The following is a 142039-nucleotide window of genomic DNA, read 5'->3' as shown; positions in this document are numbered from 1 at the left end:
TGTCTGTCAATACTGTTGGTCTACACCAGCAACCCCTCCAGAATGACAGTGAGAAATAGGACCCTGGCTTGGAAGTCAAACTAACCAGCTGTGTGAACTTGGGCCAGTCACTCTCCTTCTTCAGGTTCAATTTGCAGCCCACCCACTTCCCACCCTTAAGTCAAGGGAGTTTGGCTAAAAGCTCTATGATGGCCTTTTCAACTGCAAAATTCTTTTGATTCTTTCTCATCATTCTTTTATGTACTAAATTATAGACTTGTCAAGAATGAAGAAAGGATCAAAATGTGCATCAATTTGTTCCAGATAAGGAGGGGAAAAGTCTCTTTCATCATGTGGCAAGTGCATGACATTGAGCGGGACAGGCTGGTGAGAGATTGATGTGGACTGGTGTGTGGTTAGGATCTCTTAACAGTGAGAAAGTATGGAAAGAGCATAGGCCTCTCTTCCCACCCAGTTCTACCCTTAGTTAACTATGTGACCTTGAATAAGTCACTTGACCACTCTGAACTGCACTTTGCCTCTAAAATTCCATGACATCTTACAGATTCCTTAAGACTCAGACTACAGTCTCTGCAAGCTCCATCTCATCCTTCCCCTAAAGCTCTTCTTGGATTATATATTTTGGTGTTTAACCCAAAGGGCATATGTTAAAGCACCGTGGCAAAGGAACTTCCCCCATATCTTCTAAAGCATACATCTAAGCAACCACCTACTCTGAGACCACCAGGCCCCCACATCGACCTAAATATTGGAATGTGACAGGGACATGTGATTAATAGAGCATTTTAGAGAATTCATAGCTTTTGGGCACTGGTTCCATCATATTCTAGCACAGAGTGCATTTGTAACTTAAATTTATATAATTATTAACAACATGGTCATTTCTTCCTTTCATGAAACATTTTAAGGTCCTCCAGCAGTGTGACCTCTCCATCATTTTACTTGGTCCCCACAATACTTCTGTTCTTAATTCTCCCATGTCAGATCACATGCTGGGAACCAGACCATGCTTTTCCTCCAGGATCATCATTTGACGTCAAGATTGTGGAGCAGAGGCAGGAAGAATTAAGGAATTTGAAGGTGTATGTAATGTTTCCTTGTTTCCATATTAAGCAAATTTATTGTGCCTCCCTCCATTAAAATAGAAACATGAGCCAAAAAGGCCTTGATTTATTGTTGTGGCTCATTGTGGATTCCCAAGTGCTTAGAGCACTGTCCAAAGCCATGCCATGTCCAAAGCAGAATTCTGCTGCATGAATGAGTTCACATTGTGTTAGGATTTCTACTTAAAACTTGAGACATTGGGGAAAATGATACGTCATCAAAGGCACATCATTTGGTTTCTTACCTTAGACTCCTCAAAGTCTATTAGTTCATTTTCCTGTGTCTTTGAGGGCACTGCCTGAAGACTACTGTCAGGAAGTTGGGATATCGTTACCGCCCATTACAGAGATGAAACCAGAGCTCTGGATGAATAAATAAGATACCCAAGGATCCACAACCCATAAGAAATGGAGGCCAGGTCTAGAACACATGTTGATTTGACAGATATTTATTTCATAAACTCTGTGTACTGGGTATTGGGTTAGTTGCACTTTTAAACATGATGGAGCCACAAGGGACCCCCTACTTCCACTCTTCTTTCTTTCTGGCAGTCCTGCTCTCTTTTCTCTTGAAAGCTGTCCATAACCAGGCTGTGCCTGGGGGGTTATTCCCTTCAAGAAACTATACCACAAAGCCCTCCATCTTTCCTCAGGTCCTGACAACAAGCATGTCATCCTTTTTCCAATTTCAAGGATTTACTGGTAAGTGCTATGGGGCTACAGAGGGAACCATAAAAAAATAACAAACATGTGATGGCTATAAAAATCTAAGAAATTGGACCATGTTTTTACAGTTAAGGTCCTGATCGGTAGTTCCTGATTCCTTGCTGGGTGTTACCTTGACATCTTCAAATGCCTGCGCCCAGAGTCCTTTCCACTGTTCCACTCAGTGGCTGTTCCACTCAGTGGTGCTCACACCTTAAGTTTTCTTGTCTGGGTCCATACTTTTGGGTGGTCCGCTGAGATCATGCCTGTCTGTCAGACTCCCTAACCTGCCAACGCCACGACAATCTGCTCTGTTACTTAAAGAGTCACTAGAAATCAGAAACAACTGATGTCAGGAAAAAAAAAAAGCCAGAAACATTTCCTCATCGGACAGAATATCATATGGGTCTTTGGGGTTGGTTGGACATCATCTGATACCTACAGCTGCAACCGTGGGATCCTCCAGGGGCAGGAGTTCATTGCTCTAGCTGAACATCAGAATCACCTAAAGGAGTTTTTTAAACACAGCAGTGCCAATTAAATCAAAATCTCTTGGGGTAGGGTCCAGATATGGATTTTTTTTTAAACTTCCGGATGAGAGTTAAAACTAAGAACTACTAATATGATAAACTTGCTTCCTTTCCTCCAGGGTATCTGAAACTTTGTGGTTGGACCAGTCTCTAAAGCTGTTAGGGTTTATGCGTTTAGACCAGTTCCATTGAGTCAAAGGCAATTCCCAAGATACTCTAAGCAGGTTTCAAAGGTTCAGGTCTAGGATTTCTGAAAACCTGTGACCAGATGCCCTCAACACACCAGGTAAATGTCCCACTGAACATGGATAAATCTGAAACATAACCCATGACTTCTTGTGCTGTTTTTCTCATTTGAAGTTTCCAGATTTCTTTGCCTACCATCAAGACTCTCAACATCTGGCCCCAAATCCTTTCAAACTTTTCTGCCACTACACCCCTCAGCAAACACCCCTCTCCAGTAATGTGTCTACTAACTGTCCCCATTCTGAATCTCATCTTTAGTCTGCACATTTAATCTTAATGTTCAGCTCTCTGGCTGCCCAAGAGTACCCTTCCTACCCATGGCCTGTCTGTAAGTTCCAACGCAAAACTCATCTTAGATATGCACCTCTGTCTGGCTACTCCAGCTCTCAGAGGGTGCTGCTTCTTCTGAGTTGATTGTCCACCATATTTGGACACTTTAAATACACTGTATGGTATGTGCATATGCTTTCTCCACTGGACTCCACTACCTCGATATGCTAAAAACCAAGAGTTCTTGGTTATATCATCCAACGTAAGATAATGAGAACCTGGACTCCCTTGGGAAATCTGAGAGATTTAAAAAAAATACTATAGGAGTATGAATGCAATGAATTACCTGATATTTAGAACAACCTTGGAAAATAGATATGGATATTATTTTTCACATGTTATCAGTCAAAAAAAATTCCTCAAAGAAAAGTAGTCCATCTTTATCCTCAGAGACACTAAGCTTGACAAACAAAAAAAAATGGGCATATGGAAAGAGACTCAGAGTCACCTAGTCCTTAAATACCAATGCCAAAGCCAAAATATAGGGTCCAAACTGTCAGTTCAGTGTTCTTTCAGTTAATAGAGTGGTTCTCATATTTTAGGTGCATCAGAATCACCTAGAGGGCTTGGTAAACTAGTAGCATTGGGCTGGGACCTGGTAATTGCTTTCTAACAAGTGTTGAGGTAATTTTGACGGTACCAGCCCAGAAATCACACTTTTTAAGAACCACTGCTCCAAAACAAACTGTTTGCTAAGAGAACAGAGATAGAAACAGAAATTTTAGGCACACTAGAAAAGATGTTAGAAAAGAAAACCAAATTTCATATGGAAATAATAAAAAATAATAAATAACTGAACCTACTTGCTTCAACAAATGCTTGTCTACAAGAGTAATTTGTTATAAATTACAAATAAAAACTCCAAGTTGTAATAGAGAAATCATTCCTATAAGAGTTCAGGCCAAAATATCAATATGATCAAAGGGGTTGAAATAAATTCAGGCATGCTACATGCATAATGGATTAGGAATAATCCAATGGTATGATGAAAATGGTAGAGAGAGAATGGAAGCCAGACCACCCGAGCTGTTTGCAAATTCTCTTACATGGAAGAAGGGTTTGGCAGCAAATCAACCCATCCCTTCATCAATCTGCCTATCAGTTAATCAGTGGGTCTTTGCTGGATATCAACTTCATGCTATAAACTCTGCCAGCCGATGACTATAATATGAAGGGACAGAACAGAGAGTTCCTGCTCACACGAATTATATCATCTAGTTTCAGAGATGAAATATGTAACTGAGAAAATCTGGAGAACAATATTGAAATTGTGTTAAAATTTTAGTAGAACTGATGTTACATGAAGTAGAAATTTAGGAAACAAAGATCAGGATAAGCTAGAGTAGAAAAAAAAATGTCTTCATGACTGTAGCCCAGAACTTGGTACATGCAAGAGTAGTCTGGCATTCTATTCAAGGACTACTATTCGATGAGTAGTCACTGAATGAATGAAATGAATGAATGAATGAATGGTTGAATGAAATTTATCAAACTTCAACTAGAGCTGGGTCTTTTAAAATGGCAGGATTTACACATGTAGAGAGGAGGAGGGATGCTATTCCAGGCAGTGTAATTATCATGAGGAAATCAAAAGGCAACAATCTGCTCCTCCCATCGCTTGTGTGTATTAGAGGAGAGCTGGAGAAGGATAGAGAAGCAGAGAAGAGATTTGCCCAATTACACAGTTCATGGACTGAAAGAAGGTAGTGGTGGAAAGTAGGTTCAGCACAGATTGGGGCCAGGATGCCCCATACATCTTCAAGGCTCTTCTATAGGTGAGAGTAGCCATTGCTCACTCTTGTGCTGAGGAGGCTTATGGGGTGAGGGGTAAGAATTGAAGTCTGTACCATCTTACAAATACTATCCCATAGTCTAGGGAGAGGGCTGCAGAAAGGCTGAGCTCACAGCAGCTGATAAATGACACACTCTTCTTCTGTTCTTTGCACAGATCCTTTCCTACTATTTACAGGTCAAGAGTGCATATGAAGGCCCACATGTGTCATATGGCTAAATATACAAGAGTTGTAAATCAAGATAACAAATGTCAAATACAATATGTTCTACCCTTCTCTGTTGACAAATATGCCTTTATGTTGACCTGGAAAGCCAGCTTTGAATACAGAATTCTCAGCTGTCTGTATAAAATTTGGGGGCCTGGGGAATGTATAAGTCCTAGCTTCTGGCCAGTATTTTTCTTATTTTCCCACCCTTAGTTCCACTTCACATTCTAAGGGCCTTATACCCTTCTGCCTGTAAATAGTCCATACCATGCAGCCAAACTCTTCCATGACCTTCTGCAAACAGTCCCACTTAGCCACCTATTAAGACTTGGGATGAGCACAGTGGCAGTGTGGCCTGTCCTCAGAAGGATGGACCAGGAGTAGGCCCTGGAACTGGGCTTGAGGCCTTTGCTCAGGGAATTACAGATCCCAGGTACTCATGCTGAAGTCTAGAAGAGGGCCTTGGGTTCCAGGTAAGCACATCTTCTTAACCCTGTGGGCTTCTTGCTCCATGTGGAGGGCGTGGCTGGAGGAGAGCCAAAGTGGGAAAGCTGGGTCAGGGGCTCCTCTTGCTTGGATCCAAGGGTGGTCAAGCCCCTGGGCCATAGGGAATCTGGAGTCCAATAACACACCCCACTGCCACCTCCTTCTACCCATTCACCACCCCCATCTCTCATTATTCACTCCAGGTTAGATATTTCTCCTTCCAGCTGATGATGGAAGTGTCACTAAATCAAAATGCTAGCCTGAGCTCTCAGATCCACCCTTTGATAGAGAGCCAAACAAAGCATCCTACATGGGGTTTCATTCAAAGAGATTGTAGTCTATTCTTCATTTGGCCCTTCTCTGCTCTGCTAGGTGCCTGCAGATCTGGGGCTCTGGGAGCCCACCCCATCGCTTCCTTTTTAATCTCCACATTACCACTCATGCCCTCCTTCAAGTGCTCCAAGGTAATTTTAAAGAACACCTCATTTTGCTTTCATTTTGTTCTGGCCTGGCCTTCCCATAAATCAGAGCTGAGAAGGAACTTGAGAGTACTGGGCTAATCAAGACTTCAATCTTGAGAAATGTTTAAATATAAATCAAAATAGTTGAAGGCTCTCCAGATCCTCAATTTCTTTGAAGGCCTTGTTTGTCTTGTTTTCTTTCTCTTCTTTTTTTTTTTTCTGATTGGCCATACTGAGTTCTGAATTTTATCCTAGTACTATTTCTAAATAGTTTTAGATGTTTTCTTTGAGGCACTGTATAGAGAAATACAAGAAGATACTACTGTTGCCCTGGGGGTGAGGGTTTACTGGTATCTCCCTGAAAATGGAGGGATTTCAAGTTTCAGGAATTAGATCCTAAAGAGGCATAAACAGAGATTCAGCTGACTGAGAGGATAGTAATGAAATTGGCAGAAACCATAACTTGATATTCCTCTTGTTTCAGATATCTATGGCTGTGTAACCAACATCCAAACTCAATGCTATAAAACAAAAAGTAATTTATTATTCTCTCTTATGGTTCTGGGTATTAACTGGCAGCTCTTGCTTCAGGTCTTCCTCTCAGTTGCAGTTAAAATTGCAGAGGTCATCTCAGAGGCGTCCCTTGCACACCTAAACTAAGAATGTGGAACAGCTGAGGTCCTCAAGCATCTCTTCCCTCTCTATTTGGCCTCTCCTTAGGGTCTTCCAGGCCTGGCAACTTCAGGAGACCCAGACTTTTTCCAAGGTGGCTCAGTACTTCACAACATACATGTCCAAAGTTACAGGGAGCCAGGTCAAAGCTGTCCTGCCCTTTGAAACCAGTTTCAGAAGTCTTGCAGTATCCCTACTGTCATTTTTTATTTCTAAGAAGTGAGTCACTAAGGCCACCCCTATGCAAAGGGAGGGGACTTAGACTCTACATTTTGATGGGTGTCAAAGAATTTGTGAGCATGCTCAAAAAACAACCACATCTCCCATAATAAAGTCTCCCTAACATGTCATTCATTTTCAGTGGGCCCTTCTCCCCATTCCTTACAACCCGGAAGGCTTAGACTTAGAAAAAGTAAATCCATTTGCCCATCCGTTAGCACCACGTTACCCAGGTCAAATGTAAGATAGGACCTTAGGGTCAGAATAAACTTCAGGATTCCTTCATCGACTCTCTTAAAATATCAGGAAACAAAGTAAGGGATAGTGATTCCAATACTGTGAGTTATAGAATCATGTCCACAGTGTGATTCTTCATTCAGTATGTGTTCAACTTCATGGCTGATATGAAGTGAGAAGAAAGATAGCTCTACCCTCAAGAAACATGCTTTTGGGGGCGGGGGGGATCATAAAATGCTTAATGAAGGATACAGAGTTCAGAAAAATGATAAATTAGCTTTTTTAGAAGTACTAGGAAAGGCTTTCTAGAAGATGTGGACCCTAAAGGACTCCCTTTGACACTGTCCCAAGAGGAAGCAGCTCACCTCTTTTTGCTCAGTCAACTCATTGTATTCCAATGCCTGGAAATCTCTTTAGCTCCTTGGGCAAAACTTAAAACCAAGCTTCTCTCTTCCCCTGGGTCACACCATTTCCCTCCCTGGAAGGCTCTTCTCTTTCTTCTGTATCCATTCAAATCCTGTCCTGCCTTTGGGTCTACTTCCTCCGTGAGCCCTTTTCTTACTAACCATCCCTTTCAAACAATTGTCCTCTCCACTCCCTCCTTAGGACCTAAAGTTCTACCATAAATTTCATCACTCTCATGTCACTTTTTATATGTTTTTCTTATATCTCAGACTTGTTCATCCCTTTTTCCTCTATTATAGTAAGTTACTGCGGACCATAAACCACACATTCCTCTTGCCCTTAGTACTACCAAAAGTCTCAAAGACAAGGCTCATTATATAGTCGCTACTACATATGTATTTCTGGGATGAATGGCTAATGGCTTAAGTATAGTAGTTATCAAACTGTGTTCCTCAAGTGGTTCCCTCAGGGGTCATGATGCAGAGAGGAGACAAACAGAGCCCTGTACCATTCTCAATTGAAGGAATGTTTCTTGGACTAATTTTTCAGATTGGGAATCCTCAGACAATTGTATGTATGAGGGACATATATACAAAGGACTCTGTGGCCAACAAAATCTTAAAAACCACTGGTATTGTAGAAGCAGCGTTGAATTTGGAAATGGTGCTTGGCCCATCTATAAAATGAGGATAACTAGTTTTCTCACAGGAATTGTATCAGTTAGCTAGTGCTGCATAATAAACCACCCAATATTTAGAAGCTTAAAACAACAAGCATTATTTATCTCAGGAGCTGAAGGTTGGCTGGGGGATGGCTGGTCTAGGATAGCCTCACTCATGGGTTTGGGCAGCTGAAGGGTCAGCTGCAGGTTGGCTTTGCAAAGCTTGCTCACATGTCAGAGGGCTTTATTAGAGTGAACCAGCTGACTCAGCTATGCTCTGTGGGGTCTCTCATGCTCCAGCAGGCTGGCCTGGACTTATTTACATGGAGTGACAGGTTTTAGCAGAAAAAGCAGACAAGCCCTTTTGAGGCCTAGATTCAGAACTATCTCAATGCCACTTCTGCCATGTTTTATTGGTCAAAGCAATCATGAGGCCAAGTTAGATCCAGGGGATGGGGAAATAGTTTCCACCTCTTGATGGGAAAAGTTAGAAGTCTTTTTGTAGGGGGAAGGATGAAGAATTGGGGTCATTTTTGCAGGGAGGTTATAAAGATCAAATGAGATCACAAATGTAGAGGTCTTTGGGATAATAAGACAACTTTATGCAAGAGATAAGTATTATCAGGGGAGCTTTCTTCTTCTCATCAATAGAATTGAGGATTGTGGGGATAGTCCAAGACACAGTCCAGTATTCACATAAATGGGGCTGTTTTCAGAGCAGGTAATTTGTTTTCCCTTCTTAATCAGTTTTTTTAATTGCTATTATTCCTATATATATTTAAATTAGGTTTTCTTCTAAAAAACAAGGAAAGAAATCTGCTTTCATTGTTCAAAGGTCTGTCATTTTTTAGACCTGTATTCTTGCCATACCTTCCTAGGTTTTCATGTAGCAGTGTAGGATGAGGATGGGGGAAATGCTAAACTCTAGGCACATGCCAGGCACCAGCTCTGCAGCAGGACTACAGCAAGCACTGGGGCTACAGTGACCAATAAGACCCGTCCTTGCCGTCAAGTCACTCATAGATTAGTGAGGGGAAAAAAAGCAGTGAAAGTGTGCACAGAAACCTCTAGGAAACATAAGAGGAACAGCTCATTTTTCTTGGAGGAAGGAGGGAAAGTCTTTGCAGCAAGAGCAGACTGGATGTGAAAGAGAGATGGGGAGTATGCACCAAGCTGAGAGCTGTAACAGGTGGAGGGATCAGCATGTGCAAAGTCATGGTGATGTGAAAGAGAATGGGGTGCTTGGGGAGCCCTTGGAGTATGGGGTAAACAGGAGGGAGTGTTGGGACCTCGAGGTTGGAGAGATAGAGTGGGGCAGATGGTAAAGAGGCCACTATACCTCAGTTCTTAGGCAGAGGGAGTCAGCAAAGCCTCAAGATCCGATGTGTGTTTAGGAAGATCAGATCAGACCTATGTGCAGGAAGATGTCTGCTGGCAGCAGGGAGGGTCTCCATCACATAGGAGGTGAGACAATGTGAGCCAGAGCCAGAGGCAGGGCCAGTGAGGATGGAAGGAGGTGCCATGTGCAGGAGCTAGTTGTAGGGAAACGGAATACGTGTGGTGGCTGGAACATGAGGGCATCTCTCTGGTTTCTAGTCTGAGAGGCAGAATGGCGGGAAAGCCATCATTGGCTAAGGCTAAGAACAGGAGAAGGGAGGCAAGGAATTCCATTTAAAGCTTGTTCAGCTTCAAGTACTGGCAGTGGAGATGCCCTGTAGGCAGTTAAAATATGGCTCTATATCTCCTAAGGCTTTCTCCAGAGGAGTTAAGTCCATGGTGCAGTGGTAAAACATACATTATATTTGGTGCATTGTCACTTTGCCTGGCCTAGTTATAAATTCCCCTTTGAGCAGCCACCCCAACCAGCCCTACTCTGGGCATAACTGCAATTAACAAGGCCTGTACTTCATATGGTCAGGATGATAAGACAATCCTCCCGCCCCCAACTTCTCTAAATGGCCTGATCACTTCTGCCCTTAGCAACACAGGGTTTAAATCTGCTCTTCCTCAGCATCCACAGGAAAACCCTGCTCCTTCCCTCTGGGTCACAATAAAAGAAAAGGCCAGGGCCCATATGTTCCTTTCCTGCATGAATCAAGGTTAAGAAAGTCCCAGGGTCCTCTGTCACCCACAATTCCCCCTCTTCCCTCCAGGCCCTTTGATCTAATAAAGCTGTGCTTTCATGCATTCTGGTTGTCTAGCTATCTGTATTTGAATCTTATCACCCCTAGAACTTCCACAAAGCATCTAAAACGCATGGGGCTGTGAACACAAAATTCAACATAGCAACAGATCAAAATGGTCTAAAGGCTGCACAAGAAACAGGTTAAATCGATTATGGTACAATGGAGTATTACATAGTCCTTAAAATGATGCTAAAGATCTTTATTTATTGTCATAAATACATCTCTACATATATATTATATATCGTATTTCATATATTATGTACACGCATACATGCCCACAATCTCTTTTTCCAGACATACAAACAGCTGATGTCTCTGAAAGGTGGGAATTTGAGTAATTTATAGTTCTCTTTGCTTATCAAGACTATGTAAATTTTTTACAATAAACATGGATTGCTTGTATAATAACAATGCCAGGATTTGCAAAAAATAAATGTGGGCATCATCAGTAGATCTGTCTTAATTAAAGTCACCAGAGTAGATGAGACTCCTGAGGAAGAAGATGCAGAGAGACTGGACGATGAGGGCTGAGTGGAGATAGCCCTGGAGAGAAAAGCTTTGAAGGAGGGTCTGAGCAGGTGGCAGAGACTGCAGAGCAGCCTCAGAAGCTTAGCATGAGGAGAAGGCAAGTGGAAAGGAAAGCATGCCTAGAGGCTGCAGGAGAAGACAGTGTCAGGACAATGGGGTGATAATAATTGTAGCTAATGCTCATTGAGGGCTAACATGCATCTACCTGCTTGAATTGTTTCCCAGATTTTAACTCCTTGAGCCCTCATGAGAACCTCCTATAGCAGGTAATATTGTAAGCCCCATTTTACAGGTGAGAAAACTAAGGCACAGGAAGGTGATGGAACATGCTCAAGGTCACAAAAGTAGTAAGGGGCAGAGTAGAGATTCAGACTGTTGTGAGGAGCCTCCCAAGATGAAGAAGGACAGGGCTGCAGAAACCAGGGATGCTGAGGGTGGAGAACAGGCCTGAGGTCAGGCAGCCAGAGGGAGTACAGTCTCAGACAACACGGGGCAAGGGTGAAGTGTGGGGGCTGAGGAAACAGAGACCCAGAGAGCAGAGGCCTCCTTCAAAAGCCATCATGGAAAGAAAGAGAGAGAGAGAAGACTTTTAGGATGAGAAAACAGGCACATCTGTGGGCTGAGAGAAAATAGGACGGAAGGCAGGGGGTGGGGGTAATTGGCACAACCAGGCTGGGAAGGAGGCAGGAGTCCTGGGCTGTGCTGGGGGCTGGGGAAGGAGAGGAGGCCTTGGGAGAAGGGAGACAGTGCCTGCCTTTGTCAGGGCCCAGAGGCTGGGAGGCCAGGGCAGGAGCTGTGGAGGGAGGTCCCTGCTGTCTCCCCGGAGCCTGGGTGAGACGTTAACATTAGCATCTTATCATCACCTGTCAAGAGCAGGGCATGGAGTGGCAGTGGGCAGGGGCATGCAAAGAGCAGAGACCTTTTATAACGAGCACCTTGAGAACAAGCAGGGGGCCTGAGAACTGAGGGTAGGAGGGCCACCGGCCCAGCAGGGGCAGCACTCAGCATTGCAGAGGGGGTGCAGCTCCACAGGGCAGGGGTGGGGCAGCCATGGGAGCAGGAGAGACCAGGGTCCGGGAGGGCAGCCCCTGGAATAGCCAGGCTCAGGATCCAAGCTAAGTCAGGGAGGGCTGGGGGCATGCTGTAGAGCTGAGAGCAGCAGGGGGAAGAAAGAGGGAGCCAGGAAATAGCATCCTCAGTGACTTAAAAAACAGGCCTTAAAATACTAACGAGTGTCAGAGTTCAAAGGAAAAGAAATAGCCACTGTAGCAAGCACATTGGGTGGTGTCCCCAAGCAATGCCACCAAGGACTCTGAGTCAGACAGACTGGCCTTCAGTCCCTGAACAAGCAGCTTGTCTTCTCTGTGCCTCAGCTTTCTCATCTGCAAAATGGACATCATAATAGCTCTGCACACACAGTTGTCAGGAGAAGTGCTTGTCACGTAAGCAGGCAGCATTAGCTGCTCTGTTGTTGCTGTGAGCAGCCTCGGAGTCCCGGAGACCATTCAGTCCAGTCCCTCGGGCTACGGCTAGCCCAAGCAGAACCCAATCGGCCTGTTTCTAGCCCTCCAGAGAAGCCACCCTCATTTCCCCAGCCTCTGCTCAGCCTGGTGAGTCAGCCCTGCCTCTGCATCCCCCTTGACCCCCAAGTCCCTCCCAGGTTCTAGGCCACCCACAGCCTCGGGGCCCTTGGGACACTGTAAACTCAGACTCCTCCTCTGAGGAGGACATTTCTTCTCCTTCTGTTCCACCCTCCTGCTCCAAGCAGAATATTCTGCCCCTGTCAGCCCCTAAAGTCTTGGAAAACAGCCGACCCTGGTCTGCCCACCAGCCCGTCACTTTCCTTCTTTTTTTTTTTTTTAAAGTAGCCAAGCTCCACTCTAAATAGACCCATGTCAGGGTTCCTGCGTGTGTGTTTGGTAGAGAAACAGCTGTGGGACACCTCGGTAGAGCGGCTGTGATGATGCCCAGTCGACTCAGGAGGGCACACGGTGTTGGGGGCCACCACCCGCATCCTCTCTGCCCCCCTCCCCGAGTCCTATACCATCAACGAAGCCCCTCAACGCTTCTTATCCCGTGTCCATTTTGGCCCTCAGACTCCTGTGAAGGAAGATGGGCGATACTATTCCCAGCGTACAGACGCATCGACTGAGGGTGCAAGAGGTGAAATAACAAGCCGGGTGCTGTGTGGTTCCTCGGGGTCCTCTCGTCCTGCTCCCCCACTTCCAGACCCTGGTGCTCCCAGATGTACCTGCCTGTTCTGGAAAATGATATGCAGGCAGGAGGGCCCAGGACAGGCCCCACAGCCAGCACGGTAGATGCTCAGAGAGTTTGAGGGCTGGAAACAAAGGGAAATTTCACAAGAAAGAGAGTCTCTTCAAGGGCGTTGAAGGAATTGAGGTGGCAGAAAGGAAACCAGAGGGGTCTCTGATCCGCGGTGGGGACAGGTGATCAAAAACACCACGGTGGGGAAAAGAGGCTAGATAGAGAAGAAGAGAGCTGGAGAAGCTGAGCAGGGCGGCTGGGGAGAGCCTAGTTCACTAGGGAAACTATGTCCCTCTATCTGCCCCAAAATGCCACTGGAGGATCTAGAGATGGAAAAGCCAAGATGAAGCTGTCATTTAGAGATATTTTTCTGATGGTGGTGGGCAGAGTGGCCTGAAGAGTGACAGATGAAAAGGCAAAAAGGTAAAAAAGAGCGCACATGACCCCATGCCAATGGTAATATCTCTGCTCTTCACCCACTAATTCCTGAGGCAGCAGGACACCCCTGGCACAGGATGTCCTGTGCCATGCAAACGGAGGGTGCACCAGGCAGACCTGAGCTGGCCAGCTGAGCCTCCACCTTCAGCGTCAAAATAGCACAGCCCACCCCCCTCCCCACTGCAGAAGACATTGAGACAGCCCCCGACAAATTAGGAAAGAAATGACTTCGAGCCAGAGATGCTAGGAGATGTGCAAATCCCTTTGCTCCTGGCTTAAGAATCCTACAGGATTGTGAACTTTAGGTCTTACTGCTGTCAGCCAGAGCCAGGGGCATCAAGTGCAGAGATGAGAAACCATTTTCTTTTTCCATCAAGTGCTACTGAGCATTTGTGCTACTGACCAAAGTCACATCAATTCAAGATAAATTAGTTAAGGGTTTATTTTATGAGAGGTAGAGGAAATACTAGTCCCATGTTTAAAAACTAAAAGGGAAAACAAAATTAAGAGGGAACAGAAAATAACCCACAAATAGAATAAGCATTAAAACATACAGAATTTAGTCCAATTTGCTTGTTTTAGAGATGAGGAACCTGAGAAGAGCAACTTTCCCAGCTCATACAGCCAATCTTCTGACACTGTGCTCTTCCTGCTACCCTTTGCTGTCACATGAATATGGTGGCTTTCTCCTCCTGACTTCCCCTGACACTCCCACACTGATGCTGGCACCAATGGACAGAGGTCTTATGTCATCTTCACTCTGTATCTACAAGGAAAGCACAGCCCTGGGAATTTCGGATATACCTGCCCCTTTAGGAACACCCCAAAAGGCAAAATGGAACTCATCAGCCCCCCAAACACACACACACAGAAATGCTGAGTTCCTTCCCCTCCTGGCCCTTGGGGAAGGATTTCAAGGTCCAGTGTTACCTCCTCATCACCCACTGACATCTGGCATTGAAAGCCAGTGCTTCCTCCAAGGAATCCTTGACTCCAGGGACCTCAGGCTTTAAAGGTTAGATGCTCTACATTCCAATTCACCTTTATTGGAAATAGCCATCAGGGGAAGGAGTGAGGAAGGGGGAAAGAAATATCGGGGGGGGGGGGGGGCTTTTCAGTGTATTCTGTAATGCCTTCATTGTGTTCCAAAATCCTTTTTCCAGTCCCATCTAACATACTCCCCTTTCTTGCCTTCCATGCTGTGATAACCCCAAGCCACTTAGCAATCCCATTTCACCAGGGATGATTTTCTGTGGCTTTTCTCCTATGCATCCTTCAAGACCCAGCCCAAGTAGTCCTCCCTCTCTGAAACCTTTCCTGCCCCTGATTCTCACTCCTATCCAGGCATTGCAGGTTGTCCTATTAATTGAACCTCACCATCACCACTGCACAGTGTTTTGCCCCAACTTCTATTTTACATTAGCTATCACTACCACTAGGTCACAAGTGTCCTAAGAGCAGGAAAGAGAGGAGAGGAAGTGGGGGGGGGGAGAAAAGAAAGAAAAAAGGAAGGAAGGAGAAGGAGGGAGGGAAGGAGGGAGGGAGGGAGGGAGGGAGGAAGGGAGGAAGGGAGGAAGGGAGGAAGGAAGGAAGGAGGGAAGGAAGGAAGGAAGGAAGGAAGGAAGGAAGGAGAGTGGTGTGATGGTGGCTCAGTGGTAGAATTTTCACTTGCCATTCCAGAGACTTGGGTTCAATTCCTGGTGCCTGCCCATGCAAAAAAAAAAAAAAGAAAGAAAGAATATAGGCATTAGAGAAGGAGACAGAGGAAAGCACACAAAACCCCATACTCATCCACAACCTGTTCACGCAAAAAGAAATCATGGGAAGCAAAACATGTAGAATAGCACTGACCAATAGAAATATAATGTGGAGAGGGGTATGCTGGCAAATTAGCTCTCAAATAAAAATTTTTTTTGAAGCCCAATTTGTAGTACTTGCCAATTTCCATGGGAGTAGAATCTCTGGCCATAGCTGATTATAAACTACCAGCCTGACCTCACTGAATGCAGAGGTGGGAAGAAAGATACGCAATTGACTCTCACGAGCCAGTATAAGCTGGTTCCAGCACACCATCGAATGTAAGCCACATACACACATTTTAAATTTTCTAGCAGTCACATTGAAAAAAGTAAAAAGAAACAACCAAATTAATTTTCTTTTCTTTTCTTTTTTTTTTTTACATGGGCAGGCACCGGGAATCGAACCCGGGTCCTTGGGCATGGCATGCAAGCATTCTTGCCTGCTGAGCCACTGTGGCCCGCCCCAAATTAATTTTAATAATATCTTTATTTAGCCAATGCATCCAAGATATTATTTCAACATGCAACCCAATATAAAAATTATTGAATACTTTACATTCTGGGTTTTTGCAGTAAGTCTTTGAAATCCCAATGTGTATTTTATACTAGAGTGCATCCCAACTTGGCTTAGCTGCATGTGGCTAGTGGCTACCAGGTAGGACAGCGCAGGTTCAAGAGAGACACTAAATGGCCATCATATCACTTTTAGCACATTGTCAGTGATGATGATTCTTAAAGTTGCATTGCATTTTTACAACTTCAGGCAGAAATAGTGCTTGTCCCATGGCATAGATTAATTTAAGAGGAGGCTGGATCCGCTGCCCCTTTTTGGAATCCCCTGCCTCTTCTCCCCCATGTGCCTGCTCCGTCAGGATCCTGGGCCTCATGCCTGCACTTATTAATTACCGCACATTCTTTCCAGCTTTCAATATGTGAGATTGAAGGCAGCTAATGAATATACAGCTGCACTTTTCCCTCTGCTCCACATGGCAATTTAGCGTCAGAAATTGCACTCCCTCCTGCCCCTCCCATCATCCTGTGACTGCTGGAGAGCGTGGGAGCACAGATAATGAGGCTTGATTTTTCAGGAGTGTTCAGAGCTGCGCCTGCTGATTAGCCCAGGAAGCAAGCTGCTGCACAGGAGCTCCAGAGTAGAAAATGTAAGGCCTTCATCTCTGAAAGAGGAATTCTGCAACTCTGAAGCAGTGGCTGGGGCAGCAGAAGTCATGGATTCCAATTCCAGCTCTATACAACCTTCAGAAAATCCCTTAATCGCTGTAATCCTAAAATGATGTTTTTGAAAATGCTCCAGAAAAAATGTTAAATGCTGGAATATTGAAATCGAAAAGCAGCAGAGTTTAGTGGGAGAAGCAGAGAAAGCACAGGTTCTTTCCTCGGCTCTGTCTGAAATAGGTGGGGCCTCTGTGGACAAGCCACTTCACCTCTCTGTGCCTGTGTTTTATCACTAAAATGAGAGGATTGGTCTAGCTCACCCATGTAAGTTAGATCATGTCATCCTCTGTAACACCCTTCAATGGCTTCTCATCTCTTAGAGTCAAATCCACGTCTTTGCAACCACCTTCACCCCACCTCCCTAGCATCTTCACCTACATCTCCTTCCTGTGGTTCCCTAGACCCTCACTTCTCACTCAAGTGAAACCTTCTCAGTGAATTACCCTCTGTTCACCCTATTTAAAATTGTTAATTCCTCCCCAATTTTATTTCCTTCATAGCAATTATCAACTCCTCATATAATACATAATTTGTTTAGTTCTTCTTATGTTCATATGCCTTTTCCAAAATATAAGTTCCATAAAGACTAGAACTTTTGTCTGTGTCTCTACCCAACGTATTTCCAGTGCCTAGAACAGCTTAGAGTGGGTACTCTGAAATCAATAAATACTGGATGAATGAAGGGGGACCTGGGTCCATTCTGGTTCCAGCATCTTCAGATTATGACATCCTGGCAATAAAATTAGCACTCAACATGAGAAGGTTGAGAGCAGAGTGTCTAGAACCCTTCCTCCTTGGTCATCCCTGAATTACATTTTTCTCCTCTGAGGCAGGTCAAGCTTCATCCTCCCGGACCTCTGAGCCCCGGGGACAAAGCGAAGCCACCAGGGCAGCCTCCTTCCCCAGGCCTGCTCCAGTCCTTGATGCCACCCCTTCCCCACTCCAAATGCCCCATGGCTTCTCCCCGCAGCATAAACCATTCTCAAGAAAGGCTCTGGGTTCCATGAATGAGGAACCCCAGGCTGCCCCTCCCTGAGAGGTAATGCCCTGCCGCACACTTAAGGCAGGTACAAAATTTTCCCTGTGGTAACATCTCTTACTGAAAAAAATATGGTTTTATTTACTTAGCTTGCCATTTAACAAGCATTCATCAAGGGTGTTGACATTTGTAGCAAACAAAACAAAAGTTCCCTGCCCTCCTGGAACTGACTTTTCTTGTGACATAGATAAGCAATAAACAAATATGATAATAATATAAAATACACAGTCAGGTAGTGGTAAATACTGTAATTAAAAGTGAAGCAGGAATGGATAAACACAATGTAGTATACCTATATAATGGAATATTATTCGGCCATAAAAAAGAATGATGTTCTGACACATGCTCCCATGTGGATGAACCTTTAAATGAAAGCAGCCAGGCACAAAAGGCCACATACTATCCAATCCCATTTATATGAAATGTCAAAAATAGGAAATCCATAAGGAAAGAAAGTAGGTTAGTGGTTGCCGAAGCAGAGGGGAGGAGGAGTTGGAGAGTCAGACACAAAAGGCTCCATATTGTATGATTCCATTTATATGAATCACCTTATGGTCCCATTCTCTATCACTTTAAAAAGGTATAGCAGAACATGCATGAATGAGAATGAAGTCATTACAGGGGCAAAAAAAAAAAAACCTTTATTCTGCTTTAATTTCTTTAATTAAGCATTTATATGAAATATCCAGAATAGACACATCCAAACACACAGAAAGCAGATTAGTGGTTGCCAAGGGCTGGGGAGAGAGGTAGATGAGAAGTGGCTACATAATAGGGCAATGAAAATGTTCTAAAATTAGATAGTGGTTATGGTGGCACAATATTGCAAATGTACTAAATGTCCCTAATGGTGAATTTTATGTTATGTGCATTTTACCATAATAAAAAAATCATCAAAGTAGGTTAGGGAAGAGAATGGCAGGGAGTGAATGCTGCTATGGATGGCAGGGTCAGTAAAGGTTTCCTGAGGAAACCTGAGTGAAAAGAGGGACTGGGCCTTGTATCTGGGAACAGCCAGTACAAAGGCCCTGAGGCAGGAGTGTACTTGGCTTTTCCAAGGAACATCATGAATGTCAATGTGGCAGAGTAGTAGAGCATGCAAAAGGAGGGAAAATGGGAAATTAGGGGGGAGATGTAATGAAGAGGTCGTTTTTTTAAGCATTGGAGGCTGTGACATGGATTTGGGATCTTATTCCCAAAGTGCTAGAAAGTCATTGACGGTTCCATTCTCTATCACTTTAAAAAGCTATAGCAGAACATGCATGAATGAGAATGAAGTCATTATAGGGGCAAAAACAAAACCTTTATTCTGCTTTAATTTCTTTAATTGAGCATTTATAAACTAATACCTTAATTGTTTCAGATACTAATACATGGTTTGCAACATACCACTGCACAATTCATTGCTTTCACCATTCTCTCAGCAGTGGGGTTGAGAACCCCCTTCTAGGTTACTGTTTGGGGCACACAGTTATAAAATGTCTTGCCCAATCCACTGGTTCTGTCCTCTGTGCATTCCTTCTCTCCTGAACCAGACAATAGATCTCATAGTCTCCTCCTCTGGTCTGGTAGGATCTGAGATAGGAAAATGTCAGCTCTAGTTGGCATCAGTGCCTGCCCTGGTGAGGATCATAGACTGCTGAACTAGAGGGATCTTGGGGGTCATTTAATCCATTCCCTGATTTCCCAGGGAGGTGAAGTGACTGGCCCAGGGCCAAACAGCTAAGCAAGGCAGCTGGAGAGGGTGAAGGTGAGGAGCCTGGGGGCAGTTCCCACCCTCACCAATCAATACCAGTACTGTGCGAGTGCTGAAGAAAAAGTGCAAGGTATTAAAATGCAGAGGCAATGAACCTCTTCATCTCATTGTGATCCTCCAGCCATTCAAGAAGGTAAGAATGAATGGCATAATTTCCCCATTTTGTAGATCGGGATAAGTGAAAACCGTAGTTCTGGTCTGTGGTCCAGACTATACGATGTATAAGGGATTATTGAAGAACCTGGGTTGCTCTTTTATTATTATTAAATCCTGGGAAAGGGGAACTTGGGGGAAGAATATGGTCATGGGAAGACAAAAATCATTCAAAGAGGAATTTGGATACTTCCACATGGCTGCAGAGGCCAGAACGTGGCTCAGCGGAGGCACAGAGCAGGCCTCAGCAGGAAGGACAGTTTTCTGACCCATAGGGCTGTCTGAAAGTGGAAGGAGCTGGCTGTGGAGGTGGTGAGATCTCAATTTCTGGAAGGACGTGAGCTGAGATTGGAAGTCAACCAGTCAGGGGCACTGTTGAGGGGAATAGTGAGTGCCCTCCTTGGGCACTTGGACTGAATGACCAGAGGTCCCTACCAAGTCTGATATTCAGCAATTCTTTGCACAGGGAACTTGGTATTGGGTTCCCTTTCTTTGACACCAGTAAGAGCTTGTCCCACCTACTTGGCTGGAGGCAGGGCCCCAGTAAAGTTATCCCAGAGGATGCCTTCCAAATGTCTTCCATCCCCTATGGATGGGGTAAGGAGAAACTGTCTTCAATCATGTGACTTCGAATGGACCCATGAAAGGCCTCCTATATGGTGAGCTTAACAGTTGCCAGAAGATGTTACCGGGTGATCTCTGAGGAGAAGGTAGATACCCATAGATCTTAGTGGTTTAGATAAAGCAGTGTGGAGGCAGGGGAATGGACGTCATGACCTCTCAAAGTTCCCACTAGCCTGTTCCAGCTATAATTCTATGATAAAAGCATTAGAGGGCCCAGAGGTGGTTTAACCTCTTTTCTCTCATTCTGGTGATTGAACACATTTTTTTAACCCCATAAACCCTAAAGCATAATTCTTTTACAGCAAAGGGAAAGGCAGGACAGTCATGCACAGTTTGGACCACGGGAAGTACAGAGAGAGGTTAAAGGGAGAGGAGAGTTTGTTTAGATTGTGGTTGTCTTTTTTGGTTGGGGCAGGTGGGGTGGAGCATGTTAAATGTGTAGTTTGATGACTGAACAAAAGCAGAGGAAAAGAGGGAGAAAAAAAAAAAAAGAAGGTGAAAAAATTCAAACCTGCAGTTTTTGATACACAGAAGGGAAACCCAAACTCTGCTCATTATGGTGCATATTTATGGCAGATCATAACATTAAATTACAACTCTGCGCCTTGGCCAGGGCTGTGGCGTTCTTCCCATGTGCTTCCAATTAAGTGCGTTTGAAGTCGCCCTGGATATTTATTTGTAGGGGATTTACTGCACAGAACGATTAAAGTTTGTTCTTGTTAAGAGTTTGGGGCTAGTTTGGGGGGTGGGGGAGATGGAAAGGGAATAAGCTAGAGAGAGAAAGGATGGCTGCAAGGGTACCCCCAAATGAATATGTGTATATGTTTTAAAGTGCACACAAACACACACAAGGCCCTTTGTTTTTAATATGGGGAGGGTCCAAAATCTCTGACTGTGATTTTGTTTATAGGAAATCCTTTATAATGCAAGTTTAGTGTTTCCATATGGAATTCTCATAGGACATTTCCCTGAACCACCCTCCACCCTCCCCTTTTTTTATTTGGATAAGGCAAGAAAAAAGGGACTGTACATTCCAAAGATTCATAGTCATTCCGGATCAAATTCAATGGATTTTGGCAAGAGTTGAAAAACCCAGATGCAGGGTTTCAGCCTCCCGCTGAGCTGCCTCCAGCTGCGAGTGTCTGGTGGAGGCACTCTGTAAAATCATGAAACCCTATTAAATTCATGAAATATGATATACTGTCGTTGCAGACTAACTTTCCATTGAACTGTCCATGAAGAGAGAATTTGGTTAATTTGCTTAAGAAGGGGGAAATGGCAGGGCTGGGGCAGGGTGAGGGGCAGGAGGTGCTATTGAGGAAAGAGCCCAAAGAAGTGTTGGGAATTCTTAGGCAACTGCACACGTCTATGTCTGGGCATGAGACCTCCCTCAGATCCAACAGACCCAGGCTTTCTCAAGGTTTGACTCTTCTCAGAAAAGGAGGTATCTCCACAATTCTTCACCCCGTTAGGTTGTCCTACACCCCATTGTGGCTGGTTAGCTGCTGGGATGATTAGTTCCAGAGGGCATTAGACTCCAGCAATCCCTTGGAGGACATTTCAGTTCTACCCCTTGTTTTACAGCTAAGAGGCCAAGGGCAAAGAGAGGAAGAATAGCTTGCCCAAGTTCCAGGAAGTCAAAGGGCTAGGGTTCCTCAATCCCAGTTTAGTTCTTTCCACCACAACACAGCACTTCCCTGGACAAATGAGACCAAGAACTTTGCTGTGGGTACCAGCTCTCTTTGCCTCTGATCCAAGCAGTTGACAGTATAACTTGTTTGCATGAACTCATAAGCCCACAAAGCAGCCCATCCTAAAGAAGTTGGACAGTCTTAGTTCATTTCATATTGGACTATAATTCACATCATAAACCATTGCATATTTATTTTCTAACAAAACAGGCTGAGGACTCCCTAAAGTGATTTGGGTTTGTTTTCTGGAAACAGCCACAGGACATGGGCAATTGCAGGCACTTGTGTGTGTGCGTGTATGTGGATGTGTGTATAGAGTTTGCCTTCCAGGAAGCCAGGTGGGGCTCTCCTCCACCATATGTCATGGCACCCTAGTGATCTAAACTTCCAGACTCCTGGAATAGAGGGACACACATGAACATCATGGCTCACCTCTTATCCATGCATCAGTGCCTGATACAGGCATGTGACACCCTGCAGTCGGCAACATCTCTGCCTCAGCTGCCAATTTCTGCATGGAAAATAAGAGTAACAGCCAATTTTGGGTGCTAACAATGTGCCAAGCATTATTCCAAGGGCTTGAGAAGAGCTAAATCATCTCATTCTAGCAACAGCCCTAGGAGGTAGTAATACTATTACCCCCTTCTGCAGATGGGAAAACTGAAGCACCAAGAGGTTAGCAACTTGTTCAAGGTCTCATTATTGACTAAAATCACATAACAAGTATGTGAGCCAATATTTGAACCTTGGGGGTCAGGGTCCAGATATCAATCACTGATACCTAAAGTCCCTGCCAACTCCTGAAGGTGTACTTTTCAGATTAAACTTCTCACACTCTCCTTACCCTTTTAATATGCAAATATTCCTGAGAGTGGTAACATATCAAAGCCCTAACACCCTAAGCCAATGCTTCTCCAACTGTAAGGGGCGTACAAATCCTCCAGAAATCTTGTTGAAATGAAGATTCCCATTCAGTAGAGCTGCAGAAGAGCATGAGATTCCACACTTCTAATAAGCTCCCAGGTGCTGCTGCTGGGCCAGGACACATTTTGAAGAGCAGACCTCTAAGCTGTCTATACCATTACTTCCCTAAGAGTGCCAGGTATGTGGGATGAAGGCACATGTACTGGAAGGCACTGGGGGGCCAAAGTCACTTGATAAATTTCTTAACCATGGCCCAGGTTAGTTCCACTGCCACCCATCAGTAGATCCACTAGATTTCCAAGCTTCAAGTCTTGGAAACTTGGTGAAGGGGGCAGTTTTCGGGGTCAGCGGAAGCACTTCGATTGAAATCTTTGCAGCAGTTTGCACAGCTACGTGGCATAGGGGCGATGTCCATTATTTCTGTATCCATGACACAAACAGTAAATAATGTAAAATAACCAGGAGGTTGAGGACAGGCAGCACCTATCTCCCTTATAACCTGGGGATGAGATTGTTGACCAAGAGGAACTGAACCAATAGTGGCCATTTCCTCCCTCCTGCAGATGAGCTTGGGCAGACATTTAACCTTACTGGTCCAGTTCATCTGACATGTAAAATCACACTAGATGAGCATCACACTAGATGATTTTTCAACCTTTCCCCTGACTCCACTCCAATCTATGAGTCCAAACATCTAGACAGCTCAGCCAACTGTCTGGATACGTCTTAATCCTCTCATGAAACTCCCAGCTGGAGTGAGTACCCTCCCAGAGCTTCCCCATGAACCTGGGGTCCCAGCCCCAGGCTACATCTTGGGAAGCAGATGCAGGAAAGTTGACTCCCCACAGTCGCCAAGCGTGCTGCACAGCACCGAGACCAGAGGGCAGGTCTCTGGTCCCCAGGACCGTGTTGCACAGCCGAAACAGACTGTACTTACTCCCACCAGTTCTGAAGGCCTTGCAGAGCCAAGGGAAACAGGCCTTTGAGGGCAGGAAGGGGCGATGCTTGACCCCTGGCCTGTTCTGTTTGACTCTTTCCGGCAGTGGGAGCCAACACACTGGGGCCCAGCAAGGGCCAGTGCGGTCCAGAAGACAGCACAAGCCCAACAGAGCTGAACTCAAATCCTAGCTCTCCATGTCTGGATTATTTACTGTTAACCTCTTTGAGCTTGAATGTTACTATGAACGTTATTCTTCATTGGGGCTTGGCACAGAGGAGGTGGGCAATAAAGGAAAGCTGCTCCTTTAAGGGACTGTTAGCAATAAATCATACTCTCCCCAGATCCACCCTACAACCCAAAAGGGAACGCTGGAAACTTCACTGACTCTTTCAAGCCAATGAAGAGCCCAGTCTCTAGACCAACACTGTCCAATAGAAATATAAGGCAAGCCATCCGTGTGTCACATTTGTAATTTTAAATCTTTAAGTAAAAATATATCTAGAGAGTATATTATATCTTATAAAGTAAAAGGTTAAAATAATTTTTAAAATTTATTTTATTTAGCACAATACGTCCAAAATAGTATTGCTTCAACACAGAGAATCAACACTACAAAATTATGTTTTGTACTGTCTTTGAAATCTGGTGTGTATTTTATGTTTACATCACACCTCAATTTGGACTAACCATGTTTCAAGTATTCAGTGACTGCATGTGACCAGTGGCTACTGTTCTAGATAATGTGGATAGAGAACCACTGGATACCATGTCAGTGGTAGCACCGAGAGCTAGCTGGGGCTGGGGGGTAGGCTTTAGCCCCCCCCCATCTTCATCAATCCCCCTCCAGCCATCCCAAATGATAATAATAATAGCAACAATAAAATCCTAAGAATAATATTCTTAGACATGGTAACTAGGTATTTCTTCAATCTTATGTAAAGATTGAATAAAAGGATTTATAGAAAATTTCACTATTTTTATTGATCTTTGGCATTCACTCTAAATAAAATCTATGGCTTGCTAGGCAAATGCAACCTTAAGAGGTTAACATCCCGCACCCCCCACCCCACCTGCACCCCTACCCTCCCACCAAACTGTTGCTCCTGAGCTCCTTCGATAAAGAACCCATGGCTGGCCATAGAAGGGCCCTGGACAGCGCAAAACAGCACCTATAAGAGTTCTTCAACAAAAGAAGCATGTAAAGCTATTAAATTTTTTTTATTTGATTTTAAATGAGGCCCTCGATTACCAGAGCCCAGGGTGCTAGGAGAATACCGACTGCATGGGTACAAGATCATAGAATGGGGACACAGAGAATTAGGGCACAGAAGGGGCAAGTTGTGCTATGATGTAGATTAGTGACTACTAGAGCCTAGCATTTGAGAAAAACACACTACTACTCAAGCACGTGGTCCTGGCTAGAGGGCACAAGAAGGCAGGGTATCAAGAGACATGCTAAAGCAATGGTGGACTTGGGCAGAAGACATGTCCCAACATGGCTTAAGGGAACCAGGTATGAGGTGAGGGAAAGCAAAGATTGAACCAGCCATGACATCCTCCAACCAAAATTTGGCTCTGCAGGCTTTCTCCACCAGCTTCCCTGAGTGCCTGCCAGGTTTTTTTGTTTCTCATTTTATCTTTAGGGTTGCAAGGCCCTGCTTGTCCCTTCCTTTCTTCTTGATACCCTCTTCTCTTTCTCCTTGACAACTCGTTGCCTCTGCTAACAGAAGGTACCAGGACAGAATGGGGGCAAGGAAGAGAGGTGACAGTCTTTCAAACATATATGATTCCAGGCCCATCACAGCTCTTGGAATATCACTTGTCTTCTTGCAAAAATTGGGATACTATTTACTAGCCCCATAGACTGGAGACTGAATCAGATGTCTTCTAGCTCTAAATTCTGGAATTCTAGGAAAACAGCCAAGAACTCTACAGCCTAAGTCTCATTACCAAAGGATGACTCCCACCAATGGCCTCCTTGGCTCACTACCACCTGGACCCACCACCCCCGGCAGTGGGCACACCCAAAAGCAACCACCTGTCCTGACTGAGTACCCTGCCCCATGCCCACCCATCCCACTCCTACCGCCCCTGTCAGGCTAAATAAACCCATCCAGAAATGACTGCCTCTTTCCATTGAAACACAGTCCTTTCGCCTTTCCAAACCCTGCCCAGACCTTACTTCCCCCTTAAAACCTGTCTCTACGGACGGCCCCCAAATCTGGCCATTTCATTTATCAACCATCTTCTCACTGTTTTTTCTCACTTGCCTTTTAAAATATTTCCTTGCATTATAAAAATAATAGTACTCTTTATGCTCTTTCAATATGATTGCTTATCTGTCATAGTACCAAGAATAACGCTATGCAAAAAGTAGGAGCTCAAAAAAAAAAAAGAGCTGGAAAATGATCTTGAGTATTTATGAGGAGTGAATAACAGTTAATATTTATTTCACACTTGCAACGTGCTCATCCTGTGCTAATACACACTATCTTATTTCATCAATAACCTTGTAAGGTAGGAACTATTTATATCCCCATTTTATAGATTTAAAAAAAAAAAAGCCGAACCAGAGAGTTCTAGAACTTCAGACCCACACTTTCACCACTGCACTACACTATTAACTAACTTAACCATTAACTAAACTGCAGCATGCAGTGTGAAGTGAATTCAAGTTGTGGATGGAGCTACCAACCATGCACTCTCCAGGAGGCCCCAGTGCCTCTTTCAAGCTTCATGTGTGCAAATGGATTCTCCCATCCACGGAAGAGATGTCAGAGATACAGGCAACAACAAAGACTTTAAGATCAGACAGAGCCTCGGTTTCGCTTTCTGGGAAAAGAAAACAGTCATAATTACCTAGCAAGGCTACTGCAAGAACTGGGATTTAGGGAGGCTTTCACGCATTTCCTGGCATGTATTAGGTACTCAGTTAGTGGCAGCTCCCAGCCATTTCTCTCCCTCCCAACCTCATTCCCTTCCACACACTCTGCCGTTTTGCAGGTAGGGTCCTCTGTGACTCAACCCTTGCAAGCAAAGGTCAGACTGAGCCGGCTGCCTCCAGCCTATCCCTGAAGGAGGATTCTGCTCCCCATCTTCATGAAGATGCAGTGCAGAGATGAAGTTAGGGGCTCTGCTGCTCGTGCTTCATGGAGCTCCTCCTGCTGAGCGGTGCAGAGATTCCATCTAAGAAAAAGCAAACCACCTGCCATGGGTGAGAGAAAACATCTGTTCCATAAGGACCTTCCCCTCCCTGTTTGCAAGGAACCTCTCTCTTCCAACCCTCCTTTAAACTCTACCTCTGTGCCCTCTTCTGGTTTGCCATGGTGGCGGGAGACTAAATTAATTAATGTGGGGAAACCACATGGAAATACTTGGCTTGCCAAGTCCTCTCACAAGTTTGAAATACCACTGGAAGCAGTGGAAATTGGCACAGCTATCTGAAACAAAATTGATCTCACCCCCAGGACTCCCTGAGCTTGATTTTGGTTAATAGAGGCATAGGCAGATAGAGCAGAATCTCATTAAAAACACCGTAGAAATATTTCACACCCTTATCAGGGAGCAGGAAGATGCTAGGGTTAAAAGGGGAAGAAAGCTGGTCAGAATGGGCATTTCCTATTATGTATTACACCCAAAGGGGGGTGTTCAGGAGTTGGGCAAGAAGAAGGAGGTTACATAAGGTGAGGTGTGGGGCTGTATTGGTTTGGGTCTCTCTGAGGGACAAGAATTAGTCCTGTCATTTGTGCATCTGTATATTATATGTGTATATTTGTGTATATTATATGTGTATATTTGTGAGCAGGCATGTATTCCTGTTCCCCAGACAATTCATCTGTGCTCTCTGGTACTCCATAGGCTCCTGATAAAGGGCACTGGGGAGAGAGAGCATGAGTGCAAAGGCCCTGGGGCAGGAATGGGAACGGACATTGTTGTAGAAGCCAAGAGGCATGCCTGAGGCAAGCGATGGATTTGCTTCCTGTCTAGCCCCTATATCAGTCAAGATTCAGAGACTCTGGACCAGTAGGAAAAAGACATGAAGAGATGTATTACAAGGAATGGCTTACATGCCTGTGGATATTGGCTATGTAAGTCTGAAATCCTTAGGGAAGGCCGGCAGGATGCCAGGCTAGACTGCTGGGAAATGGACTGAAGCTGCTGTCCATAGGCAGAATTTCTTCTTTGATCAGAGACACTTCAGCTTTGCTTTTAACCACTCCAACCCAATGAAGCAAACCCACATGGATTATCCAAAATACTCTTTCCTTATCTAAAGTTAACTGATTAGGGACCTTAATCCCTCCTACAAAGTACCTTCACCACTGCATCTACATTCAAGACCGACTAACAAAAAACCAAGACCTAGCCAGGAAGACACATCAAAAGACGCTCACAGCCCTGGGCCCGCCTCCCCCACCTCAGCCCCCTCCTCCCCCTCAGCCCCCTCCTCCCCCTCAGCCCCCTCCTCCCCCTCAGCCCACTCCTCCCCCTCAGCCCCCTCCTCCCCCTCAGCCTCCGCCCACTTCCCTCTTGACAGTCATTCACCACCGCCCAATAGGGCTCTCTGTCAACCAATCCATCTCAACTTCCACCCGCTCTCTGTCCGGCTGCTTCCACATCTTCTCATTCTTCTCAAGTGAGTTCTTGAAGCAGCCTCCTAACTGGTTGCCCTGCCTCCAAATCCACAGTGCCAAGCTAGCAAATGGGCCAGCCGGGTCGGTGTCAGGAGCCCTTTCTGTTGCTCGCCCCAGCCTCTGCCTCCTCGCCCTGCCCACTGCCTGCCCACCGCCCTCTTCCAGGCAGCGGCCCGGCCTTCTGACAGCTCCTGGAACTAGTCCCCCTACTCAGTCCCCAGTGTCAGAGCCCATGCTCCCCTCCAACCTCCCCAGGGCTTTGATTCACCACCTCTTACTCCTCACATAAGACCAGCTCAGAACACATCGCCCCCAGGTGTGAGCGGCCCCTCCCCCGGGGTCCCCCAGCCTCCGTGCTCCCTCCCCCTGGGGCTGCCCGCACCCCGCGGTGGCACTGTCTGTTTGCGCGCTGCCCCGAGGGCAGACTGATGAGCGTGGCATCTTCCCTGCCCCGGTACCCATCTGGCTCACGATGTGTGTCCGTAAGCGTTTGTTGAATTAATGGACAAAATGTTTGCCAATGAAATGATCCCAGCTCTCCTCTTTCATCTCCAGCCCTTTCAGCAGTCTTCCTCGCTTGATTCCAATCCTCACAGTTCCATCTGAAATTTCCTAGGGTGGGGGAATGATATTTTTCCTTCTCCCTCTCCCTCCTCTGTCAGATTGAGAACTGTTTCGTGCAAAAATTTATAAAATGTATGGCTTGAGAGAGCAGGGCCTGTTTCAAGAACTTTATAAAGTGCAGATGGCTGCAGGAAAGAGGGTCAGATGGGCAGGGCAAGAAGGCAGGCCTGGCCGCCATTCTAAGGAGAAAGCAATTTACCTCCAAGCTGAGGGGGATTCTGAAGGGTCCCCCATAGGGGAGGGCCAAATGCCCTCTATTGGCGGCATAGGGGATAAGGCAGGAGACCAGCGTCACAGGCTGAATTGTTCGGGTCTTAAGCCCTGATCCCACAAAGTGGCCCTATTTGGAGATAGGATCTTTGAAAATGAGATTAGTTCAAATGAAACCCAACCAGATTAGCAGGGGCCCTAATCCAATATGACTGTTGTCCTCGTAAGGGGGAAACTTCAGACAGACCCCGGGGAGAATGCCAGGGGATGGCAGGGAAAGACTGAAGGCCAAGGATTTCTGGGAAACCATTAGAAAAGAGGAGGAGGCAAGGAAGGATTCCCCAGGATGGATTTCAGACTTCTAGTCTCCAGACCATGAGACAATAAACTCGTATTTTAAACCATCCAGTTTATAGTGTGTCATTTTGGCAGCCCTAGGAAATTAAAATCATGAGTGACTGGGCCACTTTAGGAAAGCACCTGAGAAGTAATAGGGACTGAACCTGGAGGCAGGGATCAAGTGAAAGGAGGCAGAATCAACAAGATCTAAGGAGCCTAATCTGCAATGACAATGGAAAACTGCCTGTACAGGCAAAAATTCAGATAATTTTTAAGAATATATTATGTTAGTCACAGTCATTTACTCATTCATTCAACAACTATTATTTGAACATGTAATTTGTCACAGACCCTTGAGAGAAGACAATAAGACATGGTCTCTACCCTGGTGGGACCCTCATTTTAGTGGGTGGGGCAGAAGCAAACAAATGGGTATGTGATAGAATGTCAGCTGGTGGAGATTGCTCTGAGGAAAAGGGATGGGAAGTGGGGAGGGGCAATGCCATAGCAGAGAGGGTGGGTTGGGGGGACCTTCCTGGAGAGGTGCCATTTGAGGGGGAGCCGCATGCCCAACCAGAGGAAGAGTGTCCTAAGCAGAGCGGATGGTGAGTGCAAAGGCCCTGGGGCAGGAGTGGATTTGATGTGCTCAAGGCAAGTGAGAAGGCAAGGCATAGGAGAGGAAGTCAGAGAGATACCTTGAGGCCAGGTCCTGGAGGCCAGGTGAGTGGTGCAACAGCTTCAGCTTGGGTCTGCGTGAGATGGGAAGTCACTGGAGGGACAGTAAGGAGGGGTGGGACTCGTGCTGTGCATTTAAAGGAACTCTCAGGCTGCCACGTGGAGAAGGGAGTGAAGGTGGGCAAGGGAAGAAGCAGAGATACCGCAGAGAGAGGCTGTCCATTTAATCCAGGGAAAAGACAACGGGGCATTAGGTTAGGGAGGGAGAGGAAAGGCTGATGCTTTCTTGGATGGTCTGTATCTGCAGGGCTGCATTATGGTTTCTTGGGGCCTCAGACACTTTTGCTTTGGTAAGTTCCTCTCTCCATAAAAAACAAAAGATTTTAATTATGTTTTATGATTGCATTGGTATCATGATGAATGTAATCCAGGTGGGATTACATACACTTTTCTCCTGATTTTAAAATAAATTAAAGCATTTTTATGGGCTTGTAAAAGTAGCATGTGTGCCAGGCACTGAGCCCACCATGCCCAGTGGGCAAGTCAGTCCTAAGGGGGCGTCTGCAGTAGGAGTAGGCTCCCGTGAACCTGGGCTAAGGTCCTGACTTAAACCCTAAACTATCAGACCTGCATTAGACAGGGTTCTCCAGAGAAACAGAACCAATGGGATATATATATGTAAATATTATGAGAGTTATTATAGGAATTGACTCCCTTGATCATGGGGATGCACTAGTCCAAATTCCACAGGGCAGACCACAAGTTGGAAATTCCGGTGAAGGTTTCAATGATTCCCCAGGAGAAGTGGGCAGGCTAAAGAAGGGATAGAACTTCTTCTGAGTGCTGAAGTCAACACTTCTCTCTTGAAGGCCTTCAAGTGATTGGATGAGGTTTCTCTCCGTGATGGAGGCAATCTCCTTGGTTGATGGTGGATGTAATCAGCCCTAGAGGCAATCAACTGACTCGTGATCTAAATCCACAAAGTGTCCTCATAGTGACAATCAGGCCAGTCCCTGCTTGACCAAAAACTGGGCACCATCACCTAGCCACACTGACACATGGTCTTACCTGTCACAGACGCTGACCAGTCTTTCCACTTCTAGGGCCTCTGTGTCCTTATCTCTCTAAGGGTGGGCCAGCCTGTACCTGCCCTGCCTCCCAGAAATAACTCCCCATGGTTCCAGCTAAAGCCTGCAGACCTCTCACTTCATTTTAGTTTTCTTACTCCTAAGGAAGCCTCTTCCCTCGACTACAATATTAAACTCGCTTGCCTTTTCTGGATCCCCTCTCAGCAAATCATGTGCTGGGGTGCGCAGCCCCTGATTTCCAAAAGGCAGCCATAAAACCATAATGACTATGGAGATACCAATGTGGAAATGACACAGAGAAAGTCATAAACATTCAAATAAATATATAAATATAAACAAGTCTATAAACCAAGCCCTGGAGGTATTTTAAATGCATAATGTAGCATTTATACCTCTTGCTTTGCACAGCAGAACTTTCAAAGGAAATTCATTTAATTCTATTGCTCACGCCCCTAACCCCCGTCCAGGAGTAATTGCTAATAACTAGCTCGATTACTGCCTCTCTCCTGATCGAGGGTGCATTTTGGAAGCTTGTTCTTGAATTCATTATCATGCTGGAAATTTCAGCAGCGGATGTGGCCACCTGACTGTCCCCTATGCAGTAACCCCCACATACCTCTTCCAGTTGGGTACTTGGAGATGCCTGCCATGGTCTGTGCCCTCACCTGCTCCATCACGAAAGTAGTTACCATTCAGTTACCTGGCCTGATTTAAAGAAGTGGGTCAGAAGTTAGGCAGTGACCAGGTAATTCTGTTTCATCATGGGCTTGATGGGTGGAGGGCACTCTCCCTTGGAACCTGATTGTGGGGTTCCTCTCCAGAGTGAACCAGTGTGCAAGGAAGAACAGGTACTGACCTTTTCTTCACCTACTCTTCACAACAGCCCAGGAGGGAGATAGAGGGCCAGAATTTGTGGGGCCTGGTGAGAAATGAAAATGCTGCACCCTTGTTCAAAAAGCAGGGGAAAGCACTGTTAAGGATACTAAAATACAGCTCTCATTTCTTCCCTAAAGTCTCTATCTGCCTCCCTCTCTCTCTCTCTGTTTCTCTCTCCCTCCCTCCCTACCCACCATGGTTATAGGGTGAGTACAGACCATCCCAGCATCTGGGGGTCCACCCTGTGACTCTAAGGGCTCACAGGCATGGCCCACTGTCAGCCAGCTTCCCACTCCCACCAGCCATCAGACTGATGCACTGTACCCCAGCCAGGAATGGAGACTGAGTTGGGCATCTCTCCTTCCCACGACTCCCATCCTAGCACACCTGAGTGATTGCAACCTTTGCACCAGGCAGCACTTGGTACCTTAGAGAGGGGCTCACTCACACCAAGTTGCCCAGTGGGTATGCCCCGGCACTGCCAGCCCAGCTACTACCATGTCCCACTCTAAGATGTTGTAAGGTGTATGTAACCAAATCTGACCCTCCCCATGCCTGTGCCTAGGGTACAAAGGGTAAAGAGAAAGTCAGAGCAGGACCCTGGGCCCAAGAGGTGAGGGAGTTGGCAGGGGGTAGGGAGGCAGCAGAAGGCAGGAGCACACATGACCAAAGAATATGAGCTGTCCTGTGCAAGCTTCATTGTCCCATCAGACTTCACTTACAAAACACAGATCTGAATACAGAGCAGCATTGTTGGGCATCTCAATATGACACCTACCCCCAAGCCTGGACTCTTCTGAGCACAGGGCCCTGTGCATCTGCCCTGGTCGCACACCCATGAAGCCAATCCTGGTAGATAATATCACCATCCTCTTCTTGCAGACCTCAGGCCCTCCTTTTCCCAGGGCTATGATGCTAAGAAGTGGGGGAACTAAGGCACATACCCAGGTCTCTGACTTCAGCACCTTGTTTCTTACCACTTCCCTATGCTGCCTCATTCCACCACACCTCACTGCCTCCCCTCAGGGTGATCAGCTCCTCGTGGTCTGGGGGAGAAAGCAAGAGAAGGTGTGCGGGGCTACCTGCTCCATCAGACCAACTCGGCCACCCACTGCTGGGTGGCCTTAAGTAAGTCTCTCAACCTCTCTGAGCTTTAGCACATCCTGCCACATGGGGGTGCTAAGAAGGAAAAAATGGGGTCTTGGAGATATATTTATATACAGTAGACGCATTCAGTCAGCATCACATAAAACGTAGAAGAGAAGTGAAAGAGCCCCCAGTAGAATTCAGATCTCTTAGCCATGTCCTTCTGTCCTGTGTTTTTCTGTCCTCTCTCTAAGCACCTGACGTGGCCTGAATGTCCAGAAATGGCTGAGTCCACACTTTGTAATGTGACCACACCATGGTCACTCCATAGCAGACACGGTTGGACCAGCCACCTTTCAGGCCTCTTGGGGCTGTAATTTTTTCTGGGCATGTGTATGCTTTGATCTCGTTGCCTTAATTCCAGCGGGTTTCCTCCACCCCACATCTGTCCAGCCCAAAGGGCTAGTCTCTCCACCCGTGATCCATAAGGAATCCCCAGCCCAGCCTGACGTCCACGTCACTGTGTGCATTCAACAGTTATTTTGTGAATGAATGCTGCTGGGGGGAAAGTCCACATGAGATTTTTCCTCAAATGAATGGATCAGATCGACCCATTAGAAGGCATTGGCTAGAGGAGACACTGACAAGTCTTTTCTGCTCAACTAAAGTGACTTGCACATTCTTGGATAAGGTTAGGAGCGCTTTCTTTGGTCTTGTCCAAGAGGCTTCTGCTTCAAAAGGACTGGCAGAATGTTCTGGACAGTCAGAGTCTTTGGCATGGGCCACTGCACTATCATGCTTGTTTCAGGCAAGGGCCCACCTGGGCTGAGGTGTGTCCATCTTCCTTGGATCAGGTCCTGCTTTAGGTATGCCAGTTTACCATCTAGATCAAGCCAAATCTATTGAAAAATTCACCAAAACTTCAGCTCTTAAACAGCAGCTAAGGAAGCTTAGTTCCTGAAATATCAAAGAGTCCATAAATCAGCCAGACAACAGGCAGTGATTGATGTGAACCATAAAGGAAGTAACCTGGGTGAAGTGCACAGTACAGCGCCTGGTACAGAAAAGGCACTCAACTAAAGTTGGTCCCAACAAGCAGCATCACCTCTCTCGGGAGGGCTTAGAGAGCAGAGCCATCTGTCATTCACCCCTTAGGGGGATTACACGATACTTGCTTTGGAGACAGAGAATATGAGAACAACGGATGGAGGATAGAGGAAGATTGAAAAGGGGGTTTGAGGCGGGGCAGGATGGCAGGAGCCTGGATTATGGAATACTAAAAACCCACTCTACCCACTGCGTGACTCTTCCCTGGGGAGGCTCTGCCCTTATCCCAAGCATAGCACTAGGGTGAGGTCTCTAGGGTAACCCAGAAAACACCTTTACCCCCAAAGCACCCTTCTTGCTGCTTCTATCACCATCCGAGACTTGAAAAATGTGATCACGATGGGACACATAAATTGATCCTTCCTTTAGAAACTCAGGCCCTCGTAATTGACCAGAAGACACAAAAATTCACTCAGATTCTTTCAGAGAATTCTCTTCTTAGACAAGTTTTTGTATCTTGGGGCCAAGCAGCTTGTACTTCCTCATTGTAAAATGCCAACACTTGAGTGCTTTTCCCAGAGCAAAAATTGGTTGACACTCCCTGCTGATAGATTCAAACATTTTGACTGAACTCATTCAAATTCCCCGTCAGTATAGTCAATTGATGTCATATCAAATATCTGTCAGTACAACCAGCCAAGTCGATTAGACACCTGGTCTTTTTAAGTTAGCTAACTTGTTATTTCCGAAAACAAAAATAAAAACTCAAGTTAAAAATAACCAATCAATTTAGTTAGCAACTGATACATTCTATCCCCCAAAAAGGCATATTTTGTCAGGCTATTTTGATGTTCTTCACTAATCTACTCAATCAGCTGCTGGAGGGGCTGGTTTTCAAACAGATGCATCAATTTGCTGAACATCAGAAATGAAATCATCAAAAAGATTCCATCAGAATGGCCTTTGCTCAATCATCCACAATAACAATGAGAAATGGGATCCTGCAAAATGCATGACAGATTCCCCAGTCACACGATTTTGTGCCTTGCAGAGCATTTTTCTATTCTTTCTAGAAATCTACCCTTCTCATTTCCTGTTTGTCCATCCTTGATAAGAAAATGGGTGTAATTTCCCAACGAGTGCTCCTATCTGGGTCCCACATTGTCCATCGACAAAAGCAGATTATTGGCTCCTTGAAAATTGGGAGACAAATGTATTGGGCCCCTGGCACTTTGTGTTATACTGAATTAATTCTGAAGGATGTGTTTCCTCTCCAAGTCCAGAAGATTTTGATAAATCCAGCACCTAACAGTCCATTTAGACCCAAACAAAAGTGTTCTAGTTTGCTAGCTGCTGGAATGCAAAATACCAGAAACAGAATGGCTTTTAAAAGGGGGAATTTAATACTTTGCTAGTTTACAGTTCTGAGGCCAAGAAAATGTCCCAATTAAAACAAATCTGTAGAAATGTCCAATCAAAGGCATCCATCCAGGGAAAGATACCTTGGTTCAAGAAGGCAGATGAAGTTCAGAGTTTCTCGCTCAAGTGAGAGGCACATGGTGAACACAATCAGGGTTTCTCTCTCAGCTGAAAGGGCACATGGCAAACATGGAGTCATCTGCTAGCTTTCTCTCCTGGCTTCCAGTTGCATGAAACTCCCTGGGAGGTATTTTCTTTCTTCATCTCCAAAGGCTGCTGGCTCGTGGACTCTCTGCTTCGTGGTGCTGCAGCATTCTCTGCTCTCTCCAAATCTCCTTCATTCTCCAAAATGTTTCCTCTTTTACAGGACTCCAGAAACTTATCAAGACCCACCCAAATGGGTGGAGACATGTCTTCACCTAATCCAGTTTAACAACCACTCTTGATTAAATCACATCTCCAAGGAGATGATCTGATTACAGTTTCAAACATACAGTATTGAATAGGGATTATTCTGCCTGTATGAAATGGGATTTAGATTAAAACACGGCTTTGCTAGGGGACGTACGTCCTTTCAAACCAGCACAAAAAGGGTTAAAATTAAGTTCTTTCTTTGTCAAAACTAAAACCATTGAAGCTGTCCTTTGGCACACTCTACCCTCTGCCTTTACTCTTTTCTCAATCTTCTGTGGCTCACCACTTCCTCATATACCTTTTCCCAAGGTGTCCAGAGCCCTAACACTGTCCCAGAGCTCTCCTATCTGTGGGTGGGGATGGCAGGGGATCATTTAATAGACCATGTCACACTAAGGGGCTGTTGACTAGATGTGCTCTTTCCAGGAGTGCTTGTTTTACAAAACAGGATATCTGAAGAGTCTATGCTTAGCCCAAAGGAGTGAATCACTAATGGTATAATTTCACATGTCAGGTAGCTAAAGAGAGTTGAAGTGTCAGCAGGTATTTTCACGAGCCATCTTCCTTAAAGAATCAGAACATGTTTATTCTCAAGTGTATTCATACAGAATTAAGTTGCCCATTTTTGTCCAATTCAGATCTTCCACTGCTCAGATTTTCTCCTGGCCATGAACATTTCTGCAAGGAAAATAAGCTGATTATTTATTACTAGTCACTTACCGCCTACAATTCACTTTTCCAATTTTCCCCTGTTGCTTATACAGTGCCATTTTGTCAATCCCTACCATTTATTGACTGAGTTCTCATGGTTGGAGTAAACTAATTACTTCAGGGATGACTGTGGTGCAAAAAGGACATTGTGTGGTGGCTTCTAAATGTTAGAATTGGTGCATGATGTGTGATCCAATTGGCCTTTATGTCAGGAGGCAGTGTGCACTCATGGGGATACAGGTGGCCATAACCCATCCTTTGGTGACACAATGTTGTATGTCACATAATATTTACTATTTAAAAAATTTCTTAGTAAATATCTGACAATATCTAACTCAAAAAATTTTGCAGATAAAATACCCCAAATCATAAATTCTACTTCTTAAAAGCTCACTGACAATGTATAGAAATGTGCTGCTTAATAACAACCTTGTTTTACAAATGAATTAGAAACACCAGTAACCAAGGGGTCTACACTCTTGTGTTATGCCAGAGAATATTTATTGGTTCTAGGGCAAGATTCTAGATAGTCAAGACCCAAAGTCTATGCCCCACTCAGTGGTTTACAAACTTCTTTTTACCATCAACTCTACCAGAAAAATGCTTTTTGGCAGGCACCCCCAGTATGTTTGATTAAAAATTATATCACTGGCATAAACCAATATGTCAAGGTGTAATACACACTTAGGTGAGGGTCATAATGAATGACAGTGAGAATAAATCTTTAAAGTAGACTTCATAATTTTCAAATTTAGTTTGGTTTAATTCTTGTTGTGGCTGATTAGGCTGTCCTTGCTTATACTTCATAAATTGGCTAGTGACAAACTCATAAGAAGAACTGAGAAAGTGAGAGCCCCACTGCTCTATTATTCATTTGGGCTTGCATTAGTCAATCTCTCTTTGCAACCTGAAGGTTCATTGCCAGAATCTTATTAATATACTTGACAAAGTTGTGTAAATCCTTCTGAACTACGGGACTTCCATTCTTTCCCAGAATGAAGATAATAAGAATAATGTAATATTAATAATCAATAAAAATAATCAATAAAAAGCATTCATCTAGGCAGTCTGCCTCCAGAGTCTACACAGGCAACCCCCACCCTCTTAACCTTGCAAAGCTGACTTTCACAGATGGTAGACAAAGGCTATACCTGACATCTGACAATGTGGAGGATGCTCTGGGCCAGGAAATACAATATTTAATGCTGGTAAAGCTAAATTTCCTTCTTCAGATAAGAAAATACATGGACGTTCTAATTTTTCTACCTAGTACTAATGGACCACCTTGTATACTTCCCAGAGTAAGCTTCCCACTTTGGAGCCCACTGGTTCTAGTTCATCTTAAGTTACAGCCCCCTCAGAAGAGGAGGCTGGAGAGGCCCATTGAGACTAAGTCCACGTTAAGTCCTGCCCAGGTGTTTTAACATCCTGGAGACCCTGGGAAGCATTAAAGACTTTTTAAGGACTCTTGTAAGAATGCAAATGTGATCAGATTTGCATTCTTACAAAATCATTCGGAATGCATCAAGATAAAGGGGTTCTGGAGGATACACAGATACCAAGAGATACACCAGGTAAAATAACAATGACCTGAATTGAGGTTGCAGCCTTTAAAGAGAGAAAAGTGGGCAGATTCACAAGAGATTGAAGATTTGGCTATTAATTAAACTTGCCCAAGGTTAAACAGCTGGTAGGCAGCAGACCTAAATTTAGATACCAATTCTCCTCGTTCCCAGTGCACTGATTTTTCTTCTGATTTTCCATGTCAGAGAACACCTGGCCTCTCCGTTTTATCCTCCCTCAGGGAGATAGGTGATCAGGAGCTGGACATGGGACAGCAGCCTGCCAGCTCCAGCAGGGTGATGAAAGGAAGCTGCAGGAAAGGAAGAGCCTGGTCTTTTCCAGGTGCATTTATCCTTGCAGAATCCATGAGGGGGCTCCATGAAAATCTGTTCTCTTGGTATTGAATCTCAAATTGAAATAACACATTCCCCCATGACAATAAACAGAAACTCCAACTATGAATTCAAGTTCAGGGCTAATATATACCACGACCCATCCAGCTGGCCTGTAGAAGGCAATGGGGAGGTACCAATTTGGAGAAAACAAGAAACAGGCAATCTAATTGTTCCCACTAGGGAACCTTCATCTCTCCTGAGATGTTTGAAGTCCTTACTCCCTTTTGCTAAAAATTTACGTCCTCTAAAAATCTCTTTCTAATTTTTCCTCTCCTACCCTTCCCTGCCCTGATCTTGTATATATTGTCTGTTTCCTTTCTCATGATATCTGTCAGGGTTCTTCACTGGAAACAGAAAGCACTACAGGTACGATGAACAGGAAGGGATTTGATACCAGGATTTAGAGTCCTACAAAATTTGGGAGCATGGTTGCCAGGGGCTGGTCAAGGTTGGGCCAGAATTTACTCCAGGAACAATATAAAACTGATCTGCCAGAGGAGCTACTACCTCTGAGGTTACCACTGAAACTACTTTTAAGAACCCACCACTGTGGCTGCAATCCAGGAATCAGGAAGCTGGAATTAATAAGTTGCTATAGCTACTGCCTCTCAAACCCCACAAAGCTGTTAACCAAGCAATATGTGGCAGAAAACTTCATCTGTCCATAAAGCTTGCTATCAGAAAACAGCCACTTCTACTTTCTATATTTTGCCTAAATGCATATAATTGGAAAAACCCAATATAATTCTAAAAATCAAGCTGCAAGGAATGCTGAGAAATTTTATTTTCAGTTCTTTATCCTCTGGGATATGGTAAAGGACCCTAGAAGAAGGGTTGAGTAAGCCAAGCTACAGGCTCCACCAAGAAGAATTTTCTGCATAATACTCTCTCCTTCATTTTAATGCCTCTCACCACTTCTCCATTCCTAGAGGACAGAGACTATGTATTTTACATCTTTCAAATCTACAAGTTTTGCAAATGAGAGGTCCTTAGTTAGGATGGCCAGATAAGTAATTACAAAGCTCTCTACCTGTTTCAACATCCTCTTAATTTGCTCTCTGAATTTTTCATGCATTTAAGTGTTGTCTCTGCATTAAGCCTCTTTGAGGGCAATGTCACTATTACTTTTCTGGTCTATGCCCATGGGGTGAACCACAGAGTTTAGTATATACGTTCCTCAATTAGTAGATCAATTGCGTCTTACAAATTAATCCCCAGTCAGGGGTTATTCCGCAAGAGTTATTTCAACAAAGAAGAAACTAATTCTCTGCAAAAGTGTGAGGCCAAAATATATTTTTTCCATGCCCTGTAGTCCCCTTTTGGCAGCAGACTGCCTCCAAATAGGTAGACAAGTACCCTCTACACTATTTCCCATGGTTGCAATAAGGATGAAGTAAGAGATCATGGGTAAAATCACCTACCATGTAGTAGGTGCTCAATAGCCATAGGTTCTTTCTTTCACAAAAACTTTCCTCTACTAAAGAAAAAAAAATACCTCTCTGTGTCCCTGCTAAGAGACTGGCTAATCTGATCCTGTATGATAAGATATTAACAGCTAATATATTTGGTATTTATTGATGCATAACAAAATTCTCAAAACTTACCAACTGAAAAATAATAATAAACATTTATTATCTCACAGTATCTTTGGCCAGGAATTCAGAAACAATATGGTTGGGTGGTTCTAACTCAAGGTCTATCACGAAATTGTAGTTAAGGTATCAGCCGGGGCTGCCATCATCTGAAGGCTCAACTGGGCTGGAGGATCCATTCTCAAGGTGACTTGTTTACATGACTGGAAAGTTGAATGCTGGCGGTTGCAGGGGCATCTCAGTTTCTCTCCCTAAGGCTGCTGGAGGAGTCTTCACCGTGGTAGCAGTTTTCCCCAGAGCAAGGCTTAAATAGCATTTTCTTTTATAATCTAACCTTAGAAATCACTGACCATTCTATCTACAATATGGTTATACACATATTTCCGTGAATACTAGAAAACAAGGATCCTTGGGGGCCGACTTGGAGGCTGGTTACCACAGCTAATAATAGCTTATTAATTAGTTTTTTCAAATATTATAATTACAATTTGGGAGGGATCTTAAATATTTCAATGCAACATTGTGAGCTCTTTTAGTTTCTCAGTTTCTAAAACAAATACCATAAAATAGGTTCGCTTAACAACAGGAACTTTTTTTTTTTTTTTTTTGCTTTTTACATGGGCAGGCACCAGAAACCGAACCCGGGCCCTCCGGCATAGCAGGCAAGCATTCTTGCCTGCTGAGCCACCATGGCCCACCCAACAACAGGAACTTTTTGGCTTGTGGTTTCAAAAGCTAGGAGGCTTGTTTCCTCTGGGGTCAGTATCGTCCAGCAGATTGGCAGTCTTTGGAGTTCCTTGGCTTTTTCGTCACATGGCAAATCGCATGGTGGTGCCTTCCCTTACCTATTCTTTGTTCTGTTTACTTACAGTTTCTTGCTGCTCCCATGGCTACCTCCTTCCATGTCAATTCCATTTGCTTGTAAAGATTAAAGCCATACTGGATTAAGGCCTCCCCTCATTCGGTGTGGGCACACCGTAACTAATAACAGCTCTAAAGGTCCTATTTACAAATGGGTTCACACCAAGGAACCAGGGGTCAGGACTTGAACATGCCTCTTTTGTGGGACATGATTCGATCCCCAACAGACTTCTTTGGAGTTGCTTTTATCTTTATCAACAGTTCAGTTCTGGAGCCTAAAATGCACTCATTAGGCACTCAGGAAACACATGAAGAATAAACAAATTTGTCCTTTAAGCAGCAAACTGACAGCTCCAAACATGTTTCTTTAAAACATATATGTATATGAATTATGTATTACATGTATGGGTGTGTGATAATAACAAGCCTAGGAATGTATAAACTATGATAAAATAACTTGAGTTTGAGCACTGAATTCCTTTCATATAGAATGTACATTCCTTTATAATCTCTTTCGGTCATTTGCTCTCTCTTTCCATAGATAAATTAGATAAGTAAAGAGATAGATGTGAGAGAGAGAGAAGAAGAAGGAAGGAAAGAAGAATGAAGTCAGAATACAATGAGACAGTTTAAACATTGACAAAGTAAGTAAAGAAAAAAACTAATACAAATTGATAAAAGTACAAGAAAACCAATTTTCTCATTTTTGTTAGTGAGGAGACAAACAATACTGCATAAACAGGAAACCTGAAATTTTTTAAGATACAAAATTCTTCATTTTTTTTCAAAATAGTTTTCTTTTTTCTTAGCCTTTAAAGGTTATAAAAAGTAAAAATATATCCCATGATGAATAAACATTTATCTGAAGTTGAACAGTTTCTTTAGTTTCATTTTGTCATTTTTATTTTGCTATATTTAAGTAAAATTAAATTTAATACACTAATTTTAAAAAGAGAGCTCATGTATCATGATCCTTTTTCTAGAAAGGTATTTTTGTCCATTTCCTTTTCTACTTGCGAATATGTATGGAGAGATATTTCGAAGGATAGTTCACCAGCATTTATGTTGGTCATTTCTGTTTGGGGCATTAGCAATAAAATTTTTTTCCCTCTTCTGTATACTCTTCAATAGCTGAAGATTCACATTGAATACATACAATTTTATGGACATGATAAAGAAAGGCTTAAAATATGAATATGGTTATTTAGTAGAGTATATTTTCATATGATTTGGAGATATTATAGACAGGTCATCAGATTTAGAGGAAGATACTTTACCTGCTTCTTGTCTCAGCAAATTAGAGTTTGAACTTAATGAAGTCAAAGCCAATGGGTTTGGACTCCAAATTATCCATTTTTCTTCTCTCAGATCTGTGATTCCTATCTACACCCCTAACCAGCTGGACCCTTGTAGAGGCAATTTCTGATCAACAGGATCTGCAAGTCCTGGAAAACTATTCAAACCCTGTTTCCCCTGTTGACAGTCAGGCATCAGCCATGTGCAGGAAGAATTAGGAACATTATCCCGAAAAAAAGCATCACAATCATTATATGGGAGGAAAGGTCCCAGGAGAACAGAGATGTACCTGTCAAACATGAAAAACAGAAAGAAACAGTGAACAGGACCCCTTAATGCCCCACTCAGAGATCTCCTAAAAGTGGATCCTGGAAAGTCAACACTAAACAATCTTTCTACCAGCAGGAAGGTTTTTGGTTTTCATGGCTTTTGCCATCCACAGTCTATATAAGGGTTTCTCACTGAGCATTTTGAATGGAATAATCCCTTGTTACATAAGCTTGTCCTGCATATTACAGGATATCAACTGGCCATCAACTGATAAATACTGAATGCCCATCAGCTACCCTCACCCTCCACTGGGAACCACTGCAGCCTCTGCCCTAGGCATTACAGTTTGCTTTCTGGGTTCCATTAGATCAAAAAGAGTTTCTCCTTGCTCGCCATTGACTCCCCAGTGGCTGGTATTCAACACAAATTTTTGAATTGACAGAAAAATATTAACACAGAATCTGCCAGGAAGAAATCAGTGTTTTAGGAAGACTAACCTTCCTAACTATTTACATCAGCAACTCCACTGTCATTAAATCCCTGGTAGCTGGAGGCTTCAGTGAACAACCTCCAAAAAGATGGCAGGTGCAGACAGAGACCAACATTTGTTGACACCCGCTGCATACCGGGCAGCACACAAGGCTCTCTGCACACCGAGGTCCCTATGGTGACCCTTGCTTCACGGGGGAGGAGGAAGCCATGCCCGGCACCACACAGGGTAGGTTCCAGAACCACAGTTCGGCTGGGTTGGCCAGACTCCCAGGTCCATGCCCTTTTTTTTCCCATTCCACGCACTGTGACCACCCCACCCACTGTGACCACCCCAGTGGGTTTTGCTCATCTCCGCTCACCCTCCTTTCAGTTGCTCTCAAGAAAACACATCTTCAGAGATTTCACAAGCACAATTTATTTTCCAATGCTATCCAGACACATTCCATCTTTTCAGAGTCTCGGCTGTATAAATATAGCCAACTTATCTCTCCCATTACTTCAGTCAAGCTGCAGAGGGTCAGAGGACAAGCTTCTTGGCAAATGCCTCCAGCCCCTTTCAAAATGCATACATTCCTTCATACTAAACGAATGCAGCCCCAAGCGGCTTCTTTGGAGATCTGAAGAGAGCTCATTCTCTAAAGAGTTGTGCTCCCATCTTCACCCCAGGTGCCCTCTGCTTTGTCTTCTTAGACAGTTTTCTGTCCAGCTGGTTAGCCAGGAGCCACAGGGCAATGGGAAAGCACAGCTCCAATTCTTCTTCTCAGGAAGATCCGTGTTCCCTCCTTCACAGGATTCCTGGAAGAAGAGAGGGAGGAGGGGTCGGAAGCCTCTCCAGGGAGGCTTTGGCAGCTTGAAAGCTGTTGCCCCCTCCCGAGCAGGGACAAATGGCTCAGGAGCATCCATCTGTCTCCCTGCCATCTCTTCTTCAGCCTTGTTTGCTTGCTACTCAGAACATCTTTTGCATGCCCTCCCACTTCTCCCTGCCCCACATTTCTGCTCTTCATTTTTGCTTCTCTTCTCTCCTCTTTTACTCTTTTACTCTTTTATTCCTCTTCCTCCTCCTTTCCTTCTTTCTTGCATCCATCTATAACTCCCCTATCCTTCCACTCTGTCCCACCTCTCTGCCAATCCCAGTTGTATTTCGCTTTAAGGGTCAGTGCTTCTATCTCCATGAAGTTCCCCTCACGGTGCCAGGTGGGACTTTGTTCTCCGCTCTTGAAGTACACAAACTCATCATGAGATCATCTGCAGTTGTGGCCTGTATTATGTATTCCTGCACCCCCACAGCATTCTGCATTGAAGTTTTTTGCTTGGTTTTTAGTTTTGCATGGGCAGGCACCGGGAATTGAACCAGGGTCTTCGGCATGGTAGGCGAGAATTCTGCCACCGAGTCACTGTTGCACCACCCTTCATTGAACTTTAACATAGCAAGGTTCCATGATCTTATCCTACAATGAGAGCCTCCGGATTTTTACTCACCCCAGCATAAGCCAGGAGGGCCCATCCTTTTGCCCTCTCCAGGGTTGGGCAAATCAACAACCCGTCTGTCTCTCCTCTTTAAGGCTTTCTGGCTTACAAGGCAAAAATGAGTGTTCTATTGAGATATTTCAGCAATGCAGTGAGCCTCCGTTTCCATAGATGGTGCATTTTGATTTCTGAAATCATGCACCATGTATGAGTGGTTTCCTCAGAAGTATGCAGTTGCTATGACCCTGGGCAGGTTGTGGGAGAAGTAGGGATTCAGCTTCCACCAGCAGAGACACACATTGTAAAAGATTAGATGTTCACCACCTCTTTTCATATGGAGAATATAAATGATATTTAATTAAAGTCATAAATCTAGCTTTTGTTTTGGTTTGGTTTTGCCGTCACTAAATCTAATCTGGTTTTGCTTGTTTACTGAGTGCTTTGACCACTAAGCAAAAGTTCTGAAATGAATGAAGATTGTTTCCAGGCCCTCAGCTGGCCTCCCTCTGCCTATGGGCTCTCCACACCTGCAGCCCACGTCTCAGCAACCCCTGCCCAGTTAATCCCCTACGTCTGGGCTTCCCAGACTTGATGGGCATAGGAATTACCTGGGGGTTCTTGTTCATGTGAAGATTCTGGTTCTGGGGCTGGAGCTGAGATCCTGACTTTCTAACAGTGCTGAAGTGAGGCCAACTCACCTTGATTAACAAGGGTCTAAAATGTGGGCAAGAGGGCCACGGTGGCTCAGCAGGTAAGAGTGCTTGCCTGCCATGCCCGAGGACCTGGGTTCGATTCCTGGTGCCTGCCCATGTAAAAAATAAATAAATAAATAAATAATAAAATGTGGGCAAGATATAAATATAAATAAAGATTTAGGTCTATGGTTCTCCATCTTGACTGCAGAGTAGACTCACCTGAGGAGATTTTAAAACTCCCAATGACCAGGCCATACCCAGACCAATCTGATCAGAATCTCTGGGTGGGAACCAAGCATTGGCCTTCTTTAAAGTTCCAGAGATCATGATGACAGTCTGTGGTCAAGAGGTTTAAAGGAAGGCATGTTCATGTTCAGCTGAAGGGAAGGAGAAGGTGCTCTGGAAACAAGGCTTGTTGTAAAATCCCTGAAGATGGGTTTTCTTAAGAGCATCTAAAAGAAGGAAACAGTGTGGAAAATGCAAAACCCATCAGGATGGTGAAACGAAAGGACAGAGGCCCTCCCAAAGTGTGTCTGAGCCCTCATTGACAGGCTGCTGACGACAGATCGTGGGAAGGGTGCACTTTCTGAAACTCTGTAATTGCTTCATTCCACTGAATCCTGGGCTGGCCCCATGGGACCATCCATTGAGTGACTTCTTTCACCTGAAGTTCTGCTTTCCTCTAACCCTAGTCTCCCCAGGATCCACAGATCAACAGCAAAGGGGCACCATCAACAGCTACTCACCAAGTAGACTAAGCTTCCAACCAAGTCAGACTAAAAGGGTAGCTCAAGTTCATCAGGTGCAGACAATTCATCACGTGAGGCTAGTTGTGAAAGACCGCTGGTTGATGGGAAAGCTAATGCCTGATTGACTTCTAGGTGGGTTACATCAGGCTAAGAACAATCCCCTAAGGCTGGAGGACTGGGGCACAGCAGGCTGCTGTGCTGGGAGAGCCCAGCCCTGGTGGCCCTTTGGACTGGTGCTTAAGAAAGTCTTGAGACTTAACACCAGCTGGTTAACCACCCCCTCCCCACCACACACACAGCCAACACTACTCTCTGTCCCCTTCTAAACACCTCCATTTTGTCTGCAAGTTGCCCGTTTTCCTACCAAGAGTACCTTTGCTAGGCATCTCATTATGAGTTTCATCTGAATCAGACAGCATCTAATGGAATATGTCCCAGTTTTCAGTCTCACAGGGACAACCCTGCATCCACACTTCAAATCAGAATCACTTTTTTAAAAAGTTACCAAGGTTTTGTTGAAAAGGAAGGGGTGGCTGAAGGGCCAAACAGACGTGCCAAACCCAGTCAGTGTAGACGAGCTGTTTCCCAGGGGTTACATGCAGCCCCAGGTTACACCAGGAAGACCCTGCTTTACACCATGATCTGGTTCCTGATAGGAGGCATGTGTTTGTATACCCTGGAGCCAAAGACCCGAAAATTAAATTATGCAAAGTCAGGCTCCAAGGAGAATCAAGAAAGTGCCGGTCCGAGATCACTGCATGAAGGGGGAGTGCAGTGATCTCGGGGTCCATGCAAGGGGGTGGGTTGTGCTGTTGCAGACAAAGCCTAGGTGCGAGCACCAGGGCTGAACATCAGTTCTAGCTCCTATGTCAACATGCTGTGTGACCTCAGACAGGTACCCTCACCTCTCTGGGCCTGAGAAATGAGAAGAATGACACTATGCTGCCACCTGCTCACGTCATCAGACTGTTCAAGAAAAAAATGCAGTTATGGAAAGGGAAGTACTTTGTGATGCATGACATATCATATGCACAGACGTTCAAAACCAGGAAGAATTTGCAAGTTCATTGTCTCTAATCCCCCATGAATTGATCAAATATTTGTTGAGTGCCTACTATGTGCCTGTGAGGAAAACAAAGAAGAGGCCCTAAGGGGCCCCTTTCATCCTGCAGAGATGAGGTATATATGCAAACAGCGATGACAGAGAGCAGAGGAGACGCTCCCAGGCTCTGTGCACAGGCCCTCACTCCAAGATCTCCTGCCCTCCCAGCCCAGGGCCAACACAGAGAACTGCCCAGAGCTCAGGGAAAAGGAGCTGGCAAGGAGCAGGCTTGACGGGCTGTCCAGGGAGGTAACTCAGTCCATTGGAATATAAAGTGCCAGAGACATCCCAGCAGGGCGAGGCTGACTGCCGAGAGCTGACACGACGTCATGTAAGCTCCTTGCCCACCCAACTCCCTAGTGCCTGAGCCCACCTCTCCGCCTCACCATGGACACAGTCAGCAAGGAAAATAGGAAACTAAATCCTCGCACACCACTTCATTCATCCAGCAGCCACAGGCTGCTAGTGCCCGAGATGCTCAACCGCACACATGCAGAGATACCAAAGGGAATGAAGGTGTGAGCAGTAAAACTAGCTAATGCTCTTTGGCCCCTTGCTACACACCAGGCACTAGAGGAAGCACCTTGCATTCATTCTCTTCTAAACCTGCTCTATGCAGTGAATGCTATTATTGTCCTCATCACACAGATGAACAAATCAAGGCACCGAGAAGCCGTGAAGTTTGCCCAAGGACACACAGCTAGTAAGTGGGACAGCCAGGATTTGAGCTCAGGTAGTCCAGATCTATTTGATAACATTAAATCAACTACACAAAGGCAGCTCGGGGAAGCCAGTAGCATGTTTGAGTGAGTGCGTGGGTGGGTGTGCAGGAGGGGTGTGTACAGGAAGGAGTGTCCACTGCACTGTGACATAGATCCAAATCATAGCACTGGCCAGAGAACTCTGCACATGGATTCACCCTGGGCTAGATCCCTGGAAGAAGGAGAACTGTTGCTATCATCAGTGCTTCTTAACCCTTCCCCTCTGTGGCCCCAGCCGAAGAAGATAATCTACCCCTTTCCCTCAGTGGTCTGGGGACAAGCCTACAGCAGCCCCCTGCCAACTCAAGATTTCTTCCCAGAAATTGCTATCTCAAAAAGAAAAGGATGTGCCTACTACTCCTTTGTAATCCAGGTTTGCTTAAACATAAAAATATTATTCTGTATTAGTTCCCATCAAGGGCTATTAGCACTCCAGTAAACTGCGTCACCGTGCCCCATGCCTCAGCCAACCTGGCTCCTAATTTCATGCCCAGGAGGTAAACTTGGCCAGGGCATGTGGCAAAGGAATCAGACAGGGAGTGCCTTGGAGACTTTTTGAGCAGTGGTGTGGCCAGAGTGTACTGAGACCATTTATCCATCATCAGTGGCCAGGTGGAGAGGAACTGAGAGCCTGAGGTTGAGGAGACCAGCGAGAAGTTGACCTGTGCTGGGGGAAGCCCAAAGGGAGAAGATGATCCAGATAGAGGCCACTGAAGAAAACTCTGACAGCTTAGTGATTGCTGTTGATGGGCTGAGCAGGGCTAGAGATGTGGAACATGGAAGGATCAGCCCACTTTAAAGACGTAAAGAGTGTCAACTGAGAAGCATGTGACAACCCTCCCAGAATGATCTTCCAAACACAAGCTAATAGGTAAGGAGGACCATCAGAGAAGGTCTGGCCTCTTACCACCACCTCCTTCCCCATGGCTTCTGCTGAAGGTAAAGACTCCCTGTTGTCTTCCCTCTGAGACTCAGAGGTCCCCTGGCAGGCCCTGGATAAACTCAGCTGCAGAGTCCCAGCCCTGCCCTTTGGGAGAAGTCAGAAAGGTGCTGCCCTGGGCCTGCAGGTGGCCAGCCCTTCTCTAACACAGGCAGGAGGCTGCACTGTCTGATCCTTACCTCCCAGCCTGACCTGCTGGTCCCAGTGGGTCAAGCTCCTCTCATCCCAGATCAGACTCCTTGGGCTGGAACTGCTAAGAAAAGCTCTGAGCTACCCCGGATAAAAGACAGGACTTGGCCAGCCCGGCCCTGAGAAACACACCTCTTGGTGCATCCACACCTCTTCTGGCTGCATCCCCTCCCTGACCTCCCTCTGGTGTTACCCACTAGCCCATGGGCCTATTCTGTCCCTACTCTGGGCAGCCTGACCAAGCATCCGCCTGGCCCCACTCACCTGAGTTCTCCCTTTTAGTAGCTGTTCCCCTCCCCAAACCCCACTTGGCTCCTAGCCCCAGCAACCCAGCCCAGCTCACCAAGGGCCTTGCAGAGTGATGTCTCTGCCTTGGATCTGCCGCCACTGGGATCCAGGGGCAGGACAGCAGAGAGCCAGCGGCCCGGATGGTAAGCAAGACTGACGGAAAATCAAGAAGTGTGCCCTGGAGAAGGGAAGGCTTAGGACCAAACTCGAAAGTGCTCTCGTGTGGAAAAAAGGAGCTGACATCTCTGCTGCAGACATGGTGGACAGGACTGGAGTTGGCAAGGGGTAAAATTCCGGGGCAGCCAGTGTTAGCTCAATAGATACTAGGGTTTCGAGGAAGCAGAACCCTTGATAACGAGAACAGCCTGACTCGTGAGGTGTTGGGAACCCGGCCAACAGGATCTGGATATCCGTCTGCCAGAGGCACTGAGAATGGATTTCTTCATCATTTGAGAGGAGGCAAAGAGCATCTCCTTCTATCTTAAGGTTGTAAAAAATTTGAAAACTCTCCTTTACTCAGTCACAGGGTCTCAGGACAAAATTAATCAATTGAACAAATATTTTAAAGAATCTGCTAATCACTTTTCCTTCTCCAGAGCTGCTACAAGTTCAATAATTTAGCTGCTGAGAACATGATGTGAGGCCATCTCAGATTCCAACTGGATGGCCATCTACTCGCATTCCCATGCCCGGGAGAACTCAGGGGAGAGAGTGCATGCACTGATTGTACCAGCCATTTGAGAAACATGGTCTGCACAGGCCTCTCTCCACTGGGCATGGACAGGTTTTTTTTCATTTCCATTAGGAATGGATGGTCCTTAAGAGAAAATAGTAAAAAATGGTACAATAGAATTAGGAGCCATGTTTTCTAAACTTTGGAAGAAGAATCGAGATCCAAAATTGAGTCCAAATACCGTGTACTGGTTTGAAGCTGTTATGTACCCCAGGAAAGCCATATCATTTTCCTAATCCAATCTTGTGGATCCAGACCTATTGTTTAGAGTGGAACCTTTGATTAGATTGTTTCTGTGGAGATTGACCCACTCAATTGTGTGTATGACCTTTTTATTAGATGGAGATGTTAATCCACCTATTCAAGGTAGGTCTTGATTAGTTTACTAGAGTCCTTTAAAAGAGAAAACATTTTGGAGAAACCTCAGATGCAGATACAGACACAGACATTTGGAAATACAGAAGCCTCAGAGATGCCCAGATATGGACGTTTAGCGATGCAAACCCCAGCATATGCTATGAGATGTCAGAGTTGTGTCCCAGAGGAGCTGAGTGAAAGCCCACAGATGCGTGGAGAGAAAACCACTGGTATCAGAACCTGGAAGCCACAGAACTGAGAACAGGAACTAGAAGACACGAGCCATGTGCTTTTCCATATGACAGACATCTGCTGTTCTTGAGTCAAGGTATCTTTCCCTGGATGCCTTAGTTTGGACATTTCTATGGCCTTGGTACGGTAATATTGTAAATTAATAAATTCCCTATATAAAAGCCATTACACTTCTGGTATATTGCATTCTGGCAGTATTAGCAAACGGAAACATACAAGGACTAAGAACTGTTCCTGGTGGGCTTCTGACCCCCTAGCTGTATTTCGTTGTATTTCTCTGTATTTCTCTGTATTTCCTTGGCCTTCAAGTGGGCTCCTCCCTCTTTCCGGACCAACAAGGCCCTGCTCTGAAAGCCTGGGGCCCAGCCTCTTCTAGACTGGGAGGTTAAGGGCAGCTGCTCTGGGGTCCTATTGCTGTCCCTGCTTCCCCTCTACCATGGCACTTTCCCTTCCATCGCCTGATATGTCTCTTCACAACTCTCTCCCTGCCACTCAGCCATGAGCTCTTTTCAGGCACAGCCTTTCCATTCCTTGCAAGACAACCCAAGGGTGCGTAGTAGGCACTCAACACAGCAGATTCCTACAAAGAGGATGAAGAAGCGAGGCTGGATTTGAAGCCTCCTTGCAGGAAGTGTGAGGCTGGCTTTCTGGAGGGAATGTTTTATTCGTATTTCTGAGGGAGAAGAGGTGGTGTGGGCAGCCAAGAAGAATGTGAACTCGCCAAGCAGATAATTATGTGTTCTTGGAAGAAGGTTTAATGTCCTGGCGCGGGGCTGGGTTGGGAACCGACTCTGAGGCCTGCCGTCTTCAGACGGAACGTGGCTCGGGCAGGAATTTTACCGTCCAGTTCTAACAAGTGGCCGACGCCTTATGGAAACTTTTGAAAGCCTTTCTGTTTCGGACAAGCCGTTTGCCCTTCATCCTGCTGCTCTAGCCATCTTTCCCTTCAATTTGGGAGCGTGAGAAGAGGGGAAACTAAAAATCACAAGCACCTACTATGTGCCAGGAACCAAGTCAGCTATTTCAGTCTTTTAAGAATCAAACATTGCTTTTTAAAGAGAGAAAAACAGAGCCCCTAGTGGCAGGGAAGAGTGAAACTCAGCATCTTAGTGTCTCAGCCACACAGCATGTGCCCTTTCCAGACACGGTGACCTTCTCTTTACAAAGCCATTTTTGCTGCACATCTCACCCTGACCCCTAAGCCAAAATTCCCCCATTTTAACAGGATAAACATTCCCATGGCAAAGGAACACTGTGTTCCTGAGAGGAGACGCAAGCTCGCTGTTCCTGCTGAGGCTTGTGAAATACAACTCCTGGCCGAGGGCCGGGACAGGGGGCTGAAGGACCTCGGGACACCCCAGCTCTGCCTCTGCCAGCAGTGCCCAACTCGGCAGCAGCGTAGCAGGCTGGCTTCAGTATGTGCAGGAAGCTACAGACATGGGAGCAATTGTGCTATTTTGCTTTTCTGGCCCTTGATTTCTCTGTCATAAATTGGAATGCTGTTCTTCACAAAGGTGGAGGAGAAAGTGTCTTTTTGGAGAGTACTTTGGAGAGTATTTCCCTTGTTCAGTCCTTCATTCCGTCTTTCCTTCATTCCTTTAACATACATTGAGGGTTTATTATGTTCCTGGCCCTCTGCCGGGCAATGCAAACACAGAAATGAACAAAGTAACCATCCTTGTTCTTAAAAAACTTACAGTATGTACACACTTTTTTCATCAAAATAAATATAAAAATGTCCTAATTTTTATTAGAAAAAAAGAATTACTGGGCATATCCATTCTCAACTCCTACCTGTATGCTTGAGCCCCACCACTAAAGCCCCAATGAATTTCCTAGATTTTATGATATATATTGCCTTCATATTTTAACATTTCTGAACTCAGGACGCATATTAAAATCGATGACATCGTACAATTATAACTGGCAGCATTTTCTTCTTAGCGAAACAAAATAATGATACATCTTACAGCTGATAGCATTATAAAATATATTTGGGAAAAAAATTGTTTTTATTATCCATATGGATCTTGAATGAATTTCACAGCCACTGATTTTAACACACGTTCTTTCCTTCATGTTTCCAGTTCACCTAGATGTGTGGTGTCCCGCAGATCACATGTCCAGATATCTAATTGCCCCTCTCTTTTCACTTGGATGGTTTGGAAGGAAATTTATATCAAGAAGCCAAATATGCTATGCTGCCTCTTGGCCACTAGAGGGAGAAAGTGCCTCAGTAAGGAACAGACCAGTTCCAGACTTGTCTTTTCTCTCCTGAACCTTCCCAGGCATGGCCCCTCCATAAGCAGTATGCCCACCCTCTCTGAAACCTCACCTGCAGGGTCAGAACAGAAGACAGGGGTCCCTATTCCATAGTGATGGCAGTATCAGAGAGAAGAGTCAGGGAAATTTGAATAATATTTGCATAACCACACTAAAAATCAACTCGGGTTTAATGAGCTTTTCCTGTGGGTGAGGCCAGGCGCTAACCGTGCCCGGGGATTCTGGGTCCTGGAAGCACAGGACCAGCCCGCAGCCCCTCACTTTTATTAAACCACTCAAGACTCCTGAGACCCACTATAATTTACAAGTTCTCCAAGGAAGAATTCATTCCATCGGGCTCTTGCTTACCAATCCTTCCTTCCTTCTTTCATTTAACTGTTTATTTTTTAATCACATGCTCACCATGCCAGGCTGTACGAGGAGCTGGGGGTCAGCAGAACAGAGACGGTAACTGTCCTCATCAGTCTTCTGGTGTCCCCCGAAGTTCTGGTGGGGAGATAGAGGTTACAAATAAATATACAGATAAATCTATCATTGTTTGATGCAAAATGCTCAAAAGAAAAGTGCTGGGTGCCCTGGGAGCATGGGACAGTGAGATATGTTGGGAGTATAGGATGTAGGTCTGAGACGGTTTCTCTGACAAGTGAGAACGAAGAGAAAGCCTGAAGGAAGGTAAAGAGGAAGGAAGAGGCCTTCCAGGCAGATGGCCCAGCCCTGCGATGACCCTGAGGTGGGAAAGAGTCAGATACCTTCCTTGGCAAGAAAGGACTCTTGATCAAGCAGAGTCTTGGGCACCATGCTGAAGACACTAGTTTTAATCTGAAGCCTTTGAAGGGTTTGAAGTAGGGACCTGACGTGAGTGGATTCAGTTGCTGCCCTGTGGAGTGCGGCTTGGAGGAGAAATCTGAGATGTGGGCAGGTCCAATTGGAAGTTTATCGGAGAAGTCGACAAGAAGGCATATTTTAGAGATAGAATTACTAGATTTGGAGCATGGAGGAAAGGGATTTTTTTTTGCCTGACGCCTGGGTTGTCTGAAGGACTGGCTTGGAAGAGCGAGAGGGTATTTACCGGGATGGGCATCCCTGAGCGGGGAGTGGGTTTGAGAAATTCATGAGTCCTTTCAGCACTTTAACTTTTAGCTACTTCCAGAACATCCACATACAGGTGTAAAGCTGACAATGCTATCTGTGGATCCAGTGCTCAAAACTGGGCTGAAAATGTTAGATTTGGGAGTCCTAGGTATATAGACAGAATATAGAGCCTTAAGAGCTGCCAGGCAGGAGCAGCTGGGAAGAAAGATGGCCCAGAATGGAGCTCTGAGGATGCTAATACTTACAGGAGAACCCAGCCAAGGAGAATGTGGAAGAGCAACCAGAGAGAGGACCAAGTGGAAAGGCTATGAGAAGCGAGTGCATCAAGGTGGGATAACCACTCTGGGGAATTCTGCTGAGCAGTCTCCTGGAATGGGGACTGAAGCACGCTTAGGTGTGCCAACCTGGAGGTCTTAGAGACCTCAGCAAGGACCAAAATAGCAGAAGCCAGACTGAGTGGGCTAAAGAGTGAAAATCAAGGTCAGGTGCTCATTTCGGGATGGTGAGCATAAATTTAAAATGAAAGCAATCTAGCTAGTTATACAAGTTTTCTCTAGCAGTATTCAATTGCTGGGTAAAGTTACAGGAAAAAAAAAAAAAATTCATGGGGTTCCAGCACACCAGTATGACAGAGGGAGAGAAGAGCAAGGGAATTGAAAGGAGTAAACTTGTGGGCTATGAAATCTAAGTTGGTCAAGGAGGGAAGGGAAGAGAGGCAGCTGGTGGAGCCGATCAACTGGGGGCCCCCTGGAGGTTATGTTAGTGGGGCACTTGAACAGGTGAGTTGGAAATCCAGGATGTCATGGCCAGAGGGGTAATCTAACTTTTGAGGTTTTATTGTCTGTGTGATATCAAGTCCATGGCGTATCCAAGGAAATGGGCAAAAGAGAAAAGAAGGAAAAGGTCTCTGGAGATGGGGAGGACAAGGACCTGAGAAGTCAGACTACAGGACAATGCATTGTTTCCCCAGACCTTGATGTTGCTGAAAATTATGGAGGGGCATGGATAAGACTGTTTGGAGGAGCTAAGTCTTCATTGGATGAGAGAGTTTCTGGAAAGTTGGCAATGCAGCTGTGGGCGGTTAGAAACAATGGTGTGGCTGGATGGTATAATCTAGTTTCTGTGCAAGCAAGGTGCATGCTAGCCTTGAAGCATCAGAAGGGGAGAATCCCTGCCAATGAGAGTAGGAGAGTAAATAGCCCAAGGAAATGGTCCTAATGCAGGGATAGGAAAGGGACCTCATTTATTTTAGAAGAGAACTCTCCAGTCCTTTAGCAGTATCTAAAGGCCAGTTCAAGGAGTGATAACACCCAGGCCAGGGGTCTGCAGCCACTGTCCAGAGATATGCTGTCCTGCAACTCACGGGAGGCAGCATGAAGCAATGAGGGAAATTCTAATTCAGGAGAAGAGTGACCCAAATTCCTCATGCAGATATTTTAACTTCTATAATTTTCTCTTCATTTGCAAAATCTCTAAGTATCTCTAATATGCTTTCCGTCATTGGTATTGGGGTACCAAAGGAAGGGCTGGATTTCTGAGAAGCCTTGACTGCGACACCTCCTGCTCAAGCCCACACATTTGACATCCCCCGACCCATTTCACAGGTGATGCAGGGCTTAAGTCTGTTTTGGGAATATACTTAATCAACCAAACTAATATTTTCAGAATTGTTATGACAGTTAAGAAAATGAGGTCTCTTCAATCCAGAGATATGGATGCTGAGAGAAGTAGGAGCCAAAAGCTACAAGTCTGTGAATGGAAAGGAACCCAAGGGGTGGGGGTGGGGGGTGAATTCTGGTCTGCTGTTGGTTACCACCCCACAGAACAAGGAGGGCCCTCAAAAACCCATTTTATTCTGTATGTAACACCCATGATTTATGTAAAATCCTACATTTATACTATTGATTTGTGTACCCCTTACTTAAGGAACTTGAAAAGTTATTTGCTGTGTGAAGGAGAAATGCCTTTAATGTATTCTAAAATGATTTTTTTCAAGCTTCATGTTCCTAGTTCTTATCTCTTACAGTTTTATGAACAAAATCTTACTTGTCCTATCCATGTGCTTCAAGCATTTAGAGATCCATGAAGTTTTATGATCAGATTCCCTCTCAGCCTACAACTTTCCTAAGAGAAAAGCTCACAGAACAAGGTCCTAGAATGTTCAAATGTAGGAAGAGATCCTAGAATATACAACCTCCCATGTAATAGGTTAAGAAACTGAGGCCAAGAAGGAGAGTGATTTGCCCTGACTCCCAGACCTCTCTGCTCCCTCAGCAACTCACAGCTATCAACATTAAGAATGGTGTTAGCAAGAGAAGCCAGCATTTTTTGAGCAGTTACCTGTGTCCTCATATTGAGAGTAGACTGTGTATAAGTCCAAAACCATTTCTCAAAAAAATAATAAAACAAAAATATAACTGAGCTGGAGAAGCCCCAAGCATAACAGCTAAAGTGACTAAATGGGGTGGGGTGTGGGTGCGAGAAGCAAAGCATTACCAGAGGCAGCCATACTAAACCGGAGGTGGACAAGGAAACCCTGGGGTGAGCTTTGGCCATGGTGGGGAAAGAAAAAGGGAGTTTCATGTAGAGAGGACAGGACCTCCATCCTTCCAGTGGAATAGTCAAGAATATTCCTGGGGAAGTAGAAGGGAGAAGGCATTGGAGAGACCACTGCAGGTTGTATGGAGAGAAGAGGGACTGGAAGTCAGCAGTAGGGAATCAAGCTCCACAGCAATTAGGAAAACGAGTTTTTCTTAAGCCCTCACACAGCTGGAAACCCTGGATCTGTGTGTATGTATCAAGGTAAACATATGTGTAAACTAACTACACATAAGACAGTACAATGGGTAATATGAAAGGCAAAGAAAAAATATTTCTGTGATTGGGAAGAAAAGAGAGAGGCATTCTAAGCCAGTGGTCAAGAAAGTCTTCAGCTCAGAAGTGAACTTTCTTCTGGACTTGGAAGAGTGGGGTGACTTTGCAAGGTAAAGTTCCGATGGATGGAGGAGTGGCCTCCAGCCCCGTTGGGAACACAGCACTGCTGGAATAGTGGGTCCCGGTATGGTACTGCCCACCCCTCAGGGCAGGCCCATCACCTCCTGAGGCCTCAATTCAGCCTCAGCCAAGTCCTTCTGGACCCAGCCCGACTCACTGTTCTTCCTTTTCCCTCTCACTAGCTGCGTGACAGATGAGCGGTCACCACCTGAAGGAGATGCCTGACACCCACAGCAGCCCGCTCCTGGCGGGTCCCCTTTCCAGCAGATACAAACTCTATGAGTCAGAGTTCTCCAGCCCTAGCTCGCCCTCAAGCCCCCAGGATACACATCCAGCCCTGCCTCTCCTGGAAATGCCAGAAGAAAAGGTGAGGAATGTTCCTCCCAGGCTGATTTAGGAGTTGGGGGAAGGGGAAGCAGGAAGAAGGTAGCCTAAGACGCTGCTTTCCCAGTTACCCAATGCACTTCATCTATACCATGAAGTGCCACTTACCTGGGAGATTCTTCCCCCAGTCACCGCGTGCTTACACCCCTAATCAGTCCTACGTGACCATAGACTGGAAGATACGTGGCTCTGTGTGAGGCATGATCTGCAGGGCAAGAAAAAAATACACCTATTCACACACCAGCCTACTCACTAGTCTCTGAAACCATTCCCCTTAGGCTTGCTCCCTCTATAGGCCATTAGCACCCACTGAAGGCAGTAGTGCCGACGTAGACCGGCTAGCAGGTGATACAGTGGGAAGGAACACTGCTGAATTTATTTTTAATGAGATATAATCCACATGCCATAAAATTCACCGTTTTATAGTGTACATTTCAGTTGTTTTAGTATATACACAGTTGTGCAATATCACCACTATCTGATCCCAGAATATTTTCATCACTCCAAAAAGAAACTCTGTCCCGTTAGTTTTCAATCCCCATTTCCACCTCTAGTCCCACTAATCTATTTTCTGTTCCCACGGATTTTTCTATTATATACCTTCCCTATAAATGGAATCATATAATAAGTGGCCTTTTGTGACGGGTTGCTTTCACTTAGCATAGCATTTATAAGGTTCATCCATGTCACAGCATGATTCATTACTCCATTTGCTTTTATTGCCAAATACTAGTCCATTGCATTGATATAGCACATTTTGTTTGGCTGTTTATTAGTCACTGGGTATTTGGATTGTTTCCACTTTGAGGCTATTATGAATCATGTTGCTATGAATACGCCTTTACAAGTTTTCATGTAAACATATGTTTTCAATTCTCTTGGATAGAAACCTAGGAGTAGAATTGCTGGATCACATGAGAATTTTATGTTTAACATTTTGAGCCACTGCCAAACTATTTTCCAAAGTGGTTGTACCATTTTACATTAAAGCCAACAAAGTATGAAGGCTCCAATTTATTATTATCATCCTAGTGGGTGAAGTGCCATCTCATTGTGGTTTTGATTAGACTAAAGGCTGATGATACTGAGTGTCTTTTCCTGTGCTTATTGGCCATTATATATTTTCTTTGAAGAAATGTCTATTTGAATCTTCTGCCCATTTTTCAACTGAGTTTTTTATCTTTTGTTGTTGAGTTGCAAGAGTTCTTTATATATTATGGATACTAGACCTTTCATGTATCATACAGTTATATATTTGCAAATATTTTGTCACACTCTGTGGGTTGTTTTTAACTTTTTTATTGTGAAATATAACATATATACAAAAAAGCAATAAATTTCCAAGTACATTTTAACAAATAGTTACAGAGCAAATTTTAAAGTTTAGTATGGGTTACAGTTCCACGATTTTTCATTTTTTCTCCTAGCTGCTCCAAGACACTGGAGACCAACAGAAATATCAATATAATGATTCAGCAATCATACTTATTTGTGAAATCCTATCTTCTCTGTTATACTCCTCCTCTTTAAATAACATATGTACATAAAAGCAATACATTTCAAAGTATTTCACAACAATTAATTGCAGAACAGATTTCAGAGTTTGATATGAGTTACAATTCCACAATTTTAGGTTTTTATTTTTAACTACTTTAAGGTACTGGAGGCTAAAAGAAATATCAGTATAATGATTCAGCATTCATACTCATTTGATAGACCTACCTTCTCTGTATATTCCACCATCAACTTTGATCTTTCTCCTACTCTTCAGGGGTATTGGGGCTATGCCCATTCTAACTTTCTCATGTTGGAAGCAGCTGTTGAGAAAATGGGATAGGGGGTGGTATTAGTCAATGTTCTGGAAGGGCTAGCCCCTCTGAGTTTCAGAACTTATCTGGTCCAAGGACCCATCTAGAGTTTGTAAATTTTGGAAAGTTACCCTAGTGCATGGAACCTTTGTAGAATCTTATATATTGCCCTAGGTGCTCTTTAGGATTGGCAGGAATGGTTTTGTTTGGGGTTTGGCAAGTTATGATAGGTAGCAATGTCTAACCGAAGCATACATAAGAGTGACCTCCAGGGTAGCCTTTTGGCTCTTGTGGTTTGTTTTTCGACTTTCCTTATAGTATACTTTGAAGCACAAAATTTTTAATTCTGATTAAGTCCAGCGTATCTATATTTTCTTTTATCCAATCCATGGTCATGAAGATTTAAATCTATGTTTTCTTCTAATTATTTTATAATTTTAGCTCTTTTACATAAGTGTTTGATCCATTTTGAGTATTTTTTGTAAATGATGCAAGTTAGGGGTCCAACTTAAATCTTTTGTATATGGATTTCTAGTTGTCCCAGTGCCACTTGTTGAAAAGGCTATTCTTTTCCCCATTGAATTGTCATGGCACCCTTATCAAAAATCAACTGAAGAAATTGAACAAATTAACATTTCAGTGGCTATGAGATTTCAAATAGAGTTGAGAGGTTGTTCTGGAGGTCACTCTTAGACATCAGCCAGATATTACAAATTGCCAAAGTATGCCAAACTCTAACCAATAGTATTCCTGAAAACCCTAAAGAATGCTTTGGGCTCTATTTAAGACTCTATAAGTTTATTTAGAAACTTAAGGCATCCAGATTGTTCCTATACTAAATAAGCTCTGAAGCCAAGAGGTACCAGTCTCTCCAAGAACTTCAGCCAGTTTCACTCACTTATCCCATAAGATCAACACCCCTTTCCAGCATGAAGAAGTTACAGAGGTCCTTGCCCAGAGGTCCCTGAGATTGGAGAGAATGATCAAATGAGAGGGAGGAAGTATAACTGAGAAATTAGGATTTAACAAATGAGTATGACAGCTAATTCATTATATAGATATTTCTTTTTAGTTTCTAGTATACTAGAAGGATATACATGAAATTGTTAAACTATAACCAGTAAGCCTTAATCTTTGATAATGATTGTAGAACTGTATAGCTTTTGTTGTATGACCTTGTAATTGTAAAGACCTTGTGACTGACATTCCCTTTGCCCTGTGTATGAGTAAAGGAGTAAGAAAATATATATATGTATATATATAATAGAGGGGAATAAGAAATATGGGATGTTTTGGGTGTTCTTTTTATTTTTATTTCTTCTTTGGAGTAATGAAAGTGTTCTAAAATTGATTGTGGTGCTGAATGCACAACTATATGATAATTCTGTAAGACATTGATTGCATACTTTGGGTGGATTATATGGTGTGAATATATCTCAATAAAAATGCATTAAAAAAGGGGGGAGAGTTGAGACATGTAGCAGAGAAACAAAGCCAATCAAATGGCAATGCTGAAAAAAGAGAGCCAGAAGAATAACTACCCAAAACCCATTTTAAAAAAATGAATTGACCATAAATTAAAACATTTATTTATGAATGCCTGATTTTGTTTCATGATTTCTATGTCTATCTTTATGCTAACATCACATAATCTTGATTACTCTAACTTTGTAGTAAATGTTGAAATTAAGTGTGAGTCCTCTTTGTTTTTGTTTTTATTTTTATTTTTTATTTTTTAAGATTGTCTTGTCTATTCTTCGTCCCTTGTATTTCCATGTTAATTTAGGGTCATTGTACATTTCTTCAAAACAGGAAATTGAGATATCGATAGGGATTGTGTCAAATCTGTAGATCAATTTGGGTAGGTATTACCATCTTAATCCATGGACACAAGATATCCTTCTATTTATTTAGGTTTTTAATATCTTTAATGATATTTTATAGTTTCAGGGTGCAAGTCTTGCACTTCTTTTACTAAATTTATTTCTAAGTATTTTATCATTTTTGATGCTGTTGAAAGTGGAATTCTTTTTTTAATTTCAGGTTGGGAATGTTCGTTGCTAGTGTTTAGAAATAAAATTGATTTTATAAATTGATCTTGCATCATTTCTTTACTCTAATAGTTTTTTGGTGGATGCATTAGGATTTTCTGTAAAAAAAAAAGATTATGCCAGCTGCAAATAAAGATAGATTAACTTCTTTCTTTCCAATCTGGGTGGCTTTTATTTCTTTCTCTTGCCTACATGCCCTGACTAGAACTTCTAGTATAATACTGAATAGAAGTAGTGAGAGAAGGCATAGTTCCTGGCTTTGTCACTAGTTTTAGGAGGAAAGATGTCAGTCTCTCACCATTAAGGATGATGCTACCTGTGTGTTTTCATAGATGCCTTTAATTGTCTTGAGGAAATTCTCTTCTGTTCCTAGCAAGCTGAGTGTTCTTATCAGGAAAAGATGTTGGATTTTTTTCAAATGCTTTTTCTTCATTGCCTGAGATGACCATCTGTTTTTGTCCTCATCTATTAATATGGTATGTTATTGAGATTGATTTTTGTATATTGAACAAACCTTGAATACTTAATACAAATCCCACTTAGTCACAGTGTATAGTCATTTTTATATGTTGTTACACTCAGTTTGCTAGTATTTTGTTAAGGGTTTTTGCATCTATATTCATAGGAAATATTGGTCTGTAGTTTTATTTTCTTGTGATGTCTCTTGGGAAGTATTCCCTCCTCTTCTATTTTTTGTAAGAGTTTGTGAAGCGCCTGTGTTAATTCTTATTTACACATTGGATGGAATTCATTTGTGAAGGTATCTAGGCCTGAGCTTTTCTTTGTGGGATGATTTTTTTATTACTGATTCAATATCTTTAGTTATTATAGGTCTATAGGGATTTTCTATGTCTTCTTGATTCAGTTATGGTAGTCTTTCTTTCTAGAAATTTATCCATTTCATCTAAGTTATCTACATACAATAGTTCAAAAAATTCTCTTGTAATCCCTTTATTTCTGTAAGGTTGGTGGGTTCATTCTGGATTTTAGTAATTTGAGTCTTTTCTTTTTTTTCTTGGCCAATTTATTAAATATTTACCAATTTTATTGAGCTTTTCAAAGAACCAACTTTTGATTTTGGAAAGTTTTCAGCCTTTATTTCTTTAAACATTTTTTCTGCCTCTTTCTCTCTCTCCTTTCCTTCTGGGATTCCCATTACACTTATGTTGATATGCTTGATGGCGTCCCACAGGTTTCTGAGTCTATTTTTCTTCATTCTTTCTTCTATCTGTTCTTCAGATTGGATAATCAATAGACCTGTCTTTAAGTTTTCTGATTTTTCTTCTAACTGCTCAAATCAGCTATTGAGCCCCTCTAGTGAATTTTTCATTTCCTTTATTGTACCTTTTAAGTCCACAATTTCTAATTGTTTCTTTTTCTTCTTTGTTTATATTCTCCATTTGGTTCAGATATGATTCTTATACTTTCCTTTTTCTTTTGCTATGGTTTCTTAGCATTCGTGGAATATATTTAAAATAGTTGATTAAAGTTCTTGTCTAAATCATCCAATGTCTGGGCTTCCCCAAGGACAGCTTCTATTGACTGCCTTTTTTCCCTGTGTTTGGGCCATACTTTGTTTTTGTTGCATGTCTTGTAATTTTTGTTAAAAACTGGACATTTTAAGTAACATAATTTGGCAACTTTAGAAATTTTATTCTTTTCCTTTCTGAGGTTTATGATTTTGATCTATTCAGTGATTTTTCTGAACTAATCCTATAAATCTATCATCCTTTGTTGTGTACAGTCACTGATATCTCTGCTCCATAAGCTTAGTGGTCAACTGATCATCAGAGGTTTCCCTAGATGCCTGGGACCAGTAAATCTCCTAGTCTTTGCCAGGAGGTTCTGTGTGTGTGTTGCGGCAGACTTTCAACTCTAAGCCAAGAAGTTTTACACCTCCACCTTAGCCTTCACTTCCTGTGTGATTAGAGATGCAAAGTCAGACAGAGCACACAGACAACCTCGAGCGTGTGTCCCACCCTGAGCATGTGCTTGGCCCGATGCACGTGGGGATCTTCTAAATGCACACAGATATGTCCAAGCCTTCAAAGTCCCCTTTGGATGTCCATCCAGAGATTTTCCTTTAAAGACTGTTGACTGGCCTATAGTTTACCCCACATGCCTTCTACCATCTCCATCACAATTTTTGCTGGTGTTCTCATTACTCTTGTGGAGGAGAGAATTGCTGGTGTCCACAAGACTAAGTTTTGATGCAGAGAAGAAGCTAGGGAAATTTCTAGATCAGCAGTGTCCAAAAGAAATAGCATGTGAGTTTGAATTTTCTTGAGACTGTATTTTTAAAAACACAGGTAAAAATAATCTTAATAATATATTTTACAGACTAATATATATTATATATAATATTATTTCAATATGCAATCAATATAAATTCTGTTAGATAGTTTACATTCTTTGTTAATGCTAAATCTTTGAAATCCACATAAAGCACATCTCAATTTCAACTATCATCATTTCAATGGCTCAAAAGCCACATCTCCCACTGGCTGTTAAATTGGACAGTGGAGCGCTACAGCAAGGATTCCCAAACAAGGGTTACACAGTCAGAAATGAGGTAGAGGGCAGTGTGACGGTGGCTCAGTGGAAGAGTTCTCGCCTGCCATGCTGGAGACCCAGGTTCCATACCTGGTGCCTGCCCATGCAAAAAGAAAATCTCAGAAATGAGGTAGGTGTGAATTTAGATGAGGGAAATAATCTTCATTTTCACTAAACTTCAATGAACTTTAACATTTTCTTCAATTACGAACATAGACAATGATCAACAGTCATATTAGCGGTACCTGAGGTTTTTGTCACCATCACAGATTGGATTCCATGGAATCAGGCTTTGAGATAGAGGTTTGCATGTAAGAAGCTTACTGAGAGTACTTTTGGCATCAACCCTTAAAGAGGAGAGAAAGCAACAGGAGTGGGCAGAGAGAGAAGTTAGACTATGACACAGTCATAAAAACAGCTCAGGTGATCCTATGGTGAGCTCTGAAACTGGGATGACACTACAGAGTTGTTCTGAGTTTGGGTGAGGATGCCCTATATATTTGTGCATCACTACCTTGAAATTATAATAGTATTCGGTCCACCACACATATAAGTATATCACATTTTTAATATTATAATAATCATATTTCAATATAATTTGTTTCCCTTGTAATCCTATTTATTTTACTTTATGCATTTAAATCATTATTCTGATAAGAAACCCATAGGCTTCTCCAAACTGTCAAAAGGGGACCATGGCACAAAATGTTAAGAACCCTTGCTATGAAGAATGTGATAGTCCTAGGAAGAGCTGGCCTGCACAGGGCACTCTGGCCTGCATTAGATAATGAGCATGATTCTTATCCTTTTATCTCAGGATCCTTTCTCTTTTCCAAAAAACCTGAAACCCATCCCCACCCCTAAATGCCCCTGTTCTCAGAAAGCTATATTATTTATCATCTTGTCATGGCTTCTCCTGAAAGGATCTCCGGTCATCCAACGAAGATAGCCACATTGTGAAGATTGAAAAGTCCAATGAAAGGAGTAAAAGGAGAGAAAATGAGGTGGCCCATCAGGGCTCTGCAGGCCGTGGGGGTATCAGCCTCTTCCAAGCTGTGGGCTACCTCACAGGCGAAATGAAGGAATGCGGGAGCTGGCTGAAAGGTAGGCAGAAGCCCTAGAGGAGGCAGCTGGGCCAAGGGGGAAGACAGTCTTCCCTCTGGCCTGAATGAAGAAAGCTGCCCCCACTCACCCATGGCAAGGGCTTCCACAGCCCGGGATGGATGCTACATGAGGCAATGAACCTGACTAACTTAGAATTCTCATGGATTCAGAATCAAATACATTTCACTGATTATAGTTCATTACAAATTCTTCATTCCTGTGTGGAATAAATATGGGACAAGCACATCAGCAACATATAAGCTATACCCCAAACAAGCTGAATGGTCATACCTTTGTTCATTCCACAGTCATTTACTATGTGCCCACTACGTGCCAACAAAATATTGGCATCACCCTTGGCATCACCCTCCCCAACATTCCAGTGTTCTTTCCTTTTAACATCTTCCTTCTCCTAATGTCCCTGAACTAAATACTGCAACAAACACCCACCCACCTTCCCAACCCGTACTCAAACCCCACCTGCACAGGTTGTCCTGGAAACCAAACCAGAGATTGAGGCAAAATGCAGTCCCTCTTTTGGACCTGGCCTCCCTGGGCCCTGACTCAATACTGATTTTCACAGCTGGGCTAAAACAATTTCTTTCCCAGCTGCCTTTCTCTACCTCTAGGCTGTTTTCTTTCCTGCCTAGATACCAGCTCTCAACTGAGTTATACAGCACTACACAAAAAACAGAGTTTCCTTCCCTCACAATCCCTTTCCTTGAACCAACAAATTTCTCTTGGAATGCTACTGGGGCTTCCTTGCCAACCAAGCTGATGGCTGGAATGGCGTTAAATTGCACTCAGCACGGTGCCTCCGAGTATATGGCAAAAACTTGCACTTGCTGCAGGCTGATTGCTGAACCACTAGAGGAGGTGGGTTGGCCAGTGCCCCCTGGCCAGGCTGAATGAGGAGAAATGTTCCTGGCTCACACATCCCTGTTTGCCTTGGTTGCCACGGCAGCCAGTAGTCCAGCAGGGAAGTACAGCAGATCCTGCTGATGGCTCTGTCTGTCTCTTTCAGATAAGCCCCTGACCATCCAGTTCACAGACTGGGTACTTAGAGGGACTGCTCAGGTGATGTTCATCAACAACCCTCTCAGTGGCCTCATCATTATCATAGGACTCCTGATCCAGAACCCCTGGTGGACGATTGCTGGGGAGCTGGGGGCAGTGGTCTCAACCTTAACTGCCCTTGCCTTGAGCCAGGACAGGTATGTCTGTCATCATGGGGGTTTTGGCAAGACTCACGGGGCAGACAGGTGGAGAGGTGTTTAACTGAGTGATTAGCCAACTTTATCCTACCAGCAGCCCAAATCTCCTGGATCTCAACTTTCACCCACCCCCTGGAGGTCCTTGCAGTTGTCCTCACAGCAACTGACGGCACCAGGCTTCCTCTGACTGCCAAGCCTTCTAGAAACATTCCTTTGAGAGAGGTTCCAGAGGAATACTTAAGCTGTCCTGCCTTCCTGGAGCCCACAGTTGAGTTGGGAAACACAAGGTTAATAGGCAGGAAAGATCTTAGAATAATATAAGGCAGTATCTAATCAAGAGCTCAGAAAAGGCAGGCAGCAGTAAGTGTTGGGGAAATCAGAGAGGCACTGTTGGGCTAGAAACATTGGGTATGGAGAGGAGAGATGGCAGGAAGGGAAGGGCGGCAGTATGGGAGGTGGCAACAAAGGAGGGGAGCAAGCAGAGTAACACGTGGCACAGGGCAGACGTGTGCAGGTTGCACTGCAGCTGGTGCACTAGATGCAAAGTCAAGGAACCCTAACTAGCATTCTACAGAACTTGACCATTTCCTCAGACTTTGTCATAAATAATTCCACCATTTCCAAACTGTCCTGATGTCAGAGTCACTCAGGGTACTTATTAAAAAGTCTATCTTCTCGTCTCTACCCACTCAACTCTCTCCCTTCCATGGATATTCTCATGTGGGAGGGGACTCAGGGTGTGGTATTTTTAACAAGATATTCCCAGGTGCTTCCGGTGGTTAGAAAAGTTTGAGAAACACTGGCTTATCCCCTATCTAAGTGTTTCTCAATTTTTGAGTTACCAACCTATTTCCAGCTCGTGAATTAATGTAGTTTGTCATCAGTATTTTAAAAAATTAAAACAATAGAATAAAATAAAACAAATTAGAGTCATCTATATATTAAAGGCAAACATTATTTTGTGAAATTTTTGTTCCATTTATGTGGGTGCAAGAGAGAGAGAGTAGGAGATGCCTGGGTCTTATGTAAAATGTATTCCTTACAGTAGTTTACTCTCAAAAAAGGTTGAAAAACCCTACGTACATTGTTACATGGCCTTCTTGCCACCACTTCACATGGTAACGGGGCTAGGAGCTACAGGAGAAATTCCTGGGATGGGAAGATGCTCACCTAAGATGCCCCTGCGTCCCACGTGCTGGCCCAAGGATATTCAGGGAACCCTGAGTAGGGGAGGAATCGGAGCTGGTCGTTGCGCTTCCTGCAGACCCCCTGACGTTCCAGGTTTCACTGAGACATGCTGCGGGGTAGTACTGCCTCCAGGAGAAGCAGCTTTGGGGGATTTCTTTGATTCTAGCAAGCTGGGGTGTCATTTGAGGTCAAAAGCATGAGACACTGAATTTTTCTGGTTGCAAGCCTGGTGGGTAAGATGATAGCTGGACTCCCGTAGGTTCCCTCTGCCTTTCTCCCTGCTTCCTTTGATGCCGTGAGCCCCTGGCATACAATCATCCCCTGGCTGCCTCATCTCCGCTGGCTGGAACTCACCTGGGGTGAACTCCCTCTGCCCACTGCCTTGTCAGCCAGGTGACCGCAGGCCAGCACGCCTCTTTCAGCCCCATCGTGCTCATGTGTAAGACAGACAAGCAGCTCAGACAAGCCCAGATCCATCCTGCGCTGCTCACAGGCTGAGTCTCTGATTTTCCTCCCCACATAAATCAGTTGGTAATCTTACCAAGCCACTGCAACAGTCCCTTCACAGACTCCAGTTATAAGGTGAGACACATGTAATGCCTGTCTAATCTTCCCAAATGCCCTTATTAAAAGTCAAGACAAGTATACATCATACGAAAACCCAACTTTCAACTTGACATTCAAAGCCATCTTTGATGTGCCTCATCATATCATTCACCCACCAATCACACTTGTTCCCAACTCAGTACTGTTCTTTTACCATTCTTGACAGCTAGAATAGTCCTCTGCCCATCTAACCCTACAACTTCTTGAAATCCCTCCTCCTCCAGGGAGCCACCCATGATTACCTCAGTGGACTCTGATCCCTTCTTCCTCTCTGAAAAGCCCTAGAACATGTTCTGCTGTATTGCTTGTTCTCTGTTGCTTTATGTGTCTTCTCTCCCTGGCTGTTTTCTAAGGGTGTTTCCACTATACCCATATTCTACTATAGTGCCTAGAAAGAGGCACAAACTTCATCACTGATGGGTCACTCTATGTTTGATACCAAAGCCTCCAAATGCTAGGTACCTTATACAACATCTCTACCCATGTCCTTCCAAGGAGACATGGCTTCACCACTGTCCCCAAGAACCACCAACTCAGTATTCTGGCCATGATCATGACCACCCCCCACCCTGAGACTTTAGTTGAAGTGAAGTAACTCAAGGTCAAGGACAGGGGTGCTGCCTTGCCCTGAAGGACAATGGTCCTAATGAAGATCTTTTTGGCATGGAGGGTGAACCTAATTTTGTATTCTTGGTGGGTCAGGGTGGGAATGTCAGGTAAGGGTTTCATTTTAAAAACAAAACCCAGAAGCCACCAAGGTTTTAGTGGAAAGAAGTTGTGGAAGGAGACTCTCCACAGAGGGACAGTTGTTTAGGCATCCCAGATAGATCCTCTAGTTTTATCTCTGGTGGGTTCCCTCATCTGGATCCTGCCACCCCCGCTTCTCCCAGCCACTGGGGCTGCAGGACTCCACCTAACAGTGGTGGACCATCTGTCCTCATTAACACAACAAAGTACTAAATTCCACCACCGGGGGGAAAATTAGAGAAAATGCAAGCACACTAAAAATAATGATTTTTCCCAAAACAATGGTAAAAGTAGTAGCCCCACGGGCATTCTGAACCCCAGTTGTCTTCTCTGTCTCCCATATTCTTTCCCGCTCCCTGGCTTTTCCCAGCTGACCCCATATTTCCCTGGTCTAAGAGTAACTAAAGACCTTCCTTGTCCTGTGTCTAGTACAAGTGTCCACACACGTGTCCTGTGTCCACGGCTTTCCCTGACACTCTGTCTCTCCCGCCCTTCTCCCATCCTCCCTCCCATACCACCCTAACCTGGGTCAGCTTACTCCCGGTCACTCTGGAGACAGAAGGCCCTTCAACTTTCAGGACTAAGGGCTCACCTTTGCCAGCAGGAGCCCTCTTCTCACTGGAGCTCCCTTCCCCATCTCTGGGAGCCCATGCTTCCAGTTGCCGCTGACATGCAAGAACTGCAGCCAATAAGTAACAAGATTCAGTATGCACATGTAGCCACCCAGCAAATATGCGCAGGGAACTTGCTGGGAATTGGCAGTGGGATTAACCTGGTCCCTTCCCTATCACCCATTTCCCACCCCTCTCACCCAGAGCTACTGGAAATATCAAGGGCAGAGTTATGAGCATTAGAGAAAGAAGCTTAGGTACATTATGTCCCTGATGAAGCAAAAAGAGGCAACAGGCAAAAGCTTGGATCCTGCCACACCTCTGGAGCCCTAGTTACCGTGACATGGGGAGGGGTAGACGGGCAACCAAAGCTGGCTCAGCTTATCCACTCATGTGCAGACGTACAGAGGGAGGGAAAGCACACAAACCTCACACACTCACAATTTTACATAATGCAGCCAGATGCCTCTGCCAGGCAAGAACAACAGCCAATAGGTAATAAGATCGCCCCCCCGACACACACACACACACACACACACACACACACAACCTCCCTGTGTCACACCTCAGGATGCTTTTAGATTCCCCTCTATACCTAGCCATCTGAGACTCCCCGAAGAGTCAGAGAAGAGCTTAAACACAGAAAAGACTCCAGTGCATGATTTCGTACTAGCTCAGCAGGAGTACTCAAGGTGTGTGTGTATGCATGTGCGGGCATCAGCTAGAAGGGCACTGCAGCTGCTCCGCAGCCCAGCATTCAAGTGAGCTGACATTTTCTGTGCTGTTGTCAAAGGAATCAAGGAGCCAGGAGGACTTGATGAGCACCACCAAAGCCCAGCACCAAGTAACCTTTCCACCCTCAGGTCCGCCATCGCCGCCGGGCTCCACGGATACAACGGGATGCTGGTGGGACTGCTGATGGCCGTGTTCTCTGAGAAATTTGACTACTACTGGTGGCTTCTGCTCCCTGTGACCTTCACAGCCATGGCCTGGTGAGGCTTCTCCTTCTTTCCACTCACGGGTCCACGGGGCCCCAAGGAGCGTGTGTCCTGAACTGGGAGGGGATTTGCACCGGGTCTTCTTTGTCAGGCTGGTTTGTCTAGCGAGTGGTGGGAGACCATGCCTCCAGCTGCCACACGGGATCGCTGTTGCATATGAAATAATGGGACTCTTTGCTAGCAACAAAGGACCACACTATTTTTTATTGTGTTGATAATCTTCCCTGGATGATAGCCTTAACAATAAAGATTAACATTCGTTGAGTATTTCCTGCAGGTCAGGCCCATGACTAAGCAAGGTAAGGTTATCATTGTGCCCAGTTTACAGAAGGGAAGATCAAGGCATGCAGCCATTAAGTCACATGCCCAGGTCACACTCTGTGAAAGATTTGGAAAACTGACCACCTAACGCCAGATTCTGCACTCTCAACACATGGTCACCTGTGAGTTTTCTATTCTGTGGCCTAACAAAGACTCAAGAGCGGAAAACTCTCTTGTGATAGAACCTGAGGGCTTTCTTGGAACAGAATTTCTATATTTAAAACTATAGAACCTTTGAATTAGAAGTATCAGTTAAGATGTAGCTGTACAATCACCTCATTTTCTCATTTTGCAGATAGAATGAAAAGGTCACAAGGAGAGGGGGTTAGGAACCAATATTCATCGAGTGCAAGGATGTGCTAGGCCTTTTATACACGTGGTCCTTGATGCATATGAATTACACAGATGTGCAGCGTGTCGGCAGTGGCAGGCCCGCTAGGCAGGACACCTGGGGGCGGCCCCCCACCCCCAGTCCCAACTCACACATTCATATCACCCTGTGCCCAACTCCTCCCAGACATGGTGATTTGTTTTTCAACACATCTAAAAAAGTAAATGTTTTTCTTTGGCTTCAAACTCTGGAGTTACCAGCTTGTTTAATTTACTCTGGAGTTACTAAAACCAGCTTGTTTAATTTAGTTTTAGTACTCTTTTATTACTTTTTAATGGTGCTTGCAAATAAATTACAACTTTAAGCATTCTGGCTAGTTTTTTTTCTTCTTAGGGTCTCCTTCCTTCTTAAACTATTGGAACAAAATGCTACAGCAGTCATCTCTGTAGGGACTTCCCAGATGCCTCCCCCATGCCCATGTGGGAAGTAGGAGATTTCGTCTTTACTTGTATGCATTTGGTTTAAACCACACAGATGAAGCTCCTCAGCACAGCTCCTCAGCCAGTCAACACTGGGGGTACGTTGGTCTTCAGTGCCTCCCACCCCCTGGCATTCCACTTAAAAGATGAGAAACCATGAACTCCCTACTATAGGCTGAGCTCTGCACTACTGTTGCAGAACATTGGTCAATCCATTCACAGAATCCTTGAAATCCAAGCCATATGGTCAATGTCAGTAGTGCCATTTTCCAGATCCACCCAACATACCAGTATGTGTTGAGTGGCTGCTATATGCAAGGACTATTCTAGATGCTGGGGATAACTGTGAATAAGGAGAGGTACCTATCCTCTTGGAGCTCCCTTTCTTTGTAGCAAAGATTGAAATCTACTCATAAACTAGTTAAGAAAGATGATTTCCATATGTGATAAGTGCTTTATAGAAAGCAAAACAGGGGAAATGGGACAGAATGGGTAGTTAGAAATGCCACTTCGCAGAGGTGATATTAAGGCTGTCACCTACATAATTAAAAGGTATCTGCCATGTGAAGATCTGGTGAAGGATGCCACAGGGAGAAGCAGCAGCACATGCACAGACCCCAACCTGGGAAGTGTTATATGTTAGAGAAACAGAAACAAGACCAGTGAGTCTGAAGTCTGTCAGAGAGCAGGTGAGGGCCAGACCCCATACACCTTGTAGATATTGAAAGTATTTTGATGTATCTCAACCGTAGTGGAAAGCAGTTAAAGGCCTTTAAGCAGGGAGTGGTGGGAAATGGTTTAAACCAAACACCCATTCTGTTTGTGGTATGTAAAGTGGATTTTAACCGAAGCTAGAGGAGATGCTGGAAGCACAGTTAGAAGTCTGGGGCAAAAACCAGCAGAGAGAAGAGAGTCGTTTAGACTGGGGTGATATCCACAAAGGTGGTATGAAGTGGCTAGATTTGGGGTATATTTTAAGAAAGGTAAATGCAACAGGACTTGCTGGAGTATGAGTGAGGGGGTGGGGGTGGGGTGAGAAGCTTCAGCACACTCCTAGAATTGCCTGAGCTGCTGGGCTCTTGGAGAGGATTAAGAGAGAAACAGGTTAATCTGGGAATAGGAAATATTGGGGATTACAGGGATAGAGCATCCTTCTGAAGGCTGCTGCTATGAAGGGGAGAAGAGAAATGGCATAGAGGAGGACATAGGTTAAAGAGGGATGCTTTTTAAAGGTAGAGGATATGAGGGTATTTTGTACACCAGTGATAATGAGTTGGGGGAGAGGGAGAAGTTGAAGCCAAAGGAAAGAGAGAAGACAGTTGCAGTTGTGAAGTCTTTGAGACATTTTGGACCCAGAGTACAGAAGAATTGGCCTGATAAAGGAACAAGGACACTTCTTCAATTGTATGAGACAGACAGAGAGGCAGAGCACAGGACAAAGCGGGGCAGGTTATGAGTTTTGAGGCTAGGAAGATGAAGCATTTCTCATTTCATCACATCTATTTTCTTAATGAAGTAAAGCAAGGTGGTTAGCTGAGATTAAAGGGAAGCAAACAGTGAAGATTTAATAAACAAGAAAATATGAAATTGTTGTCTCAGGGAGGTGGAAATTTAATTTATCAGACATCCCTACATCTGTAGTAAGCTTTTTCAGGCCATCTTGAATGCCCATTTGAGATTCATGGTCATGAATTAAAAATGGGCAGTCACCAGAATTATGGGATTTCATGTTTTGTCCAGCAGCTCACTGAGCATGGGAGACATGGGGCACGATTTATCTAGAGTGGTTGGTCCCTTCCAGAGGAAACTTAAGCTAAGGGAGATTAACTACCTAAAGTTGTTCACTCACCCTATAAGTGTGGGAGTTAGGATTTGTCCCAGCTCCATCTGTCTCCACAATCCATGCTTTTTCTAAGAAAGAAGCCAAGTAGGCAGAAGATAACAAACAGCTGACAGTTTCATTATCACCTCATGGTTCCGAGTATCTCAAAGCATTTTTGCTGTAAGCAAGCCTGCATATTGCCTTAGTACTATAGCAGTCTCCTTGCAGGTCAAACTTCTAAAATTTTATCACAGCCCAAGACAAAAGTCATTGTACATCTTGATCCAAAGACAACAAGAAAAGATTAAATTTTTCACTATTTTTATTGGGAAATATCCACACATGTACAGTTCAGTCATATTATACAGTCAATGGCTCACAATATCAAAAGCATTAAATTTTGTTTAGCTTTCTTGCTATAAAAAACAAGGAACTGTTTAAGTCATTTTGTAGAAATTTCCATTCAAAGCAAGTTATAATATTTTTAAAGTTTCTTTCTCAAAGCTGAAACTTCAAATATCTAGAACAACCACTAAAATTGCATCCCTTATTCTCAATCCCAGATCAACGGACCCCTGGAGTCTTTGAGGGAGCCAGCAATGGCAGTGCCAAGGAAAGGATACAGTGGATGGAACAGTGGCCAGAGCTGCAGAGACCATGTACACCTAAGGGTGGCCACAGTCATTAACACTTTGTTTCTTTCATCTTCAGCCCAGTTCTTTCTAGTGCCTTGAATTCCATCTTCAGCAAGTGGGACCTCCCAGTCTTCACACTGCCCTTCAACATCATCTTCACTCTGTATCTAGCTGCCACTGGCCACTACAACCTCTTTTTCCCCACTATGCTGGTGGAGCCTGTGTCTTCAGTGCCCAACATCACATGGAGAGAGATGGAAATGCCCTTGGTACGTTACCCCGTGCAGACGAGTTGGGACCCCTGATTCTACTGCAGACCTTCTCACTAACAAAGTTGTGGATTACTCAGGCTCTCAGCATCTTCTAGATGCACCTCCAAATGATGCACTTTAGCAGAGAAGAGGACAGGAAAGGGTCACATACTTTCATTCTTTTGCCACATCTATACATTCATTCAACAAATCTTATTTACTGAACATATAATATGTGCTAGACATTTTTTTCAGATCCTGGAAATATGGGGGGAATAAGATAGACAGTGTCCTGCTATCATGAAGCTTATGCTCTCCATGGGGAAATATAGTAAACAAGTGAGCAAATAAGGTTAACTTGATGACACTGATTGAAGGGGTTTAAGGGGAAAATATTAAATAAAAGGGAGAGATTGGTTAAGTTACAAGATAGTAAAATTAATGTTTAAAATTAGGATTTTAACAGGTATATCAGTAGAACATAGGGGGTGAATTTTCATGTCCTCTACCAGGTTCTCAACCAGGGGTGATTTTGTTCCCCAGGGGATATTAGGCAATGACCAGAAATTTTTATGGTCACCACTAGGTAAATGTACTACTGGCACCTAGTGGGTAGAGGCCAGGGATGTTGTTAGACATCCTACAATGTGAAGGACAGTCTCCCTCAACAAAAAAAGTATCCATCCCACAATGTCAATAGAGCTGAAGTTGAGACACCCTGCTTTACATACTACTATTACAAATATACATATTGATTTATTTTCCTGATCTCTAGCCATTGGGGATAAAGGCATATGTGAAGATCTAACATGAGATTTATTATACAAAACTTTGGCCTTGTTAATGAACACAGATAAAGCTAACAGCCAACTCAGTGCAAGCTTTCCTACATATCAGGTCCTGCTGCAAGCACTTAACAGAGTAACTTGTGAACCCTCATAATGGCCCAATACGGTGGGGGGGGGGCTATTATTATCCCCATTTTACAGTTGAGAAAGCTAAGGAACAGAGAAGATAAGTTGCATTTAGTGACTGGGCTTACAACCCAGGCAGCCTGGCCTCAGAGCCTCAGAGCTTTGAGCCATCACCCCCTAGTCCAGGGTAAGCCTGGTATCCTCAGCTTGAGCAGTCACAGGGAGGCCAAGCCCATCGCTTCACAGTGCAGCCCGCCCCAGTACTGGGGACCTTTAGGGACTGGGCTAGTATTCTTTACATTCTTCCAAAATCTGACTCCCTTTATCTTTCACCAGATGATTCTAGCTCTGCTAGTATTCTTTACATTCTTCCAAAATCTGACTCCCTTTATCTTTCACCAGATGATTCTAGCTCTGCTTTCTAGAGTAATTCAGAATCTCAACTTCCAGGATAGTCTTTTGAACATTTGACAATGTTCTCCTCGTCCTCAGATGTTGTGTGATATGATTTCCAAACCCTCGTTAACCAGCCCATGCCCAGTCTCTATGTATGCTTGGACCTCGGCGCCACTCAGCTGCTGGGCAGCTTGGAGCCAGGGCCACTGTCAAGTTGTGGGTGGACAGCACAAGGGGTGGCTGCCCAGGGACAGCCACACTCCAAACCTAAACCAATTAAACAGAAATGTCCTTTGTGGCAGATGTGGCTGCAAACAATGCAAAACCTTCTTAAAAGTTTTAACTAGGTCTGGGGCTGGGAGCAGAAACAGGGTTAGCACCTAAATCCAAGAAAATGGAAAAGGCAGCCCTGCATGTAAGGGAAAGCTCATCATTTCCCACGTGAAACAGCTGGGACTGGAGCCAGACTCCAACTTCAGAAGAATCATCAATGAGCTGGTCACCTGGCAAATAGGCAAATTGGTCTGCTGTCCCTGCTCTCCACCCAAGAGGCACTGTCTGGGTGGCAGCCACAGAAACAGGTGCCACTTCCATAGAGAAAGTCCCATGGAGCCCCCCACCCAGACTGCGAGGCCATACAGCTCAGTGCCATGGGGACCAATCATGTGAGCCACAGAGAAGAGATGCCTCTTGTTCATCTCAAAATCAGCAATTAGAAAGAGGCACCAGGTTCCAAACCAAGTCCAGGTATCCTGAGACCCCAGTTTACCCTCTTATCTCCCCACCATACCACCACTCTGACAACTGACTCCTTTTCTTCCGCACGGTTTGTAGGTCCGAGTTTTAAAGAATCAGTGTCTTTTCCCTTTTCCTCTTTAAAGTGAATGACGAATGACTTCCTTTTTGTTTAACCAGCTTGTTGTTGTTAGTGAATTTATAAGGAGTATGAGGAGGCTGGTGTTCAGTAAATTTCCACAACTGCACACCAGGCTGCCCTCTCCCTGAGGATGTCGGCCGGGGCCAAGGGAGCAGAATGGAGGGAGGGCAGGGCCCCGTGCCACAGCTCACCAGGCTAAGCCATGGATCCCGGCTGAGGACACTTCATTCTAAACCCAGGCTCCATTCCAAGGCAACTTGTTCCCTCATTCCTTTCGTTCTTGACTGCTTGGGCTTAAAACCTGTGTTCCCTGATTGAAAAGTAGAAGATGGATGGATTCCCTGCAGCATCCTGCATTCCTCAGATGATGGGAAGTTGGTAGGGGTAATGGGATTTTTATTGAGTAGATTCCCGGCTTGTTCCCTACACTTAAGCTGAGTTCCCCGGTCTCGTTCAGAGAATTTTCAGGGTTCCTATAAATAAGACTGAGCCCCACCTTATCATTCCTTTCACAAGTTTATAGGCTCTGCTCAAACAGCGTTTGGTAACTAAAAGGCCACGCATTTGGAGGTAAGGATGGGCAAAGCTTAAAAGCTCTCTGGGACTCCTCAAACACTTACCCTAAAGTATTCAGACTAACTCCTACATCAAATCAATTTGCTACAAAGCACAAAATTTCATCCACAGGGAGAAGTTCAATTAGCGCTCAATATCTGCAGTAGATTTTCTGTGACTAAAACAGGGGTCCCCACACTCTGTTGCACACACTAGACTCCTTGATGCCTGACAGGGAGGAGGGGAGGTACCCCATGCCAATTAATTCAGAATGTCTCAGGGAGAGGCAGGCATCCATAGTTTTTTAAAGATCCCCAGGTGATTCCAATGTGCAACAAAGTTTGGAAACTTTGTATTGAACAAATAATACGTATTTATTAAGCATCTGTTATATACCCAGCCACAAAGGATCTCTGTCTTCAAAAGAGGTCATATGACCTAGGGATAGAGAAAAGATTACGGAATTTCAAAGCTGGAGGGATCATCTGGCAGGCCAGCCTCTCACGTTACACCCAAGCTCAGAAGGAGGAAGTGACATGCCCTCGATGATCACACGTGCACCATGGCAGAGCCCCCCAGGAGTCAGAGTCCTCCACTCCCAGCTAGTGCCTTCCCTACCCTGCCGTTCTCCCTCCCTTCCTTTCTGCTCTGAAAGGATTGCCAAAATGTGGATGATTCAATGGGACAGAGAAGGGCCATCTAACATCACTGCCAAATTAATCACTGCAAATTCCAAAACTCCAAATGACTCAGGCTTAGGGGCATTCAGCTTCGTGTCCTTCTCTGATGTTCCGTATGTGACCTTTTCACGATGCTAAGCACTCCTTGAGGACCGTGGAAATGCCTTCTCTGCCAAAGGCTCAGCAGCCCATGAGCAAGGACCTGCCAACACTGGCTTGACGGAGAGACAGTGAGTGTGGGTAAGAGCCTTAGACCAGAGGTCAAGGTCAGAGGGGCCAAACTCGGCTTGGAGGCCCACAAATCACCCATCACCCCTAGGTCTCAATTTCCTCATCTGTAAGTGGCCTAGAATATATCCACGAATCTTTCTAGGATTTCAGGAGGTCTAGAGGAACCCACCCCCGCCCCACCCAGTGCCCTGAGACTGCAGAGATGTACTCTGGTGCCCTCAAAGCCTCTTCTCTCAAGGCAGAGCCCTGAGCTCCTTGGAAGCATCATTGCCCAGCCTCTGTGCCCAACAGGGAGGCTCAGATGCCTGCCAGGTGATGGTGTGAGGAGCTATTTGTTCCAGCTCGTGCCCGCCCATGCTCTCTCCCACTCGGGAGGGCACAGCCATCCTCCCGTTCCACCCCATTACTCGCCCAGGAATGACTCTCTCCTGGCCCTGAGGCCTGCTCTGTGTGTTACCTGCCCATGCTCGAGTGACCAGGACTCTGTTGACTTTTGCAGCTGTTACAAGCCATCCCGGTTGGGGTCGGCCAGGTGTACGGCTGTGACAGTCCCTGGACGGGCGGCATGTTCCTGGTGGCCCTTTTCGTCTCCTCGCCTCTCTTCTGCTTACATGCAGCCATTGGCTCAATCGTGGGGATGCTAGCAGGTAGGCTAGAGCCCTCTGCCTGCACGGCGGTCTGCAGGATGAATTTCCAGAGGTCATTTCCCCCATGTGCACAGAAGTATTCTGACTTATGTTATTTGCTGAAGTTTTAAGACACCTTAGTGTAGGGATTTAGTTTTCCCTTTCTGGAGTCTGCAAAGGGAGCAGATTACAGTAGACAAGCCAGGGGACTGAGGACCCAGTCGGCCTGCACTTGGAGCCCCTGGGAGCTGGGGGTTGGGAAAAGGAGGGTAATGCAGGTGGGGGTGGCGAGTAGACGCAGGCAAAGCATGGGACCCAGCATTTTGAAATTTTGAGTAGGCTAAAAGGAAAAAAGTTTTCTCAAAAATTGACTGCTGGGCAGGCAACAGTGGCTTAGTGGCAGATATCTTACCTACCATGCTGGGGACCCAGGTTCGATTCCCGGAGCCTGCCCATGCAAAAAAAAAATCAATTGCCATCTTACAAATGTGATTTAATATTATAAATATATATATATATATATATGTATGTATGTACGTACACGTACTTAGAAATGTATATGCTGACAGTGGAGTCAGAAACTGGGGTGGGTAGTAGCAGCCTGTTGACTTATTCTAATATTTTTCAAACACATTTGGAAGCAGAACTTTAGAACGTTTTACTTGGAGATGATTTCAAAATTTATCAAACTGTTGTAAAAATAAAAGTGGTATAAGAGACTTCCATAAGCTCTTTACTCAGACTCACCTATTAATATATTACCCCTTTCGCTTTATCATTTTCATCCCTGTCATCTAGCTATCTATGTGTGTGTGTGTGTCCACATAATTTTTCTGAATCTTTTGAAGCAAACTTTTTTTAAATGAAATCTTCCACGCTAAAAATGCAGCTGTTCTGGCCAAAAGAGTGGGGAGGGGCTTGGGGTCCCAGCTGCTTGGCTGCCCCGCACCCCAGAAGTAGTCACACATGGCTTTGAAAAGCAGTTTGAAAACCACCGCTGCCTCCTCACTGTTGGCTCCCTAAGGCTAGGTGCCATTTGCCAGGATGCTCTGGCATGTAGGGGCGGGGGGCGGGGCGAACGGCAGGGGTGGGGTCAGGCCTGTCACCCCAAGACCCGGCGCCAGCCATGGGGTGCGGCTCGTGCTGCCACCCAGACCGGCCAGGAAAACCTCCCCTTGTCCCACAGCCCTGACAGTGGCCACCCCCTTCGAGACGATCTACCTGGGCCTCTGCAGCTACAACTGCGTCCTCTCCTGCATCGCCATTGGAGGCATGTTCTACGCCCTCACCTGGCAGACCCACCTGCTGGCCCTCTTCTGCGGTAGGTCTTCAGGAAAGCTGACGAGCTGGCCCCTCAAACCCTTCCTTTCCCCCTTGCTGTGTGAATCCCATGGTGACACCCGTCAGTGGTGGTGGCAGGAGGACCAGTGGCTCGAGGGACTCAAAGCTGCCTCTCTGTCGAACAGAGTCGCCATTATTACTGCAGTTATACTCACGGTGTTTCAGTTTTCAAGGAAATTGCACTTGCATTTCCCCATGGGCTGGTGGCAACGTTCCTGCTCCCTACAGCTCTTCCTGTAACAACTATTTAGAGAACAGGCCAGGCATGAAAGATGCAATGGTGCCCAAGAATGTAGGAAACCTGTCCTCACCAAGGTCTAGCTAAAGAGAAGCAATGGCACAAATAATTATTAAGACTGTCACATCTACAAAGACTACTGGAAAGGCTGAGTGAGAGTATATACCTGGTAACACTGAGATCTCTGAAAATCACAACATCAAGTTGTGAACACCTGATTTCCATAGAGTAAGCAGAGAATAAGCTCAAAGACAGAAGGGCCCAGTCCTGATTGTACACTAGCACCGTCCCAGCCCACAGCAGCTCCTGTGCTGCCTGCACCATGCTCTGGACTATAGAAACTTATGAGCCCAAGCAATCCTCCCAAGAAAACTACAAGGCTTAGAGTGTCAGCCTCATTTTGCATTTGAGGAAATGGAGTCCATAGGAGTCCATGAGCTTGCCCTAGAGCACAGCTATTAATGGCAGATGTGAGATGCAATCCCCAGTCCGTGCTTTCCATCAGCCTTCCTGTCCTTGAGTTGCTTGCATTCACCTGAAACAACAGGACTTCAGTAAGTAAAACTAGAGACAGTCGAAGAGCAGAACAAAATCCAGAACTGCTTCTCTTTGTTTTTTTCCCACATATGTGTGGAGACTGGATATGACTTCCATGTCCCTCATGTCTCTCTCAGGAGCCAGCATGCAGCTGGCCAGAGAGACACTGGCTCAGGAAATATTCATGAAGTCAAAGTGCTTGGTGTTTTGAGGTTCAGACTGGAAGTGCCTTTGGTCTGCTTCCTGTGGCTGGAACCATCTGGGAAGGCTTTGGGGGAAGGCTGTGCTTTATCTCAGTTTCAAGGAAGTATTTGGTAGGGAAAGAGAAGAAGCGGGTATTGTACTGCTCAGAGGGACATATGGAGCACGGGGCAGGGGCAGAAGGAACTTGTCCAGAGGCACTGGGGGCAGACAAGCTCCCCTACCTGTCCTTGGAGCTAAGATCCTATGCTGAACCCAGCAGCCCAACTTCTGGGACCCGGACCAGGAACCCAGATGTGGGTCAGACAGCATCACAGACACTCAGAATCTTGGACAGTTGGGACCTGATGGGAGCTGTCATGTAGCCTGACCACTGGACCCCAGACAAGTAATCATCCAGTCATCCAGCCTGGGCTAGGCATCCCCAAGGTCAGTGTGGATGGGCAAAGCATGGTTATTGAGCCCGTGTGCAGGCCACCATGGAAATGGGGAGGGGATAAAATAATATATAAGCTCTAATTTCTGCCCCTCACAGACGGCACAGTCTAGTGGGCGATGGGCCCCATCGACTTACAAAGGTAACTAAGATGTCAGGGAGTGGTGCAGGGAGTGAGGCTGGGGGGCAGGGTGGGACATGGAGGCCCTGCCAAGAGCAGTGGCTGGGAGGGGCAGGTCTGGGAAGCTGACTCCCTTGTGGCCCTTTTCCTCCACAGCCCTGTTCTGTGCATACATGGGAGCAGCCCTCTCCAAAATTATGGCAGTGGTAAGTTTGGATTCTTCTGGATACTACCCTAAAGTATTCTTCCCCAACCAGGATTCAGGACAATTGAAGGCCTGTGGAAGAATCCTGAGTGAGTCAAGGTAACTGGTGGCTGGTACTCCACCAAATACCTTTATCAAGGTTTATCTAGGGTTTGTTCAGAGAAGATCTGTCATGCTTAGCTGTGCTCCTGGGGTGTGTGTGTGTGTGTGTGTGTGTGTGTGTGTGTGTGTGTGTGTGTGAAAGAAAAAGAGAGAGACATAATTAGCAGCAGTGGGGACCATGCATGGACAGATAGAGGATGGCTGGATGTGTGAGACCACCCTTAGGCCAATTTTCAGCTCCATCGTTAAGAGATTCTGATTGTGCTCAAAGGTACCAAAACTTGAACGTCCATGACCAAGTACTCTGGCATTATGAATCCAGAAGCACAAATGCCTCAACCCCTACCACACTCTTCTTCCCCAGCCCTCCTGCCCCTTGGCCCAAGGTGGGTGCCTAGGAACATCCCTTGATCCCAATGCCTTTTTCTCTAGATCGGTGTGCCTCCAGGCACCTGGGCCTTCTGCCTCTCCACCCTCCTCTTCCTGCTCCTGACCACCAACAACCCCGCCATCTACAAGCTCCCGCTCAGCAAAGTCACCTACCCCGAGGCCAACCGCGTCTACTACCTAACGGTGAAAAGCAGTGAAGAGGAGAAGTCCCCCAGCGGTGACTAGTCAAGGGCCAGGCAGAAACACTCTTTGCCTGGACTCGATGTCCTCATCCTGTTATCTCAACTCTGTCAGCTGCAGCACGCACCTTCTCTGCCTTTCCCTGAGCCTGTGTGGAAGCAAACAAATCTGTGACTCCCTTTCCCTGAAGCTGACTTTCTCTCTCTGCCTCAATCTCTAACTATCTACCGTGCGACATTACAGGCAGTTGGTAATGAGCTCATAAGGAGTGTGTTTTAAATGCCATTGACTTTAAAAAAAAAATTATTTAGGCTTTTGGGGGGAAGGCAATTAAGAGGTGATCTTCTTGGCATATTTAGTGAAATAACAGATGTTAAAATTGAACTTGCTTCCTTATGTCCAAGGAACCACTAAGTAGATATGGAGTTTGTGTAAGTCAGGGGAAAGGTGCTAGGAATCGATGGCACCATCGTGCAGAACTAATAAATGCAGGTGTGTGAAGCTCTCCACAGAAGGGAGAGAGTCCACACTGATCAAGGGTTAAAGTCAGATCAGAAATAACCTGAACTCTGAAAGTGGCTAAATAGGGAGTCTTGAATAGACGGTAGTCAGAGTAGAGGACAAGGTGATACTTCATAGCAGGGAGGAATAATCAGCAAATTAACACATTAGAATCCTGTATATGATTTTTATTATGTGTGAAGGATATGCATTTCCAGGTTGAGGTTAAACTAACAGCTCTTAGCAGAGATGTCACTTCAGGGAAGTGCCTGAGGTCAATATGTGAAAAACTGGGAAATTTACATCATATTCTATTTGCTTATGGGTATTTAAACTTTTATGAAGTTTAGCATACTTAAAACAAATGGTTAATCCTAACCATAGGAGGACAAATAATTATTCATGAATTTCATAATTTGGTTTCCCAACAACTATAATGGAGGACAGGAGCTCCAGTTCCCTGCCAGACTTCCAGAAGGGGTTCAGTTACCCAATAAGAAGTAGAGACCCCAAGGTATCCTAATCATATGACCAGAAACCCCAGTGATTCATTATGGCCAAATTGCCCTAGAAAATCCCCTCCCCTCTCCAATAAACAAATGCGGACCTTCACACAAAGCATTGAGTCTGAATAAGAACTTTATTTCAGCCATGCTTTTACTGGATTTCCAGGAAGGCAAACAATTTGGATATGAAAAAACCTGCAGCTCACTTGGACAAGATTGTATTTTATCCTCCCTCCTCTTCCCACCTCATTTCATAGTTTGTCATTTACAATGTATGGCTGTGCCAGTTCGAATCTGTGGTGGACCCCAGAAAAAGCCATATCCTTGAACCCTCCTTCAATATTGCTGGGTGGGAGCATTTTGATTTTTCCCATGGAGACGTGACCCACCGAATTGTGGGTGGTAACTTTGATTAGACGATTTCCATGGAGGTGTGTCTCTACCCATTGAAGGTGGAGTTGCTTACTGGAATCCTTTAAAAGAGGAAACGTTTTGGAGAGAGTCCCTTTGGTAGAGCCACAAGAAAGCCAGCAGATACCGCCATGTTCACCATGTGCCCTTCCAGCTGAGAGAAAAACACTGAACTTCATCAGCCTTCTCGAACCAAGGTATCTTTCTCTGGATGCCTTTGATTGGACATTTTATAGACTTGTTTTGATTGAGACATTTTCTCAGCCTTAGAACTGTAAACTAGCAACTTACTAAATTCCCCTTTTAAAGCCATTCCGTTTCTGGTATATTGCATTCTGGCAGCTAGCAAACTAGAACAACCACCTTAGCCACAAATATCTGTTTTTTCTTCCCCCAGTTTCCACTTTAGCTTCTAAGAGGAATTGAAGCTGTTTAACTATATTATAAGTTGCCAAACTCACTTCGAGACAAATGGATAAAAATGAGTTATTCAGAAAAGGGAAATATTTGTTCAACAAGTCTGAAAAAATCACAGGAAATACCACAGAAATTCTTTAATACATTGTGATCAAGATGGCTGGATATTTATGTACAAAATAGAGAGCAAATTATCTCCCAGTTTGATATAAAAAAGAACTTTCTGAATAAAGTGTTTCTAATTACTGAACTAGCTTGCCAAAAGAAAAAGTACATGAGTGATTAATGTTTTCAAACCAGTTTTTTTTGAGCAAATCAATGTTATTTCCCAAATGTGGTCAGACAAGCTCCTCCTCAAAGCCAACCAAATCTCATCAAACCAGGTTGATGGGCAGATGCTGCATCCATCCTGTGGGCATGGATAGGGGTGGAGCAGAAGTGAAATGCCCACCTCTAAGAAAAGTCTGCTAAATGCAGGTTGCCTTGCCCATGGGCCACGGGTAGATGTCCAGATGTCCTCTGAATTAGCCCAACAACCTTGTAATTTTTGAAAAGCTCCCTAGAGTGATCCTGTCCCACCTTCACCAGTGCTTTCACATGTCACTGACCTACAAAATGAGTAGGTATAGGAACCCCAAACTTATAGATTCAACCACCAACACGAGGTTGCTTAGGAGCAGACCACCTTGAGAAAAAAAGTAGGGTTTTGGCAGCAGATGTTTTTCTACTTTCACCCCAAACTACTAATAGCAGCTCTTGGTTGTAGAAACTACAGGGCTCATGTTGAACATAAATTTGGAATCATTAAAGAAAGTAGAAATCTACGTTGGGAACAGGAGGAGACTTTAGAGGAGGTCACGCCTCAAACTCTCAAACTCTTTCCCTATCATACTTCCCTCTCCCTCTCTCCACTATCCCCTAACCCAATCTTCCCATCTTCTCTCCTTCTAACCTCACCATTTCTCCCTCCCATTTTCACATCCTCTCCTTCAACACTGATGAGTTCTACTGTCAGCCATTAAATCATCTCTTGTTACTGCATTTTTGAATGGTAGATATTGAATCACCTTTTCAATCTCTTCTACAATCATTGACATGGTCCTGATTTCTACTTCTTAGGTCAACTTTGAGATTATGTGTTTGGTAAGAAATAATTCCTTGTCTTTAATTTTAAAATTGTTGTTGCCATAGAGTTTCTCATAATGTTCTGATGCCATAATTTTAATCTCTCTTGTATTTGTGATTGTGTCTCCCTATTTCTAAAATTTTGCTCTTTCTTTTCTTGTATTATTATTGTATGCAGCTGCCCCATTTTATTGCCTTTTTCAAAGAAGCATTTGGGAATTTATTTATTCTTTCTACTTGTTCAGTTTGTTTCCTACTTTACTGATTTTTTTCCTTCTGTTTTTCTCATGGTTTATTTAAATGTTCCTTTTCTCCTAATTGCTTAAAATGGACACAAAATTCATCCTTTTTGGTCCTTTTTCTTTAACAAGAAAGGCATTTAAGGCTATAATTTTCTCCTGAGTACAGCTTTAGCTGTGTACCATAGATTTTGAAATAAAATATTCTACTTCCATTGTTTTTTTTAAATGGTTTATAATTTTCATTTTGATTTTCTCTTTAATTTAAGGATTATTTAGGAACGTGTTTCTTAATTACCACAATATAGGAATCTGGGTATTTTTAGCTTTCTGTATCAGTTTTATTGGATTACAAATAGTGGATATGGCCTATAAAATCTCTATTTTAAGTCTTTATGTATTTTTTCTTTGTAGCCAAGTAATTCATTGATTTTGGACATATAAACTGCAATCTCATAATTTGAAGGAAATACATATTGAATTGATTAATTGTAGCATTCAATTCTATGTCCTTGTTTATTTTTTGTCTATGGGATTGCAATTCTGAAAAAGGTGTATGTAAAAAATCACACTATAATTATATAGTTTTATTAAATTATCTTTGCATTTCTAAAATGTTTGCATCATATATTTAGCTACTAGATTGATGACTGCTGATTTATGATTATCATTGATTCTATATAAATTTTGTCTTTTACCATTACAAAATACTCATCTTTATCCTAGCTAGTGCTTTTAATCTCCATTCAAACTTATCTGACATTAATATTGCCATACCTGCTTCCTTTCTGGTATTTTCTTATCCCTTTTTTTTTTTATCCCTTTGTTTTTAACCTCTATCATTTTTAACTGTTTTTTTTAACTTTATCCTTTTCTTTTAACTGTATTTCTTAAAAATAACATTTAGCCATATTTTAGATTTTATATATAACTATATATAGTTATAGATACAGTTTTTTAACCTGATCTTAGTGTTTATTGTAATAGGATAATTCAGGCCCTGCACATCAATGTGCTTGTTTAAATGTCACAATCAATATGCTTGCTTTATTTCTTCATTTTACATTTTTTGACTATTTATTTTTCACTGTTGCTTTTGCTTTTTCATTTTCCTCATTTTGCAAGTTTGATCATGTTACTTTATTTTTCTTTCTTCCCTTTGTTAATTTGGAAGGTCTACTGATCTTTTTCATTCTATTTAGTTGTTACTATTCTTTACCCAACATTCATATTCAAAACCATATTTCTCTATTACCAAAGAGCAAATTACCAAATAGTTAACCCTGCCAAGATGCCCCATTCCTCCAATGTTCCTTATCTCCCTCGAGGAACTAAGGCCTTTCTAATGCGTTCATTATTTCCCTTCCCAGTGTGCCAGACCTTAAAATACTTTTCTCTCCTGCCATCTTCATCCATAGACTTTCCTGAAATCATTTGTTATTTTTAATTATTTTCCCTTGTAATATGCTTATTTTTTCAAGACTGCTTCCTTTGGGAGGGGAAGAAAGCTCCCAAAGCAGAGCAAAAGTACAAATGGCGAAAACCATTTATACTTTTATACCCACTTTTATACATTCCCAGTCATTCTATCATTGTGCTTTTGGAGTTATTATTATATTGGATGTGTTACATTTTATCTCTGCTTCCTCCATTCTTCATCTTCCCCTGTCTTGTCATCTTTGTTTATAACTCATTCTTGATTTTCCTCAAATAATATATGAAAGAATAGTGGTTACATATTCTCTGACTGTTGGATGGTGTTCTAGTTTGCTAGCTGCCAGAATGCAACACACCAGAAACAGATTGGCTTTTAATAAAAGGGGATTTATGTTGTTGGTTCTTCAGAGGAAAGGCAGCTAACTTTCCACTGAGGTTCTTTCTTATGTGGAAGGCACAGGATGGTCTCTGCTGGCCTTCTCTCCAGGCCTCTGGGTTCCAACAACTTTCCCCCGGGTGACTTCTTTCTGCATCTCCAAAGGCCTGGGCTGAGCTGCAAGTGCTGAGATGAGGAATGCCGAGCTGCTTAGCTGTGCTACCTTGCGCTCTCTCATTTAAGCACCAGCCAATTAAGTCAAACGTCACTCATTGCAGCAGACACGCCTCCTAGCCGACTGCAGATGTAATTAGCAACAGATGAGGTTCACGAACAATTGGCTTGTGTCCGCAGCAACAGAACTAGGTATGCTCACCTGGCCAAGTTGACAACTGAATCTAACTAACACAGATGGTATTCATGTTTTCTTGTTCCCCCCCAATGAATGGGATTTTGACTGGGTGTGGGCCCCCTGAGTTGTAGGCTTTTCCCCTCCATTGACTATAGGTATCATTCTTTCATTTTCTGGCTTCCAGCTACTACAGATGTGAAGTTTGATGTCATCTCATACTTTTACCTTCGTCAATAACTTGTTCTTTCTTTCTAGTTGACTAGAAAGAAAATCTACACAAGATTTTCTCCTTATCTTTGATATTTGGAAACTTTGTGAAGTTAAGGCTGAGTGTGTGTCTTTTCTCATCAGTCCTGCCTTTCACTCTGCAAACTTAAGTTTTCCCTCTGCTTGTCAACTTTTCTTCTTCCTCCTTGCTTTTCTTCCTTCTCTTCCATTTACTCTATCTGGGGTCCTTTTATTCAAGTTAGGTCTTCTAAGGTCTGCTCCAAGTTGTTTATCTTTTTCTTCGTGTGGTTTTCACCATTTGTACTTTTGCTCTGCTTTGGGAGCTTTCTTCCCCTTGATCTTTGAGGCCAGTGATTCACATCCCAACAGTAACTGTTCTTTCCTTCAGTTCATCTGTTGAACTTTTTAGTTCGAAAATCACGTTTTTTATTCTAGGAAGTCTTTGGGATGAAGATAGAAATTTAATCTTCATATATATTTTTATTATTCTTTTGTTGTTGTCTATACTGCCCTGTTTCATAAATCGGGTAACTTGTGTCCTCCCCCCAACCTCTGCCCATTGCCCTTATTGCATCACAGATGGGCCCCTATATTTGTTGCCCAGGGCCACTTGCCAAAATTCATGAGCTGGGCACCTAGTAACTTTGCCGTATGCCTTGACCTCATTCACTCATTCATCCAGGAGTCATTGCAGGAGTAACTATTAATATGTTACTCAGACTGTGGGCTTGACAACAAACCAGGAAGGAATCAGACCAGTCCCTGCCTTCAAGGAATTTATTTTATGGGGACTTGCCTAGCCAGGTGAGTAGACTCAATTGAGGCAAAGATGAGGCTGGAATCACACATTGCCTGAGTCTGCAGAATTAATCTCATTATCTTGACTGATCAGGTTGGCCTCTGTTCAGGAAAAGCATCAGCATGATTTTAAAGGTTTCAGGAAGATTTCTGTGCCCCTTTCCCTCTTGTTGCCTATCTTGACATAACCAGCTGCCCAAACATTCCCAGTTTTCCCTTTGGTGAAAAGCTTTGAACCCGTCAAAATGTAAACAGTCCTGGGAAGGTAACATGGTATGCATGATCAATCATTTGCATTTTAGGTTAAAGGAGCAATTTCTGAGAATAGGTTTGATTAAAGTGAATGGGAGAGTACAAAGAAAAAAAATATTAACACATTTTGAGAGGGTCTTTGGCAAAGGAGGGCATGATGACTAAGGACAAGCTGGATGAATGAGGGTCTGGAGCCCTGTTGTTTCATTGGAAATGATGATGAGATGATTATATTTGACTTGAAGGAGGGAAGATATGACTGGCTGTCTGCAGTGGGAGGTAGCACATACAAAAGAGAAAGTACTTAAAGTATTGAGTGAGGATCACTTGGTCAAAGTGGTAAGTAGGCAACTGAATCAGTAGATGGGGGGCGGGGTCTTTTTAAGAATGCAAGTTGCCTAAGAAGTCTTTGCCCTTGAAACCTGAGTTCCCAATTCTGGAGGTACAGGAGCAGGGGATGGAGGCCTGTTTGGGATGTTTGCTTTGGATGTGAGGCTAGACTAGATGACCACTGGGGCCTCTCTCTTCCAACTCCAAGTTTCTGTGACTCTATGACACTGTGGTCCTACAGAAGAACAAGGAGGAGGTATCACTGAGATGGCAAAAAGGTAAGAATGTGGGGACCATGTATACACCAAAAATAAACCATGTCTGCCTTTATAGGTTTTCCTAGCACGTACCCAATTAGCTATTCGGTCAATTTATCAAAACGTTCAAAGTAGTTGTTTGTGTGAACACAGGAGTGCTTGACTTTTTCGTCCCATCGCTCTACCCTTCTTTGGGTCAACCCTCCAAAGATCTAGCCACTGAGAAACTCGGTCTTCCCAGTCTGTTTGTAGTTACAACAAACTAGTATGCCCCGCTTTATTTATGCTTCCTCCATGAGTCTGAGCTTCATTTCCTTGGGTCAGCAGGGTTACAAGTGTCTGGGGACAGCTGTAATCTAAAACTAGGCAGGGGTTGGCAGTTTCATTATGAGCATGATTTTTACTCAATAAACCACAGTCTCATTTGGTAATTTTAAAGACATTCATTCTTTTATAGGAAGTTCTCGATTTTCCTGCCTCTAGCCATTCAGAAAGAATGGAAGAATCCACAGGGACCCCTCTGTTCCTAATGGAATTAGGAATTCTAAGACTTCAAGACTCCAAGGAGGTGGGTGTGGGTACAGGGAAATGTTAGGAAGGTGCTTTTTACTCTGTGAATTGATAACTAGGAGTCTCCAGCCCCACTAGTACCTTTCCCCATGCATTTGTTCCATAAGGACTTTTTCCTTTCCCTTTGAGGAATCTGACCTTCACCGTTTAGCATCTGGCAGTCAAGGCAGGCCTCTTCCTTCTACGATGTTGAAAATGTAGAATTGAAGGGAAAGAAGACCTGTGTGGTGAAGAAAACTTAGTCCTGAAGTGAATTCTGATGGACTCTTCAAGGAAAGAGAGGCCTGTTGGCATAGACACACCTCTTGGGGACACTTTTGCATCTGAGTTCCAACCTTCTGTAGGCCCTGTTGAGAATTCAATTACACCTTGGTCTTCTGCTCTCCAGGCTGGGACTTGATTGCCCTGCCCTAAGTCTAGCATGCTTGACAGATACAACACTTTGAAGCACAATGGTTCCACTGGGTTCATGGAATGCATGTGATCTTCCTGGATGGCTTATTCAGGGATAATTGTTTCATTTGTCTTTTCAAATACCTTACATGTTATCCATGGGTGGTTTCTTCCTGTTACTTCTGGGGCGGTCGGATGTTTAGGGGGCTGGACTGAGTATTCCACAAGAGGTTGAGGAAAGGCCAGAGCAAGAGGACATGAGGATTGAGCCAAGAGACCAGCCAGCTTGGGGACAAGGAAAAGGTGAACACTCAGGTGTCATCAGGGGATGGTCATGAACCCTGCACTAGCAGCCCTAAGGAAAGGCCCCCTTGCAGAGAACTAACTTGTTCTCCACATCACTGCCCTGTCTGGAATGTGGGGACGCTGGCCTCCTCCCACCTCCTTTGTTTGCTTTCCTTCCTCAGAAGGCCTTCTGTGATCAGAACCCCTCTTCAGCAATTCCAAAACACCTGGCACAGTGGGGAGGGGGGCATTTGACGTCAGTGGTAGGGAGGAGGGTCTACTCAACTGTGGCTAATTTCCTCATTGCGAGGTTTATTTCTTGACCCTGAGTAGGCCCCTCACAGCCGTCAGTAGGTGTGTGTGCTGGGGGGGGGGGGGGTTGATGGGGGGGGGGGAAGGGCAGCAAATGCATGACCCATCATACTTGCAAACAAAATGGTGTTTGGATTGTTGGATTGGGCCCCCTCCCCGAACCTCAGCCCACCTGACCCCATGGCCTCGTGGTACTTGGGAGTGCCGGCTCCCCTAATATATAGTGCTCAGAACCCTTCTGGAGGTGGGCCTACATCATGCCCTCTTTGCTCCGACTGGGCTCTGAGGTGAGCGCCCCCCAGGTCCCAGTCACCTGTCATCAGGAGTCTGAAGGAGGAAAGATCTGAAGATTTCCACAGCATCAGAAAGATGGCATCTGGTATTGGGTTGGGCAGAAATTATCATTCAGAAGGCAGATAACAATATTGCTCCCCAGCCTAAGGCCCTGACTGCAAGGGGAATTAGGAAGCTTACCCAGCAGATAAAGCTTATTTACTGACCCCCTCAGGAGACAGCACTTCGATAAATGCTTTCAAGGCAAAGGCTGGAGTGAGAACTCGAATGAATGTAGTGCCTGGGAGGTAATGGCTAAGGGAGGACAGGGAAGTTAGGAGACTAGTCTGAAACTCTCTGGCCCTTTAAAGAAAACCTTCCTCTTGAAACCAGGTGGGGAAACCATGGTTGCAGCAGCTAGAATTCCCAGGAGAGTTTAGAAAGTAGTCATTTGCTTGGAAGGCCAGAGAGTATACAGCTGAGCTATGTAAGAAGCATTTACCCTCTTCTCTGTCCTCTGTGATACCCTTCCCCAACTGGCAGATGCCCACCAGGCTTAGGTCTAGGGAATGTAGAGTGAATTTACAGAAAATAAACAAAAGGATGGGATGGAAGTCTCCAGGAAGCGAAGGGGTTCGGGTTTAGGGAGACGTTGTAACAGCTGGAGTTGAGAACCAGAGAGTCTGCCCCAGGCAGAAGGAAGCTTCTTCCTAAATCCCATCCGGCTAGATTTCTCCATCCCTGGGCAGGAGATCAAAAGGACCCAGGTAAGCAGCCCCAGGGGAGAGATGACTGCAGAGGACCATCGTGCTTTCAAATGTAGCGAAAAAAGTCTTGTCTCCTTCTGTCCCTTCCCTCTGTTGAGGTGCAGTCTGGGGACTCCAGTCCTGGGGAGGGGTGGGTACTTTCTAAGAACTCCAAACAGAATTTAGATCCATCTTCAAGCTGGAAGGCTCTTAAGTATGTATAGTCCAAACCGCTTATTTTATAGATGAGGAACCATAGCTTGTCCGAGTAGTGAAAGAGCAGGGATGAGGCCCAGGTGTCCTGACTTGCAGCCCTGAGCTGTGTCTGCAGACCCAGTGGTGAAGCAGGTTAATCACAGAGCCTCAAGTCCCTCCACCACCCACCTGCCCACTGCATTAGCCTTCATGTTATTTCTACCATCCTTCCCACTACTTACGGGTACCACCTTGCCTCTCTGGAAACTCATCTTCCCTCACTCTCAACTTGAGTGCTCTGTCCCCCACCTCTGACACCCGCAGGGCTCCCCCTCAGCAGCTCAGTTATGAATTGGGCCTGTGAGAGGCCACCTCTGACTAAGGTAGAATTGAATGCCTGCTGCTTCTAGAGTGGAGGCACTTGGTCCGGATGTCTTGGCCCTCTCCGCTCGGGTTCTGTGTCCCTGCTGCAGATGCACCAATAGAACAGAATCCACCACCTTTCTCCTCCGTGCCCCTCTCTCACACACCTGTCTTAGATATTGTAGACTTTTTCTGTGTAGCTACAGAGAGTGGATGTTCCTAGAAGACAGATGGCTGTGCCCTAATGAACAACATTCCAGCACTCTGGAGTTATCTGATCAGGAAATGGACAGCCCTGTGTGAGGTATGTGATTGGCTCCAAAACTGGAACCAATAGATATGAGCTTTGGTGAACCCGTTGAGGGAAGGCCAAGCTCTGAGGCCCCGCTATGTCCATGGTCAACATCCTGGTCTTGCTGTATATCTTTCCTCAAACTTATACAGCCCCATTCCTCCTATTAGATTAGGGAGGAAAAATTAGCTTACTCTTATGTGAGAAGTTTGACTAATTGGTATTGGTTGTCTGGAGCATTGTGTTAAGAAGGATCCTATAGCTGTATCTAAGCTTGGGAAGGAGTGCTGTGATCAATTACCTATGCCTGACATAAGTAATGGTGGTGTGGGGGAGTAGGTGGGAGAGCAAGGAAGAGGATGTGGGGAAAGGGAGTATGGAATATGCTAGAAGTGAAGAAACCAGTGTACAATGATCAAAAACAAATGATCAATAGGTGTCACAAATGTGATGATACACAGGTGCTTATTATTTTTTAGAAATTTTGTTATTCCTTTTGGAATATGAAATAATTCGTAATTTTTAAGAATTAAAAAATTGTGAAATTGTAATCCATGTCAAACTCTAAAATATGTTCTACAACTAATTGTGGTGCTTTTTTGTATATATGTTATTTTTTACAAAAAAAGAAGGAAAAAATGTCAATTGTGATGATAAAAATATATTTAAGCCCTCTAGCCTCCTATATTCTGGAGCTACTAGAAGGAAAGATCTGAGAGAATCGTATGGTAGCCCATGACAAACTCTGGGATCTGTCCTGTAAGTACTTGTTGAAGAGTGCTTTGAAAACTATTGCTTTTTTATTTCTTTGCCTTGTATATACATTATACTATATAATAAAAAAAAGTTAAAAAATAGTGACAAAACTATTGATAACATTTGGGAAGGCACCAACTGTCTGTAAAAATATCTACCTTGAAGGAGTAAAGAACCAAAACAAGGAGGTTAAACCATTCCTGACTAGCTTTGTGCCTCAGGTAAGTCACTTCTTTCTGGGCTTCAGTTTCCTTTTGCCAAGGCCTCGACCCAAAGATCACTTGATTAGCAAGGATTGATCATTCCAAGAAGTTCCAATAGCTTGCCAAGTATTTATTGAATGCTTTTTGTGTGCATTGTAGCTGTCAATATGAAACTCCACTATGGCCCTAAGCCCAAAAGATTTAGTCTCAAGTATGATCTCAAAATGCAGGAGAAATTTAAGGAACAGAATGATCCATAAGGCCAAAGAAGCCAAGGATGGCTTTCAGGAGGAATTAGAACATAAATCATATACTGAAAGGCTGATAGAACTTAGTCAAGAAGAGGAAAGGGGGAGCACAGAGGACAAGTGACAAGGGCAGGGTGTCCTGGCAGGGTATGTTGTGGGAGGGAAAAGAAAGAGACTGGATAATGAGGTTAATCAGATTGTGGAACATCTGGAAAGCCAGGCAGAGATGTTTGACCATTATGCTGTAGGCACTGGGGAGCCATGGGGATTATTGAGTAAGGGAGTGACATCCTGATATGGGCTAGCAGTTGAGGTGCAGAAAGGATTGAAAGAGGGAAAAATAAGAACTGAGATGGATAATATAAATGTGCCATCCTGAGGGTGTGGTCTGGGTTGAGAACAGTGGGGGAGAGTGCCCAGTTGTTCTGGCAGAAGTCCATCGGGTGTTACCCCATTTACAGATGGGTGCTCTGACCCTTGAACTCTCTCAAGCCTCATCATGAACCCACTTATCAACATCTCACAACCCGCAGCCCCCCGCCCCATGGATTCAGCCAAGGAGCTACGATCTAGGCAAGTCTATTAGCCAACTAGTGAGCTATGTGGGGATGGACAAAAGAAAGAGTCGAAACCATTTCCTATAAGGATGAGGTCTTGGTTATCTCAGAAGTACAGTGACTCATACCTCTTCTTAGAAAATAAAAAATTGGCTAATTGATTAAGAAGTCAGGGTTTCCAAATAATTCATCTCCAAGTGCTCCCCTGGACCTGGCCTCCGTAATTACCCCATCTATCTCTCCCACAGCTCACCTCCAAGTCCAGATATATAAGGAAGGCTCAGAAAGATTTTATTTTTTCTTGGTTCTCTGAAAGGAAAAGGTCTCATTGTTTAAAGAGAAATGGATTCTAGAATGCCTAATTAGGCTATTACATTCAAAAATGGATTCTAGAATGCCTAATTAGGCTATTACATTCAAAAGTAAAGTTGTATTGAGAGACCAAAATAAATCCTTTATGGAAGTAAAGTACAGGGAAAGAAATCTTAGACTAGAAGGCAAGAGACAGAACGGACCTATGTAACATCTATTCCTGTTTCTGTCATTAGCTGTGTAGCCTTGGGCAAGTCATTCCATTTCTGTAGGCCAGTTTGCCCATCTGTAAAATGAGAGGGCTGGGCTGGATCAATCTTGAAGGTCATTTCCAACTCTAACGTTCTATGGCTCTGATAGTTTGTACAATAATCTTTGAAAATATCAGCTAAATACACCTTTACAGGAAAAGGGACTATCCCCCTTAACACCCACAGGCATCCATATCCTCTCTCCAAAGCTCAACTTCCATGTGGGGAAACATCTGTCCAAACCATGGCCAAAGAGGAGTCATTTAGAACTGGATGTAGGAAAAAAAATTTGCATAGGATATGTGACTTCAAAAACATCTTTCTGGCATTGTAGCTAAGAAATTGCCCTCAGATGTGTGGGTTTGTCCAGAAACAACAGGTTGGAGGAATAAGAAACCCAAAGAACTTGGGAAGGATGACAAATTGTTCCATATGTTGGCCATTTTAACAAGTGATGTGTGGACAGCATCAGCATCACTCCAACTCCAGGAGACAGTAAACCTCTCCAAACCTAAGAGAGAGAACTTGTAGAAAGCTATAGACTTGGACCTGTTAGGGTAAAGGCTTATTTTTCAGTAAGAGAGACTGTCATTTTTCGGAAAGACATAGATGCCTCAAAAAAGTTGCGAAGGGCTTCAAAATTTGATTTGACTGGTGAGTTCTTCTACACTTAAAAAAAATACACTCATATTTGAATGGTGGTCATTTTCTGAGTTTTGGCAGTCAGTGGAGGCACGGGTCCATTGGGCTCACTACTCCTCAGTAAGTGTTTCAGAACAAATCATTAGAGCTCATACCTGTTCTTTCCTTCTGTGAGTCAGCAGGAGGAAAGCAACCCTGGACTCCTGCCTGTTAAAACACGGGATGGTGGCAATCCTCGAGGGCAGAGACCGTGTGCCTGAAATGGTCCTGAATGGCCCCCAGCATGAAGCTACATGCATTGACACACTTAATAAGGCTTGTTATAGAAGGAAAGAGCAGCAGTTCCAACACCAGGTGCACATGCCAAGGAGTTACTCAGCTGCTAAGGTTTCAACATGCCATAGGTTATCCAGGACAGAGCTTCCCAACCCATGGGTGACAGCACACATACAGCTGTGCAAGAGCACAAACCTCTTGGCCCTCCAAATGGGAGAAGAGTGGCGATCATCTAGAGGGCAGAGTCCTTGGACTTAGGCCCTGTGGCCAATGACAACATTATCTGTTTACTGTCCCATGCCACACAAGTGCTATTATTATATGAACCATGATGTTGGGGGTGGGGGAAGGGATTGGAAAAGACCAAAAAAAAAAAAAATCAGTAGAAACAATTATTGAGTGTTTATTGTGAATAAAGTTTATTCTTGGGTTTTAGAACACCCAGCCCTACCTTAAAGTTAAGGGTTTTCATGACTAGGCAGAATGGAGCTATGCAATGTCTTAAGTATGGAAACAAGTCATGTCAAACAAGATCTAGATCTTCAATGACTTATTTTCTTCTCTTCATTAACAGCTCTTCCAGCCACTCTTGTAGCAATTTCTGGCTGGTTGGTCATAGATGGCCATCCATTTTATCACCATCCATGAACTTCTACTCTTTTACCCAATTAACCCTGGGAAAAATCTGTCCTTACCCTGCAACTTCCAGGACCCTACACAGCTCAGGTATAAGCTTTGTCGACTGTAAAAGACTTGTGTTTGTTTCAATATTTATCAAATGTTAACATTTATGAGATATATTAATAATAATTCATAAGTTGAAATATCCAAATGACTCTCTCTGTTCTACCATTCAGAAATTAAAATGTATATCCCTTATTAATTTATCCAACAAATGCTTCTCAGTGCCTACAGCATACCAGGCTCATGATAGTTCTGGGAATGCCAAAGTAAGTTGGATATAATGCCAGCTGTCAAGGATCTCAACATCCTGTGAAGGTGACAGGCAAGAACATATAATTCACACCTAGCAAGGTAAGAGCTAATGCAAGTAGATGGCAAATTCCAGGAGTGCCCTGAGAATAAGGCTCCATCCCTGCCATTATAGGGCTCTCAGAGGGAAGTCCTTCCCTGGGGAGATGCCTGAGCACTTCCCAATTATGTCCCAGAACATTCTGCAAGCATTACGTCATCTTCATAACAATATGAGAAAGAAAGTTCAGGTGCTGTGATCCCTCTGAGATGTCTGACAGCATTTTATGGGTTGGTGTCTTAGTCTCCCAGGGCTGCTATAACCAATTACCACAAACTGGGTGACTTAAAACAACAGGGATTTATTGTCCCACAGCTGTGGAGGCCTTAAGTCCAAAATCAAGGTGTCAGCAGAGTCATGTGTCTGATGTCTCTAGGGAAGAATCTGTTCGTGTCTCTCTCCTGGCGGCTGGTGGTGGCTGGCCAGCGGTCTATAATGTTCTTCCCTCATCTTTCTGTATCCAGCTCTTTTCTTCTTATAAGGACACCAGGTAGTAAATTAGGGCACACCCTATTCCAGCATTTGAACTTTAATAATCCCTTCTGAAATATGACCCTATCAACAACTATGGTAGTTAGATCCAGATGTCAACTTGGCCAGGTGAAGGTGCCTAGTTCTATTGCTGTGGACATAAGCTGGCATGTGAACCTCATCTGTTCCTGATTACATCTAAGTTGGCTAGGAGGCATGGCCTGCTGCAATGAATGATGTTTGATTTAATCAGCTGGTGCTTAAATGAGAGCTCAACGTAGCACAGCCTAAGTAGCTCAGCATACCTCATCTCAGCACTCAGCAGCTCAGCCCAGGCCTTTGGAGATGCAGAAAGGAATCACCCCAGGGAAAGTTGTTGGAACCCAGAGGCCTGGAGAGAAGGCCAGCAGAGATCGCCCTGTGCTTTCCAATGTCAAAAAGAACCTCAGTTGAAAGTTAACTGCCTTTCCTTTGAAGAACTATAACTAAATAAATCCCCTTTTTACTGAAAGCCAATCCATCTCTGGTGTGTTACAGTCCAGCAGCTAGCAAATTAGAACACCAACTAAGTTAACATTCTGAGATACTGGGGTCAGGGCTTCAACATATCTTTCTGGGGACACAATTTAACTATAGCAATTGTGTCAATAAGGTCAACACTACATGGAGGCTGTGTATTTCTGTCTGGGAGTTATGCCTACGATTGATGAAACTGCCCATGAGGTTACATGGCTTGCAAAACACCATGTTGAAATTAGTGATTTTTGGTTCCCAGGCAGCATCGTTATTTTCTTTTTTCCCCATCACACTCCTATTTCTAGAAGATTTGATAAACCCATGTTCATGATAGTCATGAAATTAGCTTTATCTGGTTTTTGTTGTTGTTGTTACATTTATTTACTTACCTTTAAATTTGTTTTTAGAGTTCTGAGTATCAGTCCCAAAAGAAAATGGTAAATTGCTGTCACTTTAGCATTTTCACAGGAACATTTACTTTCTAGTTGCCTTTGGGGCATCTGTTCTCACCTTTAATTCTTAATCTTGGCCGGCACATCTCATCTTAAGGGGCAGTTGGGCCCTCTGGTATTGTCCACATGAGACCCAGAACCAGTGCTGGTATCAGACCCTATTTGGTGCCACCAACTCACCCCAAAGAAGGGCAAACATGTTTTCAAAGGAAAGAAAGATGCCACCTTGTTTACATTTCTGGTGACTGGAACACCAACTCTAGGAACACCTAGTAATCTGGGATCTACCCCACTTGCCTGGGCTCCAAGAAGGCAGCAGAACCAGGTATGGTAGTTGTACCAGGGGAGCAGGAGGTGAGCCACTCTCCCTGTGTAGCATCTCTAAGCTTTCCCAGCAGGGCTTGGCCACACCTGGCAATCACTCACCCACAGCTCTCTTCAGCAAGCACATCTGGCTCCACCTGTGTTATGTGGCTGACTACTCTGTGAAAAAATCTGGGACAGCCTAACAACCAACAATTTTCCTTCTTGAATTTCCAGAAGTTCCAGGTAGATGTTGCCTTAGTTTGTTAAACTGAAGCAACCTCTTTGTATATATGAGAAATAATGCCAGTTAGTAAGTAGCATTTGTCATGGTCTCTAAGATCCAGGACCAGATACCCAAATAAAAGGGAAGCTCCTTTTTTGCACAAACAGGTCTACGCTGAGCGGCACAGTGCAGTTTTGGAGTGGAGAGAGCTGTGTGTTGGGAGTCAAGGGGTCTTGCCATGAATACCGAGCTGTGTGACTTGGGTGAATTGCCTGATTTATCTAGACAAGAAAATGGGCTGTAATCTTGAAGTTCCCACCCAGATCTGAGTCTATGGTGCTAAGATGAGAATATCTGTGTGCAGAGGGGAAGATGGAGTAAGCCAAATTAGGCAGGTGAGGAGTGGGAAGCAATGGGCAGATGTGCCCAGGGAAGTGATGCCATGGGAGAATTCCCGGTTTCATCAGCTGGTGTGAAGATACCCCATCTACAGAGATGTCCCAGGGGAAGGCTGACATTCCTGTTGTCTCTGAAGCAGAGATAGTGGGGTATGGGGAGGAGAAAACTTGCCTAACCTCAGGAGTAATGGCTCACCCACTGACAGGATACTTATAGCCTAGAGGGAAGGCACTTGGTTGTGTGCTGTACCTTCCAGTCTGAGGGTGCAGATGAGACCTCTTTCCCTACTCACAGACATCCCACAGGCTCTCTGGTTGTTGGCCCTGCTGTGATCTGAGTTTTGCTAAAGTAGTTTCTATCTGATCAGTATGGCCAAATTTTAACGTGTATAGGAACCAGCTGGGAACCTTGTGAACATGAAAGTTCTGAATCTGTAGGTCTGGGGTGAGCCTGCGATTCTGCCTTTCTAACAGGCTCCCTGGTGAGACCACGAAGTTGGCCAACAAACCAGACATTGGTAGCAAAGATACAGAGAAAACGATTGTGCCTAAGAGTCCTGTGGCTCGGCTGTTTGCAGGATGCTATAGAAATCATACTGTGCCTCAATTTACCATCATTTGGAAATAATAATGTCCGCCTTATCAATTTCAAGGTACTATTGAAAGGACCACATGAGTTAGCTCTGAAAGTGTGCAAATGTAGTGGTGTAATAGTGTGTTTTCTGCTATTCCAGGCTCCTGCTAGATCATCCACCTCTAGTAAGCAATGGAACCCCAAGCAGAGGTTGTTAACTTGGCATACCCCAGGGAGCACCAAACAGTAGAGTGGGGGTAGGAATAGGATTGTGTATTTTTTTGGGGGGGGTTGCATGGTCCAGGAATCCAACCCAGGTCTCCCATGTGGAATGTGGGCATTCTAACCACTGAACTACCAGTGCACCCAGGATTATGTATTTTAATAAGCCACAGATCACACTTTGAGACCCCACCACCACCACCACCCCCAGCAGGAAGAGTGCTCTCTTGCCCCAGGGAAATGTAAGATAATAAGGTATAGCAGAAGATTTCTTGTCACTGATTGAAGAAACAGGACTCTTAGCTTCCCACAGATTGGTGCTTTCTCACACTTGACTGTATGTACAAATCACTTGTTGAAATATAGATTCTGATTCACTCGGTCTGGCGTGGGGCGTGAGATTGCACATTTCCAGCAAGCTCCCAGGTAATGCCAATGCTGCTGGTGTGGAGACAATACTTTGAGTAGTAAGAATCTAGCCTGATGGTTCTCAACCCAAGGTGTACATTAAAGCCATTTTCTAAATACCATGAGTATTAAGAAATTCAATTTTTTTCATTGGTCTGGGGTCAGGTGAGGCATTTTTTAAAACACCCAGATGCTTGTGATATGCAGCCCAGCATTGAGGGCCTCTTCCCGCACCTCCCCTCACCTCAACCACAGATGGAGGCCCAACACTGGCTGAAGGACAGGGCAATCAGCTTGTTCCGGCGGGTCCAAGGTTTGGTCAGCTCAGTCTTAGAAACAGTAGCTCCTGGCTGGAGCAATAAGGCAGGACGGCTCTCCTTGACTGGGCACTGATATAACTCAGGTTCCTGTGGGAAAAAAAAAGAAGTGGACATTTTCACAGGAGGGATGGAGAGGCTGGGTGTTCTGTGCAGACCCAGATGTGATTACTAACCAGCTGTAACCTCAGTGTGCATTCTTTTCCAGCTTCTGCATGTAATTGATTGCCTCGTGCCCTGCTTGGCTCTCCCTGGGGGTGGACCAGGGTGGGGCACTGACCTGTCTCCTCTTGCCCCTGGCTAGGCAGCAGTGTGGAGCAACCATCCTCAGGGACCCCAAAGGCCGAGGAGGGCTCGGAGGCGCTGCTCCCCAGGCGCAGGAGCGTGTTCCACATCGAGTGGTCCTCCATCCGGAGAAGGAGCAAAGGTGTGTGTTTCCTCCCCTCGCACCAGGGTCCTCAAGGTCCCTATATCTAAGAGGGGGACAATGGCAGCGCCGACTTCACAGAGCAGTGGAGAGACCCACGTGATCGGGCTCGTTCTGCTCACACCTGAGCTTTGCCCACAGCCACAGTTGTGGGTTACTGGACTCCCCCTGAGCCAGGGAGAGTGGATCTGGGACAGGCATGGGCTCCTAAACTTGGCTGCATATTGGAGTCTCCTGCATCCCATCCCAGGCTATTCTAAGTTAATTGTTCTGGGAAGAAGCCTTGGTGGGCATCAATATTTTTCAAGTTCTCCATGAGATTCTGATTTACAGCCAAGTTAAAAAGGACCCTAGTAGGAGCTCCCAAAGGCCACGAGGAGGATCCTGAGGGGAGGTGAGCTGAGCAGCTTGTGAGCCAGAAACTTGGACTTGAAGCTGAGAACAAGTTGTGGGGAACATGGAGTGGTCTGGAGAGATCCCCCTAGCCTGCTTTGGGGTTGGTGGACCTGCATGAAAAGCCAGGGCAAAAAGGCAAACTGATCCCGCAAGGGAACAGACTTGCCCAGAGTCACAAAGTTGGCAAGTCACGGGAAGGGATAAAACTGATTCCAAGTTTAGTGCCCTTCTGACCTCGTCACATGATTCCCAGCCAAAATATTCAGTGACTTTCTTCCCCCAGCTTAACCCCATCGCGTCATACCAGAAATCAGCTGACCCTGGGGAATGGACCTTGGGTGGTTTGCAGGAAAACCTCCCTTGGGGTGGCGAAGGCATTGCAGATATCCTGAAGACCCCTAAGCCCAGGTGTTCGCATTTGGCAGGGCCCCCCAGGCCTGGCTGGAAGAGAGTGTGGTTTGCCTCTAAAGGTTAACAACCTCCCTCCACATATCCTCCTATGACAGTGGTTGGGGGCTGGGGTTGGGGAGAGCATGGAAGAGCACTCCGTGCATAGGAGCCCATGAGATGGAAGTCAGATGGAACTGCTGAAGCGCTGGCAGGCACAGGGAGCCACAGTCATGAGTGGGGAACCTCACACTTGTCAGTCTCCATGTTCTGAGTCCTCCTCGCTGTCTCCTACTCTTCCTTTAAAATCTCTCAAAATTAGTTCGTTTCTCTTGCATGATGCAATTCCCCAACCACATTGTGTTTTGCAGCCCCTGCTCCTTCATACAATGGGAGCACAGTGCCTCCGATGTATCACATTTGGTACTTAGATACTCTGAAGATTTAGGAATGCAGAAAACCCAATTCACTCTGCAAGGCTGGGGCATCCGGAGCTCAGCCTGCCCTCCTCACAGTTGACCACCAGAGGGAGCCAGAGCACAAAACCAAAATTTCCAATGCCCCAAGAACACATAAAACCCCACGGAAACAGGTCTTATTTAAAAATAAACTGATAACGAAAAAAATATGCTTATAGCCCCCTTACAAGACTTTCCTAGAATTACAAATATATGCCAAAATCTTCTTCCACTAGCTACTTGGATATCATTTGTCCTAATCTAATCCAACCAACAGCTGCTACTAAAACACCTAAAATCCAGAGACAAAACCAAACCAAACCAAACAGTCCATGGTCACCTAGCTGAGGAGATCTAAGTGCAAGTTCAAACTCAGATCTTGCATGACTCAGGCAGCCCAATGCTTTTCGAGCAGGGAGTGGAGAACATCAACTAAATCCAGGCCCCTTCCTTTGTTGTCCATGTAGTACAGGAGGAAAAGGAGATTCAGGGAACACTGGCCCTCACTGACCCTCTGGGCTGCTGTGACCCATCAGCAGCCATCAGGCTTCTTAACTAAGGGGAAGTGGAGTCTGTGAACCCTCTAGCTTCCTATATATGAGGATGTGGTTTTTTTTCCCAAAGAGAAGACCCAAAGTATTCCTTGACCAATAAAAAAAAGCAGGGAGGTAGGGAGCTCCAGTTATAAGACTCCATGGTTCTCTGCTTCTGCAAATGAAATAGGAAATACTAAATATTCCCAGGAAGACTTGTAGGAAAATAGCTGCCGAGGAGCCTGGGTAGAGGTGTCCTAATTGACAATGCTCTTTCCTTCCAATTCCAGTGTTTGGAAAAGGCGAATCCCAGGAGAGACAAACCAAAGACCCCTTTCCCTACCAATACCAGAAGCCCACATTGGAGCTGCTTGTGAGTACCCGATGGCCCGGTCAGGGCAGCACCCAGGAGTCACAGAGCCTACAGCAGATTAGGGACCTTAAATCCAAAAAAAAATATTTTCTGATTCAGGCAACTCTTCTTGAATTCAGGTTTTCAGCAACATAATTACCCAGGATGAAGATTCTGTTTTTTACAATTTATTTTTTAAAGTTTCCTATTCTTTAGTTTAAATTAGTTATCAGTCTTCTAAATCCAGCATTCCAGCATTTAGAAAATAAGCCCATGTGAATTTTCAAAAACAGACTTTTTACGTATTCTATTTCATAATCATGTTTATGCACAGTTGAATGTTGAGAACTAGACATACTGGCGGAGAAGGCTGATAATTTCTTCTGGAAGGAGTGTGGTATAGTGGAAGGAATGATTTTTTAAAAAGCATCTAAAAATCGGTGGTTAAATCTCAATTTCACTGTTTGACCTTGACCTTTGCAAATGAGGACCTCTTAATTCCTGAGTCTTCACCCACAGAATGAGACTAAAGTTGTCATCGTGTACCTTTATTAATAAGGTATACTATATACATATTAAATAAGGCAATAGGTCAAACTAAGCAAGTAGATAAAGAAAATCAAAAAGCATTCTCAGTGCTCAGGGAAGTGATCAAATGCCAAGTCCCCAAATCAAATGAAAATCTTAGCTTGGTCCCTGAGTGCCTGTGAATGTCCCTTTCTCAGTGTGAGACTAACAGAATGTAGGAGCTTCTTGCCTGACGTTTGTCCCCGAACAGGACCTGGACACCATGGAGGACAGCTCTGAGATAAAGGTGGAAGAAAACATCTCTAAGACTTCCTGGATCCGGAGTTCCATGGTGGCCAGTGGGAAAAGGATCAGCCAAGCCCTCAGTTACATCACAGGAGAGATGAAGGAATGCGGAGAGGGACTTAAAGGTAAAGGTTCTGTCAGAGCAGCTCCTGACCCTACACTGAAACAATTCACCTCCAGGCATCCCCCAGGAAACACATTGCTGCTGTTCTCTACAGACTAGGCTGAGTTCTGCTTCTATGTTCCTTCAGGGAAGACAAAAGTTCTGCTTCCATAACAGACATCCTGTCTCTTGGAATATCAATGCCAATGCATTTAAACATGTGAGCTCTCACTTCTGAACATAACAGTGATGTCTCTAAACATCCCATCACTGTGTTGCAGATGGGCATGCTTTAGCACTGGGATTTTAGAGCCTGCATTCTAGAAAAATGCCCTCTGGATAGCTCACCGAAGAACCATGTCTACTATTCCAATGGGTTCTCTTTAGCGAGCTCCCCAGAGCTCAGGTCACAGATTTGGCACCCTTTGTGCAGCAAGTGAGTCTTATTTCTGGAACGGCCTTCTTAAAAATTCATGGCGCTATCACAGGGGTTGTGGATAGCGCAAGGGTTCCCCGTCCCCACTGCTGGGAAAACTACCTGAACACCACGTCCATCCGGCGATGGCTATGTAGGAGAATCTGGGCCAACACCCTCTCCCGTCCATTGTTTACCCTCTTCCGTGGTGGCTGACAGCAGGTAGCTCCCTGCAACCCCACTCTGGATATGGAGTTTCTCCCACTCCCACCCCCACCTCCTTAGGCCTAGGGACTCGCTGAGAAGGTGCTGACTGCCCACCCCACCATTTCAGACAAATCTCCCGTGTTCCAGTTCCTCGACTGGATCCTCCGTGGCACGTCTCAGGTGATGTTTGTGAACAACCCCCTCAGTGGCATCCTCATCATCATCGGCCTCTTCATCCAGAACCCCTGGTGGGCCATCTCGGGCTGCTTGGGGACCATCGTCTCCACGTTGACAGCCCTCATCCTCAGTCAGGACAAGTAAGTTCCCCCAGTCAAGGAGCCTCAGAAACCCAGGTCCAAGCCTGGGGCCATGGGGTCTCTCCCCACGGAGACTGTTCTAGTCTGCTGGCTGCAGGAATGCAATATACCAGAAACGGAATGGCTCTTAAAGAGGGGAATTTAACAAGTTGCTAGTTTACAGTTCTAAGGCCGAGAACATGTCCCACTTAAAACAAGTCTATAGAAATGCCCAATCAAAGGCATCCAGGGAAAGATACCTTGGTTCAGGAAGGCCGATGGAGTTCAGGGTTTCTCTCTCAAGTGTAAGGGCACATGGTGAACACGGTCAGGGTTTCTCTCTCATCTGGAAGGGCACATGGCGAACACAGCATCATCTGCTAGCTTTCTCTCCTGGCTTCCTGATTCATGAAGCTCCCCGGGAGGTGTTCTCCCTCTTCATCTCCAAAGGTCACTTACCAGTGAACTCTGCCTCTCGTGACTATGTCATTCTGCTCTGCTCTCTCTAAATCTCCATTTTCCAAAATGTTTCCTCTTTTATAGGTCTCCAGAAACTTATCAAGACCCATGCAAATGGGTGGAGACATGTCATTACCTAATCCAACTTAAAAACCACTCTTGATTTAATCACATCTCCAGGGAGATGTCTGATTACAGTTTCAAACATACAGTATTGAATAGGGATTATTCTGCCTTTATGAAATGAGATTTAGATTAAAACATGGCTTTTCTAGGGGACATACATCCTTTCAAACCAGCACAGAGACCATACTTCATCTTCCCACCCCCCTCTCTGCTTGTGTCCCAGCTCACCTCAAAGTAAGGACTCTAATAACCAAAACAGACTGTGCCTCTGATTATGGTTTTATTTTTTTATTTTTATTGTGGTGCCCCATACACATCACATACAATTTGCCACTTTAACCATTTTTAAGTGTCAACTTCAGTGGAATTAACTACATTCACAGTGTCGCGCTGCCATCACTTCCATCCATTACCAAAACTTTTCCATCACCCAATGCAGAAACTCTGTACCTGCTAAGCGACAACTCCCCATCCTCCTTCCTCCCAGCCCCTGGTAAACTCTAATCTTCTTCCTCTATGAATTTGCTTGTTCTAGAGATTTCACATCAGTGGAATCATATAACCTTTGTCCTTTTGGTTGTGGCGTATTTCCCTCTGCATAATGTTTTCAAGGTTTCTCCATGTTGAGGCGTAGGTCAGGTTTCAGTCCTTGTTAAGGCTGAATGCTCTCCCCTTGTGTGTGTAAACCACAGTGTGAGCATCCCCTCATCTGTTGGTGGACCCCTTGGGCTTTCTTGGCTCTTGTGACTTACGCCACTATGAACACCGATGGATGTACAAGTGTTCAATTCTTTTGAATATATCCTTAAGAGGGGGATTGCTGGATCACACGGTAATGGACTTACTGAGGACCTGCCATTCTTCCTCTGATTATTTCTTCATAGCTACCCTTTGCCCAGGGAAACGCGAGGGGCTCATGTCTTCTCTCCCCATTCCCAGATGGTATATGTTTGAAGGTGTGGTCAGACCCTAGTTGAGGAAATCGGACTCGGGAGGGAAATTGAAAAGGCAGTGTGCCTGTCCACCGGCCCAGCCTCACCAGCACACCCTTCCCCCAGGTCCGCCATCGCAGCTGGGCTCCACGGCTACAATGGGGTACTGGTGGGGCTGCTCATGGCCGTGTTCTCTGACAAAGGCGACTACTACTGGTGGCTTTTGCTCCCCGTCATCATGATGTCATCATTATGGTAAGTTTGCTCCCTAGGCAGTGGGTTCAGATCAAGGACCACCAACATTTGTGGTGTTGAATTTGAACACCCTCCCTCTGAATTTGAATCTGGGCATCCCTGCCTGTCACTGTGCCTGGCCCAGGGACGGGGCCCGGGGAAGAGCCTGCTCGGGGCCATTAGGCTCGGCACCGGGACCCAGCAGGCTGACCCTGCGACTGTCTGAATGACGCATTTGTCCAAAATTGATGTGAGACATGAGACACAAGCCCTTGAGATGAGATACATGTGCAGGTAATTATGACATTTCACAGTGCCAGACACTGGGCTAGATAGTTGGCATGTAGTGTCTCATTAGCTACAGTCCCTTACTTTCCTGTTTCTCAGATCTGAAAGGGCCTTTTCTTTTCCCACCCTGCCAGGGCACTGAGAAAGAGACTGAGGCCCTCAGAGGTTGAGAGAGCCCCATGCAACAGAGTCCCATTGATTTCCAGAAATCTCCCAGAATCTCTCCCCATATCCTGAACAGTTTTTCCCTCTCCTTGGGACCCCTGACCAGGCTGAAACAACCTCCCTACGTAAGATGAAGGCTAGCCACAGGGCAGAATCTTCTCTCACCTCCAGAAGATGCAGGGCAGGCTGGGCATGAGGCCACATATGCTCAGCTGCACCCTAAGCATTATCTGCCTAAGCATCATTTGAGTGAATGAATGTGATCTCCTTCTCCTGCCCCAACCCACCCTCCTCATGTCTGTGGATGAAGCTGTATGATTCCAAGGAAGTTCTGTGCTTTCTGCCTGAAAACTCTCCCCAGAGAGCCCTCCCTCTGAGTTTGAATCTGGGCATCCCTGCCTGTCACTGTGCCTGGCCCAGGGACGGGGCCCGGGGAAGAGCCTGCTCGGGGCCATTAGGCTCAGGGTCGGGACCCAGCAGGCTGCTTTGCCCTGGGAAGCACCAGCAAGGCCCCACTCCCCTCAGCCTTTCCTTGGCTGCCCCTCTCGTGTCAGGGCCAGGGGACTTCTCAAACATTTCTTGTGCTCTTGCCAACAGCCCCATCCTCTCCAGTGCCTTGAGCACCGTCTTCAGCAAGTGGGACCTCCCAGTCTTCACGCTGCCCTTCAATATCGCTGTGACCTTGTACCTGGCAGCCACGGGCCACTACAACCTGTTCTTCCCCACGACGCTGCTGCAGCCTGCGACCTCGGTGCCCAACATCACCTGGTCGGACATCCAAGTGCCTCTGGTGAGTGTCAGGGAGGGCGGAAGGGCAGCATTGGTCCAAACCTGATTTTAAAGGGGCATCTACTTATCTTGCACATTAGACACACTGCGAGTAATAATGAACGAAAACCTGGGCGAGGCACTCTACAGACGGCATCTCACGAGCTACCGTCCTTTTCTTTGCTCCTTTTAAGAGCGGAAAGGGCCATTTCTGGTCCCCACTCTGCTGAGCACAGAGGAAGAAACGGAGGCCTGGTTAAAAGACCTGCCTGAGGTCCCACGGTAGTTAGTAAGGAACAAGGTCAAGATTAAATTTCGGTCCTCCTGACTTCCAGGCAGAAGAAAGACTTCTTTCCTTTTCAGTCTTTTACTACAGTTTTAATGCAGCTTATGCTGTGCACTTACTTTCAGTAAGTCACAACAAGTAATTAAAGTTATGTGCATTATACTATTATCGGGTAGCTCCAGAAGTCACTGACAACCTCTGAAATCTGTTCCCTTCACTCCCTCAGGCATGTTCACATTTTTTTTAAAAATATTTTTACTGAGAAATCTTCATACACTTACAGTCCATCCATAGTACACAATCAGTGGCTCACAATATCATTACATAGTTGTGTATTCATCACCATGATCATTTTCATAACATTTGCATCACTTCAGAAAAAGAAAGAAAAAGAAAAAGCTCATTCATCCCATACCCTTACCCCTCCCTCTCAGTGACCATTAGTATTTCCATCTACCCAATTTTTTACGCTTTATCCCTCCCCTATGATTTATTTACTTTTTAGCCTTACTCTTTTTTGGTGGAGGGGTACATGGGTCTGGGAATTGAACCCGGATCTCCCTCATGGAAGTAGCCTTATTTTTTCACTCATCTGTCCTGGATAAAAGGAGTACCAGACACAAGGTCTTCACAATCACACAGTCACATTATAAAATCTATAAAGTTATACAATCATCTTTAAGAATCAAGGCTACTGGAACATAATACAACAGTTTCAGATACTTCTCTCCAGCCACTCCAATATACCAAAACTAAAAAGAGATATCTGTATAATATATAGGAATTAACTTCCAGGAAAACCTTTCAACTGTTTGAAATCTCTCAGCCACTTAAATTTTGTCTCATTTCTCTTTTCCCCCTTTTGGTCAAGAAGGTTTTCTCAATCTCATGATGCTGGGTCCCAGCTCATCCTAGGATTTCTGTCCCACATTGCCAGGGAGATTTACACCCCTGGGAGTCATGTCCCATGTAGGGGGAGGGCAGTGAGTTCACCTGCCAAGTTGGCTTAGAGAGAGAGACCACATCTGAGCAACAAAAGAGGTTGTCTGGGGATGCTCACATTTTAAAGCATTCCTCTATTAAGAGCCATATACAACATAATTTTAAAGTCTTTTATAATCATCCTATACATAATGCTGTCTTCTGGAAGTCTGCCAAGATCACTAATAAGGAGCCACCCTGAAGGCATTAGGTCAGCAGGGAGAAGTGGGCCTGTGAGCATCCTTATCTAAACACATCCATTTTCTTGGAGGCCCTCCAACTTCCTGTTAGATTCGAGGGCTCTGGTGCTGATTCTGAAACTTCGTTATTGGCAATTCATCATCTAACCACAAGGCCTCTTGGGCTTACTGAAGGAACTTTCAGAAATAGTACTGCAAAGTTTCTCCTAGCATTCTGTAGCAGACGACAACACGGCCTCATATAAAGAGCCTTGCTTTTGCACCAAGAAGCATCATTATTTAGGAGGAGAAATACTGGTATAAGCTCCATCCCCATGGATTTTTTTTTTTTTTTTTTAATTTTGTGTTTTGTTTTGTTGGGGGATGAGGCCCAAATCCCATATGAGAAAAGAAGCAACGTTTCCATGCCATGCTGGCAATTCAGGTCCTGGACTTCCCACCCATGGTGCTCCCCAAACTCTACCTTTTTTGAGGCAAAATTATTGTAATTGGCATGTTTCTGGAGAGAGCATATTAAATTAGGCAGTTTTGAGATATTTTGCATTCTCAGTTAATATGATATTTGGGAACCTTATAAAAATGTGAAAATAAAACATTTGGGAACTTGTAAAAACACTTCAGAACCCGCAGAGTCCTGGGGGGAAGTATAAAAGGATAATTAATATTTTGGTGTTTTTTCCTATTATAAATTACTTTCTGGGCCATCAAAAGGATCATGGTACTGGTGAATATGTTTTGTCCTTTTGCCTATTATGGTTAAAGCCTTGAGTTTTGAGGCTATACATAATGAATGTCAGAGAGTTGATCTAAACTCCCAGCAATTTTGAATGTCCGTGTGTCCCTCTGCTCTTGTGACCACTGGAGCGTGCCCCTCTGGGGGAGGGAGGGGGCTCTGCCACCTTGTATAAAATCTGTCCTGTCCCATCTTCCCCGCCCCTTGGTGGGTCTGAGCCCCCATCCTCTTCTTGGTCTGGGGCAAAGGGAGACGGAGCCCAGAGGGCTGGCCCCTAGGCCGACCCACACACCCCTGCAATGTCCTGCTGTCTGCACATGTTGCCTTGGCATGAGGGCCCTTGAGCCACAGATGCCCCTTGCCTGACACCCCAAGCCCAAAGAGCTCTCAGAGAGCGGGGCTGAGAGAAGAGCTGCCACCAACCTATGCACATTCTCATCCCAGGACTCTGCTTCTCCTCAGCCCTCTGCCCAGGGCACCCCAACGTGGCCCAGAGCCTCATCCCTTAAGTGCTTTCCTAGCTGAAGTCCCCAGGCCCTGTCACTAGGGAAGCCATGTCTCCAGGATCCGTCCACCACGCTCCTTTTCCCAAACTCACACCCCCATTTTGGCCGGCAGGCGGCCGTGCTAGCCCCCGCGACACGTGCAGGCCAGAACCACGCGGTGTGCCAGCCAACGGGCAGCTGGGGGACGCCACTGCCTCCCGGGCTCTTCTGGGGACATGAGTCCAATCGTCCACTCCCACTCCAGACCCGGCTAACATCACACTCCCCAGGATGTAGCTCTTAGAAACACAAAGGGCCATTTTCCATCTATTATTTGGCCTCCTGGTCATCTATTAACTAGTTGCTTTTTAATGGATTTTTAAACTCCAAATTAGATTGAAAATTCATTACTTACTTCCCTAATGAGTTTTACCCTACTTTGGAAGGCTTTCAGTTTCTCTTTACAGGGCGGGGGAGGTGGGATGAGAATTTTCTTACACCGACATTTTTAAATAAAGAAACTTAATATGCTAACCCCTCGATTTTCTAAGAATTCAAAAATAAGATAAAGTTCCTATGCCTTTTAGAATTAACCTATTGGAATGAAAAATACCTTAGAAGCCTGTTGTAAAGCATTTATATGCAGGGTTTGGTGCCAAATCGTTTCCAGCCGCAGTATGAGCCATCTCTTTTGCCCCCATAATAAGCATGTGATCCTATTGCACCCACAGCTTTTGAGAGCCATCCCTGTTGGAATCGGCCAAGTGTATGGCTGCGATAATCCCTGGACCGGAGGCATTTTCCTCATAGCTTTGTTCATATCCTCACCTCTTATTTGCTTACATGCAGCAATCGGATCCACCATGGGGATACTAGCAGGTGAGTGTCACCACTTCCCCCTTGTTAAGGGGCTGTAAGGATGTTTGGTAATGTGCTTTCAAGTGTTTCATCTGCTGATTCCTGTACACTTTCCCTCTTTCCATTGTACCCTGTTTCTCTATTTTTGTGCTAGTGCCCTCATGCTCCCCTGAGCAAAAGCTGCCCTCAAAGAAGACTCCAGTGTTAGTCATTTACACCATAGTGTAAATTTAAAGTTTGTGGGGGTTTTTTTCCTTCCAAACATATTTATATTTTAAATCTTATCTCTAATGATGACAAGAAGGATGTGTTCTTGGTTAGAGGATATTAAGATATGAGTGAAGAAAGAGAGGCCCTCTTTTTTTGGCAGGTAGCGGACTTCCCTGTGCTGTTTGGAAAAGGATCCTATGGTCTGATTTAAAGGGCCTCTTCTCAAACCAGCTTAACCACTTGCACACATTTGGCTCTATGGCCATTTGTTTCCTTTAGCTATTTTTTCACCAAATAAAATCAGAGGCATCTTCTATAAATACCTAAGAGGATAACTGGTTCTGGGTTTTGATAACCATGGCAGGTCAGCCCAGAGGGTCAGGGGCAGCAGCTGAGCCCAAGAGACACCAAACCCACCCCTGCCCTCTCTTGCAGCTCTCACGCTCGCCACGCCCTTTGCCTCCATCTACTTCGGCCTGTGTGGTTTCAACAGCACCCTGGCGTGCATAGCCATAGGAGGCATGTTCTACAGCATCACCTGGCAGACACACCTCCTCGCCATCGCCTGTGGTAGGTGCTGCACCTGCAGTTCCCTGTGCCCGTCCCCACAAGGACACCCACCCTGTGAAAATTCCGCTAGCCCCCAAAAGATAAATTTAAAGAATTTTTGCTTTATACACCAGATTTTTGTTTAAAGCATTTTTGTAGTGGGTACTTAGTGATTAATCTATTAAAAACTAACTTAACTGAACACGGAGCTTTCAGCCACATAAGGACGGCAGTGTTAATAGGTAGTAGCTGGTTGTGGCTCGCGGCTGTCTTTCATGACTGCTGCTTTGCTGGCCACTGATCAGAGCTCCCCACAAGGCAACCTGAGCCTTCTGTGTGGAACTGGGAGCTTTATAAATACAGCGATTACCTTGGAGCGCCAAAATACTGCCTTAAGCCTTTCAAACGAACCCTATGTGTTACATACTTGTTCAGTGCCTCAGGAGACTATCTACAACAATTTAGGGTATGTATATATTCCTGTGCATGAAAATCCTTCGATTTTAAAATTCCTTTTATTAGGAAAGTTGTAGGTCTACAGAAATATCATGCATAAAGTATACAGTTCCTATTTACCAACCTATTTTTTTTAGCTTTTTTATTGAATAATGAAACATATATACAAAGCAAAGAAAGAAAAAAGCAATAGTTTGCAAAACACACTTCAGCAAGTAGTTACAGGACATCTCAGAGTTTGTCATGGGCTATATACCATCATCTCAGATTTTTCCTTCTAACTGCTCCAGAACATTAGAGGTTAGAAGGAAAATACATTTCTTTATCATCATTTTTTTTCTTTTGTGTGAAAAATAACATATATACCAAAAAGCAATAAATTTCAATGCACAGCCCAACAATTCGTTGTAGAACATATTTCAGAGTTTGGTATGGGTTACAATTCTACAATTTTAGGTTTTTACTTCTAACTACTCTAAGATACTGGAGACCAAAAGAAATATCAACACAGTGATTCAGCAACCATACTCATCAGCCAAACCCTACCCTCCCTATCTAACTCCACCATCACCTTTGATCTTTGTCCCCCTCTTTAGGGGTATTTGAGCTATGCCTTTTCTAACTGTTTCTTGTTGGAAGAGGCTGTCAATAATATGGGGTAGGGAGATGGAACTATCTGATATTCTGGAGAGGCTGTCCCCTCTAGGTTTCGGGACTTATCTTGTCTAGGGACCCATCTGGAAGTGGTGGGTTTCTGGAAAGTTACCCTAGTGTATGGAACCTTTGTAGAATCTTATATATTGCCCTAGGTGTTCTTTAGGATTTGCTGGAATGGTTTTGGTTGGGGTTTGGCAAGTTATGATAGGTAGCAATGTCTAACTGAAGCTTGCATAAGAGTGCCCTCCAGAGTAGCCTCTCAACTCTATTTGAACTCTTTCAGCCACTGATACCTTATTTGTTACACTTCTTTTCCCTCTTTCAGTCAGGAAATGCTTCCCTACATTTTCTATGGCATTGTTGATCCAATGGTGCTAGGGAGATTTTAACCCTGGATGTCATGTCCCACACAGGGGAGATGGCAATGATTTCACTTGCAGAGTTGAATTAGAGAGAGTGAGGCCGCATCTGAGCAGCAAAAGAGGTTCTCCAGAGGTGACTGTGAGGTACACTAACCCATTATTAACACCATGAGTCAGTATGCTAGATTTGTGACAATTCACAAAAGAATTTTCCATAGTTGTACTACTAACTACAGTCCATTGTGTATAATAGGATTCACTGTTGGTGGTATACAGTCCTGTGTTTTCTTATTTAATTTTTATTCTAGTAGCATATGCAACCTGAAATTTCCCCCCTTTAACTGCACTCAAATATCCAATTCAGGGCTGTCAATTATGTTCAAATTATTGTGCTACCATTATATTACCAAAACCTTAGGATCAACCAAAACAAGGAACTGTATAAATTAAGCATTAAATCCCTACTCCCCAAACCCACCCCCTTCCCTAGCAACTGATAATCTAGATTCTGACTTTGTTTATTCTAATTATTTCATATGAGTGAGGACATACAGTATTTGTCCTTTTCATCTGGATTATTTCACTCAACATGTCATCAAAGTTAACCCATGTTATTGTACGTATCAAGACTTCATTCCTTTTTTATAGTTGGATGATACTCTCTTTTATGTATATACCACATTTTATTTTTTATCCATTCATCAGTTGATGGATGTTGGGTGTTTCCAGCTTTTGGCAGTTGAGAATAATGCCACCATAAACATTTGTATGCAAATATCTGTTTAAGTCCCTGTTTGTAATCTTTTGGGTATAAATCAAGAAGTGGGATTGTTGGATCATATGGTAATTCTATACTTAACTTTCTAAGGAACTGCTAAACTATTTTCCTTTTACCTTCCCACCAACAATGAATGAGTGGTCCTATTTATCGTCATCTCCAACACTTGTTATTTTCTGGGGTTTTTTTTAATAGTAGCCATTTTATAGGATTTTAATTTTATTTCCCTAATAGTTAGTGGTATTAAGCATCTTTTCTTCTAATTTTGTCCATTTATATATCCTTTGGAGAAATGTCTATTGAAGTCCTTTGTCCATGTTTTTAAATGGGCTTTTTATTGTTGCATTGTAGGATTTCTTTATATATCCTGGGTATAAAACATTTATTGGATATGTGGTTTCTGAATATTTTCTTCCATTGAGGCATTGATCTCTTAATTTTCATAAGGTCTTTTGCACAAAAAAAAATTTTTTTTGATGAGCTCCCATTTATCTATTTTTTCTTTTGTTATTTGTGCTTTGGGTGTAAAAGTCTAAGAAACAATTGCCTAACACAAGGCCCTGGAAATGCTTCCCTACATTTTCTACTAGAATTTTTATAGTCTGGTTCTTGTGCTGAGGTCTATGATCCATCCTGAGTTGATTTTTTTTAACTTTTTTTATTGTATGGTAGAACATATATACAAAGCAAAGAAAGAAAAAGCAATAGTTTTCAAAGCACTCTTCAACAAATAGTTACAGGACAGATCCCAGAGTTCGTAATGGGCTACCATATCATCATCATCATGAGCTGATCTTTCTATATGGTATGAGAAAGGGGCCCACATTCATTCCTTTGTACACAGACATCCAATATTTCCAGCAGCACGTGTTGCAGACATTAGTCTCTCCCCACTGAGTGGTCTTGCCACCCTTGTCAAAACTCAATTGGCCATGAACATGAGGTTTGATTTCCAAACTCTCAAATTTATTCCATTGGTCTATATGTCTGTGCCGATTCTGGTACTGTGCTGTTTTGATTACTGTGGCTTTGTAATAAGTTCTAAGATCAGGAATTGTGAGTCTTCCAACTTTTTGTTCTTTTTCAGGATGGCTTTGACTATTTGGGGTTCCTAACCCTTCCTTATAAATTTGATGATTGACTTTTCCTTTTCTGCAAAGAAGGCTGTTGGAATTTTTATTGGGATTGTGTTGAATCTGTAAATCACTTTGGGTAGAATTGACCTATTAACATTTAGTCTTCTAATCCATGAACACAGAATGTCCTTGCTGTTACCAAGATCCTCTGATTTCTTTTAGCATTATTTTGGTTTTCTATGTATAAGTTCCTCACATCTTAGTTAGATTTATCCCCAAATATTTCATTCTTTTAATTGCTATTGTAAATGGATTTTCCTCTTGATTGCATCTTTAGATTACCCATTACTAGTATGTAGAAACACTACTGATTTTTGGATGTTAATCTTGTACCCAAGCCCACTGCTGAAGTCATTTATTAGTTCCAGTAGCTTAATTGTGGATTTTTTAGGATTTTCTATATATAGGATCATGTCATCTGCAAATAGGGAATGTTTGGCTTCTTTCTTTCCAATTTGGATGCCTTTTATTTCTTTTTCTTGCCTTAGTGCTCTGGCTAGAGCGTCCCATACAATGTTGAATAACAGTGGTGACAGTGGGCATCCTTATCATGTTAATGATCTTAGAGGGGAAGTTTTTAGTCTTTCAGATTGAATATCATATTGAGGAAGTTTCCTTCTACTCCTAGTTTTCTAAGTGTTTATCTTGAGAAGGGGTGCTAGATTTTTTCATGTCTTTTCTGCATCAATTGAGATGATTATGTGATTTTTTTGCTTTGTTAAAGTGGTGTTTGGCATTAATTGATTTTCTTATGTTGAAATACCCTTGCATGCCTGGATGAACGTATAATTCTTTTGATGTGTTATTGGGTTCAGTTTGCTAATCTTTTGTTGAGAATTTTTACATTCATAAGAGATATTGGTCGGTAGTATTCTTTTCTTGTAGTATCTTTATGTATCTTTATCTGGCTTTGTATGAGGGTGATAACTGAGTTAGGGAGTGTTCCTTCCTCTTCAATTTTTAAGACATTGAGCAGGATAGGTATTACTTGTGTTCTCTCTTGTTTTTTCTCTTTGACAATCTAGTTAAAGTTTTGTCAATTTTATTGATCTTTTCAAAGAGCTGACTATGGGTTTAGTTCTCTTTCTAGATTCTCTAATTTTGAGGTAAGTTCTCTGATTTGAGAACTTTTTTTAATGGAAACATTTAGAACTATAATTTTCCCTCTGAGCACTGGTATTTCCCTAAAATTTTGGTATATTGTATTGTCAGTTCCATTTACCTCAAGAGATTTCCTAACTTTCCTTCTGATTTCTTTTAACCCACAGGTTGTTTGAAAGTACACGTTGGTGAATTTTCCATATTTCTTCCTCCGTTATAATTTATAGCTTCATTTCATTGTGGTCAGAGATTATATTTTGTGTGATTTTAATATTTTTGAATGTATTGAAACCTAACATAATCCTGGAAAGTGATGCATGTGTACTAGAGAAGAATGTGTATTCTACTACCATGAGTAAAGTGTCTCTACGTGTCTAGCTGGTTTAGTGTATCATTCAAGTCTTCTATTTCCTTATTGATCTTCTATCTGGATATTCTGTTGAAAGTGATATATTGAGATCTACACTTCATGTAGAACTTTCTATTTCTCCCTTCAAATCTGTCAACATTTGCTTCATATATTTTGGGGCTCAGCTGTGAGATGCATATATATGTATTAATATGTCTTCTTGTTGAATTGGACATTTATCAGTACATAGTGACCCTTTTTGTCCCTCAGTTACAGTTTTTGACTTAAGAATCTATTTTATCTGACTAGTATACTTGTTTTCTAACTAGTATACTATTTTATCTGACTAGTCACTTCTTGCAAGATATATTTTTTCCATCCTTCTACCCTTAACCTACTTACATTTTTTAAATTTAAGGTGAGTCTCTTGTAGATAGAATGTAGTTGGAGTCATGCTATATTATGCATTCTGCCTATCTTTTCCTTTTGACTGGAGAGTTTAGTCCCCTTATATTTAAAGTCACTACTGATAATGCAGGATTTGTTCTGCCATTTTGTGTTTGTAAGTTTTATACTTATTTTGACCCTTGATTCTTTCATTAATTCCTACTTCTGTATTTGTTTTGTCTTGTACCATTTTGAGATGTTTCTCATCTTCTCCTGAATACAGTTTTCATGTATTTTGTTTGTGGTTACCATGAGGTTAAATTTTAACATTCTGAATCTATAACAATCAGATTTGATACCAACATCTCTCTTTTTTTTAACATGGGCAGGCATCGGGAATCGAACCCGGGTCTCCAGGATGGCAGGAAAGAACTCTGCCACTGAGCCTCCGTTGCCCGCCCCCAACATACCTTTGAATATATAAAACCTTAAATTTAATACACTTATTGTACATTTGTATGTTAGCAGCTGTATGAAGCAAGAAGTGGAATTACCAATACAATAGCACTGGCATTTATAATTACCCATATGGTTGTGTTTACTAGAGGTCTTGATTTCCTTATGCTACTTTGATCCACGTCTGGTGTCCTTTCTATTCAGGCTGAAGAACTCTCTTTAACATTGCTTGCAGGGTGTGTCCACTGATGAAAAATCCCCTCAGCTTTTGTTTATCAAGGAATATCTTAATTTCCTCCTCATTTTTAAAATTCTTACTAGCAGTTCATTTCTTTTAGTTCTTTAAATATTTCAACCCACAGCCTTGTTGCCTCCATGGTTTCTGATTAGAAATCAACACTTCATCTTATCGGGATTCCCTCCTGCATGACTCGTTGCTTTTCTCTTACAGCGTTCTGCTTCTCTCCTTGGCACTGGATAATTGATGACTATGTGACTGGGCATGGTTCTCTTTGAATTTAGTCTGTTTGGGATTCTTCAATGTGCATATTCATGTCTCTCATTAAATTTAGCACATTTTCTACCATTATTTGTTTGTATATTCCTCCTGCCCCTTTTTCTCTTCTCCTAGGACTCCCATCATGTGTGTATTGGTACACTTTAAGGTGTCCCACAGGTCTCCTAGGCTCTTTTATCTTCTTCTTCCCAGCCTGAATCAGACCACTCATGCCCAGAGTTGGGAAGACTAGTTCTTTACGCCCCATCCTTGCTCAGTCCCCACTGCAGCTGTCTGTGGTGCTGGGAGAAGACGGATGGTAGCTGCTGCAGGAAGGGAGAACTCACCGGTCTTTATCACAGTTTACCAACCTCTTCTTCCCTGAATGCTGAACAGTGGTCCCCCTGGACTCCCGAGTTTCAAAGTGGCTGAATTCAGATAGTTCCTGTCAGCTCAGTAGCAGTTTTGGTGGCGGGATTGATTTTCAGAGCTTTCTACTTCTTCTTCTTCCCACAATCCTTTCAAAACCTTTTTTTTTTCTTGATGGGAATCAAATAAAACTTCTTTTTTATCAGGACATTTGAAATAGGTGCTCCATTTTGGCACAGTAGACTCTGTGCACTTTATCCCAAATATTTTTCTGCTATGGAAGAGGTCCTGCATCACATGTAATCACATTTTTGTCTTTTTTTAAATTAACTTCTGGTACCCCAAAAATTCCTGTGAAGGAGTTTTACAGCTTCTCTATGTAGATCCCTGAACCTACAAACAGAGACTACATGCTAATATCTGAAATTTATTTTTACCAAAATGCTTTTACTAACATCATCCTATTGGATCATTGCAAGGAGCTGGAAAATTGTGTCTGTGCAGACTGAGGCTCAGAAAGCTGTAGTGATGTGCCCATGGGCAGAGGTAGAGTCAGCCTTCCTTCTGCATACAAGTTAGTGAAAGAGCTGGATGTATCCAGGGTTGTCCTTTAGGAAACCAAAAGCTGGATAGCAGGGTACAATATATATAAGTATCCTTAAGTGTTGAATGAACAGAAGATTTTAAATCATGGTCAACTTACCAGGGTGTAGGGCCCATTGAAGGCAACCAGGAGGCAGTGATCTGGCCGTTTCTTTATTAGAGAGAACAGCCCTGTTTGAATTAAATGTCATAATGTTAATAACAGTGCCCACCTCATAGAGCCATGGTAAGTATCAGAGCAGATCATTCACCCAGTGATGTATAGGAGGAGTGCATAGCTCTGTTGTCTGTGGGTCAACAGCACATATTAATCAATGAGGATTCGGTTGGTAGGAGAGATGGTGTGGGCTTCTATTCCCTCTCAGACAAAGAAGCTATCTGGTATGACCCAGGAAAGCATTTCTTGCACCATAACCCACTTCACAGAAATTACTCCTCAATTTCCTCTCTTTCCCTTCCACCTTGAATCCTCACCTCTAAAACAATAGGGATTTCTCCAGTTGAAAGACAAGCAGAACGGTCATCCTATTTAACCTCTCTGACCCTCAGTTTTCCTATCTGTAAAATGGAGCGAGCGGTAGGATTACTACAGGCTGGGCATGCAGAAACTCTGCATTAAAGGTCAGCTGTTGTTACCATCTAGGGACCATCTGGACGCCTTCACATGGTAAATTAAGGGCTCAGAAGTGAGTCAAATACGGTAACCCATTCCCCAGTGCCTCACCTCTCAGCAGTGCTTGGCTCTTCCCAGAGGCCGGCCATGCCAGCTGCAGAACCTGGAAGACAAGGCGGCGTATTGGGTGTTCACACTTACAGAATACAGTTCCTCCCTGGGAACCCATATTATGTTAATGACTCGTGATGAAATATTCCAGCAGGGAGTTCTGGGACTCACTTGCCTTTGCTGTATAGTAAAATTTCCATTTATGGTTTATGCTGTTAAATGTTCCTTTACTGGAATGCGAGGTGGTGGGACCCAAGAGAACTGTAACAGCTAAATTCTAGACCTTTTAACAAAGTTCATTTGCTGTCTTAGCTGTGCCAGCATTTGCATGGAATTTAACACTTTTCAAAGCTGTCCAGTGGTAGAAATATAACTCACGTTTGTATTTTTTTAATCTGAGAGGGTAGCATGTATAGACTATGTCTGAGGCTTTAATAAATGGTCACTGGAATATTTCTTGTTGGTTCTCTTTCCAGCGCTGTTTGCTGCCTACCTCGGGGCTGCCCTGTCAAATACGTTATCTGTGGTGAGTCAGCTGAGCCCAAAATGTGCCCACCAAACACTTCCTGGGGTTCTCTGAACTCCCCAAGGTCTGCTCAAACTCTCCTCCAGAAACCCTTTCCCAATTAATTCCCCTCATGTCAAATCATACTCCTCACCTCAGCACCCACTGGACAGAAAGAACCAGGTCTCAAAAGTTGAAATGCTAATGTTTAGCCAATCAAATCCCACTGTCAATGGGCCAGTGGAGCTCTTTATAGAAAGACCATTTGCAGAGAATATCTTGTAAATCAAACACTTAATTCACACTTCTACAATCCTCTAGAACTATTTCTAAACCTGTATTATTTAATATTTTGTGTGTTTGTAGATTGTCTGCTAGCCAAATGGTGAGTCAGTACACCTGTTCATCCCAAAGCAACCAACCCAGTGCTAGCCTCTTTGTGTGGACACGAAGAAGGAGCATTATTTCTGTCCCCTGTATGGTGTCAACTCTGAGTGGGAAGGGAATTCAGAGAGGAGGATGGCTACTAGTGAAGGTCCCAGTCATTGCCTGAGCCCCAGAGTAGGAAGGTATGTGAGGTCAGAAGGAGCCATATCATCAATCCCAGTTGCACCCCCTCCCCATATACCCACACTGGGAGGGGCAGCCTCCTGGCCCCAGTGTGGCGCACTCAGGACTCAGCCTACAGTTCATGCCTCCTCCTCTTTGATAAGAGTTCACATCTCACCTGGACCTCCAAGGACAGGCCTGAGAATCTTGCTGTTCTACTCAACTCCTGTCTAAGTCCAATCCTACCTCTAGTAAAAATGGACAGTTTAGACTTTTCTAAGTATAGTTAGCCTCCCCTGATTTTCTATCCTGCCTTCCTAGATGGACCAATTCCTTTCCTCCCTCTGGTCCCCACCATGTTTCACACATACCTCTGCTACAACACCTGACATACAGTATGTGATGGCCTGGGGACACATCAGTCTCCTTCCACCCTCAGCCTGGGTTACCCACTGAACAGGGACCCTGTCACATTCTTGTCTTTATCTATAGCACCTATAACAGTGCCCACCTTCACAGTAGATGCTCAAGAAATGCTGACTGAATGAAAGCCCAATGTAATGAGTCCACCTTGGAGAATATTAGAGCTCAGGCTGAACAGCTAAGCATCAGATACACTGCCCTATGCAGGAGAGGACTGTCCAATCCAGGCTTTGCCATCTATTCCTGTCCCCATCCATATACCCAACTGTTCATCTAAGAAGTATGTGTCAGGTCCCTACCTTGAACAAGGTAATGGAAGGGATGCAAAATGGGAAGATCCTATTCCTCATACCAGGAGTTTGCAGTGGTGACAACCTTCCTGCTCCCAGAGAAGGCACCATTCAATTTAGACATTTTTCAAGACAAAGCAAAGTTAACTTTCTGTGTACCTACTATGTTTAACATGCTATGTTGAGCAGTATCAGGTATACAAAAACATACTGGCTTCTAACTCACCCCGAAGGAATTTACAATCTTATTAGGGAACAAAATACAATATATATATATATATATATATATCAAATAACATTTCCACAGAAGAGAGCACATAGTAGCAGTGCTTCTACTTTCTAACTGATGTGTGTATAGTCCCAAGTCTTCAACAATGCCATCTACTTAGTAATAATGACCACATAGTGCAGGCCATCTATGGAACCCTTAGTATGTACTAGGCACCAACTCTGAGTAGGAATTATCCCTATTTACTATTGAGTTAATATGTCTCAGAAAGATCAAATGACTATAGCAAGGTCATCAGAGCTAAGATTTGGATCTAGGTCTGCGGGGCTCTAAACTCACATCCTTTCTACTCTAGGAATCCAAGGTGATACATCTGCATCCCAAAACACCTAGAGCAGTCTTAGCAGGCCTTTAAAAGGGCTCACTGAGTAGAATGCATCATGCACGGGTATTCCTTTCAGCATCAGCAGCTCTGACACCAGGCTGTAATTGTTCTTCCCCAGGTCCCATACAACAGTGCCATCTGTGGACATACCCATGACTCATATGTTCTGTGAGCCCCCTACCAGTGCTAGGGGTTTCTATAATGCTGTGGTGTTGGGACAGGGGGTCCCATACGTTGCCTAAAGGTTTCAGTGCTTATAATGAATGATGTTTGGGAGAGAGCAGGGGATAATTTGGCCTGCCTCAGTTGAATTTATAGGTTTTCTTAGCCTTGAGAAGACAATTACACTCCAGCTCCCTAACACTAGAATGTCACATCTTTGATCTCTCTCCATATGTCTGCTCCATCTTCCTGAGTCTCTCTGTGATGGGTTTCTTCTCTTGTACATGGCCTCCAAAGGACCACCAGCCCTGGGTCTCCAGCCTTTCTATTCAAGAGTCCTTTAAAGTGTCTGGACACAGCCTCTGTGTATCTTAGTTCAAATTCTCAGGAGAGAGATTCTATTGGTCCAGGTCGCGTGCCTGTGAAGAAGCTGTGCTTGAATCCTAACCCATCTCTAGTCCAATCAAGTGAACATATTTTAAAAGGCCATGGACTACAAAATGACTGCTGACACCATTCCTTCAGCTGGTGGTAATAGGAGAAGGTAGTAAATGGCCACAGTTCCTAGAATTGAAGGTATACCCAGGCCAAATACCCCAAGACAAATCATGTCCTCTATGTTATTATAAGACATTATAATAGGGTTCCAATGGGTGAGCTATGAAGAGTGTGTTCCCCTCTAACAATGCAGACTAACACCACTGATGTGATTTTATAAAGGCCTTCAATTAAGCATTATCCTTATCAGAGCCCCCTCAGCATCCCCTCCTCCTTCCAGGACTGCACATGGTTGGGGAGGGCTAACCAAACTAGCACAGGCATGGATGTAACCAAGGCTTCTCTTGTGTTCCTCTCCCCCACCCCCAGTTTGGATTACCAACCTGCACCTGGCCCTTCTGCCTCTCGGCACTCACCTTCCTGCTCCTGACCACCAACAACCCCGCCATCTACAAACTTCCGCTCAGCAAAGTCACCTACCCGGAAGCCAACCGCGTCTACTACCTGTCCCAGGAGAGAAGCAGAAGGGCATCCTCGATAACCAAGTACCAGGCCTATGATGTCTCCTAAGCTACTCCTTCCAAACATGACCCTGTCAAGTCAGCCTTCAGCAGACCACCTGGGTCTCCAGGGCCAAGGCTTTAGCCTCCCCTTCTGTCTGTTCTGTGATTCTCCCAAAGCAAGTCTAGACCCCAAAGCAGTTACTCCCAAACACAGGGAAATGGTATATAACCATCATCCAAGAACCTCTCTGTTCTAAAATGAACAATATTCATCTAGGATATGCTCAGTTTAGACTTCATACCCCTAGAAAATTCTGTAAGATCTCCTCTTGAGGGAAACTTGCCCTCTTTTGCAAAATAAGCCATATCTCTAAAAATATATAACCAAGAAGAGGACAAAGACTGGTGGCATGGTCATCCAACTCAATCATGTAATGTAACTAAGCATAGTGTCAGGAAGCTTATATTATCCAGAAGGTAAGAGGGCTGGTTTTGCCTCAGCTCTGCTGCAGTTGAGCTCCTATGGACAGGTCCTCCCCCGACTCTCAGCCTCTGGTTCTCAGTGGTTCCTTGACAGGGTGGAGGTCTATGGTCCCTTCCACCTCAGAAGCATTGATTCTCCTCTCTCTACTACACACTGATGGAATCAGCATAACCAACAAGTTATTACTTTGAGTTAAGAGAAGGAATGGTACCTAGAGACAAGACAAGAAAAGTTTAATGTTCTATGGAAGATTACTCTCAGGTCATGGGAAGGCATTCTACAGACTTGGGGTTAGGAAGCCTAAATCCACTGAAAATGTCAGCATGTTTTCCTTTACAAAACAGAAATGTTTCTGCAAATGTCATAAGGTAAAAATTTATCTTTCTCACTTTCAAATCATGTTTCCTTTTGTAATATTCTTAATCACACCTTCATTAAACTGTATGTCTGTGAGTTAACATCAGGGGTTTCTTTTTTTTTAATGGGCTCACCTACATGTTCTTAAATTGTGCACTTGAGGGGTTTTCCAATGCCAAGTACTACGTGTCTGAAAAGAGATGAGGATGAATTTTAACGTTATCAGAAGAGGGTTTGATTTGCTTAAGGAGGGAATAATACAGAAATGGCCAGGGACGTAGTTTTCTGTTTGAGTTTAAGTGAAGATTGTTAATAACCCAACTCATTTTTGGATATAATCTGTTCTAGTTTGCTAGCTGCTGGAGTGCAATATGCCAGAAATGGAATGGCTTTTAAAAAGGGGAATTTAATAAGTTGCTAGTTTACAGTTCTAAGGCCGAGAAAATGTCCCAATTAAAACAAGTCTATAGAAATGTCCAATCACAGGCATCCAGGGAAAGATACCTTGGTTCAAGAAGGCCGATGAAGTTCAGGGTCTCTCTCTTAAGTGAGAAGGCACATGGTGAGCACGGTCAGGGTTCCCCTCTCATCTGGAAGTGCACATAGTGAACATGGTGTCATCTGCTAGCTTTCTCTCCTGGCTTCCTGTTTCATGAAGCTCCCCGGGAGGCGTTTTCCTTCTTCGTCTCCAAAGCACTGGCTGATGGACTCTCTGCTTCACGGTGCTGTAGCATTCTCTGCTCTCTCTGAATCTCCTAAATGTTTCCTCTTTTATAGGACTCCAATAAACCCATCAAGACCCACCCAAATGGGTGGAAACATGTCGTCATCTAATCCAGTTTACCAGCCACTCTTGACTAAATCACATCATCCAGGGAGATGATCTGATTATAGTTTCAAACATACAGTATTGAATAGAGATTATTTTACCTTTATGAAATGGGATTTAGATTAAAACATGGCTTTTCTAGGGGGCATACATCCTTTTAAACTAGCACATAATCTCTTAGCCTTGTACTCCAAATTTACATATCTAGCCCTTCTCAAATGACCAGTGACTCTGATTTAGTTCTTCTGGTTTAGAATTGAGCTCCTACACCACAGGACCCCTTTGCAGGAGCCACGTGGCCCAGCCTCCCCACCACTCCCCACCGAGGAGGGGGTGAACCTCTCATAGTGTCAGGGGAACCTCCAGGCTCACACACTTCCAGCTCAGGATGTGTAAGGATAGAAAGTGGGGGAGAGGAATAAGTGGGAGAGGGAAGAACTCTCTATAAATGCAGCTATAGGGGCAGATCATATTTACCAAAATCCATCATTTCTAAAATGAGCTGGTTTCTACATTCATTTATTTTTCTCTGTTTGCCCTGAGATCCTGCTATCTTATACCAGCCCAAGGGCACTGGGCTCAAGTTTTCTCTATCCAATCTCATCTATCCAATTATGACTTCTCTAAGAATTCAGAGCACTTCCTGCTGTAAACAAATCCTCCATACGGGAAAGGGGAGCAAGTCACACTCCAGAGGTGGTAATCACACCTTTAGGCCGAGAGAGCTGAATTTTAATGACCATGGAGTTAGGGCTCTCTGAGGACTAAGCATCCAGGAATTTCTCCAGGAGGCTGTTTTTCTCACAGTGAGCTCAGCTGCCCCAGAACCTCCAAGTGACGACACAGAACTATTAAAGTACCAGTTTTCATGCATTTTCCATTAAACCGTTATAATCTGGCCTTATTAAGAACAGGATACCCTCCACATGCATGTCATTCTGACATTTGATCGCTAATGAAGTCCTTCAGGTGTTCTAAGTAGTTCAATATCCTCACCTGTAATGCAAGCTGAGTTGGCCCAGGATTCCAAGCAAGATGGAAATAGGTGAGGTAAAAGAATGAGACCTATGGAAACATCTGATCTCTACATGACATCAAGGCCATCAGTCTAGTTTAGAACTTCAATTAAGCATCAAGCTTGCCCAGCTCCTGAAAGCCCATTGTGCCTGTGAACATCTCGCCCAACTCCACATCCAGAGATATCCCACAGAGAATTTGGTTATTGGCCATGGTGGCCTTATTTACAACACAGAAATCAGAAAACTATGAATCGGGCTCCCTACCCTACCAGCACACTACTGGCAAATCAATTTGGTAGGACTAAAGGAGTCAAAAGGACAGTGGCACTCCTGACCAAAGACTCAAAGACCGGGGCCAGAAGACTCACTCCAGCAGCGCTACACACAGGCTGTTCCACACATGCTGTTCCACAAACAAATGGCATTGGGGAGGATAATAAAAGTATTCCCAGGCAGAAACGACCACAGAAGATTTACCCATGGTGTCCCATCCTGAAAATACCTGTGGAAGCATCCAAATAAGAAGAAAACCAAATCCAGGAGATACTTCAAGGGAGACAAGATGTAGAGGTTTATTGGGGACTAAATAGAGAAAACACCTGTTACAACCCAGAACTACAATAGCAAATGATGGGGGTGCAGCTGGAGGATGAGGAGACAAAAAAGGCAGTCGAGTCTGGTAGAATACTTAGCCTGTAAAAGAAGTGGAAAAATTGTTAAAACTCCACAGGGAGGAATGAGCCTGAGTGGTATTGAAGGCAACCATCGTGAGAACAAAATTAGAATTAGAACTTTTGAACGAGAAGAAAACTATTTTTCCAATGGAAAGAGAAAAAGAGAAAGATATTATAGAAGCCAAAGAAAAGTAAGTACAAAAAATTAATAGAAGACAAATTAGTCAAAATCTGACCCTAATTGAAAAAAAAATGGTTACTACATTTTCCTCTGAAAAACAGAGACTCCCAGGCAACTTTTTAGAATGACCTGACAATTTGCTGCTTATAAGAAACACATTTACAACAGACACAAAATGTTTGGATATAAAAGGATTAAAAAATATATGCTAGACAAATCTGAACTGAAAGAAAGCTAGAGTATCAATCGTAATACCTGGGAAAGTAAAACTTAAGGCAAAAATTGTAAAGGATAAGGAATGATAAAAGGGAATAAAAAGACAACAATACACAATCATCACAAATATATATATGTACATGAGCAATCAGCCTTAAAATACAAAAAAAACAGCAACCAACAACTACAGAGAAAAGTAGATCAATAATTGTAGCTAAGATTCTAACGCAATCTCAGAAACTGAGCCAAGCCAACAAAAAATGAGCAGAGATAGCCGGGATATAAACAGTTAGTCAGTGTAAGCTGTATTATATATATATAGGACTGCAAAGTCTCCCACTCACACCACCCCACAAAAAAAGAACATGCATTCTTTTCAAGTACCCACAGAACATTTACAAAAATATACCATATACTACGCCCTAAAGAAGCTTGGACTCTTCATGTGATGCTAGTGGGAGGTTTACCAATTTTAGTCATTTGGAGAACAAGCCCTGAGAATTTAGTCACATTAGTATACACGTCCCAAGTGACCTAGAAAGTCCCTTCTAGGGTGTAGAGGCATATAGATGGTTCCCAGGGAAATTATCCCTTGGGTGGATGGTGGACATTAGTTGTAGTGGCAGACAACTGGGAAATAACCGGAGAGGTAAAACAGGGTGGGGCATACTGTGGAGTTCTATGAGCCAGGTAGACCCCCCCCAGATAAGCATAGAGCAGTATAGATAGAGCTTTAAAACCTAGTGCTGGGATAAAAACAAGAAGCGAAAGGAAATCCATAAAATAAATGAAATTGATATCAAACAATTTACATACAGTAAAATGCATGCACTCAAAACAATATTTAATTTTGCAAGCCCATAGGTAAACAAAAAAGTACTTAAAGGCATTGGAATGCTAGAGAGGAAAAGGAGTGGGATTTGGAAATAGGACATATATTCATACATTCAAGAGAGAGCCTTGCATGGACCAATGAAAATAAGAGGCCAAGGACTAACCTGAGATCAGAAAAAGATAAAATAAAATGGGTGGGACAGAGTATGGGCTCCACTCCAATGTTGGTAGTTAATGTCACAGTAACCCCGAGAATTAGAACAGGGACAATTTGCTAAGCCCCTAAATCTTCACTCCACCTCCACTACCATTTGTAAGCTTGTTGGCCATATTATAAATCTGATGGGGAAAAAAAAATGCTCTGCACTTTCCCTTCAAATTAAATGAAACTTTTAACAGAGTAACAGTAATAATGAAAATATTACGTAATCGTTTCTGTGTTTAGAATGTTTTGGAATCTCTCATGAAATATGGAAATAAGAGTGGAAAAATTTTTTAATGAAATCCCAGAAAGATGAGGAATAAATTATTGAAAATAAAAGTTGTAGAACTCCAGGATATATCCTGAGTTCAGGAAGAGCATGGGCCGAAGATGAAGATAATAAATTCACATAAGCCCTCCAATCATTAAGCCTTCCTGGTGATTTGAAACAGGGGGAATGTGGAAAGATACCTGCATTGAATTGAGATAAACCTGTGAATCAAGATCTCCTAGCTGGGTGGTTCATCTCTTGGAGTATCCACTGTCTCATCTACAAATTTGGAGTTATATCTGCCTCACAGTGGTGGTGATGTGAAGGCTAAATGAGGATTGTGGGAGGCTGGCAGGGTAGAAAAGTCCAAGAATCAGCCCCTCTGCCAAAACAACTATTGAACTTGCAGGAACTATCTGAATCAACCACTTTAAAACACTGGGGTCCAAGGAACGACTGTACAGTGACCAAGGAGGAGCAGGAAGAAGAGGTTAGTAACTTGCAACAAACCTGTGAGTTTCACCTTCCCTGCAGCAGCTACCATCCACCTTCCCCCAGTCTCATGGCCAGCAGCAATGGGGGCTGGAGCTCCAGCCTCTGGAGTCCAACTGGGACAAAGAACAATTCTTCCAATCTCTGGGGATGTGTGTAAAGATCCCAGATCTTTACCTTTGGTCAACTACTTCAGAATAAAGGAAACCTACTCTAAGGGTGGTCACTCTTCCAACTCCAATGGGAAAGGGTGGCAGAGGAATCTTAAAAATAGTAACTTTCCTCAAAACTATGGAAAACAATTGAAAGTCTGCATTAACTGGGCAAATGCTGATTTAAGAAAACACAGCTTCAAAAGCCATGGAGAGAAGCAACTTCAAAAGGACCCTCCAGGACTTCCAGCAAGATGGCAGGAGATGTTGAATTCATCCCAGCTCCATGCAATGAGAAATGTGATAGAAAAATGACCATGACAGCGGTTCCAGGGTGCAAATGATTATACAGGGTTTTCTACCCTACGTAGGGAGGCCCTTGGGGAAAAAAATGGAGCAATTGGGATGGAAAGAATAGGGTGAATGTACTTGATTACAACGCCACCTACCTCCACAGCTGGCTTGGGGAGATTCTCCCTTTGGCTCTGTAGCTGGGCATTCCCTTGGTGAACTTGGAAGATAATAGATATGCTTTTCCTGTGCACCAACCCCACTTAGTCAAAGTGCCTACTCCCCATGCCTGGGACATGCTGCTGTGGGTGCCTGTTTTTTTGTTTTGTTTTTTCTGGGAGGCTCTTCCCCGGGGAGAAGGTGGAGATGTAGAGTGGTGCTGGTCTGACATCCAACCAGTGAAAGAGACTTGTTTGAGTCCCGATACCACCTTTCTTCTGCCACAGAGGCCCAGTGACCACATACGTGTGTAGAAACAGAGAGGTAAGGCCAAAGAAGCCAGCCGAGCTGAGCACCACGACTGGCCACTAGACATTGCACCTGCGGTCAGGGGCAGATGGGTCTAATGGGACAAGAAGACTCAAGAGTACTATTTGCTGGGGAGAAGCAGAAAGTGCAGTCTGACAAGTTGCCTATCTGTCTAGCTCTCATATGAAGCCCTAAGTAAACTTGCAAAAACACCTTGAGGTTAAGGACTTAGTTTCAAGGGGAAGGACTGACAAGCAAATCCAAAAGGGGATCTTCAAAACTAACACAAATAGATTCAAAATCTTAGATGAGGGAAGGAAATAAACCTACAAAATAACATTATTATAAGACAATAAAATGCCCTGTCTACAACAGAAGATATTAAAGCATGTGAAGATACAGGCAAATATAGCTCAGTCAAATAACCAAATTATATCACCCGAGGGGACACAGAATTTGGAACTAATTAAGGTTGTTCATGATTACATAAAGGATATCAAGAAGACACTGGAGGAGCATAAAAAGAATTTGAAAGAATAGAAAAATAACATATCACAGAGATAAAGGATACTGTAGACCAAACTTAAATTATGTTAGAGGCTCAAAACAGTAGACTTCAAGAGGCAGAAGAAAGAATATGTGAATTAGAAAACAGGATAATTGATCTTGAACATTCAAAAGACAAATGGCAAGAAAAATTTTTAAAAATCTATTTTTCTTGATCTCAAGGAAATGATGGACACCACAAAGCATGCAGTATAATAATTATTGGTGTCCCAGAAGGAGAAGAGAAGAGTAAAAGGGTAGGAAGGCTAGTTGAAGATCTGATGAGGGAAAATTTCCCAACCCTTATAAAAGGCAAACATCCAAACCAAACAAGCCCAACAAATCCCAAACAGAATAAATCCAAACAGGCTTATTCCAAGACATATACTTAAGAGAGTTTCAAATCTTGAAGAGAAGCAAAAAGTCATGAAAGCAGCAAGGGAAAAGAGATTTATTATATACAAGGGGAAAATGTAAGACTGAGCTCTGACTTCTCAGCAGACACCATGGAGACAAGAAGTCAGTGGTGTGGTATATTTAAGATTTTGAACAAGAAAGACTTCAAGCCAAAAATTCCTTATCCTGCTAAGTCATCCTGCAAAATTGAGGGAGAGAATAAAATCTTCACAAATAAACAATGGCTGTGAGACTTGGTCAATAAGAGACCTGCCCTACAAGAAATATTAAAGGGAGCTCTGTCAACTGAAGAAAAGATGGAGGGAAGTCTGGAGGAGGGTACAGAATTGAAGGGTATTAGCAATGGTAACTTAAAAGATAAAAGGTGTGAGAGGGAACAGAATAATAAAGTTAACAAATAAAAACTATAGGCAGCTATAGTAAAATTAGATAAAATAGATAAGTGAAATAAAAATCTTGAAAATGTTTAGTAAATAGTCATTACTGTAGCAAAGTTGATATTTGTAATAACTTTCTACTTAATGTTTTGAGAATGTACACAGTTTTTGATAGTTAATTAAATGGTATTTAAAATAGTGTTTAATGTTTAGAATTTAAGAAACTCATATCTGTATCTGTAGATGCTTTCCTTGCTTGTTTTAATTTTAATTGGTTTATGAAACACTTTGTAAAAAGTAGGCTTTACAATGATTATTTGGATACTTTATTTAAATGTGCCTAAGGGAGACTTCTGGGAAGATGGCAGAATAGGATAGGTCAAGTTCACCCTGCTCCAAAGAACAGCTAGAGAAGGTACAGAAAAAAGACTGGGAGAGCAATTACAGGGGTACATGACCTGGGAGGGCCTTCTACACCATATACAGAAGCCCTGGTTCGAAAAGCAGAAGTATTGAGATGCAGAGAACCACAGACCAGCCAGCTAGTGCAAGCGGCCTACATGTCCATTTCCAGATGGAGTCCCGGAGCCATCAGGAGTGCACTGATAGGGAGAGGAGGACAAGGAAGCAAGCCAAGCCCATTTCTTGAACATGCTTGAACCCTCACATGCACCACTGGCAACCCTCGACTCCTCCCACACTCTATGCAACTGTACCCCATCACCTACCCTCCCACACTGTGCTCCAAGCACCCCCACCCTGCCCCCCTCCCCACGCCTCCCTGCCCCACACATGTACGTAAGCCTGTCCCAGCCCAACCCACCTCTCCCACACAAGCACAGTGTTGCCCTGCCCCTCCTGAGACCTGCACACTTGCGGCCAGCCCCTTGACCCCCTTCCTGGCCCCTGCAGGCAGTCACTTGTGCATCCAGGCTGCAGGCGCTCACTTTGTACCCAGGCCACACCTTAACCCGCCCATATAGTAGCACAACTCCAACCAGCACCCCCTGAACTCAGTGCACCTGCACATCAGCATCTGACCCCCCATACGCATGCACTTACATGTGCCCACTTCCGCCATGGCACCCAGATCTTGGAAAACTGACCATTCAAGCCACACCTGCCCCCAGCCCATGCAGGCACAATCCCACCCAATTGCCCCTGAGCTCTGTACATGTGCACACAAGGGCCCTGCCCCCTAGATCTTCACACTGGCATAGCCGCCACCTCCATGCCAGGCACCCACATACCCATGCATGGACCTCTTGACCCCTGCCCCACATACATACACAACCCTGCCCCAACCCACGGCACAAGTGCCCTTCTCCCGGTGCTTCTTGGGCACATTTGTACTACATAGCCTCCATCCTACACTAACAGGCAACTCTACCACACCCTTACACCTGCAGATATGCTCCAGGGCCCTGCCCACCCAACAGCAGCCACCCCACACACATCCTGCAGACTCGTGTCCCACCCCTGCACACTGGTACATCCACATCCCGGCCTTCCTGGACTTCTCCCCCATGCAAGGGCACTCCTGTGCCCCAAACTCCCTGTGCCCCAACTTCTGTTCCCTGCACCCCACATCCTGACCCTCATGACCCACATGCTTCACACTCCCACTCACATAGTGCCCACATACCAGCCCCTGTGCATCTGCTCAGCCCCCCTATCTGCTCCCACCACACCCTACTCCTGTATCCCCTGCACCGCACCCTGTTCCTGCGCTCCAAGGCCTGCCTGAGCTGCACTTCGCCCCCTCAGCCCCAAAACACACAACCACAACAATGTGACCTGTAACCCATGCTCACAGGCACCAAGGTAGAGTTCCAAACCCATGCATATACCATCACCACAACCCATCACCACACTGTTGTGCTTCTTCCTATGCCCTGCATCCTGCTCCACACTCATCCTACAAATACAAAGCTTTAGACAACTGAAAGAAATCAACATCCAAAGAAATCCTATCAAGATACATGCCACACAGACAAGAGAAGATCACTAACCATATGAAGATGCAACCTGATATAGCCAGTCTAATGACCTAATTAAAACACCAGAGGAGACGCAGACTTTGGAACAACTAATCAAAGATATCCACATAACTTTCTAAATAAAACCGCTGGGATGGCTAATGGCATAAAAGAGATCAAGAAGACACTAGAAGAGCATAAAGAGGAATCTGAAAGAATAAATAGAAAAATAGCATATTTACAGAGATTAAACATGCTGTAGACCAAATCAAAAATATACTAGAGATGTACAACAGCAGATTTGAAGAGGCAGAAGAAAGAATAGGTGAACTAGAGGACAGGACAACTGATTTTGGACACACAAAAGAGCAAATGACAAAAAAAGATAGAAAAATTTGAACTGGATCTCAAAGAAATGATGGACAAAACAAAGCACACAAATATAAGAATCACTGGTGTCCCAGAAGTGAAAGATAAGAGTAAAGGGTTAGGAAGATTAGTGGAGGATATAATGGGGGGAACTTCCCAAGCTTTATAAAAGACATAAATATGCAAATCAAAGAAGCCCAGAGAACACCAAATCGAATAAATCCAAATAAGCCTACCCCAAGACACATACTGATCAGTCTGTCAAATGTTGAAGAGAAGCAGAACATCCTGAAAATGGCAAGAGAAAAACAATCTGCTATATACAAGGGAAACTCCATGAGATTGAATTTGAACTATTCAACTGGCACTATGGAGACAAGAAGGTAGTGGTATGATATATTTAAGATTCTAAAAGAGAAAGACTTCAAGCCAAGAATTCTGTACCCAGCCAAATTTTCCTTCAAAACTGGGGAAGAGATTAAGATTTTCACAGACAAACAAAGGCTGGGAGAATATGTCAACAAGAGACCAGCTCTACAAGAAATACTAAAAAGAGTTCTGCCGGCTTTAAAAAAAAAAAGACAGGAAAAGAAGGTCTGAAAGAGGACACAGAATTAAAGAGTACCATTAATGGTAACATAAAAGATAAAAAGAGAAAGAAGGAAAAGAACATGTAGATCTGACAAGTAAAATCCAAAGAATAAGATGGTAGATTTGGGAAATGCATTTACAATAATAACTTTAAGTGTTAACAGACTAAACTAACCAATTAAAAGATACAGATTGGCAGAATGGATTAAGGAATATAATCCAGCTATATGCTGCTTATAAGGAACTCATCTTAGACACAAGGATACAAATAGATTAAAAGTAAAAGGATGTTCCATACAAGCTATAACCAAAAGAAAGCAGGAGTAGCTATACTGATATCAGAAAAAAATAGACTTTAAATGTAAAGACCTCATAAGAGACAAAGAAGGACACTATATATTAGTAAATGGGGCAACTAACCAAAAAGAAATAACAATTATAAGTGTCTATGCTCCCAATCAAGGAGCTCCAAAGTACTTGAGACAGACATTGGTAAAACTGAAGGAAGCAATAGATGTTTCAACAATAATAGTAGGAGACTTCAATATACCACTGTCCTCTATAGACAGAAAAACCAGGCAGAGGATCAACAAGGAAATAGAGAACTTAAACATTTTGATAAATGAATTAGACCTAATAATACATATATGTTGTTATACCCCAAAACACCAGGATATACATTCTTCTCTAGTACTCAGGAAACATTCTCCATGATAGATCACATGCTGGGGCACAAACAGGCCTTTAAAAATTTTTTAAACATTGAAATTATTCAAAACACTTTCTCTGATCACAATGGAGTGAAGCTGGAAATCAATAACCACCAAAGAACAACTTTCACAAATATGTGGAGATTAAATTGCACACTCTTAAACAATAAGTGGGTCATAGAAGAAATTGCTAGAGAAATCAGTAGATATCTGGAGACTAATGAAAATGAGAATACAACACATCAGAACTCATGGGATGCAGCAAAGGCTGTGCTGAGAGGGAAATTTATTGCCCTATAAATGCTTATATTTAAAAAGAAGAAAGAACAAAAATTGAGGATTAATTGTTCACCTGGAAGAACTTCAGAAAGAACAGCAAACTAATACCCAAAGCAAATACAAGAAGAGAAATAACAAAGATTAAAGCATAGTTAAATAAATGGGAGAAAAGAACAATAGAAAGAATCAATAAAACCAAAAGTTGGTTCTTTGAGAAAATCAATAAAATCGATGGGCCACTAGCAAGGCTGACAAGGGAAAAAAGAGAGAGGATGCAATAAACAAAATCAGAAATGAGAGGGGGCTCATTACCACAGACCCTAAAGCAATAAAAAAAATCATAAGAGGATACTATGAACAACTATACATCAACAAACTAGGCAACTAGATGAGACAGAAAAACTCCTGGAGATACACAAACAAGATAACTGACTCAAGAAGAAATAGAAGATCTCAACAAACCAATCACAAGTAAAGAGATTCAAACAGTCATCAAAAATCTTCCTACAGATAAAAGTCCAGGGCCAGATGGCTTCACAGGGGAATATTATAAAACATTCCCAAAAAAACTAATACCAATATTACTCAAACTTTTCCAAAAAATTGAGGAGAAAGGAACACTACCTAATTCATTTTATGTAGCTAACATCAATTTAATACCTAAACTGGGTAGAGACACTACAAGAAAGGAAAACTACAGACCAATCTCCCTAATAAACACAGATGTAGAAATTCTAAAAAAAAATTAACAAATCGAATCCAGCAGCACATTAAAAGAAGTATACACCATGACCAAGTGGGGTTTATGCCAGGAATGCAAGGATGGTTCAACACAAGAAAATCAATTAATGTAACACAGCACATTAATAAATCAAAAGGGAAAAATTACATGATCATCTTGATTGATGCTGAAAAAGCATTCAGCAAAATTCAACATCCTTTTCTGATAAAAACACTTTAAAATTCAGGAATCAAAGGTAACTTTCTCAACATGATAAAAGGCATATACGAAAAACTGATAGCCAACATCATACTCAATGATGAGAGGCTGAAAACTTTCTCCCTAAGATCAGGAATGAGACAAGAATACCCTCTGTCACCACTATTATTCAACACTGTGCTAGAAGTTCTAGTGAGAGCAATTAGGCAGGAAAAAGCAATAAAAGTCATTCAAATTGGAAAGGAGGAAGAAAAACTTTCATTATTTACAGATGACATGATACTATACTTGGAAAATCCTGAGAAATCTGCACAAAGTTACTTGAGCTAATAAATTCAGCAAGGTGGCAGGTTATAAAATTAACATGTAAAAATCAGTAATGGTTCTATACACAAGCAATGACCTAACCAAGGATTCAATTAAGGAAAAAATTCCATTCAAAATAGCAACTAATCTCGACTTCCTGGAAGATGGCGGCTTAGTAAGATGCGCGGATCTTAGTTTCTTCCCCAGGACAGCTACTAGGGGAGTAGAAATAATACAGAAAGCACCCAAAGCCACAACAGAGATAAAAAAGACAGCGTACCCCATCCTGGAACGGCTGGCTGGCTGAGAGAAGCAGCTCGGGTGAGATCGCCGAGGCGTGCGGGCCTCACCGGGCAGGGCGGGAAGCGGCCGGAGTTACTCCCTTCCCCCTTCCCGGGCCGGCTGGGAGAATTGGAGAGGTGGTCCACTGAAACCAAGGCGGCTGGCGCCCACACCACGCGCAGCCCCCCGGACCAACTGAGAGAATTGGATCGGAAACCCCCAGGCCGCGGAGAACGGTGACGGGTGGGGGAGGCCCCTTCCAACCCGTGACTCCCGGGGAACGTGCACTCTCTCGGGCGGGCCGCTGCCGCTGGCGCCCTCCCGCCACGCTTGTCGCCCAGGGCCGACTAGGAAATTCGGACGGGCTCTTTCCCGGGCTGCGGCGACCAGCAACCCTCCCTGCGTTCGGACCCCGGGCCGGCTCAAGCTGCTTCGGCTAGCGAACCCCCCGGACGGTGAGAGTTTTCCAAAGTTTAAGGTCCCACAGCACCTTTTACTGGTGGGACCCGCAGACAAACGTGTGCCACGAGCGCCACCTACTGGGCAGGATAAGAAAAACAGAACCCAGAGATTTCACAGGAAAATTTGGATCCAATACCCAGGGAAATCTGTCTAAATGCGCAGACGCCAACAGAAGATAACGGATCACGCTCAAATAATTGAAAATATGGCCCAGTCAAAGGAACAAACCAATAGTTCAAATGAGATACAGGAGCTGAGACAACTAATGCTAAATATACGAACAGAAATGGAAAACCTCTTCAAAAATGAAATCGATAAATTGAGGGAAGACATGAAGAAGACATGGGCTGAACAAAAAGAAGAAATAGAAAAACTGAAAAAACAAATCACAGAACTTATGGAAGTGAAGGACAAAGTAGAAAAGATAGAAAAAACAATGGATACCTACAATGATAGATTCAAAGAGACAGAAGATAGAATTAGTGATTTGGAGGATGGAACATCTGAATTCCAAAAACAAACAGAAACTATCGGGAAAAGAATGGAAAAATTTGAACAGGGTATCAGGGAACTCAAGGAAAATATGAACCGCACAAATATACGTGTTGTGGGTGTCCCAGAAGGAGAAGAGAAGGGAAAAGGAGGAGAAAAACTAATGGAAGAAATTATCACTGAAAATTTCCCAACTCTTATGAAAGACCTAAAATTACAGATCCAACAAGTGCAGCGCACCCCAAAGAGATTAGACCCACATAGGCGTTCTCCAAGACACTTACTAGTTAGAATGTCAGAGGTCAAAGAGAAAGAGAGGATCTTGAAAGCAGCAAGAGAAAAACAATCCATCACATACAAGGGAAACCCAATAAGACTATGTGTAGATTTCTCAGCAGAAACCATGGAGGCTAGAAGACAGTGGGATGATATATTTAAATTACTAAAAGAGAAAAACTGCCAACCAAGACTCCTATATCCAGCAAAATTGTCCTTCAAAAATGAGGGAGAAATTAAAACATTCTCAGACAAAAAGTCACTGAGAGAATTGGTGACCAAGAGACCAGCTCTGCAAGAAATACTAAAGGGAGCACTAGAGTCAGAAACGAAAAGACAGAAGAGAGAGGTATGGAAGAGTGTAGAAAGAAGGAAAGTCAGATATGATATATATAATACAAAAGGCAAAATGGCAGAGGAAAATATTATCCAAACAGTAATAACACTAAATGTTAATGGACTGAATTCCCCAATCAAAAGACATAGATTGGCAGAATGGATTAAAAAACAGGATCCTTCTATATGCTGTCTACAGGAAACACATCTTAGACCCAAAGATAAACATAGGTTGAAAGTGAAAGGTTGGGAAAAGATATTTCATGCAAATAACAACCAGAAAATAGCAGGAGTGGTTATACTAATATCCAACAAGTTAGACTTCAAATGTAAAACAGTTAAAACAGACAAAGAAGGACACTATATACTAATAAAAGGAACAATTAAACAAGAAGACATAACAATCATAAATATTTATGCACCGAACCAGAATGCCCCAAAATACGTGAGAAATACACTGCAAACACTGAAAAGGGAAATAGACACATATACCATAATAGTTGGAGACTTCAATTCCCCACTCTCATCAATGGACAGAACATCTAGACAGAGGATCAATAAAGAAATAGAGAATCTGAATATTGCTATAAAGTAGCTAGACTTAACCGACATTTATAGGACATTACATCCCACAACAGCAGGATACACCTTTTTCTCAAGTGCTCATGGATCATTCTCAAAGATAGACCATATGCTGGGTCACAAAGCAAGTCTTAACAAATTTAAAAAGATTGAAATCATACACAACACTTTCTCGGATCATAAAGGAATGAAGTTGGAAATCAATAATAGGCGGAATGCCAGAAAATTCACAAATACCTGGAGGCTCAACAACACACTCTTAAACAACGAGTGGGTCAAAGAAGAAATTGCAAGAGAAATTAGTAAATACCTCGAGGCAAATGAAAATGAAAACACAACATATCAAAACTTATGGGATGCAGCAAAGGCAGTGCTAAGAGGGAAATTTATTGCCCTAAATGTCTATATCAGAAAAGAAGAAAAGGCAAAAATGCAGGAATTAACTGTTCAATTGGAAGAACTGGAGAAAGAACAGCAAACTAATCCCAAAGCAAGCAAAAGGAAAGAAATAACAAAGATTAGAGCAGAAATAAATGAAATTGAAAAAATGAAAACAGTAGAGAAAATCAATAAGACCAGAAGTTGGTTCTATGAGAAAATCAATAAGATTGATGGGCCCCTATCAAGATTGACAAAAAGAAGAAGAGAGAGGATGCAAATAAATAAGATCAGAAATGGAAGAGGAGACATAACTACTGACCTCACAGAAATAAAGGAGGTAATAACAGGATACTATGAACAACTTTACGCTAATAAATACAACAATTTAGATGAAATGGACGGGTTCCTGGAAAGACATGAACAACCAACTTTGACTCAAGAAGAAATAGATGACCTCAACAAACCAATCACAGGTAAGGAAATTGAATTAGTCATTCAAAAGCTTCCTAAAAAGAAAAGTCCAGGACCAGATGGCTTCACATGTGAATTCTACCAAACGTTCCAGAAAGAATTAGTACCAATTCTCCTCAAACTCTTCAAAAAAATCGAAGTGGAGGGAAAACTGCCTAATTCATTCTATGAAGCCAACATCACCCTCATACCAAAACCAGGCAAAGATATTACAAAAAAAGAAAACTACAGACCAATCTCTCTAATGAATACAGATGCAAAAATCCTCAATAAAATTCTAGCAAATCGTATCCAACAACACATTAAAAGAATTATACATCATGACCAAGTAGGATTCATGCCAGGTATGCAAGGATGGTTCAACATAAGAAAATCAATTCATGTAATACACCATATCAACAAATCAAAGCAGAAAAATCACATGATCATCTCAATTGATGCAGAGAAGGCATTTGACAAGATTCAACATCCTTTCCTGTTGAAAACACTTCAAAAGATAGGAATACAAGGGAACTTCCTTAAAATGAGAGAGGGAATATATGAAAAACCCACAGCTAATATCATCCTCAATGGGGAAAAATTGAAAACTTTCCCCCTAAGATCAGGAACAAGACAAGGATGTCCACTATCACCACTATTATTCAACATTGTGTTGGAGGTTCTAGCCAGAGCAATTAGACAAGAAAAAGAAATACAAGGCGTCAAAATTGGAAAGGAAGAAGTAAAACTATCACTGTTTGCAGACGATATGATACTATACGTCGAAAACCCGGAAAAATCCACAACAAAACTACTAGAGCTAATAAATGAGTACAGCAAAGTAGCAGGTTACAAGATCAACATTCAAAAATCTGTAGCATTTCTATACACTAGCAATGAACAAACTGAGGGGGAAATCAAGAAACGAATCCCATTTATAATTGCAACTAAAAGAATAAAATACCTAGGAATAAATTTAACAAAAGAGACAAAAAACCTATATAAAGAAAACTACAAAAAACTGCTAAAAGAAATCACAGAAGACCTAAATAGATGGAAGGGCATACCGTATTCATGGATTGGAAGACTAAATATAGTTAAGATGTCAATCCTACCTAAATTGATTTACAGATTCAATGCAATACCAATCAAAATCCCAACAACTTATTTTTCAGAAATAGAAAAACCAATAAGCAAATTTATCTGGAAGGGCAGGGTGCCCCGAATTGCTAAAAGCATCTTGAGGAAAAAAAACGAAGCTGGAGGTCTCGCGCTGCCTGACTTTAAGGCATATTATGAAGCCACAGTGGTCAAAACAGCATGGTATTGGCATAAAGATAGATATATCGACCAATGGAATCGAATAGAGTGCTCAGATATAGACCCTCTCATCTATGGACATTTGATCTTTGATGAGGCAGTCAAGCCAACTCACCTGGGACAGAGCAGTCTCTTCAATAAATGGTGCCTAGAGAACTGGATATCCATATGCAAAAGAATGAAAGAAGACCCATCTCTCACACCCTATACAAAACTTAACTCAAAATGGATCAAAGATCTAAACATTAGGTCTAAGACCATAAAACAGATAGAGGAAAATGTTGGGAGATATCTTATGGATCTTACAACTGGAG

The 142039-nt window shown here is 43.7% G+C and overlaps 1 protein-coding gene and 2 long non-coding RNA genes across 4 annotated transcripts; 2 read left to right on the top strand and 1 right to left on the bottom strand.

The window, feature by feature from the left end:
• Positions 1-57318: 57318 nt before the first annotated feature.
• Positions 57319-125090, top strand: SLC14A2 (solute carrier family 14 member 2). 2 transcript variants are annotated; one of them, XM_077135578.1, is made up of 20 exons: positions 57319-57492; positions 64845-65025; positions 66050-66239; positions 70255-70383; positions 74054-74246; positions 78381-78528; positions 79694-79828; positions 81538-81587; positions 82121-82295; positions 90053-90059; positions 101390-101508; positions 103573-103655; positions 104413-104572; positions 105300-105489; positions 107112-107240; positions 108270-108462; positions 111857-112004; positions 112629-112763; positions 121093-121142; positions 124027-125090. In XM_077135578.1, the coding sequence occupies exons 1-20, from the start codon at positions 57319-57321 to the stop codon at positions 124225-124227; spliced, it is 2790 nt and encodes a 929-aa protein (XP_076991693.1). In that variant the 3' UTR covers positions 124228-125090. The 2 variants fall into 2 exon arrangements, with proteins under 2 accessions (XP_076991693.1, XP_076991692.1); XM_077135577.1 differs by lacking the exon at positions 90053-90059 and having other exon boundaries at positions 101386-101508.
• Positions 80481-95007, bottom strand: LOC143662127 (uncharacterized). Its single transcript, XR_013165153.1, has 3 exons — positions 94934-95007; positions 82232-82406; positions 80481-80621 (listed from the first exon to the last, which is right to left on the bottom strand). It is a non-coding gene; the product is annotated as an uncharacterized LOC143662127 (long non-coding RNA).
• Positions 88487-89433, top strand: LOC143662128 (uncharacterized). Its single transcript, XR_013165154.1, has 3 exons — positions 88487-88654; positions 89146-89239; positions 89328-89433. It is a non-coding gene; the product is annotated as an uncharacterized LOC143662128 (long non-coding RNA).
• Positions 125091-142039: the final 16949 nt, after the last annotated feature.

The sequence above is a fragment of the Tamandua tetradactyla genome, chromosome 18 (assembly GCF_023851605.1).
Source record: "Tamandua tetradactyla isolate mTamTet1 chromosome 18, mTamTet1.pri, whole genome shotgun sequence".
Taxonomy (NCBI): domain Eukaryota; kingdom Metazoa; phylum Chordata; class Mammalia; order Pilosa; family Myrmecophagidae; genus Tamandua; species Tamandua tetradactyla.
Note: the sequence above shows the minus strand (reverse complement) of the source record. Positions and strands in the feature narration are given on the sequence as shown.

What these genes read in the sequence shown, in the direction of transcription:
- SLC14A2 (XM_077135578.1), top strand. Translation starts at nt 57,319, where the DNA reads ATGAGCGGTCACCACCTGAAGGAGATGCCTGACACCCACAGCAGCCCG. An exon ending in CATCCGGAGAAGGAGCAAAG is followed by an intron (nt 101,509 to 103,572) that starts GTGTGTGTTTCC and finishes TTCCAATTCCAG; the next exon opens with TGTTTGGAAAAGGCGAATCC. An exon ending in ATGCGGAGAGGGACTTAAAG is followed by an intron (nt 104,573 to 105,299) that starts GTAAAGGTTCTG and finishes CCACCATTTCAG; the next exon opens with ACAAATCTCCCGTGTTCCAG.